Source organism: Uloborus diversus, chromosome 9, assembly GCF_026930045.1.
Source record: "Uloborus diversus isolate 005 chromosome 9, Udiv.v.3.1, whole genome shotgun sequence".
Classification (NCBI taxonomy): domain Eukaryota; kingdom Metazoa; phylum Arthropoda; class Arachnida; order Araneae; family Uloboridae; genus Uloborus; species Uloborus diversus.
This window is the reverse complement of record NC_072739.1, coordinates 130424001-130557079: the sequence shown is the minus strand read 5'-3', so window position 1 is coordinate 130557079 and position 133079 is coordinate 130424001. Positions and strand designations below refer to the sequence as shown.

The following is a 133079-nucleotide window of genomic DNA, read 5'->3' as shown; positions in this document are numbered from 1 at the left end:
CCTTTCCTTATCTCTTGTTTTAATCTTAACAATTAAAGTCATTAACAAAACGTTTTCAATTCTAGAGCTGTTTGAGAGAGCATTAGTTGGCACAATAGCATTTCTGCTCTCATTAAGGCTTGTCTCGTGGTCAGGACACATCAAAATAAAATGATTTTTGTCACACTTAATACATTTGTTTTTAAACTTACAATTTCTAAAAGTGTGCCCTGGTCTTAAGCATGAAAAGCAGGCTCCTTTCTGTTTCAGTAATTTTCTCTTATCTTCAAGAGACAACCTTCTAGCAGAATAACATTCCTGACTTTGATGTTTTTTATCACAAAAGATACATAAATAAATTCTCTTACCTGAAACCTGTTGACCAGTACTTACGAGAGCTGCCGCGGAAGCAATATTATCAGAAGCACTATCGCACATGGCCGTTTCCCTTTTCTTCTTACTCTGAATGTGGTCAGCTCCAAACCCGGTACGGGCGAGCACTAACATTTCTTCACTTTGAACTTCATTTCGTAAAAACATTAATAATTTATCTAACGAACGCACGCTATCATGTTGAGTTGATTCTCCCGACGAACGGCTTCTTTCCCACGCACGAAGAACATTTTCTGGAAGGCACGACTCTACCAGTGGTTCTAGAAAATCGGCGAACTTCTCTTTTGTTCTACCTAAACTCTCCAAGGACAATAATTTGCTCTCTAATAAATCATATAGTTCACCAAGGTCATATTTGATTCGACCTGCAGCATTTTTCATAACTATGGATAGCAAATCTCTAACATAGATTTGCACTAATAATTCTTCGCGGCCGAACCGCTCCTTGAATTGCGTAATAACTTTCGCATAATTTTCTTTTGTTGGCGGAAAACTATTCACTAGCCTCGCTGCCTTTGAATCAGGTACAACACACTGTAATAGATATTGAAATTTATCTTCGTCTACAATATCGACGTCATTGTGAATCTTTTCAAATTGGCTCCAAAAGGCCAAATATTCTTTTGGTTCACCATTGAATTTTCTTAGCTCAAGTTTAGGAAGCTTAAATTTTCTTTTTTCAACACGAGTATTTTCTTCCTTGGTCGAGATATCTTCTACTTTATAATTTTCCAGTGAAGACGAAAGTTGACAAAACCTATCTCTGTATTCTTCTGCTTGTTCAAAGTCTTCGGAATATTCCTGCTCATATTTTGTATCACTCAAAAGTCCCGTGGATATCTCTTCTTGAATTGCTTCTAAACGGCAAAACTTATCTAGCAACTGCTTCAAAAGAACGTTAGCTTCTTCACTTGTTAAACTTTCCGTTTTCAGATTGTTGGATATATTATTGCAGCATACAGTAAACGACTGCCTAAGAGACTTCCTTTTTGTCTTCAAAACTGTTATTTCCATGCTGGATCAAATTTTAAAGCGAATTCAACCGTTAACTATCGCCCCACGTTGGGCGCCAAAAACACATATATAAGAACAGTGCTTTGTTTGAGAATATAATATTCTTCTACATAAAATTAATAAGGGTTTGGGCTACTCGCGCATCTATCAGATGCTTAACGGTTGTCAAATAAAACATAAAACATGAGAAGGAAGAAAGAACCATTATTAGCCGTTGATATTTAATAAACTTTAAAAGTAACAATTTCGCCGCAGCGATCCAGCATGACTACAATGGCGGACTACAAACCGGCACACAAAGTTCCTCAGTTCACTTCAGTTCTTTTTGTCCCGAGTTGAGAAGTCGGCATTCCGTTTCTCAACAGTAGTGGTGTATTTTTTAACATGGCGATTATTTAATTTTACTTATTGTCAGGGACTATTTCAAGTTACATATAAAGTACTTATTTGGCGATACCATAAATTATTTTCTCTTCTTAAAATATTTGTAAGCGAATCAAGCCAAGAAATAAGATCAAAAAGTCCATTAAAATAAAAAATAATCCTCTAAATAATTAACTTTCTCCATAAAGCGTAAAATAATACAACAAATGAAACACAAGCTATAAATGAGCATGTAAAATTAAATTAAAACCTTTAATTTCAAAAATAGCATCTTGCGAAATATTGATGTTTGCTCTATGTACTATAAATTAATTAAAATAAACAAGCTTTGAAACTTATCGTTGATTGGTGGATCCAACCGTGGCTTGTGGCGCCTCCTTGCGGTCAGAATGGGCAAATATGAAGTTTTGAAGTTTTTCCATCTAGTGTGGCCATGTTCAAGTGCAGAAATAGTTGCCCCGGTTTAACACAGGAAAGTCAAAAATTGTCAAGGCCTGGTAAGCGCCAGCGCATTCAGTGGGGCCATGGGCCGACGCATCAGCTTAAGTTTAGCCATTTTGGATCGGATTTTTCATTGTTGCACTGCTTTTACCACAGCAAAGTTTCGGATTTCGCCAAATTTGCAGAAAATAATATTTTATTTTATAAACAATTCACGTGCCGCTAATAATTGCTCACAGTGAACAATCACTAACGCGATAACTCGCCAGAAAGGACAACCACTCAAACACGCGCTCCGATCCAAAGAGGCTGATCTTAAGCTGATGCGTTGGCTCGTATATATAGGGGCCTTAGTATAGGTTTTTAAATGGTTCAGTAGGCTTTTAAATCGATTTTCAATTTTCCCTCTTAATTCTACAGTTCCGACAAAATCGGAGTTTTTTTTTTTTTTTAATTTTTAATTTTATATGGCTTGTCTCTGTAGTGATGCTATTTGCGGTTAATCTTTTATAAAAGTGCATTATTAACTTTTTTTCTAAAAAGTTGTTTTTCAGTTTATGTGTCATCCATAGCTAATTGTACTAATGACACTTTTTTGGAACTCAATAAATTTGATTTTGTATGACTCGTGTTTACCACAAATGCATAATGAGTTGAAAAATCAATAAGAAAGTAAAGTAATTTTGAAAATGTCGAAAATGTCGATATGTTAAAAATCACATTAGCTATCTTTCTTTGATTTCTAGAATAATTATTTGTTACAAACATTATTACGTATAAATGGGCTTGCCAGCCATCCCGGTTTGCTCTGGACAGTGCCGGTCGGTTTATTTCACATCCCGTAAAATTTGATTACAGATGACCAAAGAAGTCTAAATATAATTAATCATTTCTGTATCTCAGAGCCAGACAGTTGTAAGTTCAAATATTGTGATTTTCTGTTTAATTAATGCATTGTGTGTAGAATCTTAGTCACATGCTAACGTTAAGCCTCTGTAATTACTTACCAGTGTTAAAAGAGCGTGCGTCCTACACTTTGCATGCGTCAGACAAATGATTTTCCCAACTCCTGTAAAGTAGCGATTGTGTGAATTACATTGAGGTACAGATTTATAACATTGACTTGTAAAATTAATGTCGGATTAGTTTGTGAGTATTTTAACAACTAGATTAAAAAAAAAAAGCAAAAAAGTATTTCTAAAAACGTTCCAGCCAAAGCAAAGAATTGTTCAAATTTTTATTCCTCGCTCAAAGTTTCTCTTCTTACAAAAGTAACGTAAAAATATTAACGTGTAGGAAATAAAATTTATTAAAACCCTTTTTTTTGTGTGAATTATTATGTCTGGTTTTAAAATTATTTTATAAATTTTGGATCAAAAAATATCCGCAGACAATCCGGTGACAGAGCTTTTCCCAGAGCACCTTTGGAGAAAGATGATTTGCGGTGTTTACTGTGTATCTCAGCTGACATTTATCTGAAATCAAACTCTATTTGAATTTAGTCAAAGTATTAATTAATCCCCCTCCCTACATTTTCAGATCTTTTTTGTTTGGCTTTAAAATGTTTGGCTGCCATTTGAAGTTAAAAATGCTATTTTTCACGAAACATTCCGCTATTTTGTTCGTAAAAAACCAATAAAAAAAATCTCAAACTGAACATGGGGGGGGGGGGGGAGGTTTTTTATATCCAGAATGTGTGAACTAAATTTGAAATGAATCTGCCAGTTCTTTTTAAATGGGACTGAACACAGACTTTGAATTAGCAGTTTTGAAAAAAAAAAAAAAAAAAAGAAAAAAAAAACGCGTTCAAAGCTTTAGAAACTAAAAAGCAACAATTCCAGCGCCATAGAGTACAGAGCAGCTTCAATCTCCTCAGCCTATTATTTTTCCATTAGTAATTTATACTATATTTAGCTAACCCTACGCAGGCAGGACTGACATTCTGAGCGTCCGCAGCAGGGCTGTGGAGTCGGAACTAAAATGGCCGACTCCGACTCCTGGATTTTGAAACTCCCGACTCCGACTCCGGATTTTTTAAATTATTTTTTTAATTGTATTTTTTCAACTCCCTCTCTCGCTTCAGGGGAAGGGGGAAAACCTTTAAACAGAGACTGAAATATTAATTCCTTTTTATGAAAATTTCGCATTTTGTTTTTTAATGTAAACCCAAGACGCATACAACGTTAGAAATTCAGTTTAAAAATCAAATTTTCCAATAGTTACGAGTTAAAAAGTGAGATGACTTAAAAATCCCTTTAAAAAAATTTGAAAAGTATTATCTGTAATTTGCCCCCCTTTAATGTTCAACAAATAGATATTGATCAAATCGTGTGCTTTCAATTTTTGAAAGCTCTAACTTGAGAGAATAAAAGTTTTTTTCTAAATCCAAGTTCTTGAGAGGGAGTGGTTTGCCCCAAGTGACACCCATCTGGTTAATGACACCCAAAGTTAATTTCAGAGTTTGTAAAAAATATAAATACTTTAATTCTGAAAATTTTCGCGAATATATTTTAAATTATATTTTATCAATAAAATTTCAACGAAAATAGGGCACATATACGTCAGGAGCTAATTTTACGCAAAATGCGGCGGTATACAAATTTGTACGAATAGCTTTTACTATACCTATATTTCTTCTTCGGTAAATTTTTAATTAAATCTAATTGGCTGCTTTAGAATTAACCTTAATATGAAGATTTTAAGACTAACTGCAATTATTGAGTGTTGTAATCAAGAAATCATTTACACTTATTTTGTTCCATACTTTTTAGTGAGAACCAAGCTTATAGAAATAGTCTTAATAAAGAAAAAAACATTAGATTATTTCATCGGATCTTTTGGATTCGTGCTTTCGCGCCAGAACTTTTTTGAATTTGCCGATCACCCTTAAACGTTTCAACCTTAGCTACGGGCCTCGATTTACTAATTTGTTACGTTTCTTTTACTATTTTATAATTGAGATCGATTATAAAATAGTTTTTATTTGAAAGTGATTACTTGAAAATGTTAGGCAACAAAACCGTTTGCTGACAGCTGCTATTAGTTAAATTAAAAAGCAAGCAAACTAGGGGACGGCAACTGAAAGTTCGGTAAGCACTCAAGCTAGATGGTTGCCATAATGGCAGTTATTTTCTCATTAGTATCTTTTTATACATGTAATCGAACCAATTGGTAGTCAGTTTTTAAAAAATGCAAGGAAAGTCAGTGAAAAGGAAAGAAAAAAAGAAGTCCGGAGTCGGAGTCGGCATGTTTTCTAACAACTCCGACTCCGACTCCTATACCCCAAAATCAGTCCGAATCCGACTCTTCGACTCCGACTCCGACTCCACAGCCCTGGTCCGCAGCAGTCAGAACTGCTGCGTTCTTCGGCATCTGTCGGAGCTACAGTTTGAAGGAGCGGAGACTGAATACTTGATAACTTAAAAAATGTTGCTCGAAATGACTTGAAATGTTGGGAATATATTTTTGAAATGTTTAACTACAAGACGAAGCAAAAAAGAAAAAAATCCCTTTTTTAAACTTCAAAATGCTACCCCCGCCACCACCCCTTAAGAGAGGCAAGAGGCAATGTATTTCATTTTTTGTTATCATATATTTTTTTTTAATTAAGGTTTCTGCTTAGATGGAACGTGATTGCCCGACTTACTGTATATTGCTATTTCTGGGGATGCATTAGCTTCATTGTTTATCACTCCACGATATAGTGAAAAACAGGTTCTTTATTAAAGATTTACGATGTGACTCTGACTATGCAAAACGAGATGTTTTCAATATGCTTGTTTATTTATTTATTTTTTTACAATGAACATTTTTTTGGACATGGGGCTTATAGACGTGAGCTCTATACTCTTAGTGCCAAAAATTAAGTCAAAAAAAAATATAAAAACATTCCTATAGAAAGCAAAAAAGAGAAAAAAATGGTTTTGATGATTTAAAAAAATATTTCAAGGGAGAATACCCCCATGAGTCTCCGAACTTGCTCCAAATGTTCATATTTTGAACAGTGTACCTCTCTAGAACCTCAGAAGAGTGTTAATGGCTGATATAATATTCTCCTCCCCTCTACATAAAAATAATAACGATGAAACTGTCGAAAAATGGAAAAAAAAAAAAAAAAAAAATGGGGGCTACCATTGTCAAAAGGTGGCACTTGATTGAGAAAATTAGTGGCTAAATTTGAATTGAGTGGGTCATTTAACATAATAATCAGCAAGAATTATGTCAGAAGCATTTTGAAAGTTTTTTTTTTTTTTTTTTTTTGCTGCAAACTGTAATAAGAGTAGACCGAGCAAGGACAACATTTTCATTGCTCACAAAACAAATCATATTACTTACGGCTTTCGTAGCAGACGACGTCTTCCATGTCATTGATTTCTACGGAATCATATTTGCCAAACTTAGGTTCAGTTGAATTTCTAATTCAAAATAACAAGTGCGAAATGGCACACTACTGCTGTACGTGTCAAGGGAGGAACTGTCACATTTCACACGTAAGCATTTTATTAATATTACATTTCACTTAAATGCCTACTAGTTTTTCTTATTCGATCCGATTGTTTTGCTATGAGGTTTATAATTATTTTTGTTAAATATTAAGTTCAATCAGTTTAATAAAGAGGAATACATTTTTATTCACTATTTTCGTATTTTCTAGCAGTAATTTTAACCTCTGAGAAGTTAAATGCATTTTGAAAACGTTTATTTAAGTGTTAGCAAGTTAGTTTTAGTTTTGGCGACTATTTCGGGCGATTTAAAAGATCATTTTTTTTTCTTTTTAAACTAGAAACAATATTGAAATTGTAAAATTTCTGAAACTATCAAAAATGCATGATTTTCTGAATATTTCAAATACCCCGTTCACGATGACAACACAATTATTTTGGTTTGACGCTTTTTAGCAAATATCAAACACCAAACTCGTTTTGAAAATCTAATTTAACGCTATCACACTGAAAAAATGAAGTAAAGTGAGAAAAAAAATGAATTGTTAGTTTACAACAGTGGCATATTTCTAAATAGGTTATCTAAAATAGATTACACCGTGCAGTTTTCGTAGGCTCGTAGGCACTTTTAAATGCAGAAATTTCTTGAGCATAGGAATATCCCCTATCGTGCAAAACATTTCTACCTTTATTTGATTTTGCAAACGTCAAAGGCATTTCGCATTTCCACAAATATTTTCCACTGCAAGACGAGGTAGAATACAGCAATGAACGTCTAGCGTCAAATGCAACGAAGAGCACTCTCACTAGTCTTCCTTTGGCGGCAAAAATGTAGTTTCAAAAAAGCGCATGAGCACTTAACGTCAGCTTCTTATTTTCCTCTGCACAGTTTCCATAGCAGGGACGCACCAAAGCATAAAGATATTAAAACCTGAGATTCACTTTTAGCGATAAGAGAAAACAGAGAAAAAAATCTCCCGTAAAAAATTCAAAATTCAGTTTTTAACTTAAAGCGCCAAGAAAACTACAAATGAAATTAAAAATATTTTAGTGACGCCATCTATTAGCTAGCTGGTTAACTAGAGCCGTACTATTGTAGGGAGTTGGAGCAATTCACAAAGGCAATGATGTATGTCTCTTGTTAACTAGTTACTTAATAGACGGCGCCACTAAAACCCTTTCTTAATTCAATGTATTCAACCAAAATGCTGCTAAAGTTTTAATAAATTGCATAAAATGATAAAAAACTTATATAGCATCTCAGTTTTGTTTGTACGGGAAATTTTTTCATGGGGACGTTTTTTCCAGGGGACGTTTTTTCCAGGGGACGTTTTTTCATGGGGGACGTTATTTCCAGGGACTTTTCTTCCGGGGACGTTATTTCCGGGGACGTTTTGCTGGGGACGTTTTTTCCTAGAACCGTGTGTGTGTGTGGTTTGTGGTTGGCATGTGTGTTTGTGTCTGTGTGCAGAAATGAGTGTTAGTAGTTGTGTGTATGAGTGTTTTTGTGCGTGAGGGCGGGATATGTGTATGTGTGTGTAGGCATATGTGTTTGTGTCTGTGTGCAGGCATGAATGTGTGGGTAGTTCTGTGTGTGTGCATGTGTTTGTGTGTGTAGGTGTCTGTATGTATGCGTGTGTGTGTGTTTGTGTATGTGTGTGTAGGTGTATGTGTGCTTGCGTGTGTGTAGTTGTGTATGTGCGTGTGTGTAGTTGTATATGTATGCGTGTGTGTGTAGGATATGGATGCAACCTGGAGACGGTTTTCGCTATAGGAGCAGCATCGTGAGGAGCCGGTCGACGGTGATGCTGCAGAGGGTGCTGGCGGGAAAATAAAATCATAGGAGTCAAATTGCAATAAGCAATCGTGATTGCTCAAAAAAAAAAAAAAAACCGTGAAGATTAGAAATGGTTATTTCAGTTTTTCACTTGAAATCTTACTCTGTAATTTCCATTAGTATTAGTTGAACATGAACTAACCCTTATATCGTTGGTTTAGAGGAAAATCTCATTAAGTACATTTTGTTTAATTTCTGAAAAGTGGAAAAAAATGTAAAAAAAAACTATGGGCGATTTTTTGTTGCAATATTTTTTTTCTCGACATTCAAGTTTTGTTTTTAAGCATGCATTATTGTAATTTTCGATTAATCATTCCAGCTTTTAGTAACCAAATGTGCTAACACATCAAAATCAAAATAAAATGCACTTATAGGGATTTTTCCCTCTAAGCCGACGATATGCATCTTGTTGCCATTTGGCAACATACCAAATTTAGTCACCCAAAATGATATGTGAAGAAATTAAAACTCTAGTTGCCAATAACCAAGAAATGACTCGCAGAAAATGCTACTAAATCAAAAATTTAAACTTTTAAATTCACCTATCAATCAGATGGATAGCTAAAATAGATGTCGTTTTTTAGCATTCGCAAATAAAGGACTTGTTTTGATTTAGTGTGCTTGAAAATGCCAACTTCTTTTAATTCGGTGACGAATAAACTACTTCGACAAATATACTACTTAAGTTGTAAGAAAGTTTTACAATTTTTATCTTTCATGAAATACACCGCCAGCTCAGTCAATTCCAGCCGAGGACTGCAGTTTCGTGCTTATTAGCACTCATCAGCAGGGCTGTGGAGTCGGAAGGAAAATGGCCGACTCCGACCCCGACTCCGACTCCTGGATTTTGAAACGCCCGACTCCGACTCCAGATTTTTTTATTTTTATTTTATTGTATTTTTTCAATTCCCTCTCCTCCTTCAGGAAGGGGGGAAAATCACAAACAGAAATTGAAATATTAATTCCGTTTCATGAAAATTTCGCATTTTGTATTTTATTGTAAACCCAAGATGCATAAAACGTTAGAAATTCAATTTAAAAATCAAATTTTCCAATAGTTATGAGTTTAAAAGTAAGATGACTTAAAAATACCATTTCGTTTCAATAATTTAAAAGGATTGCTTGTAATTTGCCCCCTTTTAATGTTTAACAAATATATATTGATAAAATCGTGTGCTTTCAATTTTTGAAATAAGCAACTTGAAAGAAAAAAAGCTTTTTTTCTAAGTCTAAGTTCTTGAGAGGGGGTGGTTTGCCCCGGGTGGCACCCATCTGGTAGGTGACACCCAAAGTTAATTTCAGAGTTTGTAAAATAAATACTTTAATTTTGAAAATTTTCCCGAACATATTTTAAATTACATTTCACTAATAAAATTTCAACGAAAATAAGGCACATATACGTCAGGAGCAAATTTTACACAAAATGCGGCGATATACAAATTTATACGGATAGCTTTTACAATACCTATATTTCTTCTTTGTTTTAAATTTTTAATTTAAATTTTAGTCTGCTTTAGAATTAACCTTAATATGAAGATTTCAAGATTAACTGCAATTATTGAGTGTTGTAACCAAGAACTCAATTACACTTATTTTGTTCCATACTTTTTAGGGAGAATTAAGCATATAGAAATGGTTTTAATAATAATAATAATAAAAAAAAAAAAAAAACAAACACTAGATTATTTCATCGGATCTTTTGGATTCGCGGTTTCACGCCAGAACTTATTTGAATTTGCCGAACACTCTCAAAGGTTTCCACCCAAGCTACGGGCCTCGACTTACTAAATTGTTACTTTCCTTTAACTATTTTATAACTGAGATTGAACAAAACACTATATTTCTACTTTTATTCGAAAGTGATTACTTGAAAATGTTAGGCAACAAAACCGTTTGCTGACAGTTGCTATTTGTTATGTTAAAAAGCAAGCAAACTAGGGCTACAGAAAGTTCGGTAAGCATTCAAGCTAGCTGATTGCCATAATCGCAGTTATTTTCTCATTAGTAGCATTTTTTACATGTAATCGAACCAATTGGTAGTCAGTTTTTAAAAAAAATGCAAGGAGAGTCAGTGAAAATGAAAGTAAAAAAAAAAAAAAAAAGCCCGGAGTCGGAGTCGGCATGTTTTCTAACGACTCCGACTCCTTTACCCCAAAATCAGTCCGACTCCGACTCCACAGCCCTGCTCATCAGCCCGGCAGCTGAACTTACTAAATTTACTGAATAATTTTTATCATTGTTTTAGGATAATTTTGTACCTCAGAACCAGAAGGCCGGAAGTCACATTATGGTAATTTTATAGGAGAGAGGGAAACATATTTCTAGCGCATGCAAAGGATGGAACGCGCGCTCTTTCAACCCTGATAAAAAATGATTTTTGGTTAAGAATTCATTCACATGGCTCTATGCGGAACAGGCTTCTACATGCAATGCACTAATAAACGGGAAATTGCAATTTTTGGACGTACGTCAGTCTGGCTCTCAGGTACAGAATTGATGGTAAATTATTTGTTGTTTTTTGAGTTAAAGACTGACGTTGCCAAATGGTTGTTTAACCATACCTAAATGAAACATTGATTTTTTCAAGCATTTGGCTTATGATTTGAACAAATATTTAAAGCCAAAGAACATCTTTTTGAAGTGTTTTTAAAAAAACTTGCAGTTATGGGTTAACTATGAGAATCACAAAAGCTTTTCACTCGTCCTTTTAAACTAGCCATGTGCAACCATAATGTAATTTACTAAACATTTGCAAGAAAAGTACTTTTTTTTTTAAAGATTCTTTAACCTTTGAACTTTTGTACATTTTGCAGGATCTAAGCTTCATTATTTTTTAACAGAATAAACTATATATTACAATACCAAAGACCATTTACCCAGTGTTTAATTTGATCAATCACCTTTTTGAATCACGTTGCGCTCAACAGGGAGAATTTCACTATCAAATGAAAATTTCAACTGCGGAATTATCAAATCGAGAGATTCAATTTCAAGTTTTAAAGTTACTTCTAAAGTTTTTCCAAATGAAATTTACATTCTACACTATTTGTGTTAAAAACTTCAAATACGACATTCTTTCTTCAATTATGGAAAACAGGTGTTATAAAAGCTTAAAACAAAGATACCAGAAATTTTCATACACGTTTCAATTTAAACAATACAAAACTATTACTCTGAGCTAATGGAAAACATATAGAAACAGAACAGGTTTTCCTTATACATCGCGTATAGTCTGGCTCTAATAAGGCTTCCGATCTACACTAACTACCAATAAGTATTTGGACACCTATGCAAATGTCGATATCTGCGGTCCTAAGGTACGTCACGGCCTCTGCCGGTACATATCGTGTAGTAAACAGCATCGGCTTTAGTCGCATGCAAGATGCCTCGCAGTTCGGAGCTCTCCGATTTCGAGAAAGGTATAATTAGCGGATATCACAAATGTGGCCGATCCTTAAGGGACATTACTCGCGATCTGAAGTACCCAAAATCGACAGTGGCCTGTGTGATTAAGAAGTGGAAGTTGAGCGGTCATTGTCGGAATGTGCCCCGAGTCGGCAGACCAACGAAACTGGGAGATAGAGACCGACGAGTGCTGTCCAGAGAAATTCGGAAAAACCGCACCCAACTGATGGCTCTCATCCGCGAGGAGTTCCAACAGGCTTCCGGGAGTATTGTTTCATATAATACCATCCGTAAAAAAGCACATCTGCTTGGTTTTCATGGTCGTACTCCTTCCGACAAGCCTTTGATCACAAAGTCTAACCACGCTGCTCGGTTAATGTGGTGCAAAGCACATCGAAATTGGACCGTAGATCAGTGGAAACAGGTTCTTTGGAGTGACGAATCAAGGTTCACCCTTTACCGTTCGGATGGCAGGGTCTGGGTCTGGCGTCTACCTGGAGAACGTCTCCTGCCAGAATGCATTGTGCCAACAATCAAGTTCGGCAGAGGTGAAATTATGGTCTGGGGGTGTTTCTCATGGTATGGGCTGGGACCCTTGGTTCTCATTCATGGTAAGCTCAATTCCGATGCCTACTGCACTATTTTGGATGACAATGTGCTTCCTACGTTGTGGCAGTTTTACGGGTTGGACCCCTGTTACTTTCAGGACGACAATGCCAGTTGTCATGTTTCGACGTTAACCAAAGCTTGGTATGGTGCCAATGGAGTTCCTCGAATGGACTGGCCTGCCAGAGCTCAGACCTGAACCCTATCGAAAACCTCTGGGACGAGTTGCATCGCCGAATTCAGGGGTGCACTCCCCGTGCAAAATCGGTGAAGGAACTTCTATGTCTTCTCGAAGCTGAGTAGAAGAAAATACAACTAGCTGACATACAAAGACTTGTGGAAAGTATGCCCCGGAGGGTTCACGCTGTAATTGTATCTCGTGGAGGCTCTACCAACTATTGATTTTGAATAAAGGTAGTTTTTCTTTTCGATCACAGGTGTCCAAATACTTATTGGCAGTCAGTGTACTAAGGTGTAAACGATTAGATTTCTTAAAATAGGGGAGAAAAAAGCAGTTTTTTTTTGCGTTGCGTTAGCGATTAGACATTGTGTACTTTGCGATAGCGATTATAAACATTGTGTCAGGCTATAAATTTTTCAAATTTCAACACAAACAAATGAGCTGGTTTAAGGTCAAGCATCAAGTTATCAGAGCCACATTATATTAAATTCAATCACATCGATAAATACATGAAATACATCGCCAGCTCAGTTATTTTCAGCCGAGGACTGCAGTTTCGTGCTTATTAGCACTCATCAGCACGGCGTAGGAGTAACTGAGCTGGAGGTGGAAAAATTCCTAAGGAAGCCAAGAGTGCCAAACAAACTGGTAACTAATACAGAATTAGCACTGACCAGACAAGTGGCCGAAGCAATGGTTCGGTACAACTCGAATATTGAAGGGAAGGCAAGGTATACTGAATACATCGATAAATGTCTTACTTGAGAAATAGTACACCTTGTCAAAAATTCTTTAGCCATAGTTCAATGTTGCAGCGGTTCGCATATCATCGCCTAAAAGCAACAGTAGGATATCTTACTGTTATTCCTGAGATTAGATGTCATATTGTTGCTCTGAGGAGACGATATCAACATTCTTTGTGTACTTAATCAAATATCTTACCAAGTACGTTGGTTCCTCTCAAAGGGTAGTCTCCTCCAATAGTGAACGCGTGTGAGTAATCAGCAGTCCCCACAATCAAAGTGTCTTCAGGGTTCGTCATACTGAGTGCAGTCCCGATGGCTTGGTCGAACTGGTAACCTTCTTCGAGGGCCTTCATCCCCCAATTCACATGATGGGCAAGGTCGATTTTCCCACCTGGAAAAAAATATCAAAATCAAAACATACACATCATCGCCTCATGGCAACAGTAGGATATCTTAGTGTTATTCCTGGGGATTAGATGTCTTACTGTTGCTCTGAGGTGACGATATTAGGTACCACCAATCAAAACTACTCATGTTCAGTTTCACCAAAATTTGAGTTAACAGCTTGTTCAAATATTTCAGGATGATTCCTACTGCACTGTATTGTTAGTTGCAGTAAAAGAAAATCATGTCATATTTAAATTCGGTTTTGAAACTTTCACTTTAAATCAAAAAAGAACATGACCATAGACTTGTTTCACTCAAAAAACAGCATGTCTATTCGGTCAATAGGAGGCTCCCACTTAGATCACGTGACATGGAGCTGACCTGCACTATCAAGCTTTGTGCTACTTGAATCGATTATTGCTGAAATTTTTTTTTGCGAAATTGAGTTAGCTGCGTTTTTACCATATTTTTATGTAGAGATATCGAACTAGTGTAAAAGGGAAGTGAATTCTTGGACAACAAAGCACTTTATTCAGGGGCCACAATTTACGTTTAGTGCAGAAAGGGCTTAAGTCCCGTACTTATGCCTTTCTGTTCTCAACGCGAATGAAGGAATAGTAAGGACGCATAGGGCATGATCATGTAGAAGAGCTAGATATTTTTGGCGTAATCAAGTAAACACAAATAACACCAAAACTCAAGCATTATTGCAGTAGAGGCAGGTCCATAATTTAGGAAAATAGGGGATGGGGGCTCTTTGGCGCCGATTTTGAAAAGTTAATTATTTTTCAATTTTGTGGGCGTGCTTTTTATTGCTTTTCGATTTAGGAGAAACGATTCCGCGGAGATGGCAAATGTTTTCAATCCTCAACTTTCATAATGTTGAAATATTTGATAGTACACCAAGGGACGAGTTAGGCAAGCTATTTTATTGACGGTTTTCAAGAGCATACTTTCGTGCGTGCAAACCCTTGTCAGCTGAACTACCATGTCAATATTGGGTACAAAGGGAAAACTTTCATTATGTAGGAGGAAATAACCGATATCAAGATGATTATTCATTAACTTGGTCCATAAAACTAGACAAGCGAAGGATAGAAAAAGATTTCAATGGAGGATGTATTTGAAGAATATGAATAGTTTTATACACATGTGAGAAACTTATGTTTCTTTTTTTTTTCATTTTGTTAGTTTTTATTTTTTAAATTAATCTGTTTTACTTGATTTACATTTTCATCACTCTAAACTAGATTTTCAAATTAATGATTACAAAAAGGGCATAAGTCCAAACATTTTAAAATTTTAAAATTAATTTCAGTGAAGAAATGAAACTTAATTTAAGTGAGGCACTGATATTACTTGTGACTAGATTAGTCACAAAAATTCTGGTTGAAATTAGTTTATTTATGAATGAAATCAACACTTTTTATTGAAAAGCTTCATTAGTTGGACTTATGCCCTTTCAGAAATAATGGATTCACGTGCTGTTGAGGCTATGGTGGACGTCTATGAATGTTTGTAGGTACTTGGTTGTTCAAAAATAAACATGCATGTTTGTATCAATACAAATGAGAAGAAAGGAAGAAGAGAGGAAAGCACGAGTAGTCAGTAAGTTGCAAAAACTTTTTGACCCGAGGACACAGATAACAATTGCAAGCGACTCGGACGGAAGATAACCAAAACTTGATATTTAGTAGAAAATATACTTGTTTGTGAGAGATACAAATCAGCAGCGTATACATACTACGTATCATCGAAGTTCAGGGAAAAGAGAATAAGTTCAAAACTCCAGTTTCGCGCAGGAGCGGATACAGAATACCTTTTTAGGTGGAGGGGGGTCATGCTGAAGAATGATTCCCTCCCCCGTGCCCACCACGAACGAACTTATGGTTTTAGGTGCGGAGCATTTTTGTAACTGCTTGGGTGTCAATAAAAAACATCAAATCGGCCAGAAATAAAGCACCTAATAGAGTATAAATGTGACTAATAAATTTTATAAGCAATGAAAAGAAGTAAAGTAAACTCATCAGTAGTAGCTAGTGCTTAGTAGTTCTTCAGTAGTGGTCAATTCAAGGTTTATATTTGGAAAAAAAAATAGGATTCCAGGTTTCTCAAAGTATTTAAACCTGCAGGAGGCAATACCTTTTACCTTAGTATTTCAAATATTTACTTTTAAAAGATAAATTGAAAATATTTCCTTCAATCGTTTCAATTTTATTCATAAAGTGCTTGAGTACAATATTGTCGACGGTTTGGGGGGGGGGGGATTATGACTCCTGACCCTTCCCCTGTATCCGCCTCTTGTTTAGAGACATTGTCAATTTAAACTTTCAAATCGCTTAAAAAGAAGCAAAACTGATTTTACAAACCCTTTACTCTCACAGTAAGTTGATTCATGTAGCTTTTGAATAGGGAAGTATTCGATTTTCTAATTTTATTTTTATATGATAGAGTATAACATACATGAACATCATCTGCGAAAAAAATTTTACGATACGACTAATACTTTTTTTTTAAATAGTTTTTTAAAGTTCTCGCGCGGTGACGTCATTTGCTTGTTCACGAAATCAGTCCTTTACTGACGTCACTGCCGCGCTGCAAGGCGGCGGGGTTGGCTAGGACAAAGAAGTTTATTAATTAAAATTTGAAAATATTGCACTGCATTTTAATTAAAAACTATGACAAGTGAGAAATACAGTTTGAAATATATTTTGACAACTGTTCATAAATAAATGTTTAATAAGCATATGAGATATTTTTTCAAAAATGCAAGTAAACAAAGGAATTTAAACCGTGCACAATAAACTTTAATAGAAAGTAATAGATGCATTACTATTAGCATTTTAATAACAATGCAAAATTTATTAATACTTTCTTTTTAACATTCAAACTATCTTCAAATTTTAACTAATACAAATTGAAAATTTAAAAATACATTTTCAGTTTATCACCTAGAAGCGTTTCTATATTTACAAGACCTTTCTCACATGCAAAAAGGTACTTATTTTATGAAATGAACACCATTTTCAAATATATTATTTTTTATCAAACGTGCAAAAAAATATATTTTTCCCTTTTTTTTTGTAAGTTGCACAAAAACTCAAGGATAATAAACATGTATAAATGGATTTAAAACAACTTTCCACAAAAAAAAAAAAAAAAAAAAAAAAAAAAAGCAGATCAACTTTTATCACCAACAAAGCGAAACATTTTCATGCGAATACTGCTCTAAAAACTTAGTACTGGAATCACTTGCAGTAGGGTTGTTACAAAATGCACGCCTCATTAAATGCCTCCAAGTAAGAACTGGAATAGCGCTCTTACACACACACTGTAATTTATATATTCAGATAAAAAACCCCATCAACACACAAATGGAAATGATCAATCTTGATAAGGGAAACTAATGCGAATAATATGAACTGCAAACATTGACGGATATGTACGTACAATTTTAAAGAATAACAATGGTGAAACTTTGTTGTTTCACTCCCCGTACTTCTAGGATATTAAATCTCTCGTCCTTTCGAAAATAGTCAAACACCATGAATGACGTTACTTGAGGAAGGTTATTGGATTGACCTTTCGTGAATCCTAGCTCCATGATGAAAAAAATGCTGATTAAATGCTTTTAAAAAGCGGAAAAAGACAGTGCTATTCACCTCCTGGTAGGCGCAACACGGCATGGAAATGGAGCTCCGATCGGAACATGGAAATGACGTCAGCTGCTGACGTTTTAGGCCACACCTCTTTTTTGCGCATTGCTCTTTAAAAAATTCACAAAAAATCAATCGTTGGTTTTAAAAATCCGGCCATGGTGAATTTTTGTGTTTTGTAAGCCTGTCAACAATGTACAATAGTTAAAATAGGAGTATTTGATAGGTTGATACTTCCCTATTGTACGATTGCTTTACATCATATAATAAATAACTGTAAAGTCTAATTCATTACAGTAAGTCATCAAAAAAATCTTATGGACATCGAATATATGCAAGTACGAACCATATAACTTCAGAAAAGATATTTAAATGTGCTCAAGCTTTTAAAATGTGAGAATTTGGGGAATGTGTTATCTGCTACAATTATAATAACAGAAATTTTACCGCTTTTAATTTAAATTAAAGATTTACAAGGCTGTTAAATTTTACAGTGATATCGATCATTTAAAAAATTCTGATAAATTAAAACAATTTATGTTTGGTTAGAGTTCAGCTTAGTAAAGATAGTGCAAAACAATTTTTACTTTCACAAGCATTTGTAACTTCATCAATAAAAACTGAGCAGCATTTTTATACTTCCGTGGACAGGTAAACAGCAGTATCTGCACAAATGAGTTTTCGAGAAATTTGAAGAATCGCGTTTTGAATTCAATACTAACAACAATGAAATGTTGGAATCAGACTTTTTTTTGTCTTCAGCGGAAACCAAAAAAGCAAGCTTGTACAATACAGCTAACGTACAATAGATGACAAAAATGCAAAAAAATTAAAAAATTTCAGCTACTGCTCTATACCTATGGATAGTATATTGACCAGGTAGTAAACGTTTGTATTTGAAAAAAATCAAGTGAAAAAATGGCCATGTGATGCACAAATGGGGTTGTTTCCGAAAGTTTAAAAGTATTTTTTTCTCTCAAAGAGCATGCTTAAAAACACAGGATTTAACAGTTTTTAAATAATTTGACAAAGTTTAATATTTTTTAACAATTGTTTTAATCAGTGCGTAGATTTAAATTCATTTTTTTACGCTTCTGCACATGACATCATAAGTAATGAAATGACATTTACTGATGCTATTAGTGCACAGCGCAAATTATCATAACCTTGCAACGGGATTAACAGCAAAGTGTAAACATTTAGCCCGGCAATGGAGTAGCGCGCCAAAGTACATCAGTTGTGACGTCATAAAGACCACACCCTGTTTCTAAACTCGGACATTAAAAAAAAAAACTGTTGGGAAAATAAAAGTTTTTTCTAGCTCCATGTTAATATTATAATCATTATTATTATTATTTTTTTTTTTTTTTGCATATTCTATCACTTTCAGTGACTAAAATTAGTACTTTTGACTGAAGGAAACAACCCCATTACAGGAAACTCATCTTCTTTCATTTACATCAACTTGTACACACGAATATAGTGACCAGCAAAAAATTTTAAACATAAACAGAGGTTTAACTAAAAAATAAATGAAAAATATTTATACCTTCTTCATAGAAGAAGAAATATCCTTTGGCACTTCTGTGAAGTATTCGAATTGCTGTTGCCGTCATTTCTGCCAGTGATGGATACTGTGACGGATCGGTAAGGTCAGCCGCGTAAGGCAAATGGTTAGCATGAAAGAGACCTAATGAAATAGTATTTTTAAATAACTTTTTAATGCTGCCAAAACATAAAATTGATCTTTCCAAAATACATGAACAAACAAAGGTTTGAAATTTGAATTAAATAATTCATTAAACAAGAACCTGATTAGAATTTTTTGAAAGATTAAATAATTACCGTAAACGTGGGCTACTTTGGCCCACATTTTGGAACTTTTCTCATCTTTTCTCAATAATTTTGTAACTGTTCATATTTCCAAGCTGTGGAAACTTATTTATAACATTTAGAGTTCTCTTAATTTTTGAATAGTGATCATTTTATTTCCAAGTATTTTAACCTTTTACTATTGTTTTTTATTTGGGCCAATGTTACCCTTGCGTTTGGGTTACTTTGGCCCAAAAAGTGGCTTTCCCTATTTATTATAAAATCATTGTAGAACTAACTACAGTCAAAGAAAGACGTATATTCATGCGAAAAACTTTATTTGAAAGAAAAATACATTTTTTAAAAGAAGTTTGAGTCACACATTTTTTATTAAAATAAAATTATTGTTTCTTTAAAATTACGTCCAGTACGAGTAGTCGAAGTTATGGCAACACTAGACTCACGATTAAGAGAAGATGCTAAAAAGTAGTGCATACCTAGTTATTGTCTCGGAAATTGCAGACAGAGAACAGTCATCCATTCAATAGTTTCAGAGGTTTAGAGTTTAGTTTTAGAGGTTTTATTAATCGAACACCATTCGCTAAACAAAGGATCCTAAATTGTCTGCTACTTCCAAAACTTGCTGGTGCGTTTATACTCTCACCGTTAGCTCCTTCTTTTCTCACATCAAAAGTTATCCCTAAAAACTCGAGCCCAATCATTCTACAAAAACAAAATTTCGTTAACTTTCCAACAAATTAAACAAAATTTGTAAGAAGTAGATGCAACTAGGTCAACTTTTCTAAACTACAACTTTCAGTTCTTCTTCATTTTCTTTACTAATAATAAAGCTGAAAGTCTCTCTGTCCGGAGGATATCTGGATGTCTGGATGATGTTTGTGACGCGCATAGCGCCTAGACCGTTCGGCCGATTTTCATGAAATTTGGCACAAAGTTTGTTTGTAGCATGGGGGTGTGCACCTCGAAGCGATTGTTGCTCCATTGTAGCTTTGAAATAGCTATATGCTGTATTTTCTTCAAAATTTGTGCTTTATTTACGTTGGTTTTTCACTTTAATCAAAGAATATATGTGCATATACACTAAAAAAAATATCCGGAAACGTTTCTGAGTATATCGTGCAGCTGTGGTTCATGAAAGTTTCATAAACGTTTCTGAGTATTTCGGAATCCTCTTTCTGTAATGTCCAGAAACGTGTCTGAGTATTTCGGAATCCTCTTTCTGTAATTTTCAGAAACGTTTCTGAGTATTTCGGAATCATCTTTCCGTAATTTCCAGAAATGTTTCTGAGTATTCTGTGCAGCTGTGGTTCATGAAAGTTTCGAAAACGTTTCCGAGTATTTCGGAATTCTCCAAACAACTTTCAAAAACGTTTCCGAGAATTTCGGAATCCTTTTTCCGTGATTTTTTCTAAAATATAATTCTTTATTATAGTATTGCATACCATATCAGTTTCAATCCTTTCATATCTAAGAGCAATAATACAAGCAATTTTAGAATCATTCGTGGATTTTTTTTCTTTTTTTTGAATTTCTAATGACAAATAGCATGGTTAACAGCATAACATATGCACAGTTATAAATTTTTGAAAAATTATGAAATAATCTAGTAGTTTCATTCCTAATCACAAAATCGTCGGGGAATTGGAGGGGGGGGGGGGGGGGTACCTTCTGAAAAGTGGGGATTGTTTGTTAAACAATCTTAAACTTCTGTTTTTCTCTCAATATTTTCAAGACAAAACTATCAACATATTGTATTTTTAATGCAGAACTTAAAAACATATCTTGTATCAAACTTGATAGCTTTTATTTTCGGATAAAATTTGACAGAACTTACGTACACTTTGCGTTCACGTCAAGTCAATTTCTTTGACGAACAAAGTGTACCGAAAAGTACCAACAGAGAAATTGATGAATTTAAATATGACACCAAGTCCCCCTGCTGGAACCATTCGGATTGATTCTTCTGTTCTTGCCCTTTTCCAGCTCATCACAAGTATAAATACTTATTCAAAATAGGTTACTGATTTTATTTTTACAGTGTGCGCAAAATGCAATATATATTTTATTTATTAAAACATTGAACTCTATTACATGATTATTCCATTTCATATATACGAGAATCCCCCCCCCCACCATAAGAGTGATGGTGCACCCATAAAATGCTATAAAGCGCCCCCCCCCCCCCTTAAAAAAGCAACCCCCTGAAAATGTCAATGGCACAGTCTGTGTGGTGAACGCCCCTAGTCTTCTCCCCATATGTACATTGTATATTAATAACATAGTTTTTTAAAAATGATCACTTTTAAAACAATGACATGAAATAATATTACTTTTTATTTTGGCATGTAAATGCAGCTGTTCCATTTTTGCCACTGACTCATTCCTCTTGACTGTCCTACATTAAACTAGTATGCATGCAATAGGTACTGTCCTGAGGAAGACAAATTATAGGGACTTGTTTCTTAATTTAGCCGAGGTAAAAAACCCCTATTTTTAATTTTAGGTTTAAGCTCTTGTTTATTGCATATAGTTTAGCATACGGTGCGTTTGGCCCAATGTAATGCATATATTAGAGCTTAAACACTCTCTATTTAGTAAATAGTTTAATATCTTTTGGTCTTTTGACCATATTTATCGAATCTTCCACGGCTGATGAGCTCCGAATTCAACCTTTCAACTTTATTCTAATAATTGCTACTTTCAATTTTCTTTTTCTCATTGCTATTCATTGCTTGTGTATTTCATATATATACAAAAATATATTATTGAGAAATAATTCTTGTTTGTTATATTTGCAGCTTCTTTCCCTTAAGGGCAGGTACATTGCAACTAAAATAAATCGTACTAATGAAGCTCTGCTGAGATAAATAATATTTCATGTATAATATAAATTATAAATCAAAGTATCATATACATTATAAATTATAAGTCAAATACTTTAATATGGTGTAAAAATACAAAATTATTTATTTTATTAAGTCTTTTTTTTTTTGCTTTTGGTAAAATTGAGGCTCGTAAAACGAAAAAAATGAAGACACTTTTAAATACATATATGAATCTATTTGTTAAAGAAATTAATACACATTTAACCAAGGGTGCCCACAGGGGGGGATTATGGCGCAAGTTGCGCCATCAAAATTTTTGGGGGGGATTTTTTTTCCAGGTTTTTTTTTCTTTAGAACATGAAATTTTTGAATTTTGGAAAGAAAAAATATTTAAACTCATTTAACAAGAAATAGATGCATTATAATACTTTTTTCACGTACCCCTCAGTACTCACGTACCAGTACTCGCCGTATCCCCCCCCCCCCCCCAGTTTTTCAGAAGTGGGGCCGTCAATATCATTTTGGCGATGTAACTAACGAAGAAAAAGGGAAATTCTCCGTTGTTTTGAAAAATTAAAATAGTAATTATAAATAAACAATTCAAATAATAGTGACAAAAACTATTTTTTCTGTAAAATTTTAATAGAAAATGTAATTTTAAAATACAATTTAAGAATATCCATGATTTTCTTTTATTAAGAGTATCTAAGTAAGGGCCGCAGAAATGTACGCTTCAAACATTTTTATTAACACAAAAAAAAAAAGTATTCATTACAGCACACTCTTCACAAAGCCACAAAGTGGGTATGTCTGCCTAGTCGGAAACTATGGGTTTGGCTCAAATTATTGTGCATAGAGTAAAATTAGCATAATGGGAGGGAGGACCGGCACCAAACTAACATGGTGCACGCCTTGTCTCTCGGCGGCCCTGGTTATACAAAACCGTGCTTCATGGTTCTTCAGTAAAAAAAAAAAAACATAAATAAATAGGACAGCTTCATTAGAACAGCCCATAAGATAGGAGTCGCCGAAACATTCCCATGTGTGTGTGTGTGTGTTTTTTTTTTTTTGATGAAAAATGTTCTGAAAATCATTGCTAAGAGGAGAAAAGTGTATGGGTCGCTGAAATAAATTTGAAATAGAGAGAGAGAGGGGAAAAAAATAAAACAGTTAAATGCAAAGAGAGATTCAAAGTATTATAATGAACACTCACACCAAAAATTCTAAATGTTTGATTGTAAAAATCGTAAGTAAATCAAAGCTTGATCAAGACATGCAGGTGGCATATTTAAATTAAAATGAAGTGGAATAGAGAACTAAGGTATCGCAGAAAATTACCACATCCGTTCAAAATGTTAAAAGACCTTTTTCTAAGGCCGTAAACGCTTGTATTGCAAGAAAACAAAAATATTAGGCTGGGAATTGGAAAACTTGATTATGGAAAATCCAAGCAAATAAACCAGTTTGGCAAAGGAAAATTGGAAAAAAATATTGCCACAGTAGGTTTATCAATAATTAAAATTTACAATGAAAATAGGAGGGACGTAGCCAAACTGAAAGGAAGAGTAGGGAACTCCAAACCCTTCTTTTTTACGTCCCCAAAGCTGACCTGGAAGTGAGTTTTTAAAACTTAGGTTTTGAAAAAATCCCGGGAAAACGTTCTCAAACCCATCCTTTACCCTAACGTCATTAAAGATGGCCTACACCTGAGTATTTAGGACTGCAATTTCGAAAAACCGTGAGAGTGCTCCCAACGTAACCTTTGAGAAACGCCCTCTCAATTAATCATTCATTATCATTCAAGGTCGAATAAATTTCGTCTTTTGGAATTTAATTTCAAAAAAACTCTCTGAGATATCCCGAAACTGTAGTCCTCCAAATATTACCGAAGATCTTCAAAAATTTCATAAGGCTTCAATTCAGAAAAATTTTCGAGGGAGATCTCGAAAATCTTCTGCCCCTCTAACATTATTTAAAATCGTCTACGTTTGCGTTAATTGAATTTCAATTTTGAAAATTTACCAGGGGAGGACTCCAAATCTCTCCATTCCTTATTATAACCAAAAAATCTTCTAAAACTGCGGTTTCAACAGATCGAAATTTTTTCCAGAGAATGCTCCCCCCCCCCCTTTTCTTTCTTTCTCTCTCTCTCTCTCTGTCTCGCCAACATCATCAAAAATATCTTAAATCTCGCTTTTAGTGCTTCAATATTTGAATTACAAAACATTTCTGGTCGGGAGCCCCTTCAACCCCCCCCCCCTTTCATCGAAGGTCGGCTTAAATTACGTTTTCGGAGCTTTAATTTCAAGAAACTGACGATGCACTAAATTTTAGCGAAAAAAGTCTACAATCGCGTTTTTAAGGCTTCAACATTTCAAAACATTCCGGGGGACCAAAGTTTTTCAAAAGTCCAAAATTTCAAAACACCCCGCATCTCTCTTCCCTTTAATATCACCATAGATCGTATAAAACTGCATTTTTCGAACTATAATTTTCAAGTTTTTCCCGGGGGAGTATCCCCGAACCCTCCTTTACGTGTCACAATCAGAAATAATTCACAATTGGGAATGTGTGCTTGAAGTTTGTATTTTGAAAAATTATAGAACGATGACCCCGAGTCTCTTCCTCCCTTAACATCACCATAGATCGTGTAAAACTGTGTTTTTCAAATAACAATCTTGAAAACTCTCGGGGGAGAGCCCTCGGACCCCCTCTTCTGAACATAATTAAATATGGCCTACGATTGTGTTGGGAACTTAAATTTGGAAAAATTATCGGGAGAAGCTGTCCTGGACCTTCTTTCCCCTTCCTCCCAAACTTAAAATATAGTCTAAAACTGCTTTTTTATGTCTTCAATTTCGAAATAATGCAAGAAGGTAGCCCTCCGACGCCCCCTAATTCTGACTGAATATTATCCTTATTAAATTTATATTGCTACTAAGGTCTAGTAATATGACTATCCCTGCTAAACCGGAAGCCAAATCTTCTCTCTCTCTCTGTATATTTGAACATGAGTTTGAAACAAGTAAGGGGCTGCCAAAAGCGTACCCCCTTCTTCCCCTCCCCCCAAGTATTTTGACCCAGCGACAGCCCTGGTACTCTTTGCAAAATTTAATCACCGTGTCTCTTTTTCAATGAAGGGAACATCACAGACGGCATGGGGTTGGTGTCCGTTTCAAAGCTGGATCAGACGATTTGATTTCCTTTCAATTTTTTATGAATTTTCTGGAAGTAGTACAATTTTGCACGATGAATACGTGTGACAGTGATGAGAGGGAGAGAGGTCGAAAATGTTTTATTGTTTGTAATAATTCTGACCAGTATGCTCTTAGTCTTTCATTGATTCATTTGCACCTTGACAATCGTCAAGAACTAGTCTTGAAGTTTGCGAATAACATATTTTTTATTCCTCCAATCGACAATTAATATATTTTCTTCATTAACTAGCTTAAGCTTATAAAGAATTTTTCGTTTCACTTTACTCCCATCTTCTCTACCATTTTTAAACTGATTGTTTCAATTTATCATTAGATGATTTTTATTAAAACTTTCAGTGATGTTGGTTTTCGCTGATGGAAGTAGAACAGTCTGTTCTTAAGGTGTTTAAATTATTTTTCGTAAATCGTAAAATTCGTAATCGTATTTTTTTTACGTTCTTCTATGTCTGATATGTATAGAAGGATATTTGATTCGTTAAAGTTCTCGAGTTTTCATTTTCGATGTTGCTGAATTGCTGAATCCATTTTTGAGGATTTACGAAAAATATCTGTCACGGTGTGTGTGATCGATCTTTTCTGGTTATGCGACATCAATTTTGGAAAACTTATAGGAAAGCGACTCCACTGTAACGCCAGAATAACACCCTCTTTATCAAGAAGAGTCATCTAAAACTGCGTTTCGAGAACTGCAATTTCGAAAAACTTATAGGAGAGAGCCCCTGATTCCCCCTTCCTTAACACGATCAAAGACAAGCCAGGAATTGCGTATTTGGTGTATCAATTTCAAAAAATTGCCGGGGGAATGGCACCGAAATTCACCTTCCACTAACATTATCAAGATCCATTAAAACTGCGTTTTTATAGCTACAAGTTCGAAAATTTAAGTAGAGTGCCCATCTACCCTCCCCCTCTCTTCAACATTATTAAAAAAACCGTCTCAAATTTGGTTTTCAAGGCTTCAATTTTGAGAAAATTCCGGGAGAGCTTCCGAAAACTATTTTTTTTTTAACGTCACAAAGGTCGGCTACAATTGCGATTTTACAGCTTGAGGTTTAGAAAACTGCTTTTCTCCCAACCATAGATAGCGTTTTTAAGACTTTAATTTTGAAAATTTTCCTCGGGCGAGCCCTATAGGATCTCTTCTTTCCCTAACGTTACCACAGATAGTCTAAAACTGCGTTTTAGAACTACAATTTTGAAAACAAAGGAGAGCCCTCCTTAACACAACGTTAGACTATCTACAATTACACTTTTAAAGTTTCAATACTGAAAAATTACCTGGAAGGGGCCACCAAACCTTTTATCCCCCTAACATCACCAGATGTCGTCTAAAACTGGTTTTAAAACTACGATTCCAAAAAATTTCCGGGGAGAACTCCCCGGCCCCCCTACCTAAGTGACAAAAAAAAAAAAAAACAATAAAATTCATATTGTATCGATTTATCTATATATATAAAAATGAATGTTTGTCTGTATGTCATCCATGAACTCAAAAACTACCCGGCAGATTTGGCTGAAACTTTCACCGTTTGTTATTTTTGGCATTGGGAATGTTTATAGACCAGTTCGAAAAAAATCCGATCGATAGTTCCTTTTTTATTCCAATTTAAGTCACAATCCATTGGATAAATACGAATAAAATTATCGGCTGCAGAAATTAATTCGCGTGAAAGCATAGACTAATAATAAGAGTAGACCGAGCTTTCTCATTCTTGCTGATGAAGAAAATTGGTTCATAGATGTATCATGTGATTAGTGGAAGGGCTTGGCGAAGACTTTGGCAGCATGGTTGCTAGATGGCAGCATTATCTATAGTTTGGCACTCGACATGTATTTTAAGACAATTTTCATTAAAAAAAAACTTCCAGGTGCAGAGATTGAACTGTTTTTCTTTTAGTTATGCATTATTTTGACATTAGTAATAGTTTTTGATCAGTTTTCAGTAACTTTTATTTCATTTGGAGCTGTCAGCGTTGGCGTGAACGAAATGGCGTAAACGTTTTGCGTTAACGCAAAAATGTACTAATCGGTATCTTAAATTGAAACTGTAGGTAAAAATCTTACCGTTGTCGATTCTTCTTGGTCGCTTGCATCTTTTATTGCTTAGAGAGTTATTGATATTGACTAAAGAAAATGCACAATACTATCTAAACGAAAAACTCACTATATTAACAAAATATTTACAACTTAGAATAACAAATTTACAAATCGGACTCCATTAAAGATCATTCTTCCGTGTTCCATCAATTCTATTTATTTTATTTCGCGCTGGCGTTGATCGTCTGCTACGATTAACGCCCGCTGTTGCTAGGATATCCACCAGTCACATGGTTTGGTTTATGAGCAGCAAAAGGGTTGCCATAGCTCGGTCTACTCTTATTATTAGTCTATGCGTGAAAGATCTCATTGATAAGAAGTTAGCTGTTGCCATTTTTCTTGAGTTTGAACAAATAAATTCTTTCTTTATTGTTTTATGGCTTTTCATGCAACGGGGGGATTTAAAACTTTTTCTATTTGATATTTTTAGCGATTGATTGATCTTGCAAACTGCGTGAGTACAAAATTTGAGAATATAGTCACGGCTTTACTTGATACCTGGACCGATTATTATGAAAATTGCTATATATATGTATTTTTCCACGGAGAAGGTGCATAATATGCTCATTGAAGCCACTCGCCACCAGGTGGCACTGCAGAGTAGCAAATTCTGCCCCGTTCAACCGATTGTCATGAAAATCAGTATAATGATGTATTTTTTTGTTGGCGTAGCAACGCGCGTCGGGTACAGCTAGTATTGTATAATTCTAGTAATTACTCCATCTCAAGTCAGTAAGTTGAATCCCCTCTCCGTGTAATTATTCATACGTTTGAAAAAAAAAATAAGGCGTAGCAAAATTCAGGGGTACCCAAAACTTGGTGAAACTTGTTTACTCTAGCTCCACGTTGTAAAATTTGGGAAAGCAAGGTGGGTCAACAATCCAACAGTAATCAAATGGTATCTGTTAGCGCTACCCCCCCCCCCCCCCCCGTGAATTTGATTGGAAATTAAACACTCTAAAAACTGTTACCTTTAACCCGATTCGAAAGCGAGAAAATTTTTGGGGGGGAATTTGCGCCATTGAGCTTGGGGGGGATGGGCACCCCTGCATTTAACTAATTTAAAGCGTTTCGCTAATGCAAATATTTAAAGAGATATCGTCATTTAGATAATATTGAAGCACTATGTTCCTAATTACAAGAGTTAATTTTTTTTTTACTTCATACAATCTAGCTACACTGTTTACAAGAGAATGAAAACATGCAACCTTAAAGACGAACTATCAAACCTGACAATTTGCATATTATAACATTTAATTCATAATGCTTGATACATAAATGTTCAGCCAAATATTAACTGAGATTGACACATAAAAACAAAGTACACAATAACACTTATTTAAATTTTTTTATAATCTTCAATTCATAAATTTTACAGAATAAAACTAGATACACTTGCACTTTAAATATGTGTTCTATGTAACGTAAAATATTTTCAAATTGCAATAGTTCACAACGAAAAAATGATACTGAGGAAAATAGTTTTTTTAACGAGATTTATATGAACTAAATCACTTTAAAGTAATAGAGTTGCAAAGCGACTTACCTATTCGTCGGTGGTGGTCTTTTGCAGGCTTTGGTCACCAAAAAGGTGATTTTTATGACAGAATAAAATTCTGCCTACAAAAATTACCCATTTGGTAGAAAGAAGAAAAGTATCCATGAAAAAAAGTAAATTACCTACACAAGTTATGCGACGCAACGAATTTACATGGCGTCCTCTCGGCAGTTATTTGGTTTTTAATTTCAGTTTGTATTCCTTCCACGAGCATGCGTCGAGAAGTTGCACTTCGTACTTAAAAATAAGTGAAATAGCTTCAAATTCAATCTCATGACGATACATTAGCAAGAAAATATAAGACTTTAAAATTATCTTCAGTGAATTCATGCGAGGAACAAAACTTCTACTAATCCCCTTGATGAGTGTTACTTCGCACTTGTTTCAGCACTTGAGTTCAGCACTTGAGTCAGCACTTGTTTTCATTACTTGCTTTCACGAGTTTCAGTTTGGATTTACTGCTGGACTATAAAATTGCCGTGTGAGCGGCGCATGCGTCGACTCTTACTTTCTTGTTAAACGGGAAAGGTTTTTGATAAGAGCAGAAAACTACTGAGGGCGTACGAGTCTGTGTATTACGGAAAGCTTTTTTATAAATTCAGAGAGTTTTCCGAGATTTTTTACAGTGTATGTATGCATGTTCCCTATACAAGTCCAGTTTATGCCGGATCTCGACGAAATTTGACAGTGAGATACTAGAGCACCCGAGAAGGAACGTAGAGGAAATTTCAAGCGGCAAAGAAGTACTGAACCGTTCGAATTTTAGTTTTAGGACCGTAAATGACATAAAAAGACTCTTTCTACCCGAAATAATTATCCGATCGTTTCGATTTTAGTCTCATTCGAAAGCCCGCAAAAATACCCCTGAAGTCGATTTGCTTTCCTTGAATTTCAAAACAGTCAACAAGGCTGTAAAATCAACAAGAGAAAAGTTGTACACATTTTTAAGTAAAGTAACCTCAAAATCAAATTGGAAATTTAACGTCTACTGCGAGCTGAGTTTTAACTATCATCAATAAAATCATTGAGAAGAAAGATCTGTTGCATTTTTTTCTCGACTGTGAACAAATAAAATTCTTGCTTTTGTTTTGAAGTTTTTCCTGTAATCGGGGCATTCAAAATTTTTCCGTTCTGATATTCTTTCCGCGATCTATCGGGAAATTTTAGATACTTTTTTTTTTACTTTATGTTCAAGCCGGAATGTTAAACACGCATCCCTAGACATATCTTTTATTTTCGAGGTAGATCGTGCAAAGCCAGGCGACGCAGCTATTTTATAATAAATGAAACAGAAATCAAATCGACTGATCCCGATTTGCAATGGACACTGACTCCATCCCGTCTTTGATGATCCCTTTATTGAAAAAGAGACACGGCTAATAAATTTTGGAACAAGTTTACGTCAAAAAGGTTCATTTATATTAAAAAAAAAAAAAAAAAAACTTCTGGTAAAATAAATTTCCCTTAAAAATTTTGATGGCGCAACTTGCGCCATAGTCCCCCCCCCCCCCTGTGGGCACCCCTGCAAGCATATGTAGCTTTCAGCCGAGTAAGGTTCTTAGAGGGACTGATAATCAGTAGTTTAGACCACCGCAAGTTACTTAATAATCCTCGCGATATAAACTCTCTCAATGAAATGACAAGACTGCGAAATTTACCGTCTTATGATTATAATAATAACTAAGTCAATGAAAATTAACTAAAAAGTGTAAAATAAAAAAAATATTAAATAAAAACAAAAAACCCGACTGCGTAAAAATCAAAAAAACTAAAAAGGCAAAAATATAAGCCCAGTAGTTTAGAATTTTAATAAGTATTACTGAGTAACTACTCCGTTGAAATAGTTTTGTAATCGATATACACATATAAGACAAATCATAAATTCAAAAGCAGAATAGAAGGATCAACAGTCGGGGCCCATTCAAATTTTACAGGGTTCCTTGACTGGTCAAAAATGAATGGGCCCCGACTGTTGATCCTTCTATTCTGCTTTTGGATTTATGATTTGTCTTATATGTGTATCGATTACAAAACTATTTCAACGGAGTAGTTACTCAGTAATACTTATTAAAATTCTAAACTACTGGGCTTATTTTTTTGTCTTTTTAGTTTTTTGGTTTTTACGCAGTCGGGTTTTTTGTTTTTATTTAATAATTTTTTTTCATACTGATGATTGTCAGCTTGTTTCTTTCGTTTTGTTTTTGCGACTCAGTCTTTCATTAAATCCCTTTAATACTTCAAAAAAAAAAAAAAAAAAAAAAAATAATAATAATAATACTAATTGGGCATAAAATGTTACAAACTAATTTCATAAGCAATGGGGAAATGGTGTTTTAAATATGTACTTTCAAAAGTAATTGACAAATTGAAAAGACTATTGAAATCGTTTACATTTTGTTCATAAAGTGTTTAAATGCAATGAGGACGGAAAAAATTGTCGACGGTTTAGGGGGAGGGGGGGGGAATCATCCCCCATGACCCTCTCCTTGTACTTGTATTCCCCCTCCCCCCTAAGGACGGATCTGTCCCGATCACCTACCAATGCAGTCAACGTCAATGCAGTCAACGCAACCTGCTGCTATCAAGGGGAAAAATAAATAAATAAAACAAAAGACTTGGCGATTCTAATTGGTGAATTCAAGCTCAAATTGGCTGGAATCTTGACCCAACCCAACCCAAGCGGGAAGAAGCGAAACCCTCCGCCATCCAGCTACGATAAGAGCGATTGTTTTTCCCGCTCTTTCACTCTCGGCGGGAGCGAGTCGGGGGGGGGGGGGGAGATCGGGACTGTTTATCTTTCAGTATTCAAATCGTTCGGAGTGCACGATCTTCCTTCCCTTCAGTCTGTGACAGACGGGCAATCAAGACATGTGGAATTATTTCTTATGGGTTTTTCTCTCGGCTTGCGTTGCGTCTCAGCGCCTGGAAGAAAGTAAGTGTTGAACTCATTTTGTGCAAATGAACTTTCTTGTTCATTTATCAATTTTTTTAGATTAGTTACTTGCACTATTTTGCTGTTTTGTTTAATGCGGTGGTTTTCATCCTGGGGGACGCAGAATAATTTTAAAGGGGGGGGGGCGATTGGGTATATCAGATAAAAGAAAAATAAAACAAACAATAATTTAATCAATTTTGTGTCACATATGAATTTTTAATGAGTGTCAGCGTTCTCTTTAATGTTGTGAAAGTAACTAATGGGGCGGGGGGTGCACACCAACCTCACTTAGATCCTGAATTACCTCATAAAATCATATTTATTTCATTCATTTTTGGGCTTCGTATGTTCTTGAAAAATACGTTCAAAGTAAGACTTTGTCTAGTAATGTTGAATTTTGTGTGTGAATATACCTGGATTTTTATTTATTAACTAGTTTCAGCTATCATAAGCAGCTGCAGTTTCCAATTGTACTGCTTGTATTAACCTCGTATTGGAGGGGGGGGGGGGCGCATGTCAGTGTTCAAAGGGGGAACAGAGACTGAAAGGTTGAGAACCCCTGGTTTAATGAATGCAGATTTAATACATATCTAGGGTCTGATTACTGAATCGCCCAGCTAGGCCGTGCACTAAATGACTTAAATTGTTTTAGCTAATGACTAAAATTGCGAAATTTCACAACAAAGCTCTTGCCCCCTCCCCCTTCCATTGCCGAAAAATTGTTTGATCTAGGGCCTTTCAATGTCTTTTATCGGGCCCTGTACATGTCGAAAAATTATGTTTAATAGCGTAAAGGAGAGAGTTAAGGGATAGGATAAAATTTTAAGGGACGAGAAAATTACTTTCCGGGAGGAGAAAATTTTTCAAACACTCCAAATTTTACAGAATGATTTAAAAAACAAAAGGTTTTTTTTTTTGGGGGGGGGGGGGGAAGTTTTAGTGACCCTCCGTTGGCATGCCCTTGTTTACAAAAATGCATTTATCTATCTAGGTATTTTAATGTGGTTGAAGTTTTATGCTTAGTTTAAGCTCCTTATAAACTTAAAAACTGACAATATTCCCAAACAAAGGCTAAAAGACTCAAAAGAATGTAAGAAAATAAAATAAAATTTAAAATGAAATGCTATACTAATGCATATGCTTAGCGGGAAATTTTGCATGAAGAAAATTTTCTGGTAAAAAAATGATTTTTCAAATTATCCTTTCTTTTTTTTCTCACGACCAAAGGTTTAGAAATTTTACCGACAGTAAATCATACACATCCGTAAAGACTCCTTCTCCCTTGAGTGTCCCCCCCCCCCCAAAGGCTCCTTGAGTTTCCTCTCAACTGACGAAAGTGCTGGTTATTCACTTCATAACAAAATTACTCAAAAAAAAAAAAAAAAAAAATGTTATAATTATACGCTTTCAGGGATTAATGCTGAGAACTCAGAATCTGAAAGTTTTTAATCCAATTAAGGATACAAAAAGATTCCGCGTTGCAAAAATACTGATAACAAAACGAAAAAAAAAAAACATCTGTACTTTTTTTATACTAGAGTTTTTTTTTTTCAGATAAAACAAATGTGGGTGCCCTTTTATCTTCAAATATGAGTGCCCTTTTATCTGCAGAACTTATTTTCAGCGGTAAATATAGTATGAATTTCGTCTAATTTGTAAAGAATCACATGAAATTGAAACTAACGGTGGGAGTCGGCTCCCGTTTCTTTCCGTGCCATGTGAAACAACTTACGGTAAAACCACTTGCACGCGCTGCGTATGTGACACTTACAAACAAATAATAAACAGAAAGGTGTGATGCATTTGCAAATTTGAATTCCATTTTATAGTTTTGAGTAACAAGGCATTTAGTTCTTTGTTTTATGCCTTTTGAATTAAAAACAAAATGATTAAATTTGCAATGCTTACCTATTCGCTTTTTCTTCAGAAGTGTCAACCACTGCAGTGTCAACTACTGGTTTTATCACCTCAAACTGTTGAATGAAAGATGATCAAAAATGCTTTGCGTTAAAAGATGTTTAAAATGAAAAAAAAAAAAAAAAAGTAAATCAAACACATTTTTCAAGAAAATTTCACGTACGAATTATCGATTTTTCTTAGAATTGGTGCTTTATTTACGTTTCTTTTTTTTTTTCATTTAAATCAGAATTCATAATATTATTAACTGAGTCATGTTATACGTATGCGTGGAAGTACTAGCTCAGACAGAATACACCTTCTCGGGGAGGGGAGGGGGAGCATGGGGGATCAGATTCCTTTTAACCCGTAACAGGAGAGGTGAAAAAGTAGGACGTAACAGGGTACGTGAGGTCTCAGAGACCGCTCTATTCAAAAAATTCTTAAAAATCGTGTAATTAAGATACAGTCCTGTTATTTCCCTCAGATTTTCCTTCATTTTTTATTACCACGGGGAAAAATATTTTTTAACTTTGAATCGAAAAATAAATTTTCCGAGGAAATTTTGCTAGAGTCTTAAGATTTTTCGAGAAAGTCATATGCTGCAGTAAATAACTCACTGTTTGTAATAAAAATGAATATATTATATATTAATGATTTCATATTAGTTGTTATATATTTACAGAACATTTTAGTACCAGAAAATTGATTATATCAAGTTACGGGAAAAATTTGACAGCCCTTTAACTACTATGTATTTCGCGTCGTATTTAGAGAAATAATTCAGTCTTTATTGTCCCTAGAACATCATTGTGTAACGTTTGTGAACATTTCAAACAATTCCCAGAGAAGGGATTCCCGTTGATCCGGCCCCGAAGGGGGCCCCATATTTTTAAAACTAGGCGTGAAATATAAAGGTAAACAATATACAGGAGGGCCCAGAAAAGTCACTTGTGACGGGCCCCAAAATTTCTGTGCACGCCCCTGCCCGAAGGGAATCCAAAATTGTACCGTTCGTGAAAATTATTTTACATGATTCGATTTTTCCATAGGGGTCCCCAAAAACACATTGTAACAGAACCCTTAAACCTGTAAATCTTTCCCCTGTTTGGCAGAACTCACCTTTCTATATTGTAGATTGGCGTGCTTGACGGATTTTTGATAGGCCAAAGAAGGTCGGTTTAGGTTACGGAACCAGCTTTAATTTTATAAAACAGATATTTATTGATATGTTTAGTTACTAGCGGTACCCTCACGACTTTGCCCGTAGTAGAAAATTCAAAGATCATTTGGTCGCCTGTATATTTACAAATAATGGATGATGAATTTCTCGCCAATATGCTATGTTAATTTGCTCGTCCAAGTCATGGTAATTTATTCGTCCATGTTATGGTAGTTCGCTCGGTGCAGAGGAATTAAATCCACCAATGATGGTAAAAATAAAATCATAAAAAAAGAACAAAATTGAATTTTTGAAAAATCGCTTCGAGGTGCTCACCCCTATGCTACGAACTAATTTTTTGCTTAATTTCATGAAAATAAGCTGAACGGTCTAGGCGCTACGCGCCTAACAGAAATCTAGAGACACTGACTTTCAGCTTTATTATTAGTAAAGATAATTAATGCGTAAAATGTAGCGCGTCAGCATTGCGTTTGCAACGGTATGTCATATGTTCCTATATGGGGGGGGGGGGATTCTTGCTTGGTCATCGTCGCTTCTAGCCCCCTTCAGCATTAGGGCAGCCACATAACGCGGATAAAATTAAATGAACCTATTTCCGCGGTTTCTAACGTTAAGAGCCATGTCTACTAGGGTGTCCCGTCCATATATGAGAAAAAAATAAATTTGAGCTACACTATCACAAGAGGTGTCAAAATTTGCGAAATTTTCCACAGATCACGAAAAAGGTAAAAAAAATGGAATTGCGTGTCATCTTGAGGGCTCTACCGCTCTTTGAAGTTTTGCATATTTCACATTTTTGACAGACTTAAACGATATGATTTAAAAAATAAAAAAATAAAGTTTAGAAAGCATTTTATTTAAGAAACTAATGGAACAAAGCGCAAGAAAACAAAATAAACAAACTACAGTTTATAAATAATGACAAAAGTTTAGAATTTAAACTTATTTTGTGTCCAAAATTTGGCATTTTTGCGCGAGATTGCAACCCGGTTCTAACGAAGCCATCTCTAGAAGTAGCGTTAGTAACACTTTGTGAAGCCTGTGTTATTAGTTTAACACATCTTTCCACAGATTGTGAGTGGCAAGGAAAGTCAACGATTTCCAAGCTATTATCTTTACTCGACGTTAAATCCCGGTTATCACAAATTTGCCATTTCAACTGCGCTTGCGCGCAGACTTTGCCGATTTCGAAGCTCTTGCTCAAACTAATGAAAAACATTTAAATTTGTTAATATGAGATAAGAACAGATAAAAATTAGAAATTACAAAGCTGTATTTGATTTAGTTTTTACGCCTCGGTAAAGATTGAGTTTTGCGTCTTAATTATTAATGGATTCGGAGCCTGATTTTTCTATCAAACAAAGGCCCTTTTCAGGGCCAAATTTTTAACCTCAGAAGAGCGTACTCGATCTGCAGCATCACTTCCAATACAAAGCGGAACCCTCAACCTAAATACAAATGTATAATACTAAGCTGTTTACGCCTAACGTAAAACATATGCAAAAGACGGATATTTGTAATATTCCGATCATTTTTGAAGTACATAACATGTTTTACGTTTACGTTAAATAAATATTTCCAAACCAATAAATATTGGAGTGTAATTTTTCTCTTTTCTTTATGAAGATTATCAGTTATTCATATCCGTAGTTTCATATAATGTATCCCGAAATCGCTGTGAAAATACTCTATAATCGCATTCATTTATTTGTTGGGACTCTAGCACAACCTAAATATAAACAAGCAACACGAAATCTTAAAACAGAAAGCCCAAAAAGCTATGTCCGTGCGCAAGCGCAGTTGAAATGGCAAATTTGTGATAACCGGGATTTAACGTCGAGTATTATCTTTTGCCATAATTTGAAGGATCTCGTTAGAAATATGTCGAAGAACCGGTGGTGCTGTAACCTGACACTCTTGCCAGACAATTATTTCCGTATAATCTTTAGCAGAGAAGTTAATTTTTGGTGTTTTAAATATTCTGCGTTTAGTGCTACTTTCAGCATCTCTAGCTTTTTTTATTCTTCGTAATGCTAACTCCCGAATGTGCTCCCTATCATCAAACAACATACTGACCAGCAGGTTTTCTGGGTGCGCAAAAAAAGCATTTCTTTCGATAACAGAATACACAAGAGATTTCAAGTTTTCGGGTAACAATCGAGAGTACACAATCATTTGAAAAAGATGTTTGGCTGCTTCCTTAAAAGATGACTTTTGCTTGATTAAGAACCAAACTGGAGCGTACACTTTAACCACGTAGTTAACAAGTAATCGCAAATTTTCTGTTGGATTAAGAGTACTTACATAAAGTCTGAGTATACGATTAGCAGAAGTAAGCCATCTCGAGTGCGCCATTTTTCCAGGTTGGCGATTTGCCAGCTCAGGACTACAGAAACCAGTTGATACAGCTTGACAAATCTCATAAAGATATTTTTGATCCGTGCTTAGTTCATCAACCACATTTTTCGGCAAATTAGGCAAATTATCATCCACCGCGCAAAAAAACAATGTCATTTTATTTTCACAACCAGCTTACTGTTTTCCAATAGGTCCGGAATATTCTTTAGGACCCAAAGTGCAACCATCTAAGGTCAAGAATAAATGACGAAGGGGTAATTCGTTGGCATGAAGCATACACACACACCATTGCAATGGTCTTTCCAAATACTCCTCTAAATATTGAATCACGCCACCCTTCCAACCGGTGTTTATTGCAGTTCCGTCACATCCAACGCAAATCACGTCTTCTAAATTCAAGCATTGACCTTCTAATAGAGCTGTAATCGAAGTTAGAATTGCCTTTGCAGTGCCACGACTTGACGTTGTGTGTCCCAAATAAATTGACCCGGGTTCTGCTAAAATTGAGATGCGCTCTTCAAAAATTTCTTTGCAATGGTAACGAGCTCCTATTTTCTCATTTATCAGAGTCTTGTCTTTACGTCCATCAAAGTAAATGCTTTTTATAACAATACTTCCAATATCTTTGGAAGCTTCTCTCCGAGCTTTAGCTACAGCTCTGTGGATTTTGTTTTTATCAGCAACTAGAGTTAAATCTTCTTTTGAAACCAAGCCGACATCAGCTAAAACTGCAGAAGCAACAGCAGCAGCAGCAGATCGCGTCGACAAACCGTATCTATCACAGACCTTAGCAACTGTTGGCAAGATCAGTGTATTCCTGTTTGTCGTTGAAGTTGATGGTGTCCCTGTAGAGGCCGTATTCGTCTCTGTTATGGGATACGTTTCTGGAGAAAATTCACGCATCGAATCGTCATCAAAATTTGCTGAGACAGAATCGTTATTTTCAGTAGAAGACTTTTTTGCTGCCCTTTCAAGTTTTCTCTGCTGTTGTTTCATTAATCTAGCTGTTTCTTTCTTACCGACACCTCTTATCACCATTTTCCTGTCATTTCTTTGATCCAACAAGAAACTTCTCTCATTGATGGGAACTTTTTTAGGTTTTAAACACAAACAAGACTCAAATACAGGGCACTTACAAGCCGCAACGTCGAAGAGCTTCTCAGATGACTCTAAAACGCACTTCAGTTTATTTTCAAAACTATCACTTCGTTTGCTTCTGGGGTATCGTTTCAAATTGACGTACTTTTCGAAATAGAATTTTAATAATTGAATTACTCGTTACTTAGTTACGATTGGAATTGAAGCTTTTGTCCAAATACTGTTGATTTTTTCAGAAACAATTGTATATATATCTGAACTGGAAGGGTCCTTTCCATTATGCATACATTTCTGTTCCCTCCTGACAAATAAAATAAATTTTATGACGTCTTTTACAGTAGGTAGCTGCCGATCATCAAGTTCCTTGTAGGGTCCCAGTATAGCACAAGTAGTCTCACAACGTCTCGAACTCATTACTTAAAACTAACAGAATCGGCATATAACACTAACAATTGCAACTGTACTTTTATAGCATTAAAATTACTTTGGCTACGAAGAAAACACCCGTGAGTCAAGCCAAGAAAGTCCTCGAAACAAGTAAAAGGAATTAGCAAGTTGAAACCAAACAAAGTCGAAGTCGTCAGTAACATATTGTTGCATGCAAATCGAGACGTGGCGCCAAGCTTCGTGGACGATTCTACTGCGGAAATGGGGGTTATTCCCATATAGGCATTTACAGTAGTAATCACCATATGTTTTCTTTTTTTTTCTGTTCGTGTTGATATTACGAATCACGAGCTTTTTATTTCAGCTGTCGAGCTTTTATTTCACAGTAAATTTATAACTTTATTCACAGTACTTCTTTTTCAGTTGCCATAAAAATGACAATTTTTCAAAACTTTGACGATCGGTAGAGCCCTGAAGATATAGTTTTATTCTATTTTTTAAATTATTTTTGTAATTTACGATCGATTTCGCAAATTTTGAGAGGTCTTGCATTAAGAAAAACGGAAAAAAAAATTTTCGGGACACCCTAATGTCTACTACTGACGAAAATTGTAATACTGAAGGGCAGGTGCGGTCTCACAGACAGCTTCTAAAAATGCAATGAAATTAAAACCAGATGCACTTGCCTAAAGATACTGATAAGCAAGGAGGGTGTTCATGGACACAAAACAAAAAGCTATTGGGAAAAACCATTCAATCGGACTGAAACTGAAATAGGGGTGATCGGATGAACTTTTGAGAGGTTTGTGAGACCGCACCTCCCCTGTAAAGAGTTAAAGACCGTACTAGGAGAAATATGGCTTAAAACCTAGGTTTCCTGATCGCGCCCAGGAGTGCCTCGAAGGGAGCTTAGTTCATGCTTGGGTCACAGTAGGTCACTATGACCTCCCAAAATTTTCTTTATTCGGCTGATTTTCTGGCGATTCGGCAAATTAAAAGACAGTTTGTCAATGTTAATGAGCACAAAGCGTACTTGGGAACCAAACACTGGGGGTTCCGCGTTAGGTTGACCACTTAACCGGAACATGTGCCTTGCAGTCCAGAGACCCTGGTCAAGAAAACTGAGTTGGGCACAGTGGGCCTCGACACTCACCGGCTATCGTGCCACAGGGTTTGGTTTTTATGTCAATGTTAAAAATACTTAATGTATCTCATTAAATGTAATGTTTGTGCTCGCCCGAATTTAATGATTTGGTAAAATTCAGAGTTTAATCCACTAAATTAAAAATCCCTCCCCCATCCCAAAAATTTTAGCTCGGGGCGCCCTTGACCACGCCTTTGCGTAAAACACTTTTTATTGCACTTTGTATTTACTACTTATCAAAAAACGGTTTACTATGAAATAACACTATTATCTTAGGCATTTATAGCACTTACAAACTGCATAAGCAATTGTAAAAATATTTTCCACTTGATTTTCATACTGTCCAACCACGAATTGTATGGAATTTTCAAACGTCCAGATGAGACGGAGTTATCTGAATGAGGGGGAAAAGTAAAAATCTGATGCGTGTATTCCGCTTATTTGAATGAGACTCTGCTTCTGCAAAAGCTGATATCGGTAAAAAATATAGATTCGTCCATTTCCGGCTGTAAAACGTATGTTTGTCTTTCCATACAATCCGTGGTCAGACAGTACGTTTGTCTGTTTTTACTTTTCCCATATTTATGTATAAGGGAAAGAAGTACCTGAAAACGTAAACACACAAAAAGTAACATAGCAACAATGAAAAAAACTTTGAAAAGGAATTTGATGTGGAGAAATAACTGCGGCAATTGAATTGTTTAAACACCGAACGGTTGTTATTCGTGCCTTGTCAAGAACCTGTCGGCTTTCTTTCCCTTCTTTATTTGTGTACGTACAGGCAGTGCTGTAGTTGAACAAAAATATTTGGGGATAGCGACGAATTTATCTCGTCGCAATTGCGAAGGGCACCCACTAAAAACAACCCCGAAGGCAGGGGCGTGCACGGGGGGGGGGGGGGAGAAGGGACTCCCGTTGATCCGTCTTTGAAGGGGGCCCAATATTTTTAAAACAAGGCGTGAAATATAAAGGTAAACAATAGGGAGGAAGGCCCAAAAAAGTCATTTGTGACGGGCCCCAAAATTTCGGGCAGGGGCGTGCACAGAAGGGAATCCAAAACTGTATACCGTACGTGAAAATTATTTTACATGTTCGGTTTTTTTCATAGGGGTCCCCAAAAACACATTGTACCCTAAACCTGTAAATCTTTCCCTTGTTTGGCAGAACTCTCCTTTCTATGTTGTAGATGGCATGCTTGACGGATTTTTGATAGACCGAAAAAGGTCGGTTTAGGTTACTGAATCAGCTTTATTTTTTAAAGCAGTATTTTTTGATATGTTTAGTTACTAAAACCCCGGTACCCTCACGACTTTGCCCGTAGTAAAAAATTAAAAGGTCATTCGGTCTCCTGTAGATTTACAAATAATGGATGATGAATTTCTCGCCAATATGCTATGTTAATTTGCTCGTCCATGTTATGGTAATTCGCTCGGTGCAGAGGAATTAAATCCACCAATGGTGGTAAAAATAAAACCATAAAAAAAGAACAAATTTGAATTTTCGAAAAATCGCTTTGAGGTGCTCACCCCTATACTACGAACTAATTTTTTGTCTAATTTCGTGAAAATCAGCTGAACGGTCTAGGAGCTACGCGCGTAGCAGAAATCCAGAGACACTGACTTACAGCTTTATAATTAGTAAAGATTTTTAATGCGTAAAATGTAGCGCGTCAGCATTGCGTTTGCAACGGTATGTCATATGTTCCTATAGGGATTCTTTCTTGTTATCGTCACTTCTAGCCCCTTTCAGAATTTGGCTACACATTTCCGACCATCCTGTAAAATACAGTAGAGTCTTGATTTTTGCGAGGGATGCGTTCTAAGACCCCTCGCGTAAATTACAATTTCGCATTGTGAAAAGGATTTGAGTAGAACATTTTGATAAACCAGCTGTATCATTTTAGACACTCCCAAACACTCCTCAAGCAGTCTTAAGTCATTCCTTAACTATATAACAACGTTTCCTACATACAGAACTAAATTCATACTGTACATTTTTTTTAAAGCCTTGTTATTCAGGATAAAATACTGTCACGATGCATAAAATCGTTCTTGAATTGTAAGAAATTATATTTTTCAACAATCACTTACTTTTGATGAAGCAAAATTAGCAGCAGAATAGTAAAATAATCGAATGTAGTAGATCATTTTCCAGTCGAGGTTGTAATAAACCGCAACAACATGGGGGCGGGGGGGGGGGGGGGAGAGAGCCCCACTATGATTTTGTTGTTATTTTTTATTGAATTTGTAATTTTATATTCAAATCAATTTTTTCATTAATTATATATTAAAATGGATACTCGTAAATTATACTCGTATTAGATAATTTACGAGTGTCCTTTGTTTCTTTTGAATAAAATCGGGAAGATAATATTATTTCGTTTCCATACAGGTTTCTTCTAATCTCCGAGGCGTGGCTGTAAAATCACGGTTGCATCGAGTGGGCAGGGTGATAATTCGATCGCATCGTTAAAATAACATATGTTGTTATCAACGGCATCGATAAGTGAAAAGTTATGTTCTATTTGAAGTTGAGAAATTTTTATCTTATTCAAGTAAAAAGCGGCAGGGTTTATCAAATTTACTTTTAATAGATTTTACGAAGTTTATAAGTTGACATAAGATAATGGTGTTCAAATCTTAAAAAGAGAAACACTTTTGCTAGCAGTCTTAACACATTAATTGGAATTTAACGCTTAACTGGTGAGGTGACTTTTCTTTCTTCTTTTTTACTTCCTTTTACAAAAAAGGAAGTATTGTATTCGCGAAAAAATTTTCATTCAAAAATCGGCCTTAATTTCCATTTTGCTCACCCCGAATGAATGTTGAGTTTATTTTTCAACCCAACCACACGTGGATGTATGCCTAGGAACGTACAGACACCTGAAATATCCATTTTGACGATCCCCGAGTTAATTACAACGAGTTTTCTCGTGACGTCTGTATGTACGTATGTATGTGCATATGTGTGTATGAATGTCGTATAACTCAAGAATGGAATGTCCTAGAAAGTTGAAATTTGGTACTTAGACTCCTAGTGGGGTCTAGTTGTGCACCTCCCGTTTTGGTTGCATTCGGATGCTCCAAAGAGGGTCTTTTGCCCATTTTTGGGGGGAAATCATTGTTAATTTCGATATGAACTCAAGTGGTGTTATAATTTGGCGAACATTTGGCAATATATCACCAGTCTTTTGGTCGCCAAGTTTTGTCAGCAACTTGGCGATTATATATATATATATATATATATATATATATATATATATATATATATATTTTAATCTGGTTTTAATTTGGCCACTGTTGGTGATATTTAGAGGGTAAACTATTGAATCACATTAAAACTGCCAATAATGAGAAAATGACATTAAATTGGAGTAAAAGGAAGTCATGTGATGCACACATCAACTCGTTTTGTAACGTATGTGGTGAGGTGTGTCATAACCCCAGCGTTATATTTCTTGTGTACTCCAGAAAATGTAGCCAGTTAACCCTTAACTGGTGCGGTGGGTTACACACACATAACCTCATCATTATGTTTCTTATGTTCTCCACGAAATGTAGCCAGTTAACGCTGAACTGGTGAAGTGATTTATTTTTTTTTGTAACGTAAGTAGTGAGGTGGGTTATACACCAACATTATATTTCTCGTAAACTCCACAAAATTTATCAAACCATCGCTTAACTGATGTTATATTTCTTAAACACGCCACAAAATTCATAAAATTATAGTTGGAACATTTTGAACAACTTCTGCTACATTTTTTGACATAAATGCAACTGAAACAGCCAGTGCAAGCAGCGGCGGACTGGCCAGGTCGGCTAGTCGGGGATCCCCGACTGGGCCAACCGCTGAGTGGGCCAATTCAAGCAATTTTTTTTATATTAAACTCAATACATTTAAATTGACACATAACATTTTTTGAAATGTTATAATTATAACAAGAAAAAAAAAAAGGAATTTGTTATGTGAAAAAAGTGTTTGGAAACTGTGGTTTATTAATTTTTTTCCATCTTAAGCAAGGACCAAAGTAAATGTCCGAAATCTATACGTGCGAATGTTTTCCTCTCTTATCAACTTTCTCTCTAGTTTTTAGATCTCTGGGGTCCATGGCTCCCACATTGAGGAAATGGGAGGGGGCCAGAGAAATTCGAGTTCGACGTGGCCTGAAAAAGGACCCGGGACGAAAAATGAGCTTTCAAAAATATTATATTAGTATGTCTATTAACAACAATTGGCCTCACCACTAGACAAAGCGGCCCCGGCCCTGTTACAAATGCGTGGGCCATGTTTTGGGGCGTTGATACATGAGCAGGGCATTCACGAGTGGAGGGGGGCATCTGTTGACCCGGTTTCGAGCCTGAAGGAGGTCCGAGATTTTTTAAATGAGGGGTGAAATATATGTAGGGATGTAGGGGTAAGGGGCACCGTAAAAGTCATTTGTGACAGGCCCCAAAATTTCCGCGCACGCCCCTGGTATTCACTGGTTGTGACGGATTCAACTAAATGCTGTCAGGTGGCAAGATATTTCATTGACCTATTGTAAATTATCGCTATACGAGTATTTTCATCTTAGAATCGCATACGGGGAAACAAGTCTGGACTACGATAAACTGAATCTGAAACAGGACAAAATTTCGACTTAGAAGAGAGAGCTCCTGCCGGGACTCCTGCACATAGGCAAATTTAAGACTGAATTAGAAGGGAGTGGGGGGGGGGGGAGGGGCAAGGTTTCTTTTTTTGAAAAACATTATCTGTAATCAGGGCAGGATTTATACTTAGCAGGGTGCCTAATGTATTTCAGGGTCCCTTTGTAGTTCTAAAGTCACCAAAGATAGTATTAAGTCTAAAATTGTGGACTTTGATGCAAGAACCAGTTTAGTCCAAACTTTTTTTTTAAACTCATTTTTGCGTGTGAGGAATATAGAACTTACAATTGGTGCAACAACGGGATACAAATGTAAGCTCAGACCTCTGTTTTCTGGTATAAATACTGTGAGAAAGATATTAGCCTTACAACCGGACACTGATGTTATTTGTTGGTCTTACCAAAAATGAGTTTGTCCGGACTTGGTTCTTGGTTCTTGCATCAAGGCCCTCAATTGTGTTTTTCAGATTTAAATATCGAAAAATTGCCAGACCAAGTCTTCGAATCTTCGCCATTTCCTTAAAGTCATTAAAGATAGCTTAAAATTTCATTTTTTGAAATTTTCGTGGGAGAGCTCTGTAAGCCTTTTATTTGCACTATAGCCTAAAATTGAATTCAGTTTCTGAAGAAAAAAAAATGCCCAGAGGAACTACTGTTTACCCAGGACAAAAAACTGGCGGTGCGCTTTCAGATAAAAGGGTACTTTTTAAGAGAAGTTGTTTAAAACACAAAAGGTGCTTCTTTTATTTTTTGGTTTTCTAGGTACTTACAAAGTTCAAGTGTTTTCGATAGTAACTATTTTTCAAATATTGAAAAGTTTTTTGATATTTAGTTTTAAAGGTAATGCAAAAAACATTCAGATACATTCTAATCAGATTCTTGTGGATAAGTTATTGAAATGAGAGAGTGAAGTTTCAAGGACAGGCTTGCGTGAATCTTTACCTTTTGAAAAAAAATTCGCTTTTGTGAAGTTTTGTTTAAACTTTTAAGGGGCAAGGAGGTTTGATCAAGTTAAGGATCAATGGTTAGCTTAATTTAACAATTAATTTAACTGCAATTAATTTAACTGCAATTAATTTAATTGCAATTACCTTTTCAATCAATTAACAAGGCAATTGAAAAAATAATTGATTAATGCCCAACACTGTTTCAAACGAAATCTAACAAAGCTTAACCCTCATTGTTTGCTGAACAAAGGGCAAATGTTTACAGTTTGATACGCAGTACAGTCCAAACTTGGTTGTACCCAACCCAGTTGTTTTAAATATTATGTAAGTTTGATAGAATGCTTTTATGATGTTACCTTGAAGTCTTAAGAAGCCATAAACATCGGTCGAACACCATCCATATTGCAACACAGCTGAATTCTGCACCATGTTCTCGCAGATGTTTTTGGTGATTCGAAGATGTTTTGGCAGAAAACATCTGCGAGAACATAGATCAGAATTTTGGATGTTACTGCATGGAGGGTGTTCTGCCGATGTTTGACTCTTGAGAGTTGAAACATGTTTAGGAGGCTGAAATTTTAGTGTTTTTCGTGATTTTTTTAACAGTAAAGAAATTATCAGAATTTCTTTAAACTTGGAGGATATTTTATTTATCTTTTGAAGTACTCGTTGTAATTTTTCGAAGGTTTTTCCACCATATTTAGGGGAGTTAGAATCTGCTGTCCATGGGCGGACGCCATCAGATCTTGTTGCTGGTGTGCATTACCAAAGCCACAATTTTTGCCTGTGATCATTATATTTTTTTTCTTTCTTGTAAACAACATATTTCTCTAGAAATAACCTAATTGTGATCAAAAAAGTTGAAAATTGCATGTTTTCCAGGTGTTTGATTACAATGTTATGTTTTCATATCTTTTTTTTCGCACTTCCTGCATTACAAATATTTTTATTCATAATATCATCAAAGAGTTAGGTTCATATAGAGTATAATTGAATAAAGAATATTTGCAAAAATTTTCATAACGATTGATCAAAAACTCTTTGAGCTAGAATGCACACCAGTTGAAAAAAGTTGTTTCGAGAAAAACGCGTTTGAAAAAAAAAAAAAATGCTGTGAACGTTTTCGAATTTCTACAGTCACTTTAAAAACGCATAACATTGAAACTAAGCGGAATTTTTCACTCAAATTTTAGCAACATACTCTTGAATAGTTTTACTAACATTTTATGACATAAAAAAAGTGGATTTTTTGACTGGTCTAAACTGGTTTTCTCCCTTAAGATTTCAAGGGTATTTTTCACACATACTTTTCTCCACCTTACCCCACTTCTTAACGAATACGCCTTACGAATTGTAATTGACATACTGGGGTCACAGTAAAAGGGGGGTGGGTGCGCTCACTTTCGGACCACTCTGTGTAGAAGAAAAATATATATTTTTTTAAATATAAAATAACTCCAAAAAATTGCAGAATGAGTTTTTTTTTGTCGAGGTTTATTACACCTTAACATAATGGGCTGCATTTAAAGCTTATTTACTCTGTCATGCTCAATCACTTACTTGCTGGAAAAAAAAGGTACGGAGAGAATCTAGTATAAAATAATGTTTCAGAAATTTTTCTGAGGTGTAAGACACCCCACCTATCAGTTAAGGGACCGTGGTCCTTCCAAATAGCTCAAATTGGTCAAAAATATGATTTTTTTTTATTCCGTGGAAGTAACAATATATGAAGTGTGCTGAATCGTACGAAAAACACCGCTTGTTGATCTGATGTTTTATCGCGAAGTTATATGCGTTAAAAAAAAAGAGTAAACAGAACGTGTTTTCCATTAAAATGACTGTAAAACATGTAAACAAAGTCGAAAAACTAAGTAAAACTAAGTGTCAAACATGTAAACTAAGTTCCAGTAAATCCTTACATTGGTATTAATGTCAAATATTTAGTCATCGTGAAAATATCTTTCGGGAGGTATTAAAATACGAAGATCATGAAATGTAGGTGAAATTAGACTTTAACGTCATTTATCTCGGACTGGAAAATTCGATGCTGACACAGATTGAAAAAAGCTCCATGCGACTTAATTTTTGTTCGATATGCTTCAAATTTCAGAACATGCTACTTTGGTTGTAGTTTGATAAAACTGGGTATGCATTAAGGTTTAAGAGAATTTTATGTTGCTTTAAAATATTAAAGTTTTGATTTTTATGTAATATTCGCAACAAAAACTATTGCTTTACGCGAAAAAAAATACTGCTGGAAAAAAATGCAGTTAATAATGAACCAATCCTTAAATGGATACCCAAAGTTCTTGGCAATGTTCTGTTCTCTGATAAAATGCAAATTGTTTGAGAAAAAAGCAAAAATTGAGTCGCGTGGAGCGTTTTAAAATTTTTATTTTAAATTTTAAAATTTTTAATTAAACTTTTATTTTATTGCATTTTTTTGTTTAATATTTTGCATGATAGTAAACTTACTAACTTTTATGCCGAGTGCCACATTTTAAAATTAATTAATAAATAAAAGAAAAAGCTTTCAAGGTCCACCGTCCCCAGGGTGGAAAAAGGAAAAAAATAAGACTTTTTATTTCTTTTCAAAATGCAGATTTAAAAATACAATCCCGCTTTCGAAATTAGCATCAGTTTGCAAGATTTTCCTGATACTTCCCATTCTTGTTTCAATAAATCCATCTCCAGAACATCGCCAAAAGCGAAGGACTGTTTTTTGAAACAATATTATGGGATCAATTACAATTGGAGATTTTCTCACATCAATCCAAACTCGACCTCACAATGATAAGAAGCAAAAATATGTTACCATTAGCGTCTATTTTTGTACACTGGTTGTACCCAAAGCGATGCGTTTGATGCAAAACTAAGCACTCGAAGAATTTCAGGGATATCAGGGCTACCCTTTTTTGGAGAAATCTCCCCCACAACCTTTTTTAGTTTTCAATTATTCCATAGCCATTCATTAGTTTGATTTAGAGGGAGTAATGCAGAGTTAACATAACCACTGCAATCACCCCTGTGTGGGCACCCCTGTTTTCAGAGTAAAAGATTCCGCTTTTAAATAGCATATTTAGACCCAAAAATGTCAATTTTTCCTTTTAGATTCCCAGCGAGACGGATTAATTGTTTCCACGAGCAGTATAATTTCACCGCCGCCATTAGATATGATGAAGAATCGAGGGGCACGGCAGTGCCCCCGCCAAGTCGAGCGCGAAGCAAACACTGCCGTACCATCCTTTACTGGAGCCATTTCGCCGCATTTTCAGGCCCCTATTTGAGAACCTTCTGATGAGACCAGAACGCAGAAATTTTCGTCATCCAGTAAGCTATAATCACATACTTAAAATCCGAAATTTCAAGTCTGTAGGTCATTTAGTTCCGAAATTAAGCGAAAGCAAAGTTTCTCATTCATGACACTCACTCACTCACTCACTCATGATCATCAAAATAGAACTAGTACTTCCCATAAACTCAGAGAGGTGAAATTTGGTACAGAGTTAGGGTTTGATGACTACATAAAGGGAAAACTATAAAAACTAGGCTAATCGAAGATCTGGAGTGACCCTGATTAGAAAACACAAGAGCCCAACCAAACTATTAGAGATCGACATACCGTCTTTAAAAAAAATATTCCAACTTGGTGTGCCGCTTCATTTGATGTCAAAAATCGAAAGTCTGAAGTATCTAATGAATAACCCTCAGCTGGTCTGAGCTGTATTAGAGATATGGTAATGCCCCCTTCTACTATTGGTACATCAAAAAATCGACTGCCATTGCAAAAGTCCAGCGTAGTGGGACACATCTTCAAATTTAATCTAGCCTAACTTTAGTCTACTGGAACATTACACAAATTAAATGTTTCTACAAAAAGAAGTGAAATCCCACCAAAAACATTCTGTAAAAAACTAGCCAAGTCTCGATGGAGCTGCTTGTTTATCTCTAAAAAGTAATGAAATCTTGACAAAGTTATGACAAATCTAAGGTTCCTTACTGCGATTTCTTTATTATTATTATAGTTAATGTTGTGTGAATTGGCCGTTAAAGGGTACACAAGGGTACAAAACCAGGTGCTCCATGACACCATTGCACCAATCTGTCGCCAGAACCGCTACACTGTTAAAACTACAGGTTGCATTCGGCACCTTTCAGGGGTGAAACGCTTGTTCACCAGCGGCACCCATTACGGAGCCGAAATTGCACCTCTAACTAGGGTGAAAAACAGGCACCTTTCAAAAAGTAGGCAGCCGGGGTGAAAAGAATGAACCTACGGAGAGAGAAATGGCACCCTTACTGTAGATCCTCCTCCCCCCTCCCCCGTATTGTGTGCTTTTTTGAATATAATTGTGTGTGTGTTTTTTTTTTTAATAGTTTTGTTTTGATTCATGACAGTCTAAGTTTTGCACACTTTTCACATTGCATGAATTCAGTACTGGAAATGATTAAAACTTGTAATTACAGCATTTGATCATATTTCAGAGTTTTCAACATAGTTAAGGAGTGCTCATTGCTTTAATTCATCTGATCATTCTCTACATCAGTGTTTCTCAACCTCTTTTGACCCACGGGTCGGTAAAAGCAAATGAAAAACATTGCGGATCTGTGAAATTTTTATCCTTTTCTTAAAAATATTTTTTTTTTTTTTTTTTTTACAAAGTAATATTAAAAATGAATAAAACAATAAATATCTGCAGACTTTATTTGGTATCAAAGAGTGGTCACAAATATATTTAAAGTTAAAGACGAGTAATTATTTCAATATCATAGTTAAGTTAATGATTATTTGTGAGAAATAACAGCACCGAAAGTAAAATGTAGATGTACTTATGAATTATTTACATGAAGAGCCAAAAATATTCTGGGATATTAAAGTTACGGAAAAACAAAATCCTTTCTCGAACGTTAAAAATTTCAATCAAGAGTAACAATAAAATAAAATGCATATGAAATTTTTCGACAGTTGAAAAACGTAAAGAAATAAAAAATTCCTAACGCTAACGAAACATTAAACGCTAGCAGGAAACGATTCAAACACTTGAACGAAAAAGAAAAAAAAAAAAAGCTAGACGGAGAGAGATTTCCTTTTTATTTTTTTGCACTTGCTGTTGTGTAGTAATCTACGAAGCACAAGAATCATTTTTATTTAGGTTCTCACTTGTTGATTAGTGATAAATTGCGGTTATTATTTTGGTGATTAAATGTTGCTTATCGAATACTCAAGAAAATAATGATAGATATATTTAGTAGCGTTTTGAATGATGGAAATTTCACGACAGTAACGGTCAACTGAAAATCAACAACTAACGGTACTACGGTATCGTAACGAACTACCGGTAACTGAAAAGCATTAAACGTACTTTTAACTATGTTTGAAAGCCCTAAAACCTACAAAGTGATCAAAAGCTGTACTTACTTGTTATTTTAAAGAATTATCCTAGAAAAGTTGAGATTTAATCCAATAGTGTACTTCATTCAATGTGAAAGACATTGAAGCCACGCTTAGATGCAACCTATCATTCATCCGCCATATTGAAGTGGTTGAATGGTGAATGTATGCCGGAAGCGCATGCGCTAGCAAGTCATTTTGCGATTGCTTGCTGTTTTGGCACCCCTGTCTACGATTGTCTGCTGTTTTGGCACCCCTGCTCTACTTCCTGGCTAGTATTGCACCCTTGGTCCCCATGCTTTCACCTTAGGGGGAACATATTCACTCGTCTGGAACCTCTGGTTGTAACAGTGTACCCATTGACGATGGAAAATTGCCACTTGGAAAACGTGTAAACAAAATTGACTTGTACCCACTAACGTATAAAGAACGTAGAGCTCGACGCTTGTTTGACTCTGGCGCCGTCGAGCTTCGCACGACCTTGCACATAGGGACGGTGCGGCCCTGCCTAGAGGGAATTATTTAGCGAGAAGAGCACTAAATTTAGGTTTTAACTCAATAGTTAGCACGCTTTTCTCGAATTTTGAATTGCGTCACTTTCCTTGCCGAGGAGCGATATGTAAAAATGTTAGGAACAATGAAGTTCTATTTGTCCCACACGTGCTATGATTCCCACGTCTCACACGTTTTCATGAACCAGCTATGATTCGTGGCTGAAAAAATATAGAAACTACTATGGTTAAGCTCTTTAATTCTGTTACGTAAAAGCAGGCAACTTGATGAGGAATCTTTGTTACTGCGACGTCTTCACATCCTTATTATTGTTGTCAAGGGAAGCTGGGATTCGAACTCGAGTTCTTTTATTCTCTGTTATTGAATACCAGTCATGAAATAAACTGATCCTTTATTATTTTACCTAAAACGGGACGGTTAACAATTTAAGGCAACTGCAGGTGTATTCAAAGTCGCATAATTTTTAATTCGTCTTGTTACAAAAAATAAATTTATTAACGCTTAAAAAATAAACTATAATGTAGCAGGGGTGCCCCCCCTAAGAGCAATGGCGCATTCCCCCCAAATACCACGGACCTCCCTTAAGGAACGAGAGCCCCCAGAAAAGAGAAAAATTAGCCTTGAACTTGCCCCCCACCCCCTAAAAATTTCAATGGCACAGAGGTGGGCACCCCTGATGTAGTACAATATTTTTAATGCTCAAACTTGCTTGAGTACATTTTGTACTAATTCTAAGCAAGAATGAAATTCTTCAAAACCAAAAATCTAATAGAACTTTTGTGGTTCTGCTCGAGATTTTTTGAATGACTTAAAATGAAAAGTGGTGCTGCAACCCAGTAAATGAACATGTGTAACCAGTGAAAAAAACAAAATAAAATTGTCTAGTTTTATATGGAAGGAAGCCAGTTGTCAATTGATCTACGAAAAATCCTTCGGAACTTCATATTTTAGAAACAATCATGAACCGTTTACTTTCCTAGTCAGGTTACCCTATTAAGATTGATTGCATTATAAAGCAGTTGGGAAGTTATTCAAAGTTTTAAAAGAAAATTGAATTGAAAAAATTGCAGAAGCAGAATAACAAGAGCTTTTTCGGCATTTCTTTTTACTGTGCAAAATAGGAAACAGTGCCCTAAAAAAAAGGTGACAATCATATCTTAAATTCTTTGGTGCGTTTTTGGGCTTCAGTCATCCACCGAGTGAAACCTTAAAAATATACGACGAAAACTCATTTTGAATAAGCTAGGCCTGCCATTTTACGGGGGGTTATCAGGGGGCAGTGATCCCTCTGGCTTTTTGAAATCAATGCATTTCAGTGTGTGGGAGTAGTTTTTGTTTTTTTTTTTAAATATAATATGCATCGAGTACGTGCCTTTTGTGTCCTTTTCCCCTGGAAAAGCTTGAAATGACGGGTCTTGAATAAGCATTTAATTTCAAGACTTTTTTTTCTAAAACCTAACGAAGCCTTTGAATTTTTTCGAAAAATGTCAACAAAGACCATCTTCGTGTTTTTTAGCCCATCAATGATTTCTTTAGCTTTTTTTATACTTGCTCTTTCGATGGGGGGGGGGGGGGGATTTCGTTCTCAAGAATGAAAAAGTAAAATGTGTTAGAAATTGCCTCCCTCCCCATTGTCAGCTGTCTGCTCTGCTTTATTGAAAAGTTGGTTCTGTATATGATATTTCGCGTGTTTGTTAATGAAATAATTAAATTAAAAAAAAATGTTCATCTACTGCACATTGGAATTATTAAGAACTTTTTTTTAGGAGGGGAGGGGAGCGTCAGATAATTTTCGCACCAGACGCCGTTATTTGCGCAACATTCGTGAGTAGTATGGAAAAGTTTAAATTTGTTAATGGGACGTTTGATAGAGGTGAGATGTAAGTGTGCTGAAAATATATGCTCACATTTGAAACTTAGATTCTCTTTACTGCCGTTTTATTATATTTAAACAAACGCTAGTAAACAACACTATTACGAAACAAATACGATGTGGAATTCACATAAAATGCTTCCAATGCCACCAGCACTATTACCAAACATTATCTTGGCACAATTATCGGTAAAAAGAGAAGTTTCTGTCGATATTTGTTGCAATCTAATGTAATTGTTTATGTCATTAATTTTGTTTTTCCGATGTATTTCGACGATAGATTCAGATTGTTTCTAAACATTTTCAGCTTTTAAGTCAATAAAAATATTTTCATGCTTATATAACTGACGATATCACAATAATTTGCAGTAAAAGTATTTAAAAAAATATCCTGTTCAAAAAACATGTGCAACCTGTGGGTTCAGTTTAAATTTTTTTTTTAACTTAGTCGTTGAAAGTATTTTTCAGTGATGCTGAACCTACGTCAGCTGGCCACATCCGACCCGCGAAGTTGATCCGTGCTGCCCGTTCTATTTTATTTTTACTAATTGAAAAGCAGGATTAATGACAATGTTTAAAATTTGGTGCCAAATATTCAGAATGGTTTCTAAAAAAACTGATGCATTTCATTAAACAAGCACAGTAATGATAAAAATTATTTTTTTGAATTTATTTTCTTTTTTAGATCTTCCCACGTTATTTAGCAAAATTTTAAATGTTTTGAAATTTTATATGTGTTTAGGCAGAGAGAATCATTTTAATAAGAGATGTGGCCCTCGCGGGAGAGCCTCGATAGGAAGTCACGAGAGGTCACTGTGACCTCCCAAAAATTTACTTATTCGGCAAATCTTGTCTGACGATTCGGCAAAAGTTGGAGGTCAATTCGCAAATTATTATCTTTCGGCGAAATTTGAAATTTCATTCGGCGAAATTTGAAATTTCATTCGGCAAAATTTGGAGTTCCATTCGGCAAAACTATTATCATTCAGTGAAATTTGGAGTTCCATTCGGCAAATTAATACTCTCCCAAAAACTGAAGTTCGGGGCGTCCCTGAGCCTTCGGGTAGAAAAGGTTGGGAACCACTGGTAGTCTTGAAAGATTAAAAAATACTAAAGAAAAACGTTACCAAGGAAGAGGAATTTGATAAATGAATCTAAGTTAGCGTGCAAAAAATGTCAATCTGTTGGAAAAGTAGAGCGTTAAAACTAACATAAAAAAAATTAGTTTAAAAAAAAATTCGAAATTTTTTTTAGAAATACGAATTTGCATTTTTATTTATTTGTTTTTAATGAATATTATTATTATTATTTTTGTTCGAAACAAAATTACTACGTAAAAATAAATATTTTTGTACCACTGGTGGCAGTGTTATGATATGGATATTGATCTCGAAATACAAAGTGCAAGCAGTTTTACCTATATAAGCTAAGCAAGGTATAGCTTTGAGCCCCCCGCTTTTTTTTGGGAGCCCTAATTCCCGAAAAATTGCATGATTTGTTCCCCAAAAAATATACTTAAAAAGAATTTCATTTTCAACTGCTTGAAAACCTTGAAAATTTTGGAGAAATGTGAATTTTAAATTTTTTAAAAATAGGTGTGTGTGGGGGGTGGGGGAGTGTTTCAAGTCAATCCAAAAAAAACAAACAAAAAAACGGAGAATTAGTTAAAAAAAAGGAAAGTAACTTAGATTTATATATTATTGAAAAGATACACGCAGTGAAAAAAACTCATTTTGCCCCTGCCTTAGAGTCATCTGCACTATAAAAAGTAGGCCCCATAGCTTAGGGCCCCGTCGAGTATAAATCCGACCCTGAGTGCAAGTGATGCAAACTGGTAAAAGACATTAGCGAATATTTCATTGAAATTATGACAACCATTTGCAAAAGAAAAAAATAGCAAAATCTGACAGTTTTGAGCAACGAAACGACCCATAAAAAGAAATAAATAATGCACTGAAATAGCGAATTTTAACAGCAGCTCATAAGTTGCAAAATCCAAGGACAGCAGCAAATGATGAGATAACGCTTTCGCTCCCTTGAAAATGGTTAAAAGGAAATATCTGAAATTCGCAGAAAACAATGCGACGCAGGTGATGTACATTTTCTTTTTCCTATCGAAACTCGACGATGCGACTTTCAGTTTCGATTGTCTGTGAGGACAAAAAGAGAAAAAGAAATCGAAAGTACGTAAGAAACGATGTCGTGTAGGGAAGTTTTAATTTCCGATGACGTGACCATTAAAAGATGATTGGATTACGTAAACTATTCTTCTCTTTGGTGTTGAAATTGTAGCAACAGGTTTTGAAGTTGTTTCCTTCAGTCAAAAGTAGGGGAATGTGGGGCAAAGCGAATATGAATAAGCAGTGGTGTACCTAGCATGGGTGACACCCGTGGTGGTAATTTGTGGTGTCAACCCCCCCCCCCCCCCCTCTTCTACATATCTATCAATACCTGGTTCGATGGTAAGTTCACTGGCGCTCGGGAGAAGTAAATCGGACATAGATGAATACATACATACATAAGTGCATACGCTGAGTTTTTAAGCATATAAGATCACTAGCTAAATAATCGCCAATTTTCCCAATCACATCTGCGACACTGATTAAAGTTAACGCTTTTAATTATTTGTGTATTTTAAACGTAATTTTTATATTTTAGTAGTAGTTTAAAAGCTAATTTATTGTTTATTTACTTTTTACTGGTTCACAAAAAAAAGTAACTAATAGGTTTGCTTCTCCCTTCCAATGCCGACCAGAAAAATTTCCAAATTTTAAACGCTGGGGGAACGGGGGGGGGGAGCATTTTACAACTGTCTGAAGGAATAAAGCGAGCAAATCGAATTCGTACAATCGGAAGTCGCACAATAAATCATTCAGAAAGTGTTCAGAGCTCGTCAATCATTTTTTCACGTCAACGCGTCACTACACACAGGCTTGATAGCCCATGAAAAATTCCTGTAATTTTGATGAAATGTATTACCCCATCTTTCCAGCCGGCTGTGTAGTGTGTGCACCACCCTATTCGCCCGACCTTGTTCCCATGGCCGGGGTTAAGTCAATCGAATCCATTTTTCTCTCCAGATCTCGTAAAAGACTCATTCGTTCGCGCTTCGAGTAATTACAATATCAAATGTGCTGTGAAAAAAAGAGAATAAAATGAACTGTGACAGAAATGCGGAGAATTTATTTAAATCCAAGAACTTGAGGGAGCGGTAACAGTGACGGATTTACCCAGCAGGGTGGTTCAAAATTTCGAAGGTGAAATTTTTTTGAGTCTTACTCTACCATTTGGTTCCAATACATAAGAAAATAAATGGGAGAAAATTTTATAACATTTGAATAATATTTAGAGGTAGCTCAAAGCCGATGAAGTTTGCATAATTGAAGAATATAAGTAAATTGAAAAAGGACTAAACTAATCACAAATATCATTGCTTTTTCCATAAACAGATATTAATTACATTGCAAAACTAATATTTTTATGTACACAGTTTCATCATTACTTTAGCTAGCCATGAAATATATTCTGTAAATACACAAATGTTTTTTGTAAGATGTAGCAGTTAATGCAATTCTGCGCAATTCTTTGAAAGTTGCAAAATGTTGTGCTTTGAGGCTTTGACCGAAGAAGCATCAATACTGGCAAAAGCAATAGCACTTGTTTTACTAGTACAATAGGAATAGAGAGGTTTCACTGTATTTGGTTGGGCTGAATTCTCATAAATATAATAACCAATGATTGAGTAACGCTCCTGACGTCATCAACAATGAAACTCGCTCCACGGCATGATAATTTGACAATATATTTTGAAATGTTTTAATATGCAGGGAAAAGCTTTATTGTGACAAGGCTCAGTTGTTTCGTTAACTTAACTGTTTTATTGGTAAAACTGTGTCATTTTAGGGGAGTGAAGAAACGAAAAAGTGGTCAACAATGAATGCTCTCAACTGGAGTTTAGGGTTAATCCACTGGAGTTAGGGTTAAAATTTCCAAGTATGAAAATATTACCAAACAGACAATTGCTTCGTTCAAATGTAGAAGCAATTTTCACCCGTCATTTCATGACGGGCGATTTTGTAGTACTTTAATATTTGGCAACCGAATGGTTAACAGGTTTAAATACTCGACAATTGGTTAACAAACACTTTTTTTTTTAACACAATGAATAAAAGTTGTAGCATAGTACCATAGTATAACTAATATTATCACACTCAAAAGTAACTTTAATGTGAGAGAAAACATCGAGATGTTTTATTTAAACCTTGTTTCGTTTCAATTTTTCTGAAATCATATGACACATTACATTAACCGTGCTGTTACAAACTTATTGAGATATGAAATAGGAATCAGAAGAAAAAAGCTTATCTATTGATTGTTTATCAATATGAAAAGTCAACTAAACGCTATTCTTAAAATACACAGCGAAAAATAAAATATGTCAGAAATTATTAAAAAGATGATTAATAATAATCAAGTTAAGATATTCGGTATTTTCCAAAATATGGTATCTAGTGCATCTCCAATACATAGCTTATATTGTTTGGTGATAGACAAAAGGGCTCCCAAAATGAATTGCTACTGTCCAGCCACGGATTGTGTGGAATCGGCAAACGTCCAGATAAGACGAATCTATCTGAATGAGGGGGAAAGTAAAAATTTGATGCGCATGCTCCGCTCTTTTGAATCAGACTCTGTTTCTGCAAAAGCTGACACCCCTAAAAAATAATAGATTCGGCCATTTCTGGCAGTAAAACGGGTGTTTACCTTTCCCATACAATCCGTGGTCAGACAGTACGAGCCTCCAACCCTGTAAATTCGCCACTGTACAAAAGGTTCATTGGATTCTAAAATCTCTCGAGAAGCAGACTGCGAAAGACCTCGAGAAATTTACCGCTGGAGAAGGTTGCTTTTCGATAGATTCACTCCCTTCTAAAATCACTTTAGAAGTTGACTGCAAAATAACTTGAAAATCCACCGGTTGAGAAGGTAACCTCTCGAGACTCATTCGATTTTAAAATCACTTTAGAAGTTGACTGCAAAATAACTTGAAAATCCACCGGTTGAGAAGGTAACCTCTCGAGACTCATTCGATTCTAAAATCACTTTAGAAGTTGACTGCAAAATAACTTGAAAATCCACCGGTTGAGAAGGTAACCTCTCGAAACCAGGGCTGTGGAGTCGGAGTCGGAGTCGAAGAGTTGGAGTCGGTCTGATTTTGGGGTGTCGGAGTCGGAGTTGTTAGAAAACATGCCGACTTCGACTCTGACTCCGGGATTCTTTTTTTCTTTCCTTTTCACTGACTCTCCTTGCATTTTTAAAAACTGGCTACCAATTAGTTCGATTACATGTATAAAAAGATACTAATGAGAAAATAACTGCCATTATGGCAATCAGCTAGCCTGAATGCTAACCGAACTTTCTGTTGCCGTCCTCTAGTTTGCTTGCTTTTTAACTTAACTAATAGCGACTGTCAGCAAACGGTTTTGTTGCCTAACATTTTCAAGTAATCACTTTCAAATAAAAATAGAAATATAGTGTTTTGTTCGATCTCAGTTATAAAATAGCGAAAGAAACATAGCAAATTAGTAAGTCGAGGCCCGTAGCTAAGGTTGAAACGTTTAAGGGTGATCGACAAATTCAAAAAAGTTCTGGCGCGAAAGCACGAATCCAAAAGATTCGATGAAAAATAATCTAATGTTTTTTTTCTTTATTAAGACTATTTCTATGAGCTTGGTCCTCACTAAAAAGTATGGAACAAAATAAGTGTAAATGATTTCATGATTACAACACTCAATAATTAGTTAATCTTAAAATCTTAATATTAAGGTTAATTCTAAAGCAGACAATACAAGTTAAATTAAAAATTTAGCGAAGAAGAAATATAGGTATAGTAAAAGCTATTCGTACAAATTTGTATACCGCCGCATTTTGTGTAAAATTAGCTCCTGATGTTTATGTGCCCTATTTTCGTTGAAATTTGATTGATGAAATATAATTTAAAATATATTCGCGAAAATTTTCAGAATTAAAGTATTTATAAACTCTGAAATTAACTTTGGGTGTCATCTACCAGATGGGTGTCACCCGGGGCAAACCACCCCCTCTCAAGAACTTGGATTTAGAAAAAAAGCTTTTTTTCTCTCAAGTTACAGCTTTCAAAAATTGAAAGCACACGATTTGATCAATATCTATTTGTTAAACATTAAAAGGGGGCAAATTACAGATAATCCTTTTCAAATTTTTTAAAAGGGATTTTTAAGTCATCTCACTTTTTAACTCGTAACTATTGGAAAATTTGATTTTAAAATTGAATTTCTAACGTTGTATGCGTCTTGGGTTTACAATAAAAAAACAAAATGCGAAATTTTCATGAAAAGGAATCAATATTTCAATCTCTGTTTAGAGGTTTTCCCCCTTTCCCTGAAGGGAAAGAGGGAGTTGAAAAAATACAATTAAAAAAATCAAAAACATCCGGAGTCGGAGTCGGAGTTGGAGTCGGGCGTTTCAAGATGTCGGAGTCGGGGTTGGAGTCGGCCATTTTCCTTCCGACTCCGCAGCCCTGCTCGAAACTCATTCGATTCTAAAATCACTTTAGAAGTTGACTGCAAAATAACTTGAAAATCCACCGGTTGAGAAGGTAACCTCTCGAGACTCATTCGATTCTAAAATCACTTTAGAAGTTGACTGCAAAATAACTTGAAAATCCACCGGTTGAGAAGGTAACCTCTCGAGACTCATTCGATTCTAAAATCACTTTAGAAGTTGACTGCAAAATTACTTGAAAATCCACCGGTTGAGAAGGTAACCTCTCGAGACTCATTCGATTTTAAAATCACTTTAGAAGTTGACTGCAAAATAACTTGAAAATCCACCGTTTGAGAAGGTAACCTCTCGAGACTCATTCGATTCTAAAATCACTTTAGAAGTTGACTGCAAAATTACTTGAAAATCCACCGGTTGAGAAGGTAACCTCTCGAGACTCATTCAATTTTAAAATCACTTTAGAAGTTGACTGCAAAATAACTTGAAAATCCACCGGTTGAGAAGGTAACCTCTCGAGACTCATTCGATTCTAAAATCACTTTAGAAGTTGACTGCAAAATTACTTGAAAATCCACCGGTTGAGAAGGTCTCTCGAGTCTCATTCGATTCTAAAATCACTTTAGAAGTTGACTGCAAAATAACTTGAAAATCCACCGGTTGAGAAGGTAACCTTTCGAGATTCATTTGATTCTGAAATTAATTCATCTCTTAGTGTTGTAATCGAGTATTGAATAATCTTGAATAATCGAGTATTTTGGTTGTGGTCCCTCGATGATTCCAATCACTAGTTTGTCCTCTAAAAACATTCTGTTTCGCTGAATTGGTGCAAAACTTACTTCATGGTATCCTACATTGCATGCAGAATTTCTTCTCCATGTTGAAATTTAAGTTTTATATGAACTAAGAATTCATTTTAAAAAAATGAACATTTGAATTTTTGCTATCTAACACAAATATATATGCACACACACACACACACACACATTTCTTCTATATTTTCAATTTAAACTTATGTACGGTTGAAATAACCAATATTCGATTTTTCAGTAATTTTTTCTTTTTTATGTAAACCTTGAATGTGATCCTAGCGGGTTTGTAAAAGATTAATTGTATCCATAAAACAACTTAATCAAAACACAAATATTGCAAGAACTAGCAAACACGTGTTTTGAGGTATCAAGACAGTTTTTCAATACAGAAAAGTGTAAGTTTTTGAATGTGAAAAAAAAGTTCACACTTTTCTGCATTGAAAAAGGGGCTTCTTGAAGCCCCGAAACACGTTTCTGCTTTGTTGTACAAAGGTATTTACTTATTTCATATCGACTATATCCTTTCCCAGCTTTTTCAAAATAAAGAATGAGATGTTTGATGCAGTTTTATATGAATACTAGTGGTACCCGCACGGCTTTGCCCGTAATAGAAAAGAAAAAGGTATTTTTTGGTTCGCCTGTATATTTACAAATAATGTATAGTGAATTTTCTCGCCAATTGGCTTGTACCCATGTTACGGTTCCACGTTATGATAATTTCGTATCTCGACAATTGGCTTGTGCCCATGTTACGGTTCCACGTTATGATAATTTCGTATCTCGACAATTGGCTTGTGCCCATGTTACGGTTCCACGTTATGATAATTTCGTAATTTACTCGTCCGTGTTCTGATAATTTTGTTCTTAAAATTGGAATAGAGAAAAAAACCACAACGAATTTTCGAAAAATTGCTTCGAGGTGCACACCCCCATGCTACAAACTTTGTGCCGAATTTCATGAAAATCGGCCGAACGGTCTAGGTGCTATGTGCGTCACAGAGATCCTGACAAACAGAGATCCGGACAGAGAGACTTTAAGCTTTATTATTACAAAGATAAAGATTAGTACATGAACTCCAATTATCCGAGTCAACTGGGACTGGACCTCATTCAGATAATCAAAATTCCGGATAAATGGACTTTGTCCGGAAACGGGTCTATTTTAATCAATTGTTGAATTTAAGTTGAAAATGGGAGAAAAAAAAACTTTTTAAAGAAAGAATGCTTTTAGCTATTCAAATGAAAAGGCAATATTCTTACTTGTTAAACCTACTTACAAGAGGTGTACAAGAGTACAGTATGTACACACCGCACCTTAAATGAAAATCGTTGGTTGCATTGCATTTCTATCTCTGTCATCTTTAACTAGTTTCGTGGGGGGATTAGCGTATAGACAGAATATTTATTTTGGAAATAGTAACTCTGAAAGCATTTCGCATAATCAGTGATTCGGATGATAAGAGTTCGGATAATTGGAGTTCTACTGTACATTCTTCCTGTGATAGACTATCTTTCTTATTACTCTCTTTTCAACTTTTCATTGCTTTTAGAGATGCATTCTTTTCTTTGAGATCACGTACTGCTGAGTAAGCAAAAAAAAAAAAAAAAAAAAAATCTTTTCACGTTGTCTGCTACTATTAGTGAATGATTGCGAAATGCAATAAATTTGGTGTCATTGTTTTTGCACAATGGATTTCTCAGCCTTTTTTTTTTTTTTTGATGAACAACCAATTTTTCGCTAGCTTTCACTCTGTTTATGATTTTGAGCAACGATGATTTTATTTTCATCACCTCTTAGCAAATACTCCTTCATTTATATTAGGATATTGAAAAGCAATAGCATAATTACTATTTCTCTAGTGAGTTTTATGAAATAAGAGGTTCATGCCGTAATTTTATTCTCAAAGTAAAGAATAATTTAAGTTTTAACAATTTAAACTTAGAATTGTTTTGCAAGTTTTGTTCAAAATATTGATTGTTTTTTTTAATTTTTTTTTTTTTTTGGGGGGGGGGGCACTTCTGTATTTAAAGCATTACAAGTAATGACAATGATGGTTGAATTTGTTTTTGAAAAACTAAAGATTTCAGAATTAAGGATCTTTGATTACGATTTTGTCCTTGAGCGAGCATAAAAATTGTTTCTATTTCAACCCAATCAGAAGTGAACTCCTCCAAGGTCGAACGTGTTGTTATCAAACCCATATTGCAAAATATTTTTACGTTTTAAAAGTATTTTTACGTCCTTAAATTTCATGTTTTTTTTATTTTGTTAATTTCATTTAAATAATTATGCTGTCAAAAGTGCTTTTAAATAATGTGTACATTTTGTGAGTAGGGGCGCCTCAATGGGAGATCACGGGAGGTACAGTGACCTCCCTAAAAATTTCGGCAATTTTTTCAGACTATTCGGCAAATTTGGAGGCATAATTGCAATTTTGAAATGCTCGAATGCCCTAGGATGATTCAAAAAAACCTTTTTTTTAAGCTAGAGTCCAGGATACCCCCTATTTTTTTAGACTTACTAATAGTATTATGCTGTAAAAGTTTTAGCTTCATACTCAATTTTAAGAGACCCCTCTATGACCTTTTAATTTAACATTAGCCGTAGAATAGAAAATTCCAAATTTAGAAACATTTCATTTCCCCAGCTGTTTTTTTTTTTTTTTTTTGTAAATAATAATTTTTTTTTTTCTTTTTTTTTGCAATGTATATGGGGCATTCTCCAGAAAACGTAACTTTTGAACGCAAATACTTTTTAATTTCGAAACCTTTTGTTTTGTTTTCTTTTTTTTTTTCATTCTTACATGAAAGTGTTACCTACTGGAAGGAACCATAAAAAATGGCCGAGCTCAGTTCTAATTATTTTACTCATAAATACAAAAAATAAAATAAATGCCTTGTTCATGGAAGTGAAAAAGAAAAAACTATTAATATTTAAAAATCGTGGCCAATTTAATGTAAAAGTATTAATTTTGTTAATTGTGCAAACAATCAGCTATTTTAATGATTTGTGGGAATAAAAAATTAAGCTCTCTTAATTAAAGTACGGCTTAGTTAGTAGTTTCAAATGTATGTTAAAAAATAGTATTTAGTAAATTTGAGGATATACGGGCAATTTATAATTTTGGTAGAATGCCAATTATTGATGTATTTCCCCTCCATCATTTATTTTCACCTCAGAAATAATGACATTGATAAGGTCTGTCACGGAGGTGAGCTTCATGGAGGTGAGGAACTTTCCATTAATATAGGCCTAATAGATACTTTTTTCAGGGAAAAATTGTTTTTCTTCGTTGCCACAATCTGCACATGTTAAGCATATAAAAACATCTTCACTTCTTTTTTTATATTAATTTACACTCCTGAAATTAAAGTTCACGGAGGTAAGAAGTCAGAGTAACCACACTAAGTTTTTAAAGCAAAATTTATCTTCTTGTTTTTCGACAAAAATCTCACAACTTCAACCATGGCTGAAAATAAACAAGGGGGCTCCCTTGTATCATGGAAAACAGAATTTGATGTCATTACTGCCACGTGTTAATGAGGAATGGCATTTTGTGTTTAGGTATCGGAGGGGAGAATTTATTGTGTGACATGGATCCTTGCCCCACTAAAACGAACTAAAAACACAATTAAAAAAAAAACATACTTAAACAGTTTGTATTTGAGACACTTGTGAAAGGAATAATAAATAAATAACTACACACTTTTAATCAAACAAGTTATTAAGCAACATAAACAGTCACACAAGGTGTGTGACACGCCACGGTGCTGAGAATTCACATGTTGTGAACCAAAAATATACTAAAAAAAAAAAAACTCTAATTTGAATTCCAAAACTTTGAATTCAAATTACGTTTTCCGCAATCACGAGTTGCGACAAGACTCTACTGGTTAGAGTTATTGTTTCTAGAAATGGCTCCCCTGCCCAAGCATGTCCCTCCTCCTGGGTGCTTACGTGTATATAGTTGTGTGTGTGTAGGCTTACGTGTGTGCACGTAGGCGTGTGTATGTGTGTAAAGGCGTGCGCGCGTAGGCGACTGTGTATCAGCATGCGTGTATAGGACATGGACGCCACCGCCCAGCAAAAGTGGATTCCGGGGGACAGTGCTCAGGACCAGCCGCGCCGCCGCCGGTGGACGGTGGTGCTCCAGCCCTGGTTGAAGCTGAAAAAGGAACCGGAACATCATGGACTGTCAAGTGAGAACAATAAGCAATCGTGATTGCTCAATAAAAATTATTATTAAAAAATTGTTGGCAGGTTTAAATAGATGTATTTTTGATGAAATTAAAAATAATATTATCAAATGAATTGTTCCTTAAAATTTTTACTGTAAAAGGCGTGTGACAGAAAAGTTACACTTTTTGAAGAATGACCCATATGCACATTACTTGTGTATATTATAATATATAGTATTGTTTTTTCAGTCTAATGCATTTTTACCCCCCCCCCCCCCCTCCTTATACGTATGATATTTGAGGAAGGGGGTTGAGCACCCTCTTTCAGTTGAAATAGGAAGCTAAAATTCTTCCAGTATATTACTATCTAAAAGTCTTTAAAATATTGAGGGGTGTCCTGTTATGTAGAAGAAACTTTTTTTTTTTACATGTATTTTTCAACCACTCTAGAATGCCCCTTTTTCATTAGATGTGCGCATATGTGCATACTCGGAAAATTAAAATTTTCCTCCTCCAAAAATTTAAGTTCTTTGCATCTATCTGTTTACGAGAAGAAAATGAGGCTTTTTGAAGCAAACGGTTTTTTTTTTTGGAAACAAGATAGGAAATATTCTACATTCCAAAACTCATTCTATCCTTTCAAAAAAAAAAAAAAAAAAAAAGAATTACAGATCAGAACTTGTTCTTTCCTTTGCTGTTCTTCAAATCGGATATTATCTTCTAATCATAACATGGGTTACTACAAAATAAATAATCTTATCCTTGAAATTTTATCACTTAGAGACCTTAAACGACTGTCAAATATATACAAACCTTATTTAGAGAACCGATAGTAATCTAGCCGATTTGACGAAGATAATGTAATGAATAGAATCATTCTTTTTTTAATCGAAGTGGTTTTCGGCACTTTCTTATCTTTGTAAAAGGATAATAAAAGATTTCACTTCTTTTAATGTTTTCAGTTCTGTTCCTTATCTGTGTCACATCATTTGACATGCATAATATGCATGTAGATAATGTTGATAGCCAAGTTTTCTTTGTTAAGTTTCATTACATCCCTTGCGTCAAGATAACCTAATTTTTTTCCGTTATGGGGATAGCATATCTTGACCAGTAATCTGAAGCAGACTTTCAGAAATGGAGCATAGGACACATTTATTATCAAATTTTTTATGATTACATTTCTTTATATTATTAAGCGTCATTAGCATCAAATATTACTACAGTGTTTTTCAAGGTGTGATAATAGTATTGGCGTTTTTCATGCTGTGAAATTCATTTTGAAGAAGTAAAATGCACAAAAACAGTTAAGACCATAAAAGTGATCAATTCCATAAAAAAAATTGAGATAAGAGGGGAAAAAAGATGTGTATTATATTTTTATTTTTTAATGTTTAGAACTTTTAACATTTTGAATTAAAAAAAATATTAATGTGGTCGTTTCCGAAATTTTAAAAGTACTTTTTTTTCTGAAAGAGCATGCTTAGAAACATGGGATACGACCATTTTTTAAATAATTTGTTTAATATTTTTAAAAAATTACTTAAATCGGTGCGCTTTCATTGTTTGTTTCTGCCCGATGACATCACAAATGATGAAATGCCATTCAGTGTTGCCATTCACAGACCAAAATATTTAATTCGCATCTTTACTCACGTGTATTGGCAACGATAGGGTTGATAGCAAGCGTAGAGCGCAATTTTAATTCGCTTGTTGATTATCATAACGTGGAACCGTGGTAGAAAGATGCGCCAAAATGCATCATTTGTGACGTCATCAAGGCCACGCCTTGTTTGAAAAATCAGACATTAAAAAAAAAAATAGTTAAAAAGCAACTGTTGGGAAAATAAATATTTTCTGGGTCTATGTTTTTTTTTTTTTTTTTTGCTTATTCTATCAATTTCAGTGACTAAAAGTAGTACTTTTGACTGAAGGAAACAACCCCATTTTACGTTCAAATGTAATCTAACATCCAATTGCTCCCTCTCCCATTTTTTGCGATACTAATTTTTTATTCAAAATATAGCTTAGAAATACGATTGGCTAAGTTTTTGAGGTGCATTTTTTTTTTAATAAATGCATGATAATACTTTTAAAGCCGTTAAAAATCTCAGATTAACATACAGAGTTAAAGGAAAAATATTTTACAGGTTGACAATGCGAAATAATTGAGGCATATAACTAGACATACTTTTAATGTTAATATTATATTCAAAATATTTAAATTAAGCTTCCCCGCTAAAAATATTTTGAAGGTATTTGTAGGAAAATGCATTGTTGAACAAAAATGATGCAGAAATCCAGTGCTATTGTAGGAGACTAAAATTGTAGGAGATCTTTAAAATGTCTGATGATTTTTAAAGGATGAATTTTAAATTAATTTTGAATAAGTTTTGCAAGACATGTCACAATGTAAATCACGACTAATGTCACATATAAGTTAAGAAATGTCGCAGAAGTTCAATAACGTTTTCACATTCAAAAGCAAAATGTCTTCAAATTTGTTTTCAAACATTTCAAAACTTTGAGGTTGAAAAAAAAACTTTGCAAGCAATGTATCTTAAAAATTCTTGAAGTTCCACATATGTTAGCCTATTGTATCCTTCATTTTCAACAGCCTTTTATATAAGACTGTTCTATTTTAAGTACAAAATCTCAGATTTAAAGCAGCAGGTTTTAGAAGCACGCATCTCTACTCTCTACATAGTATAAAATGAAGTCTCCAAAAAAGCGTCTGTTTGTGAGAACGCGCAATGCTCGAGAACTACCCGACCGATTTCGCTGAAGTTGTCACAGTATCTTCATTTTAGCCACAGAAAGGTTTGCAGACCAGTTCGAAAAAAATTCGACCAGTAGTTCTTTTTTTTATTCCAATTTAGGCCCAGTTTTCACATAAATTCCCGAATTTTTGGGAGGTGAAAAATTACTTGCACATATTAATATTACATATCGTTGGAAAGGATAGAATTTTCCGCGTTCTACGCAATTTGTTTCAATGCTCTAACTTAATTGCGGCGGGAGTTATTGGCATTTTTTGCTCGAATTTTTTTAGGCTTAGCTGAAATTTAGGTACTACTTTCTTCATTAAATACATCAATAAAAAGTGAAGGAACTGTCCTACAGTTTTCTTTTTGACACCATTGGAGAAAGCGACATTTTTACCTCGGATCTATCACGACTTATGGTCGAAAAAATAAGCTTCTATTTCCAAAGGAAAAAAAGTTATAAGACTTTTTAAATCAATTTCGAAAAATCTCATCTCCATTCAAATTGTCAACCATTTTATTTTCGCGTTTCCATGGTTACGTTTTTTGAATCCGTTGTTTATTTCCATCTTTCTCATTTTCACTGGATTTTTTTTTACTTTTATTTAAGCCTGATTGTTGAATATACGTCACTTGACACAATTTTTATTTTCAAGGTAGACCGGGAAAGCCGGGCAACGCAGTTAGTTAGCACTAAAATGAAATGAGGACAAAGCTTTAATTTCTGATGTGCCATAAATTATCAAAATTTGGGGCGATGCTTATTTTGAGGTGAAAAAAAAAATGTTTTGTTATTTTATAAGGTTATCTTTGGAATTGTTTTTTTAATGTTTTTCATATTTCTGCCGTACAAGCAGCTGTTTTTAGAAATGGAACAAGTAGAGTAATTTATAATCTTTTGTTTAGTTACTGTGATTTCAATAAACCTCCTCAAAATAAACTTTAGATAAATGCAATGCTGAAATTCATGCTGCTTGCGCAACTGCTAAAGGTATTTGATGTCGTTGAAACCAAAGCACTTTAACTATATAGTAAAGAGCGCTCCGAAAGGAGGTCACGGTGACCTAGGGCCGCGCCAAGCCTGATCGGCGCCGTCGTGCAAACGTCTTTTGAGTGCCTTTATGCAGTGGCGTTCAAGCAAAATATAGTTATCTCCTGGCAGTGGCGGTGATTGGGGGGGGGGGGTGGCAACCCCCTCCACTTTTTATGCTTTAGTTTTTTTACCATTTTATGAAACAAAACTAATATTTTTTTTAAAAAAAGGGCAGAAACGTCAAATTTTTCAGAACATAATTAATTGTTTTACTTTGTGTATTAAAATCTGTTTATGAAACATTATTTAGCACAAGCAGTAACTTTTAGTTTATGTATTCATTGTTTAGACATAAGTAAATCAATTGTTTTACTTAAACAAGTCATACTTGTTTAATGAAATTACTAAATGAATTTTATTCAGTCTTTTAAAAAATAACAATAAAGTAAAAGAGCTAGTAAAGATATGTACATAAACAAAATTGTTTTCATTTCTTACTTCGTAAAAATTTTCTTCTTCGTGCTCGTATATTTCTACGAGGAAATAAAGAAGAACATTGTTGCCTAACTCATGTTTCTTCGGAAAAAGTTATTGCGTAAAAAAATTATCAAAATCTTAATAAAAACGAGAGTTAAGTTGTTGAATTTCCATAATTACCACTGATCTGCTCTCAAAACCAGCCGTAGCAAAATTTTGTACCCGCCCCCTCTTTTTTTCCACTCCTTTTTTTATTTAATGCTATTTAAAAGTCCTGTGGCTTTCAGTTGTCCCCCCCCCCCCTCTTTTCAGTACTAATCGCCACCTCTGTCTCTTGGGGTCAGGTTTTGCAGACAACTGTAATTAGAAAAAAAAATACGTTTGGCCTTTAATTTATTAAAAGAAGAACAATCTGTAAATTTTCAATTTTGGAACATAGTGTACGTTTTTACTGCATATCTCGAAGTCATTTCGAGTATGGGCGGATGTAAGGGATGGGCGATTGAAATTGACTTTTAGAATCTGACTTTCTCTTGGAAATCTTGCATTGAGCTGCCGTTAAAAAAAGATATTGCCAATTTCAGTTAATGAAAGCATTTTCCCCCAAGAATAAAAAAAATCTTGGAATGTGATCGAAATAATTATTGCTGTTGCTAGTATGCAGCTTAAATTTTTAATGTTTGATATACTCCCCTGAAAGCAAGATGTCTATTTTTGGACTTCATATTGATTAATATTTAGTTTGTTTCCGAAGAAAATGTTTCAAAATATAAAAATTGTGAAAAACCCACTTTACCGAGATAGTGGGCTTTTTCAAGTGTGCCTGCCCGAAAAAAACCGGGCGTTTTTTTTTTTTTCAGGCTGGACCTGGTGTGACAAACCCTGCCTCTGATAGGCTAATGCGTTTTTGGAAAAAGAAAATATTTTAAATATCAAAGTTATATATGACAACGCTCTAAATATCTAATTGATGAATAATTATTCAAAGTGTTATGCCTATCAAAACATGACTACAGAGTACTGAATAGATTTCTAAATTGTAGAGGATATTTCTCCTTAAAACCCTAAAATCTGAAATTAAAATCATTTCCGGTAAAATAAAAAATTGTAAAATACGGAATCGTTACAAAACGCATTGAATTTAAGATCCAAAACAAATGCATAATCTCTCCAATTTTTTTTTTTTTTCATTAAGTTAATGTACAAATAGTTAAGAGATAAAGGGGGGGGGGAGGAGAGAATCGAATAATTATGGTTAACTCGTTATTTTCGGAACTAAAAAATTAAACTAAAACATTGTCTGCAATATATAAATATTACGCATTTTATAGTAATATGCAAATGTGCTTACCGTATTTTTTTCATATATGATAACATGAAGCAGTAGAATTACAACAAATTAAAAATCACAAAAGGACTATGATTGCATAAATGATTACAATACAAGATATTCACCGCAAGAACCAAAATGGGGGTAAGCAAATTTCTTGCTTCTCGTATGCTCAACCTTGTGTAATATAGACGTACCGAAATAGCATTCACGGCTCCACACTAAGAAGAAAAATGCTAACGTATGCATTAATTAAATTCAATTTTTTTCAGTCTAAAAGAAAGCGTGTTGGTCACAAAACAAGTCAACAATTTTTCCTTTTTGATTATCTACGTAACGGATTAATTGTTTCAATGAGCAGTATAGTTTCACTGCCTCCATAAGATATAATGAAGAATTTCATTTCACTGTTTGCTTAGAGTTTATTTTCCCTTCATTTGAAGCGTTTTTGATCGGTTGAGCTCTGCGCCTTTTTGGCTCTGGCGCCGCCGTGCTTCGCACGACTTTGAACATAGGAACGGCGCGACCCTGCGGTGACCTCCCAAAAATTTACTTGTTTGGCACATTTTGTCTGACGATTCGGCAAAACAATCATTCGGTGAAATTTGGAGCTCCATTCTGCAAAATTATCATTGTTCGGAAAAATTTAGAGTTCCATCCGGCAAATTGAGGATTTCCGTTCACCCGAAAATTTAATTTCGGGGCGCCAATATTTCCTTTTACACAGTAGTTCCTTTATAAAGCGAAATGTATCTAAAAGTTCTTTACTGGCGGAATATTTGATTTCTTTCAAGAATTTCTTGAATTTTTCCCTAGTCACACTCACAAGCAGACACAGTTTCTCAACAAAATGAAATAAAACACGCGCACGAACGTGTACATTTATTGAATCAACGGTGTTTTGCGCTCTTAAACAAATATTCAAATCTTACGAAATTTCAGTCGTATTTAGCGAAATTAATTCTTGAAAAATGCTCCAACTAGAAATTCTAGAAATTTCGTCAAACTGACAAGCATTTTGACAGATTCGAGCACGAAAGCTTGGTTCAAACTCAAAATTTACTCACGTAAAAACGTGGAAGCTTCAAGTATTCCATTACAAACGACACAAAGCAATTTCTATTCTCAAATGGCATGTTTTGTCTGGTCATCAAGTTCAGTTATTTTTTCCAGAACGAACCAATGGGAATAAAACGCGATCACATACTACATACATCACGCTTCTATTTTACTTTTTAAGCAATCACGAATTGCTTATTGTTCTCATTTGACTGTTTTGATGTCCTGTGATTTTATTTTTGGACCGCTTCCCTCTGCAGCAATACCGAGCAAATTACCGTAACATGGACGAGCAAATTGCCATAACATGGACTAGCAAACTACTATGCCATATTGGCGAGAAATTCATCATCCCTTACCTTTCATTGAGTTAAGCTTAGCGTCAAATATTCTTGAAATACATATGACGGCAGACACACACACGTACACCATACACCTACATATACACACACGCCTACATATACACACACGCCTACATATACACAGACAACGCCTACACACAGACGCAAATACACACGCCTACATACACACACAGTTGCATCCAAAAACACGCTCGTTATTGCGAAAAACGTAATTTAAATTCAAGATGCCAAAATTCAAATTGATTATGTTTTCTTTTTAATTGCAGTCCACAAAACATAAACTTTAAACCTTTAAATCTGCATGGTTTAAAATTAAAACTCATTATCAAGTCAGTTAAAAAACATCTCTTCATGCTGTCCTGTTCATGGAAGACATTTTAATTTTGCAACTGCTTTCTTTCCAGCTTGTCAATTAAGTTGGTTTGTGTATCTCTATTAAGGGATCTGTAGATTTACTGGTGGATCTTGTTCAGATTTATGAAGTTTCTGCATAGATTTATTACAACTCTTGTTTAAATGTGTTTTGGCTGCTCCTTAGAATTATTACTGCACTGCAAAAACTAATTGCTATTCTTTTTGTTGGATGGCACGATTATTCTTGTACACTCAAATATTCGTTGAGTCAGTGAGAAGCAAAGGGATGTAAGTTGACTTTATTAAGTTCCGAGTAAAACGCGTTTGAAATTCAGAGCTTATCTAGGTTTTCATTGATTTTTTTACTTCCTTTTACAAAAAAGGAAGTATTGTATTCGCGAAAAAAATTTCACTGGAAATTTGGCCTAAATTTCCATTTTGCTCACCCCCGAATTAATGTTGAATTTTTTTTTCAACCCGACCACACGCGGATAAGTGCCTAAGAACGCATAAACACCCGAAATATCCATTTTGACATTCCCCGAGTTAATTACAACGACTTTTCTCGTGACGTCCGTGTGTATGTATTTATGTATATGTATGTCGTATAACTCAAGAACGGTATGTTCTAGAAAGTTGAAAATGGTACGTAGACTCATAGTGGAGTCTAGTTGTGCACCTCCCCTTTTGGTTGCATTCGGGTGTTTCTAAAAGCGTCTTTGCCCCTTTTTAGGGGGACATCATTGTTAATTTCGATGTAGACTCAAGTGGTGTTACAATTTGGCGGACACTTGGCGATATATCGCCAGTCTTTTGGTCACCAAGTTTTGTCGCCAACTTGGCGACCAAATTTCGCGATATATATATTTTTTAAATCTGGTTTCAATTTGGCCACTGGTGGTGATATTTAGAGAGTAAGCTATTGAATCACATTAAAATTGCCAATAATGGGAAAATGACATTAAAATTGGAGTAAAAGGAAGTCATGTGATGCGCATATCAGCTCGTTTTCTAAATCATGCTGTATAGCAGCACTTACTAGGGCTACTAGTACCCATATGTTGCCCCAAAACCTTCACCTACTATGTGTACTGGTTATCTACAAATTTTTAATTTTGCCACTTACATCCCTTTGCTTCTCACTGCCTCAGTTGTAATTTAATCCAGTTTTATCACCGATCGACGATTGATTTGGAAAATGAATCTTTTCCTCCAGATACTTTTGATTTCAAACCTTACGATTTCTTCAAAATCATCATCATATTTCTTGATTTTTTTTTCGATTTTTTAAAAAATTTTTGTGCAACGTATATAAATAATGAAATAGAATAATTACACTATCGATTGTGTTCAAATCATTTTAATGTTTAATTACAGTAGTGTTCATAAGAATATTAAACATTCAATTCAATCAGTTAAATATTGAATTGCAAACTAATGAAAAGTTTGTCGGTAAAGGGTAGTTTTAATGCTCGTAACAGTCAATTTCGAATCATTTTTTCAGAAAAAAAAAGTTACGTAACAGTGAAAAGCATTAAAATTTTAAAATCGTGAAGGAAAAATGTCAAAATTGAAATAAAATTTTAATTTCAATTACTTGAAGATTTCCGGAAAGTTTCAAAATTTCCTTCCCAAAAAACCCGGTTTATTCCCGGGAATAAATCCGGTTTTTCCTTCCTTTACAACATTAGCTAGAGATGAATATGCTCCTCATTCATGTTTTTTAGAACAAAATGATTTTCTCTTGATTACGTTTTCCTTTACTTCCCACCAGCACTGGGATCGCACTGGCGTCGGACAGGGTACAAAAACATCCAGTCGTCCTTGTTTCTCCGCAGTATTGAAGGGAGGGCCAAGAACGTCATCTTCTTCCTCGGGGATGGAATGGGCATCTCAACGGTCACAGCAACCCGCATTTACAAGGGACAGAAGAAAGGCGGGAAGGGAGAGGACGAACAACTGGCTTTCGACAAGTTCCCCTATGTCTCTCTTTCAAAAGTAAGTGCAAGAGGCATATTTACAATTTTTACATTGCTAGAGATCAGGTAATGGTTTTGGGACTTTTGGTTGGTTAGCAAGTAAATGCGTCTGCCATGTGTTTTCCTCTCGCGCACATGTGAACGTGTTTTGCTGTTCAAAAGTTCTGAGCATGATTCAAGTTTGAAGATTCCAAATTTTGTTTTTACTTTGACAAATAAAAGTTAACCAACAATAATTAAAATATTTCTCTATGGTTAAACATTGCACAGTATTAAAAACTAAACAGCATTTTGAATGGGCTTTTTTTTTTTTTTTTTTTGAAAATCGTAGCAAAAGTAGTTAGAAAGATAATTTTTTTCATGCATAACAAACAGGGGATCCAGAATGGGAATTTACGGGAGGTCACTGTGACCTTCCAAAAAATTTCTCTGCAAATTTTGTCTGACGATTTGCGAAATTAGGAGACATAATTGTAATATTTAAATGCCAGAGTGGTCCTTTTCATTAGAAGTACTTATGTGTGTATACCAGTATTTTTATGATGCGGCAAAATTTGAATTCCATTCAGAAAATTGAGAACTTCCGCCCTCCAAAAAATTTTAGTTCGGTCCGCCCCTAACAACACACATACACCAACTGTATCCAAAAATTGTGCACATTTCAAAGCGGAATCAAGCAATATTTTATTTCAGTGCAAATTGTTTTGTAAAAAAATGTTGCAATGATTGGAATAGGTAAAACAAGTTTTTAATCCATACATGTAAGCATTACAAAATGTTTAAAGTTCAACTTGAATTAAGATCTCCCAAATCCACGGTTAAGGCTAAGGTATCCCATTAAGCAAGATACATTTTGAGAAATTCTTAACGATCGTGCTTTCAAAATTACAAAAAATTCCAACGATTTATACGAATGTGCCGCTTTTGAATACTTTGAATGGAGAACTTTGCTTCCTGCCTACGTTCATTGATCAGCTGTGGATTAATATTTCTTACAAAATCGAAATGCGAAACAGTGTGGCATCTCTTTTCAAAGATTTTCATTCAGTTGCACCTGGCTGTTACGAACGGTAGGTAAAACAAATTCTGACGTAAAGAGTTTATTTAAGGTTGAAAGAAGATTATTTCCAACTTAGGAATTCCTTTACTGTTGATTCAGGCAGTAATCTTTGCATCATTTTTCATTACTAATAATAAAGCTGAAAGTCTCTCTGTCTGAATATCTCTATGTCCAGTACTCTGACAGGATATCTGTAACGCGCATAGCGCCTAGAGCGTTCGGCCGATTTTCATGAAATTTGGATCAGAATTAGTTTGCAGCATGGGGGTGAGCGCTTTGAAACGATTTTTCGAAAATTCGATTTTGTAATTCGATTCCAATTTTAAGAACATTTTTCCGAACAAAATTATCATAAGATGGACGAGTAAATTACAAAGTTATCATAACGTGGAACCGTAACATTAGCAAGCCATTTGGCGAGAAATTTATCATACATTATTTGTAAATATACAGGCGAACCAAAACACCTTTTAATTTTCTACTACGGGCAAAGTCGTGCGGGTGCCACTAGTTGAAAATTATTTTGATTAACTCCCTCAGTTTCAATTTAATTGCTATATTTGAATGCAGTAGGAGTCCTATTATCCGAAACAATTGGGACCGGACCCCATTCGGATAATCAAAACTTCTGTGATTTGGATAGTTTCCAAAACTACCTTCAGAGTAGTTCATTGTTTGGAACTAATTGTTTAGTAATGGCTGCCGACACCATCAACTTGAAGTACTGAATTAGCTAAAAACGAATTACCATAGATGGTTCAAAAACAGATAAGTCCTTTTTTTTGGACCAACAATGCTAGCACGTATTTAAGTTTGTTGCTCTAGACAGAGTATTCCTCAGAGAACATCGAAATTTTAATTTAGAGAGACACATTCGTCGTGAGAGATGGAATGGGTCCACTGACTATATAACAGTTATTATTTTAAGTTACGTAAAATATTAAAAATGGAAGTAGGTGGACGTGAACTTGTTGAACGAACTATTTAAAAAAAGTAGATACTAGTAATATTTCATGTTTAAATGAGCTAATTTATCAATCTAAACCTTTTCCGTTCAACTCCCTGATGGCGTATGTGTATTAGGGTGTTCCCCCCCCCCGAAAAAAACGAAAGTTTATTTTTCAAGTCGCACACCCTCTTATATTTTTTCTTTTGTTTTAAGTCAAAACAGTTCTAAAAACAGTTTCACATAATTTGAAGTACGGCAACAAGTGTAGGCTTTTGCCTAAAAGTGGGAACCAGCACATGTAATGCTAGGCCAAATATAAAAAAAACTTTTTCGAGAAACTTGAAATTTCTGTTGATAAAACGCTGCCCCTATACCCCCCAAAAAAAAACATTTATTCAAACTGGAAAAACATTTAGGCATCCCACACTTGGCCTGAAATTTATAATTTTCTTTAAAAAATTATTATTTTTTTTCGATACATATTTTTAAAAATTCAAGGTAAATTTTGCGAAATTATCAAGACAAAAATCATGAACAGTAATGATAGGTTATTAGTTTTAAATCGAAATTTTTGCTCTCCTGCAATATTTAAGTCTCCTAGTACCCAAAGATATGGATTTTTTTAAAGGTTAAGTTAGTTTTTTCATTTAATTTATTTTTTTTATTATTCATTTACAAACGTTGCTTTGAAAATGTGTTGGCTAATAATTTTTGAACTTGATATTTTATTTAAATTTATATGTAATTTTTTTAAAAGATAAATAGAAAAAAAATCAGAAAAATTTACATTTTTATGCCAACTGTGGGGTATCTAAATGTTTTTTAACTTGAGTAAATGATTTTGGGGTGCATGTGAGGTGTGGGGTACAGGAGGCAACGTTTTATCAACAGAAATTTCGAGTTACTAAAAGGGTTTTTTTTTTCGATTTAGCCTGTCATACAAGTGCTGGCTTACACTTTCAGTCAGATCGGCACGGGTTGTTATGTTCAAATTACATGAAACTTTTTTTTCGCAATTGTTTTGACATAAGAGGAAAAACATAAGAGGGTATGCGACTGGAACAATTGACTTTCATTTTTTGTGGGGCACCCTAGCATGTATGCTTTTTGTTTACTTCTATTTTTGAAAAGTGGCGAAGTAGCAACTACATTTCAAAAGTAGTTTGTAGTTGCTACATTTAAAAAAAAGTAGATGTAGTTAACTACATTTGTAACAAAGTAGTTGTAGTTCGCTACAAAGAAAAAAAAAAGGTTTTCCAACCACTGGTTCAGAATATCGGGATATCAACATTAGGGAGTGTTCAGATAGAGTGTCCACTGCAACTGCTTCGGAAGTACCTCCCGTGACATCTGCTTACTCAGCAAGCCTCCAAAGATTTATCAAGAATTTACTGCATGGAGAGATTTAAATTGAGTAGGAGCAGCATTTTGCTCTTAGTTAGTGCCGGAGATAAAAAGACAGAGTAAATGTTGTCCCTTAGAAACGACACAGCATTGCCGGTGTCACGTGTGCAGCAAAATGTGCGATCGGCATTTTGAGCACTTGAATCAAGATGCAAACGATTTCTGTAAAAGTTGTTTTTCTGCCTTTACAGTGTCAATGCAGAGTAAACATGTTTTCGCTGTGTTAGTTTTAAATGCCCATAAATAAATTCTAATTGGTTTTCATTGTTTCAAAAATACATTATAATGAGGCATTTTTGGCAGGCCCGTCATTTAGGGGGTCTAGGGGGTGCAGCTGCCAGTGTAACTTTTGGAAATTAATGTATTTACGTGTAAGTGGGCAAGGGTTTTGCTGTTTTTTGGAAAAATTCTCATCGAGTATACGTTTACATTGAATTTGCCTCCCCCCCCGGAAAAATTCCAAATGACGGGCCTAATTTTAGGGAATTTTAAAAGTGGATATTGTGATTATAGTTTGGAAATTACATAATCCGACCATATTATGTGACCTGTTCCTATGGTCTTATGGTGTGTTTCCCAAAAGTTATCAATAAAAATCGATGTGATTTTGTGATGTGTATTTTGACGATGGTGTGTTTTGTTTGTATTGCGTGTTTTTTTTTTTTTTTTTTTTTTTTTTTTTTTGTGCTAGTTCATTTATTATTGCAGACTTACGGTTTGGACAGGCAGACTTCTGATTCGGCGAACACAGCGACAGCCTACTTGTGCGGTGTGAAAGCTAACTATGGAACCCTTGGAGTTGACGGACGCGTCAAGTATCAAGATTGTTCATCCTCTCTCGACAATTCCACCCATGTTGATTCCGTTTTAAGCTGGGCACAAGAGGCAGGTAAATACAATTTCTGCATAGCGTTTTAAGAGGGGAAACCAGTTTAGACGGGTTAAGAAATCTTTTTTTTTTAATGTTATAAAATGTTAGAGTAAAACTATTCGAGAATATTTTGCTAAAATATCAGTGAAAAATTCCGATTAGTTCCGATGCTATGAGGACTTAAGCTACTGTGGAGATTCGAAAACGGTCACAGCATTTTTTTTTTTTTTCAAACGCGTTTTCCTCGAAACAACTTTTTCGACTTGTAAGGGCATACTAGCTCAAAGATTTATTGATCAATCGTTCTGAAAATTTGTGTGAATATTCTTTATTCAATTGTACTCTATATGAACCTAACTCTGGGATGATATTATTAATAAATATTTTTGTTAATGCAAGAAATGAGAAAATAAAGTGGTAGAAAAACATTACACTGTAATCAAAAACATGCAATTTTCAGCTTTTTTAATCACAATTAAGTTCATATTCTTAGGAAATATGTTGTTTACTAGAAAGAAAAATTGCAAAGATTACAGATAAAAACTGTGGCTTCGGTAATGCCCATCAGTAACAAGCTCAAATGGCGACCGTCCGTGCACAGCAGCTTCTAACTCCACTATTTCTGGTGGAAACGGCTTGGAAAATTACAAGGTGTACTTCAAAAGTTGAAAAAATTTCCTCCAAGTAAAAAAAAAAAAAAATCCTGATTATTTCTCCTCTGTTAAAAAAATTCACAAAAAACACTGATATTTCGGCCTCCTAAATTGGTTTTCCCCCTTAAAAGTAAATTTTCAACGTAAGTTTCAAAGCATTTTTGATTTGACACAGAGTTTCTTTACTCGAAAATTGATGTTAAACTCTACTAGTTGTATGCCTGTTATGACCTATTTATTTTAAACCTTAACAGCTATAACAGCCTATTAATGTTACATTAAGCCTTATCCTACTCTCGAAAGCTTCATATAAATAATAGCCGATGATCGAGTAATCCGCGTGTTTCAACAATGAAACTCGCGCCACGGCATAATACTTTGATATTTCGCAACTCCAACAAACTATAGGGGGCACTGCAACCTACGTCTAATGGCGGATGAAAAAGGTAAAACAAACGCATGTCGTAGCGTAGAAAATGCTAATAAGTCTAGTAATTTTGTTTGTATACTTAATATTTTTGTTCTATTAAGGGACAAAACAATTTACGTTGCTGAAAAACAATCTAGGGCACATCGAATGCGTTAATAAACACTCATAACAAACTGCCTATGTTTAGAAACAAATACACGTGGAACGCAATGTTTTACCTTTTTCTGTAATTTTTTAAATCACCGTAAGGTAGCGTATTCGAGCGCTGGAGTTGCGAATGTGTTTTGGTAATCTTTAACATGCAGGGAAAGGCTTTATTGTGACTTTATCTTTATTGTAGACTATTATTTAGTTAGGTCAACAATGAACTCTATCTACTGGAGTTTAAGTTTAAACCACTGGAGTTAGGGTTACAATTTCAACAATCAAAATATCACCAAACAGGCAGTTGCTTCGTTCAAATGTAGAAGAGTAGAAGCAATTTTCTAGTAAATAATAATACGAAAAATAAGCAGATAAAGACGCCAGCAAACCTTAGCAATGCTCACATTTGATTTAATGCAGTCCTAAAAACGAAAACGTATCGCAGTTGTTTCTTGAAGCATTTATTTCTCATCTAAATAAAGATTATTTCCTAGACCAAAACTAAAATGATGTTTTTCAAATTTCGCAAAACAGGAATAAAAAATGGAAACAGCAATCGCTAGGACCATGACTCGATATTAAAGGGGTTGGAAGTAAAATTTAAGAAAGTTAGTCGTAACTGGAGTGCCCAGCAGGCCCGTCATTTCGTATTTTACCAGGGGCGGGGAGCAAAAGGTGTATATTCAATCTAAACTTATTCGGAAAGCAGCAAAACCACGTTCTCTTATACCAAAAAAATAATAAATTTTCAAAACCTGTGGGAGGGGGGGGGTCATTACGCTTACCCCCATATAAAATTCGAACTTGTTTGCCCAGAAACTCCGACTTTATCGGGATTGTCTTGACTTCAAGAATCTTTTACGGATTCTGAAAATATCCTGATTTGGTCCTGAAATTAGTTTTTATCTTGATTTGTGCTGAACTTTTGAACAATTTTAAGATAATCAAGTCAAAAGCGCTATTTTTGATCCATGACATGGAACCTTTTATTAATGTCTGCTACTAAATGTAATGATTTACATACTATCTCTGGTGCTTCGCGAAAGACTTCAAAAAGTTTTAGATCGCTTGGTATTCCACTAACACTCGTTGTTTCTAACCATTAATGATTCTAACGCAGCGCTATCGCAACCAATGGTGTCTTGTGAACAGCCTCGTCAGAAGTTCACTGAAAATGGAAAAGTGGTATTGGTGCTGAGATGAACCAATACCATCTAGAGTTTCCTCGTATATGATATTGGTTGAGTTTGATTACCTTTACAATGCTACCTCGAAGGTAAGTCAATGCAACTCAATTCGGTGTCAATAAGTTTCTCGTTTCATTTAACTGACCCAAAACCAACATTCTGAAAGTAAGGTATTATCTTACTGGTGCCGCATTTACCCTTTCCGTGATCTAGCGATGTAATTTTTTTTTTGTATATAATATTTCTATCTTCCCCATAGGCAAGTGGACAGGATTGATCACAACAACTCGAGTGACTCATGCGACTCCTGCCGGATTGTACTCACATTCAGCTAGCAGAGAGTGGGAAGGGGCCTGCCCTGACTCCAGGTGTCCCGATATCGCAAAGCAGTTGATCCGGCATTCTCCAGGCAAAGATATCAGAGTGAGTATATAAACAAAGGATTTGGAAAAGGAAACAACTTTAGGAAGGTAAAAAAGGTGGGCAGTTGTACAGAGAACTGGCAAATTGTTAAAATATAATTAATGATAGAGAAATTCGAAAAATAAATTGAGCAAATAGCATTTAAGGACTTCATTTTTTTGAGCTCATTCGAGGCTGATCGATAAGAAAATTCCCTATGTTTAGGGATTAGTGAATTGCATGTTGCTGTATAAACAGATGCTATTGAAAATCCCTACTCTAGGCTTTAAACTTAATCATTGAATTTCATTTGTATACGTGCCATAAGACACACAATTTTTTTTGTTCCCGCACGACATAGGCTTCAAGAAATATCCTCGAAAAGAATTTGAAAGATCATTAGTCGCTTACTGCTAAGGACTTGACATCGGTGGCAACTTTTTGTTTCTGTATATTGAAGTCTATGTTCGTTGAACATCGACGGTTTATTCTCAAAGCTTTTGTGTTGTCCATGTTTTATTTTTGAGTAAAAAAATTGCCGTCATTATCAAAAAAAAAAAAAAAAAAAATTAAACAATTATTCCCTATTTCTGAACAGGTTATCATGGGTGGAGGGCTGTGTAACTTTCTGCCTTCGGGCAGCGAGTATCGTGGTGCAGAAGGCAAAAGAAACGATTCCCTCAACCTGCTAAATGAATGGCTGGATGACAAATCTGCAAAGAGGGGCAAAGCCGTCTTCACTGCTAAAGAACTGCTGTCTCTTGACACAACAAATGTTGACTACTTACTCGGTAAGTATTTTGCAGTATGTTTGCCATTATGATATGGGAAGTTTCGAAGTAGAGAACACGGTATTACCTAAGGTAGGGGGCTGTTCTATCAATCAACAGAAGATTCCTCCTTCATTTCTTCAATCATAATGAAATTAGTTTCAATAATCCTGAGTTCGTATAGTGTTTAGAAACGCCACATTTTGTAATAACTCTACCATCAATGCACCAGAAGGACCATATTGCTTTCTAAGGAATTTACTTAGCTAGAAGATAGTTGTATACGATTATTGGTGGACGAGTCCTTAAAAAATGGAGCGTGACTTAAGAATGTACGAACTCTGGATTTTTGAAACTAATATGTTTTTGATTTAAGTAAGGATTGATTGGCAACTAGATGTTGTTGGTTGATAGATCACACAAATATCCGAACACTGTTTCATTAAATTCGAGACCCCAACAGTTTCAATGTTTACATACAGCTAATTTGGGACAAAATTATCGGCCTAAACGCAATTTTAGACGAAGGAAGTATTAATTTCGATTGATTTATATTGAAATTAAAGAAAAAAAGTGATGTGTTAGGAGTAATGGCTGGTTTCTGCAGTCTAAATTGATATTTTAAGTGTAATTGATTGTAAAATTGATAGCAGTAAGAATTCTGCAGTAGAATTAGCTCTAAAATAAATTGAGATTTAAATAATAATTATGGAATATTGTGTATTGATTTTGATGTGTGAGAAAATGCATTCTCTTGCTTTAGGTCTTTTCCATGCTGACCATTTGCCATATGTTCTTGATCGACCCAGTCTGCCCGACCCGACACAGTACCCGTCTTTAGCTGAAATGACTGCTGCTGGGATCGAGGTGCTCAGGAAAAACGATGAAGGATACTTCCTTCTCGTCGAAGGCAAGTGCTTTCAAATTTCAATTTCGCAATATCAATAGCTATATATTTTGGGTTGACACTTATGATACAACAGGATTATATATGTTTCGCAGCATATTTCAAATGGCCGTATGGGATCAACATGTGTTTCATTAACAGCAAGTTAGCAGTCATCGATGTCACTGACCGCCGGTGGTTACTGAAAGTATAAATGCGATATGAAACTAAAAAGATAACATTGTTAGTAAATTCAGGATCATATCGCCATTAAGTTACGAAAACTGGAATGAATTTTGTTGAAAAAGATTAACAAAACGTAAAAAAAAAAAAAAATGAATTTTGACATTTTGAATTTGAGTTATGTATTTCGCAATTACGAGTTGCGATAGGACCCAACTATATTGCTAGAAACGGCTCCTGTCCCCCCAAGCTTGCCCCTCTTCCTGGGCTGCTACTTAGTACAGTTGTGTATGTAGGCATATGTGTGTATGTAGGCGTGCGTGTGTGCATATACCTGTGTGAGGGGGTGTGTATGTGTAGGCATGTGTGTGTATGTGTGTGAGCATGCGTGGATGTAGGATATGGACGCCCCCGCCCTGAAGAAGCGGATTCCGGGGGACAGTGCTCAGCACCAGAGGAGCCGCACCTGTTGACGCCTTTATTCCAAGCTGAAAAAGGAACCAAACATCAAGGACGGTCAAATGAAAACAATTAGCAAAAAATGCAATGTTTAGAAATTTTACACGTGTTCTGGCCTGCGAGAATGATTTTATTTGAGATCTAACCCTCGGGCAGAAAAGGGGTGGGCACCACTGGTTTAGAGCTAACGCTCGCTAGTGAATAACATAGCGATCTATAAGCAACGCGCGTTGATTTCAACGCAGCTCCAAAGCAAATGATTTGGAACGTCAACTACTAACGCAGTGCACATCTCTCTTGATTTTACTACCGCGTATTGGAGCTGCGTTGAAATCTAACCTGCACTGCATGTGGACGGGCCTTTAAATTCTGAAAAAGTCTCTAAAATCTGAAAAATATTGTTTGAAATCTGGATTTATTTGTATTCTAGGTGGCAGCATCGATCTTGCCCATCACATGAACTGGGCAATGAAATCTTTAGAAGAGGGATATCAGTTCGACAAGGCCATTCAAACTGCACTCAACATGACCGATTCCAAAGACACTTTGATAATAGTCACTGCTGACCACTCGCACACCTTTACCATAGGAGGGGATTATCCAATCAGAGGATCCAATATTCTAGGTAAGTGTGGACGCCATTTTGTATCTCAATAACTCACTTGTGCCATTTGGCTTTCCTACGTGACTGCATTCCACTTTTTCTTCTGGTATTGAATCTTTCGTCAACCTTGCTTCTAATTTACGATACATTTCGTAAATAAAGTTCTAAAGAACGCGATGCAACCCGATCGTACTTATTAATTTCTTCCTAAAAACATAAAATGTTTGGAGGGGGGGGGGAGGTACGACACGGTCCTTGAAATTCAAGGAGAAACGTTCAGGGCTTGAAAAGAATACAGGGTAGTGACTCGGTTTGGAACCATTGTTTATTTTTCAGACTTTTTGATATAGGCACATTACGGAAAATTTTTTTTCCTTTTATTCTATTAACCTTCACCACTATCATTTGATATAGGTTTCCATCTTAAAACTATTATAAAAAGAAATACAAATTTAGTGAACTTTTGTTTTGCAGTGCCTCCTTCAGAACATAATAAGATCCTGTTCTTTACGGGGTATATCGGTATATCAATTTTTCTTCGAGTCCTTGTTTTATTTCTCAAGGTATTGCAGTTCAGCTTAACGAGGGAGCTATGTTCCTTGGAGCGATTGGCGCCAAAAGTTATTAAGCACGAACATCCATCAGGGTCCGTGTCCGCACACTTAATTTCTTTTGATTCTATATGCATTACGTTTTGTGTTAAAATAGCCTCCAAAATCATTCATTTTCGGACACAGTTATTTTGCACACAAGGTCAGAATGTGCTAATCCATCAAAATTTAAAAATTTCCACTAGTCCAATATTTTCTTCTGTATGTATTGTTTTGGACATTAAAGGAAGTTAAGAAAAGTTACTTTTGTGTATGAAACATCTGTAAACAAGTTTTAGTTGCTGCAATGTTTTTTTCTTCAAAAATTCAATACAAAAAGACTAAAAGGCTTTGCTTACAGAAAAAACACAGCTAATAGTTACTTCATATCTAAGAGTTGTAGCTTATCTTTTACCGATGAAAAAATTTATTTATATCGATCTTTTCTTCACACCTTTACTCTAGGACTAGGCGGAGTGTCTGACGTCGATAATAGAACATACACCACCCTTGGTTATCACAATGGCCCTGGATACAAGATGGATTCCCGGGAACGAAATTTAACGCAAGAAGAAGCTCGTAAGTAATCGCACTAGTCAGGTGTCTTTCATTCGAATGAAAATGTCAAATGTGAGAGAATTGCATCTTTATTGCTGTGTTAGGAAAAGAGAGAAGGAAAGATTCGGATCAATGTTTTGTTGAATACAGGGGAAAAGAGGGAGTTATGTCTCTTATTATACTACAGAGAAGAGTCAATATACTTTAATAACATGCTTTCTAAAATATATACAAATTTTTACATAGTATTTTATTTTTTAAATTTTTGAACACTGAATTTCAGAAGTAAAACCTTTTTCAATAAATAAATAAATAAATAAAATAGTAGTAGAGTTGGAAAGGTCATTATTTTTTGAGGATTATTTTAGCTCTTATGCTCTTCAAATTGTTTATTTATACTATGGGTTATGTGTATTAGTGGTGATTGTATTGCGGTATTTGTAAGAAGTTTAGTATCAGAAATCCGGTATTGTCTGCTATACTTTTTATCTATACACCCAGGGTCTGATTAACGCACGGTATTGCAAAGTTTGTTCCTGGTCCGTCAAAATTTAGTCCCCCTTCCCATCAAAATTTGGCTACAACCATCTTATCAGTGATAAGTTTCACCAATGTAATGTTGCTTTGACAAACGTGCGACCATCACAAGCCCCATTACATTGGTGAAACTTATCACCAATAAGACGGTTGTAGCTAAATTTTGATAGATTCAACAAAATTTTTGGTGATAAATTGAATATTTTTAAGAGTGTTCTACAAATAAACACATTCAAAAAATTTAAAAACCAATCTATTGTTGTGGAGGTTATTGTGTATTAATAGAAACTGTATAACAGTTAAAACGAGTTGATGTGTGCATCGCATGAATTCTTTTTACTCCAATTTAATGTCATTTCCCCATTATTGGCAATTTTAATGTGATTCAATAGTTTACTCTCTAAATGTCACCAACAGTGTCCAAATTGAAACCAAATTAAAAAAAAATTGCCAAGTTGGCTAAAAAACTTGGCGACCAAAAGATTGGCGATATATTGGCAAATGTCCGCCAAATTATAACACCACTTGAGTTTACATCGAAATTAACAATGACTTTCCCCCAAAAAGGGGCAAAAGACCCATTTAAAAACACCCGAATGCAACCAAAAAAGGAAGGTGCACAACTAGATCCCAGTAGGAGTCTACATAACAAATTTCAACTTTTTAGGACAAACAGTTCTTGAGTTGTGCGACATGCATACGTCTCGAGAAAACTCGTTGTAATTAACTTGTGAATCGTCAAAATGGATATTTCGCGTGTCTATATGTTCTTAGCCACTTATCCACGTGTGGTCGAGTCGGAAATAAAACTCAACATTCATTCGGGGGTGAGTAAAATGGAAATTAATGTTGACTTTTGAGTGAAATTTTTTTCGCGAATACAATACTTCCTTTTTTGTAAAAGGAAGTAAAAATAAGTATGGAATCTTAATCTCTAATGTTCTTTTTACAGTTAACAAAGATTTCAAAATGGATACTGCCTTACCATTGAGCTACGAAACTCATGGCGCCGAAGACGTAGGCGTATATGCCCTGGGTCCGTGGGCACATCTGTTCCATGGTGTACATGACCAATCATATATTCCCTACGTCATGGGTCATGCAGCCTGCATGGGCCCACATGTGGACCTTGCCCAGTGCAGTTCAGCGTTGTCAAATCTGATGGCTGGAGGATGGTTCACGGTGGGGAAAATGTTATTCATGAGTATCTCTAGTTATGTGTTTAGTGTTTACAGACTATCTTGATGATACGATTTCTATGAATTCACTTGTCATCGTAATTATGAAACAAATCCTGCTTTGATGTAAAGACTTGTCGACTGTCCGTCATGATGGCACAAAAATTGCCTCAAGCTGGATTTTCTATGTATTTCTTTTTGGGCTTCATGACATTTGTTTCAGCGTATCACAGAAGAAAAGAATCTCTGAACAAGACTTATATGGCAGAATCGAAAGTGTTTCTGCGGTTGTAATGAGTACTTTTTTTACTTATTGGTGTACGTTTGCGGAAGTTTTTCATATTCTCTTTGTGAGAAAAAAAAAGACATTTTGATGAATGCAAAATGACAGTACGTTTTAATAAAGATATGTGTATTGAAATTGTTTTTACCTAAGCCGATTTTTAAAAGTTTTGTAAAACATTTTCCTACAATTGTCCCATAAATGTGAGTACACTGAATAACTAAAGAGAAATATTGGTTTAAAAATGTAAAATATTTCTGAATGAAAATAATTTTGATACATACCATATAATGAAGCAATGTTCGTAAGTCAATGTGTGCATGACTTTTATTTTAACGTATTATGCGTTCTTTTTTTTGCTCATTTCTATTTTGAGATTTAATTAAAAATATCGTCGTTGTAAATTACTGCTCTTTGCAAGATTTATACAAATGAGTCATAACTTTGCATTAAAAAACTAACAAAATACTATCATCAATCGCAATACTTGAAAGATATCTATTTGAAACTCGCAGCTTTAAAAACTAAATGAGATAGTTAACATTAAAGAACTATAAAAGTTCTACGTTCTATAAAATAATGCTGTTTCAGTGCTGATTCGTTAACGATTCAGAAGAACGTACGAATGAGATTTAACTAGATGTAATTAAATACATAAACTGTAATCCATGAAACTTTACAATTTGCATTGTCTTACTATATTAAACAAAAGAAGAAAGTTTTGTGCTTACACACACTGCCAAACAGTTTCAAAGATTACAGTTCAAAAATTAAAAAACCGAAGTAAAATGACAGGAAAAATATAAAAATCTGATGAAACTACACATGGGAAGCATTTTCTCTAAAAAGGTATTATCCCATAGAGTAGTGTGGTTCAAAAAAGCTTTTTTTCAGCTAGAGTCCAGGACACCACCTATTATTTTTGACTTATTAATAGTATTGTGCTGTAAAAGAGTTTTAGCTTCATATTCAAATTTTAAGAGTATGCTTAACCCCTTAATTTAACACTAGCCGTAGCATAGAAAATGCCACAAATTTGAAACATTTAATTTCCCCTGCTATTTTTTTTGTAAATAATTACTTCATTGCAATGTATATGCATGTTGCTAGTGTATATTATAATATGAAGCATTGTTTTTTCAGTTCAATGTGTTTTTAAACCCCCCTCCCCATACTTATGAAGTTAGGGGGAAGGGGTTGAGCACCCTCTTTCAGTTGAAGGAGAATGCTAAAATTCTTCCAGTATATAACTATCCACAAGTGTAAAAATATTGAGGGGTGTCCTGTTATCTAGGAGAAACTTCTTTTTTTACATGTATTCTTGAACTACCCTACTGTAGAGGCGATCTATACACTCTACAGGAGTAATTGGTACATAACCCTTCTTTGAGTAGTTGTAGTCACAAAAGAGTTAAGATTATGAAGCCTTAATAACACGAAGAAATACAATTTATAAAATAATTGCATTTAATTTATAAAATCAACTTTAAACTTAAGGGACACATATGCTCCATGGTAAGGGTTAAAAAGACATTTTGGACTATGATGCTTTAAACGAAGTGTTCTTGTTCAGGTCGATTTGAGCACTCCTTAAACTTTGGGTATTTCCTAATAACCTTTCCTTTTATGTTCATGAAATATTTGACACACATGTTAGCATTTACACATTTTATTGTTTTGAAATCAGGGGCGGATACAGACTTCCATTTCGGGGCAGGGGTCATGCTGAAGAATGACATCTCTTCTCCATCTCTCGCAGCGAACAGACCTGAGCGTTAATAAAAACCACCAAATCTGCTAGGAATAATAGGTGCAATAGGGCATAAATGTTACAAGTTAATTTCATGAGCAATGAAAAGAAGTAGTTTGGTAAACACACCAGCAGTAGCGTAACTAGGGGTTGGCAGGAGTGACTCTTGCCAAAGGCGCAGCAGCCAGGAGGGTGGCATTTCGACTAATCATTAAAAAAAAGGTTTTTTTTATAGAATTTGAAAAATGCAAATTTTTTTTTTAACTCGCAAGAATCTACTGAGAAGGAACATTGGGCATCATTAAAACTCATTCTAAAAAAGAAACTAAGAAAAAAAATTACAATGCTGCCTCCTATTTGTCGAATCAATTAATCAGAATGTTCCATAGAAAAAAAAAATGTTTTTTTTTTGGAGTTCACAATGACCTCCGGTGACTTCCCATATGGGCGACTCTGGGGGAGGGGGGAGCAATTTTTCAGTTCGCCAGGGGCGCTAGACCCCATAGTAACGCTACTGCACACAAGTAGTGGCGAGTGTTTCAGTAGTGGCCACTTCAAGGTTTAAAAAGCACTAGTAGTAGCCAAAGTAATGTATATTTTTAAACTCTGGGTCTACAGTATTAATTACCTCTCTTGAAACTCAACGATCGTATTTTATCTCAATTCTTCCTTAATCGTCCCATTTGCTAAAAATGCCTGAATTTCAATTTGTTAATATTTTTATCAATTTTTTCCCAATCCTCAAATTTGATCCAGAAGTGGCCACTCCAAAATTTGAAAATTTCTGTAGTAGCCATTAGACATTCTCCCATCCGAAGCATTTACATTACTTTAAATTCAAATAACTGATGAATAAACTATTCTAATTTTGAATGACTATCAAATTGACTCAATATACTTTCATAACGTTCCAATATAGTAATCACATTGTTGTTCATTTCGTTTTTCAAACCTTGAAGTGGCCACTACTGGTATATTTGCCTTATTTCAAATAGTTACTTAAAAAAAAAATGAATTGAAAATATTACTGCCATTGTTTGTTTTATTCATAACTATTTGAACACAATGTGGATAAATAATATTGTCGATGGTTTAGGAAGAAGTGTCATGACCCCCCATGACCCTACCCTTGTATCCGCCCAGGTTTGAAACATGGAGTACTTTTTCTAGGAATAGTTTTTTTAACCTTATAAGTTACAGCCACTTTTCATTAAAAAACAAAGCCATTTTAAATGATGATTCTTATCAGTTTTTTTAAAATGATTATTTTGGGTCAGCTAGATCTGAACAATCCTTAAACTTAGGGATATTACCAAAAATGATCGTCACTTGCTATGCTTATGAAACATGTAGACCAAAATTACTAGGATAGTCCTTAGAACGGTTGTCGATCCATGTACTGGAGGACGCGTCGCAGTTCCAGAGCTGCAAAGAGAGGGATCCAAATCAGGACCGATGCAAGCCGCGTGCCCCATCACGTAAGGGATGTAGGATTCGTCGTGGACCCCGTGGAATAAATGGGCCCAAGGTCCCAGGGCGTAAACAGCTACGTCCTCCGCCCCGTGTGTGGCGATACGCTTGGGAAAAAGAGCGTCTTGTCGGAAGTCTTTGTCCACTGCAAAAGCAAAAGGTAAATTGAGTTGGGACATAGCACAAAATATTTAGGCGCTGGGGCTAATTACGGAACGAGCGTCAGTGGCGCTAAGAAACACAGATAGGGCTCAATAGCGAATGAAATACTTTTGGAACACTTTTTTCCAACTGCAGCATGGCTTGTACATAACATACTTTTGAAATTTGATTTGAATGAAAATTTAAAGACGCTCTGTGAATTCTAAGCCTAAACGTAATGTAACTGCTTTTGTTATGTAACTGGCATTTCTCAGAAGCATGGGAATTTGAATTCACAGAAGTTGAGAGCGGGTTTTTCTGCACCTCCTCAAAATTGTTGAGTTTTTTATTCTTACTCGTATATAGTCTTTTCTGATTAAAAAAAAATATGTATTCTCGCTCGGAAACGTGTCTTAAGTGTAATCCTGCATAAAGTTGAGAAATATTCCTTACATTTCAGAAATCTCAGAACTATATTCTAGAAGAAAAAAAATCAGTAGCATTTCGCTTCGGAGAGAGAAAGAGATTGAAGTTATTGAATACTCTTCCCTCAAACCGTTTTCACACAAAAATTCAGCTGCTGCTGGTTACGGTTTCCGAGAGGAGATATGACGTCAATCCGAAGCGAAATGCTACCGATTTTTTTCCTAGAATAGCTCTCTTATTGCTCTTCAACAGTCTGATATTCCAAATTAATATATACGATCGCACAGACTGGTTAAAAAAACCACGCTTGTACTTCCCAATACAGCATATGATTCTGAGTTAGGTTTAGAGCTCCTTATCACTCCAAAATCTGAATCTCCTAATCTTAACCCTTTTTTTTCCCGGTCGTTTCTTAATTCTTCATCCTGACGAGTAAATTTTCAACTTAGTGGGAGAACAGAATTCATATTTACTTGCTTCTTCGTCCGTTAAATTTCTGTCTCGCGCATTTTTCTTATAGCCAGGCCCATTGTTGTACCCCAGTGTCGTATAAGTTCTCCCGTCAATGTCTGAAATACCACCAATTCCTGCAAAGAAAAAAAAACGTGAAGATTAGAAATGGTTATTCCAGTTTTTCACTTAAAATCTTAGTCTGTAATTTCAATTAGTATTAGTTGGACATTAACTAACCCTTATATCGTCGGTTTAGAGGAAAAGCTCACTAAGTGCACTTTGATTAATTTTTGGAAAAGTGGAAAAAATGTAAAAAAAAAAAACTATGGGTGATTTTTTGTTGCAATATTTTTTTTTCTTGACATTCTTGACATTTTAGTAACCAAATGTGCTAACACCTCAAAATCAAAATAAAATGCACTTAGAGTGAGTTTTTCCTCTAAGCCGACGATATGCATCTTGATGCCATTTGCCAACATACCAAATTTAGTCATCTAAAATATGTGAAGAAATAAAAACTCTAGTTGCCAATAACCAAGAAATGACTCGCAAACAATGCTACTAAATCAAAAATTTAAACTTTTAAATTCACCTATCAATCAGATGGATAGCTAAAATAGATATCGTTTTTTAGCATTCGCAAATAAAGGACTTGTTTTGGTTTAGTGCGCTTGAAAATGCCTACTTATTTTAACTATATGACGAATAAACTACTTCGACGAATATACAACTTAAGTTGTAAGGAATTTTTACAATTTTTATCATTGTTTTAGGATAATTCTGTACCTCAGAGCCAGAAGGACGGAAGTCACATTATGATAATTTTATAGGAGAGAGGAAAACATATTTCTGGCGCATGCAAAGGATGGAACGCGCGCTCTTTCAACCCTGGTAGAAAATAAAAAATGATTTTTGGTTAAGAATTCATTCACATGGCTCTATGCGAAACAGGCTTCTACATGCAATGCACTAATAAACGGGAAATCGCAATTTTTGTCAGTCTGGCTCTCAGGTACAGAACTGATGGTAAATTTTCGATTCCAAGTCACAATTGACTACAACTGTATTTATGTCGAGGACTGCATACTAAGTGCCTTGCCTCCATTATCTTTATACCGATAGATGGCAGCACCATCACCGGATCGAACAGTTAATGAGAATTTAGAACTAGACCAGGAGCTAATAGCTACCTAGTGCTAGAACCTCCAGAGGTATCGTTTCACTTGGAGGACATTGAGACCACGAGCATATTTAACGTCGCCCAGTCCTCTTTAATGACGACGGTGGGTCTTCGACCATCGAGGTTCGAACTCAGGACCCTCCGGCCCCGAATCCGTCACTCTACCGATCGGGCTACCACGGCCCTGATGTTAAATTAATTGTTGTTTTTTCAGTTAAAGACCGATGTTGCCAAATGGTTGTTAAACCATAAACCATACCTAAATGAAACAATTATTTTCTAAAGCATTTGGCTAATGATTTGAACAAATATTTAAAGCCAAAGAACATCTTTTGAAGTATTTTTTAAAAACCATGCAGTTATGGGTTAACTATGAGAATCACAAAAGCTTTTCACTCTTCCTTTTAAACTAACCATATGCAACCGTAATGTAATTTACTAAACATTTGCAGGAAAAGTACTTTTTGTTTTTTAAAGATTCTTTAACCTTTGAACTTTTGCAGGAGCTAAGCTTCATTATTTTTTAACAGAATAAACTATTATCAATAACCAAAGGCCATTTACTCAGTGTTTAATTTGATCAATCACTTTTTTGAATCACGTTTCGCACAACAGGGAGAATTTCACGATCAAATGAAAATTTCAACTGCTGAATTATCATATCGGCAGTATCAATTCAGTTTCAAGTTTTAAAGTTACTTCTGAAGTTTTTCCAAATGAAATTTACATTCTAAACTATTTGTGTTACAAACATCAAATACGACATTATTTCTTCAATTATGGAAAACAAGCGTTATAAAAGCTTAAAACAAAGATATCTGAAATTTTCATACACGTTTCAATTTAAACAATAAAGCACAATTACTCTGAGCTAATGGAAAACATTTAGAAACAGAACAGGTTTTACTTATGCATTGCGTATAGTCTGGCTCTAACAAGGGCGCCCATATAGGGGGGCAAGGAGGGGGGCTCGAGCTCCCCTTGGAAGTTAGAACTTCCTTGCTTTTAGTACTTTTGTCCTTGCAAAAACATTAAAACATTTCTTCTCCAGCCATTAATGAATAAATAATTGAAAATGTCAAATTTTAATGACTCTAATCTGTCTTGAAATCTACCTCCATGGGGAAAATATGCTGCTAAACTATGATTAAAATTTCTGAGCCCCCCCCTTACAATTTTGCATATGGGCGCCCATGGGCTCTAATAAGGCTTCCGATCTACTAAGGTGTAAACGATTAGATTTCTTAAAATAGGGGAGATAAAGCAGCTTTGCGTTACGTTAGCGGTTAGACATTGTGTACGTTTCCATAGCGATTATAAATATTGTGTCAGTCTATAAATTTCTCAAATTTCAACCCAAACAAATGAACTGGTCTAAGGTCAAGCATCAAGCTATCAGAGCCACATTATATTAAAATTCAATCACATCGATAAAGGTCTTTCTTGAGAAATAGTTACACCCTGTCACTAGCCATAGTGCAATGTTCCAGCGGTTCGCATATCATCGCCTGAAAGCACAGTAGGATATCTTACTGTTATTCCTGAGATTAGATGTCATACTGTTGCTCTGAGGAGACGATATCAACATTCTTTGTGTACTTAATCAAATATCTTACCAAGTACGTTGGTTCCTCTCAAAGGGTAGTCTCCGCCAATGGTGAACGCGTGTGAGTGATCAGCAGTCACCACAATCAAAGTGTCTTCAGGGTTCGTCATACTGAGTGCAGTCCCGATGGCTTGGTCGAACTGGTAACCTTCTTCGAGGGCCTTCATCCCCCAGTTCACATGATGGGCAAGGTCGATTTTCCCACCTGGAAAAAAAAATATCAAAATCAAAACATACATATCTACGCCTCATGTCAACAGTAGGATATCTTAGTGTTATTCCTGGGGATTAGATGTCTTACTGTTGCTCTGAGGCGACGATATGAGGTACCACTAATCAAAACTACTCATGTCCAGTTTCACCAAAAATTAAGTTAACAGCTTATTCAAATATTACAGGATGATTCCTACTGCACTGTATTGTTAATTGCAGTAAAAGAAAATCATGTTACATTTAAATTCTGTTTTAAAACTTTTACTTTAAATCAAAAAAGAACATGACCATAGACTTGTTTCACTCAAAAAACAGCATGTTTATTCGGTGAATAGGAAATTCCCACTTACGTCACGTGACCTACACTGTCAAGCTTTGTGCTACTTGAATGAGATTATTGCTGAAACATTTTTTTTGCGAAATTGAGTTAGTTAGCTGTGGTTTCACCATATTTTTATGTAGAGATATCGAATTAGTGTAAAAGGGAAGTGAATTCTTGTACAACAAAGCACTTTATTCAGGGGTCACAATTTTCCTTTAGTGCAGAAAGGGATTAAGTCCCGTACTTTTGCCTTTTCTGTTCTCAACGCGAATGAAGGAATAGTAAGGACGCATAGGGCATGATCATATAGAAGAGCTAGATTTTTTGGCCTAATTAAGTAAATACAAATAACACCAAAACTCAAGCATTATTGCAGTAGAGGCAGGTCCATAATTTAGGAAAATAGGGGATGGGGGCTCTTTGGCGCCGATTTTGAAAAGTTAATTATTTTTCCTTTTTGTGGGCGTGCTTTTTATTGCTTTTCGATTGAGGAAAAACGATTCTACGGAGATGGCAAATGTTTTAAATTCCCAACTTTCATAATGTTGAAATATTTGATAGTCATCAAGGGACGGTTTAGACAAGCTATTTCATAGACGGTTTTCAAAAGCATACTTTCGTGCGTGCAAACCCTTGTCAGCTGAACTACTATGTCAATATTGGGTACAAAGGGAAAAATTTCATAATGTAGGAGGAAATAACCGATATCGAGATGATATTCATTGCAATTTTGATTAATATGTGCATTGAACTTAGTCCATAAAACTAAGCAAACGAAGGATAGAAAAAGATTTCAATGGAGGATGTATTCAAAGAATATGAATAATTTTATACACATGTGAGAAACTTATGCTTTTTTTTTTTTCATTTTGTTAGTTTTCATTTTTTAAATAAATCTGTTTTACTTGATTTGCATTTTCATCACTCTAAGCTAGATTTTCAAATTAATGATTACAAAAAGGACATAAGTTCAAATATTTTAAAATTTTTAGATTAATTTCAGTGACGAAATGAAACTTAATTTAAAGTGAGGCACTGATCTTACTTGTGACTAGATTAGTCATAAAAATTCTGGTTGAAATTAGTTTATTTATGAATGAAATCAACAGTTTTTATTGAATCCTGAAAAGCTTCATTAGTTGTACTTATGCCCTTTCTGAAATAATGGATTCACGTGCTTTTGAGGCTATGGTGGACGTCTATGAATGTTTGTAGGTACTTGGTTGTTCAAAAACAAACATGCATGTTTGTATCAATACAAATGAGAAGAAAGGAAGAAGAGAGGAAAGCATGAGTACAGTCAGTAAGTTGCAAAGACTTTTTTACCCGAGGACACGGACAACAATTGCACGCGACTCGGACAGAAGATAACCGAAACTTGATATTTAGTAGAAAATATACTTGTTTGTGAGAGATACAAATCAGCAGGGTATACATACTACGTACCATCGAAGTTCAGGGAAAAGAGAATAAGTTCAAAACTCCAGTTTCGTGATGGAGCAGATACAGACTACCTTTTTAGGTGGAGGGGGATGGGGTCATGCTGAAGAATGCTCCCCTCCCCCGTGCCCACCACGATCGAACCTACAGTTTTAGGTGCTGAGCATTTTTGTGACTGCTTGGGCGTCGATAAAAATCATCAAATCGGCCAGAAATAAGGCACCAAATAGAGTATAAACGTTACTAATGAATTTTATAAGCAATGAAATGAAGTAAAGTAAACACACCAGTAGTAGCCAGTGCTTGGTAGTGCTTCAGTAGCGGCCACTTCAAGGTTCATATTTGGGAAAAAAATATAGAATTTCAGGTTTCCCAATGCATTCAAACCTGCAGGAGGCAATACCTTTTACCTTAGTATTTCAAATATTTACTTTTAAAAGATAAATTGAAAATATTCCTTCAATCGTTTTAATTTTATTCATAAAGTGCTTGAGTACAACATGAATGAACAATATTATCGACGGTTTAGGGTGAGGGAGGGGGGGGGGCGGAGGTTATGACTCCTATGATCCTTCCCCTGTATCCACCCCTGGTTTAGAGACAGTGTCAATTTAAACTTTCAAATCGCTTGAAAAGAAGCAAAACTGATTTTACAAACCCTTAACTCTCACAGTAAGTTGATTCATGTAGCTTTTGAATTGTACGATTGATTCACATCATATAATAACTAACTGTAATGTCTAATTCATTGCAGTAAGTCATCAAAAAAATTTTATGGACATCGACAATATGCAAGTACGAATCATATAACTTCAGAAAAGATATTTAAAAGTGCTCAAGCTTTTAAAATGTGAGACTTTGGGGAAAGTGTTATCTGCTACAATTATAATAACAGAAATTTTCCACTTTTAATTTAAATTAAAGATTTACAAGGCTGTTATATTTACATTGATATCAATCATTTAAAAAATTCTGATAAATTAAAACAATTTATGTTTGATTAGAGCTTAGTTGCTGAGCTTAGTAAAGATAATGCAAAACAATTTTTACTTTCACAAGCATTTGTAACTTCATCACTAAAAACTAAGTAGCATTTTTATACTTCCGTGGACAGGTAAAAAGCAGTATCTGCACAAATGAGTTTTCGAGAAATTTGAAGAAACGCGTTTTGGATTCAATACTAACAACAATGAAATGTTGGAATCACATTTTTTTTCTTTAGCGGAAAACAAAAAAGTAAGCTTGTACAATACAGCTAACGTACAATAGATGACAAAAATGCAAAAAAAAAAAAATAAATAAATAAATAAAATAAATAAATAAATAAAAATAAATAAATAAATAAAAAATAAATAAATAAAAATTTGCAGCTACTGCCCTATACTTTTGCATAGTATATTGACCAGGTAGTAAACGTTTGTATTTGAAAAAAAAAAAAAAAAAAAACTGAAAAAATGGCCATGTGATGCACAAATGGGGTTGTTTCTGAAAGTTTAAAAGTATTTTTTTTCTGAAAAAAGATGCTTAAAAACACAGGATTTAACAGTTTTTTTTAATAATTTGACAAAGTTTAATATTTTTTAACAATTGTTTTAATTTGTGCGTAGATTTAAATGCATTTTTTTTACGCTTCTGCACATGACATCGCAAGTGATGAAATGACCTTTTCTGATGCTATTAGTGCACAGCGCAAATTATCATAACCTGGCAACGCGGTTAACAGCAAAGTAAACATTTAGCCTGGCAATGGTATAGCGCTTCAAAGTACATCACTTGTGACGTCATAAAGATCACGCCTTGTTTCTAAATTCGGACATTAAAAAAATAACTTTTGGGAAAATAAAAGTTTTTTCTAGCTCCATGTTATTTATTTATTTATTTATTTATTTTGGAGCAATCACATTGCTTATTGTTTTCACTTGACTGTTTTGAATTTCTATGATTTTATTTTCTCCCCGTCTCCGTCTCCAAGTTGCGTCCATATTCTACACACACGCACACACAGACACACACACACTCATGCCTGCACACAGACACAAACACACACCCCTACACACACTCACACACAAAACACACACACTCGTGATTGTGAAAAACATAATTTGAATTCAAGATGTCAAAATTCAATTTTTTTTTGCATATTCTATCAATTTCAGTGACTAAAACTAGTACTTTTGACTAAGGAAACAACTCCATTACAAGAAATTCATCTTCTTTCATTTACATCAACTTGTACACACGAATATAGTGACCTGCAAAAATCTTTAAACATAAACAGAGGTTTAACTAAAAAATAAATGAAAAATATTTACCTTCTACGAGTAAGAAGTATCCTTTAGCACTTCTGTGAAGTATCCGAATAGCTGTTGCCGTCATTTCTGCCAGTGATGGATACTGTGACGGATCGGTAAGGTCAGCCGCGTAAGGCAAATGGTTAGCATGAAAGAGACCTAATAAAATAATATTTTCAAATAACTTTTTAATGATGCTAAAACATAAAATTGATCTTTTTAAAAAAATACATAAACAGACAAAGGTTTGAAATTTGAATTAAATAATTCATTAAACAAGAACCTGATTAGAATTTTTTGAAAGATTAAATAGTTACCGTAAACGCGGGCTACTTTGGCCCACATTTTGGAACTTTTCTCATCTTTTCTCAATAATTTTGTAACTATTCATATTTCCAAGCTGTGGAAACTTATTTTACACATTTAGAGTTCTCTCAATTTTTGAATAGTGATCATTTTATTTCCAAGTATTTTAACCCTTTATTATTGTTTTTTATTTGGGCCAATGTTACCCTTGCGTTTGGGTTACTTTAACTCAAAAAGTGATTTTCCCTATTTATTATAAAATCATTGTAGAACTAACTAGAGTCAAAGAAAGACGTATATTCATGCGAAAAACTATTCATTTGAAAAAAAAAAATACATTTAAAAGAAGATTGAGTTCTAAATTTTTTATTAAAATACTTTTTTTTAAATGTGTGTGCATACCTAGTTATTGTATCGGAAATTACCGACAGAGAACAGTCATCTTTTCAATAGTTTTAGAGGTTTAGAGTTTAGGTTTTATTAACCAAATACCATTCGTTAAACAAAGGATCCTAAATTGTCTGCCACTTCCAAAACTTGCTGGTGCGTTTCATACCTTCTTTCACATCAAAAGCTATCCCTAAAAACTCGTGCCCAATCATTCTACAACAACAAAATTCCGTTAACTTTCCTACAAATTTAACAAAACTTGTAAGAAGTAGATGCAACTAGGTCAACTGTTCTAAACCACAACTTTCAATTCCTCTTCATTTTTCATAATAAAAGCCATGTGAGGAATTGAGTCTGCAATCGCTCGCTTTATCCGTTGCCGAGAATTCTAGGTTTTTCTTGTGTTTTTCTGCTTAGAGTCTTACTTCTAGGTGTTATTTACTTTTCTAAATCTCTCTGACCGATTTTTTTCAAGTTTTTATGCTGGGTTAAAGTAGGTCGTAATATTTAGGTTAAGAGATATGTTGTCATTGTCATATTTTTAAATAAAAACCTAAACAGAAAGGAGAAGTACAACTAGACTACGCCAAAGAGTATTAAGTAATACTCATAAACAGGTATTTAACAAACTCTTAGTAGAACTGCTTCTACATGGAAAAGTTTGAGAGGTTATGAAGACATGTGTTAGCATAAGGAGCGCAGAACCACTAGTGTTGCTTCTTGAACAGAGCAATGGAAATGCTTGGTGCACATTTTTGAGTGCTTGGGATGCTCTCAAGCGGTTTCTGTCAAAATATGTTTAAAAATTGTTTCCTGGAGTTTCACAGAGAAAGGTGTATCTTTCTCTAAATTTGGGTCAAAGAAGGACACTAGGGCCAAAGTAGCCCGCGTTTACAGTACACATTCAATATCATAATTCTTAAAGTAGCTTCAAAGTATGCGACGAAGTGAGAATCAAAGGGATGTAAGTGAAAGTTTTTAAGTTTTGAGTAAAACGCGTTTTAAGTTCAGATCCTAGGAACGATTGCATTAAAATTCTTTGCTAAATCAAGCTGTGTAGCAAGCATCTACCAGGGCAACTAATACAGTAGTACCTCCTTTAAGGGACACCTCCAAATAAGAGACACCTCTATTTAAGGGACATTTTTTCTGGTCCCAGTCCTTATGAATTGGGACTTCTATGTATTTGCCTCTGTATGAGGGACACTCTATTTAAGGGACCGTTACAGCGAAAACTTGAAAAATTTAATGTGTGAATGCATAGAAAGTATTAAATTTACCGGAATTTAAGAATCTAAAATTTAACAGGTGAAAGTTTGACATTAACGTGTACTAATATGATGCATTTTTCAAGAATTTTATATTGCATGATTATGATGCATTATAGAATTCTTGCTAAAATTTACATGCATGTTTTCCCTCAGAGCAACGGTCGATGGATAATCAACGGCCCATGAATAGCTTTGCGTAGAAAATTTGAAATGTGAACGCTGATTGAAATTGAATTTTAAATTGCATGAAATCTAACAAGTTTATGCGTGGAATTACTACAAACTAATTCAAATGGGTTACAAAACTATGCCATTTCCATTTTTTTATTAAGTTTTAATTATTAAAAGAATAAATTTTGAAATTTGAATAATTTTGAATTTTGTTCGGTATAGATGAATTATGTTTAGCATTTTATCTTAATAGTTTATGTTTTATTACGAAATTATACTGATTTAATACATTGCATACATCAACTCATATACCTCCGAAGAAGGGACATCTCTATTTAAGAGACAAAATTTCTCTTAGTTCTGAACAGAAAGGAGGTTTTGGGCCACCGCGATGAGTGGTCATGGGATGTCACTATGACTTTCCGAAAATTTGGTTATTCGGGAAATTTTGTCTGACGGTTCGTGAAAATTAACATCATTCAACGGAGCTCCATCCGGCTAAATATGGAGCTCCATTCAGTAAATTAAGAATTTCCGCCCTCCCCAAAAAATTAGTTTGGGGCGTCCCTAGAGAGGTTCTCCAGCATAGTTGTAATGATGATCTCCAAATTTTTAAATTTTGGCAGTTACGTTCTTTTGCTTTTCGTTGCCTTACGCCCAAAGCGCGCGTGACGTTTAGGCGTTTTATAAACGTTTTAAAATGGTTGTCACAACGTTACCAACCAGTTGAAAACATTTATAAAACGAAGTGTGCTACGTACTTGGGTAATGTACATGACTCATATCAGGGGAAACAATATCTGGAGAGGGCACTGAGGGAATCAGGGTTAGTCATGCACCCGAACTTACCAAGTAAATAGTCAACTTCTTCTGTTTTGACCATTCGAAGACTTTCAGCACTAAAGACAGCTTTTCCCTTTTTGTCTGCTTTGCTCTTCAGCCAATCATCAATTAGGTTGAGTGAGTCATTCCGCGAGCCTTTGGTTCCATTTAGCTCTGTGTTTGAGGGAAGAAAATAACTCAGACCTCCTGCCAAGATTACCTGTTTTAACAAAAAAAGTACTTGATACAGATAAAGTATTTGAAATGGTTTACATCATTTTATAACCTAGTTAAGTTGATAATCTGCCTCGTTCCATGAAAATTCGTCTAACTTATTTTACCCAGGGAAGGTAAAGGGCAGTATCTACAAATGTTTCTATTTTTTAACTTAAGTTTTATTATAAAAGCTTGCGTATTTGGTTCACCCAGAAAATAAAGACCGAAAAGAACGTACACAATGGGGTTGTTTCCTTTAGTCAAAAGTTCTACTTTTAGTCACTGAAATTGATAGAATGAGTAAAAATAATAACATGGACCCAGAAAATACCTTTATTTTCCCAACAGTTATTTTTTACGTATTTTTTTAAATGTCCGATTTTGAAAACAAGGCGTGGTCTCGATGACGTCACAAATGATGCAATTTGGCGCATCTTTCTACCACGTTTCCACGTTATGATAATCAAGAAGCGAATTAAATATTGCGCTCTACGCTTGCTATCGAACATATCGTTGCCAATACACGTGAGTAAAGATGCGAATTAAATATTTTTCACCGTGAATGGCAACACTGAATGGCATTTCATCATTTGTGATGTCACACGACAGAAACGTAAACAATGAAAGCGCACCGATTTAAGTAATTTTTTAAAAATATTAAACTCGAACAAATTATTTAAAAAATGGTTAGATCCCATATTTTTAAGTATGCTCTTTCAGAAAAAAATACTTTTAAAATTTTGGAAACGACTTCATTCCTACGTCTTACTGTTGTTTGCGAGGAATAAAAAATGTGTTTTTTCAAACATCTCTAAAACTCATTGTTGTAGATACTGCGGTTTACCTGCCCACGGCAGTATTCTTGTACCAGAGAAAAACTAACTTTTTATGCTTCTACTTTGTTATGCAACAGAATTTTGCTACCACATAACACTTTGTTAAAGCATTGTTTATCAATTTTTTTTCTGCTTTAAAAATTTCTATTTACCTCTGGCGGCAAAATGGAAATGACGCAATAGCTGATCCAACTTCTGATTTTCGAAGAGGTCATTTTTTAAAAGTGAGCCAACAAACCGGAAGGGTCAAGTAATATTCGGGCACCAAATAGTAATCTGTAGCTCTCCGGACTACTGTTCTAGAAATTAAAACCCCAAACACGTAGTATCAGGATATCTTTGGTTGTTTTATGAAAGGGACGGAGGTGGTATGATTTTCGTGACTCGCGTTTGGTGAGACGTCCAGTACGAGTAGTCGAAGTTATGGCAACACTAGACTCACGATTAAGAGATGATAAAAAGTAGTATACCATGGAAATGCTGCGAAGCTCAAATGGCTTGAAATCTGACAGGAAATCAACGGAAGATATGAGAGTATGATATTTTTGACCAATAAACTCAGCCAGTATGAAAATTAATCTTTACTAATAATAAAGCTGAAAGTTTCTCTGTCTGGATCTCTGTGACGCGCATAGCGCCTGGACCGTTCGGCCGATTTTCATGAAATTTCTCCCAGAATTAGTTTATAGCATGAGAGCGTGCACCTCGGAGCGATTTTTCGAAAATTCGATTTCGTTCTTTTTCTATTCTAATTTTAAGAAAATTTTACCGAGCAAATTATCACAACGTTGACGAATAAATTACCAAATTGTCATAACGTGGAACCGTAACATGGGCGGGCAAATGAACACAGAAAATTGGCGAGACACTCATCATCCATTATTTGTAAATATACAGGCGAACCAAATAACCTTTTAATTTTCTACTACGGGCAAAGCCGTGCGGGTACCACTAGTGAAGCATAAACGTAAGGATAAGCAGTATTCTACTTCCAAATATCCAAACAATAGAGCTTACTCGTATATCTTTTCCCGGAGAGTCCTCCACCAGTTGTCTGGCAATGTCTTTGCATCTTGAATCCGGTACAGACTGTTCCCACTCCCGACATGCTGTGTGCGCGTATACTCCCGCCGGAGTTGCATGCGTAGCGCGAGTAGTTGTCACAAAACCAGTCCATTTGCCTGTGGATAGAAATAAAACACTAAATCGTATGCAATAGTACTTGTAATATACCAGACAGCCCAGTTATCACATCCTGAGACTGCAGTTTCGTTCTTATCAGAACTCCTCAGTCAGGAATAGTGAGGGCTGATGTCATCTCATTGAAGCTGAGACTGCCAACAAACTGGTAGGTCTTGTGAATCAGGGCCTGTTCACATATCGGACGTCCATTCCGTCCATCACGTTATTTTCCTCCCGAAACAGGTTTTCTTTGCTCGTTGCCATGACAGCAAGCCATCTTGAAAGGGACCGGTTTCGATCAGAAGAACCTTGATATCTGTCGGCGGTCAAAAGTAGAACGGCATTTCATTGGTTTCCGCCAGGCAGCGCGCTCTTCTCTCTGGCGGGTGAATTCAGTCACGTGATTGATGTGCGGTGACCGTATGTGAATGCTACTCTGGTTTCGTCGGCAGTCCGTCACGTCAAAAAACGGGATGGACTTGACGGACGGCCGATAAGTGAACAGTCCGGTTATTCACTGTTCCTGACAGAGGAGTTCTAATAAGAACGAAACTGCAGTCTCAGGAAGTGATAACTGGGCTCTCTGGAACATTTTATGTAGTTCTTCCTTAGCCCTGGCTTAAGGGTGGTACTTTCTGCTAAATTCCCCGAACTCGTAGCTAAAAGTAGCGACGCAATTGCCATCTTGGGGCTAAATGATGCTTTCTTCTTATGTCAGCTATGGTGAAGTAGCGTGTTTCAATTCTCGATTGGGGTTTCTTATTAACAATTGTTAATCCACAATCAAGAAGCATCACAATCGAGAAGTAAAACACTCTACTTCGTCACAGCAGACATAGAAAATGTTCTAATAAGAACAAAACTGCAGTCTCAGGAACTGATAACCGGGCTATCTGGAACATTTTATGTAGTTCTTCCTAAGGGCCCTGGCTTAGGGACAGTACTTTCTGCTAAATTCTCCGAAATTGTAGCTAAAAGTAGCGACGCAATTGCCATCTTGGGGCTAAATGATGCTTTCTTCTTATGTCAGCTATGGTGAAGTAGCGTGTTTCAATTCTTGATTGGGGTTTCTTATTAACAATTGTTAATTCACAATCGAGAAGTAAAACACGCTACTTCGTCACAGCAAACATAGAAAGAAAACGATGATTATCCCCTAAATGGCGGACGTGTCGCTACTTGAACTAGGGCTTTACATGAAGAGAAGGAGGGAAAATCATAAGCCCCACATTAATAAACTATTAAGAGTGAAAGAAAAAAAAAACTTTTAAAACCTGAATGCTTAAGGTATCTTATCACATGAATCCTTTCAGAATTATGACTTTGAAAATATTAATGTACGATAATTAATTAATAGACGAAAGGATAAATTTCAGTGGGAAAGAATATGTTCTCTCTTATAAACCACATGAAAGCTTGCAAAAGTTCGGATATGTGTGGTATTATACTTTTCTGTAGGGGGGTATGTCACGATTCATTCTCGACATTTTCCGCCTGCGGTCAAAACAAAATCATTAGTAATTTGTCAAACCAACACCCAGTAATACTTAATACCGATTGCTTAAGGTATTAGAAATCAATTGCGGAGAGTTTAACAATTAGTTACTTTCGAAATTTAAACTTTCTAAGTTTAAATCCGTTAGATGCATAAAATTTGGATGCATCAGAAAATCTCTCTTAATGTTAGATCTGTTTAGCCTTGATGTATTTTAGATTCATTATCTGCTTTTCAATAACTGTTTGATCTGTTTTAGCCTTGTAATTTCATACAGATGTTCTCAATCTCCATGAGCTGAGAGGAACGACATTAGAATTTGGAGACAATAGCCAATGAATTACTTTAAAACTTATTTTTTCTACTCAGATAATCATTTGAGATAGCTAAACACTTATTAAACACAGAAGAAATTATTCCATAGAAAGGGTTATCCATTTCGATGTTAAACTTGGGGATTTTCATTGAAATTATTTGTTATGATCATTTTTATACTATACTAGGACGATTTTGCACAGTCAAACGTTCATTCAGAAATAGCGGTATTAAGTTCTCCCTCCATTCAACTCGTATCACTGATTTTCTTAAGATTTACTGTGTAATACTGATTTTTTGAACTGCAAGTTTTGTGGGGAGTTTTTGAATTTCGCAAGCGTGCACGGCGAGAAAAGGCCCATTTAACCGATTCCCTATGATGAAATGCCTATTCCTATTCAGAGTCACAACTGACTACAACTGTAATTATGTCGAGGACTGCATACTAAGTGCCTTGCCTTCATTATTTTATATACCGATAGATGGCAGCACCATCACCGGATCGAACAGTTTATGAGAATTTAGAACTAGTTCAGGAGCTAATAGCTACCTGGTGCTAGCACCCCCAGAGGTATCGTTTCACTTGGAGGACATTGAGACCACGAGCATATTTAACGTCGCCCAGTCCCCTTTAATGACGACGGTGGGTCTTCGACCATCGAGGTTCGAACCCAGGACCCTCCGGCCCCGAATCCGACACTCTACCGATCGGGCTACCACGGCCCCTGAAATGAATTTTACCTGCATCTTGAGCCCATTTAAGAATGGAATCAAGATGAGTTGAGTTGTCAAGAGCTGATGCGCATTCTTCATATTTTACTCTTCCGTCTACTCCAATAGTGCCATAGTTGGCTTTCACACCACATAGGTAGGCTGTAGCTGTATTCGCCGAATCGGACGTCTGTCTGTCCAAACCGTATGTCTATAAAAACAAAAATTAAAAATAGTTCAATTATAAGTTATTTATTTAAGAAAGAGAACCTATGTTTCGAACTTAATGTATTTCAAATTTCTCTTTGAACAATGCGTTTTGATTTTTTAACAACCTCAGACCTTTTAACACATTGCTTATGTTATTTAACATCGTCGAAAATAAACTGCAAAAAATTAGAAGATCAAGATATCTAACAAAAAATGCCAGCTGATTACCGACAAAAAATAAAAGATAGTGCATCAGGAAGAAAAAACAGAAAACTTGCACAAATCTGCTTTCATTAAGTCTTAAACCAGAGATTGAATTAAGTGTAGAAATCCTGATTTTATGGAAGCTTCCGCTTTTTTTTTCAGTGGGAGGAGGATAACAAGAACTGTGACAAATGATTCATTTTTTTTATAACAATATGTTAATGAAAACCAACGTGATATGTGATCAGGGCCGTCATGAGTCACGGCGGTCCCCTTGTCTGTTTTGTCGCCGAGCCCCCTTCGCACATGAAACTTATTTAAAAAAAACCGGGCCCCTCAAAGGCTGGGACCCTACTGTCCGACCAGACTGACATGACCTTTCGTCGGTCCTGTATGTGACAAGGGGACGGAGTACTCTTGAAGTGACACTCAGTGACAAATGGGGTTAGGTGTCAAACTTTTGCAAATTGTGTGAGATTATTTACGGACAGACCCTAGTGGCAGCATTATTTATTTATTGTTTAATGCTTCATTTTAAAAGTAGTTGAAATCTAAGTCTCACCTTTGAGAGAGAAACGTAAGGAAAGTTTTCGAACGTGAGAACTTCGTCTTCTCCTTTCCCACCTTTCTTTTGACCCTTGTAGTAACGGGTTGCTGTGACGGTCGAGAGTCCCATTCCATCTCCCAAGAACAAGATGACGTTTTTGGCTAAGCCTTCAATTCTTCGGATTCGCAGAGAAGATTTCAAGTTTCTGTTCGCTTCTCGACGCCAGTAGATCGCTGTACCTGAATTATGAATAAACAAGGTTATCTTCGTCACTGATTTGTAAGAATTAATGTATGCAAACATTCATTTAATATTTATTAAGAATATGCCGAGCGTTAAGCTATTTGAAATTTAATTCCTAAATCCCCTGATATACAAAGCAGTGTTTGATTAGCAACCAACCACATATCAACTATCAAAGGGACCTCTGGCCCTCAAACTATGAAGGACTGCGTGCCAGTCGCCTAACCTTCAGAAGACAACACAATAGATGGTGGTGCCATCTATGGACAGTTCGAGAATTTAAAACCAGACCAGGAGCCGAATAACTTTCTGGTCTGGCACCCCCAGAGGTATCGTTTCACTTGGAAGACATTGTGACCCCGAGCATATTTAACGTCACCTAGTCACCCTTAATGACGACGGTGGATCTTCGACCAGCGAGGATCGAACCCGAGACCCTCCGGCCTCAAATCCAATGCCTTACCGATCAGGCCACCACGGCCAACAACATATTGGCATCCTGGGAAAATGGCGAAAGTTGAGATGACTTCTGTTCTCGGGTAATATACGTTCTTTATAATAATACTTAATAAGATGTTTATAGTAAGAATTGTTTGCAATATGTAGAGAGTTAGTCTATAAATGGTGAAACAATGTGCATTGCGTTCTAGAACCCACATCATTTTACGTATACATAGAGACATCAGTAGCGCATTATCAGGTTTTGGGGGCCCTGCAACACATTTTTTGGACTTGGAGGTAAGAACAGAACTGCCAAATATATGTTTCATGTACCTTTTTAAACCCCTCGCAAATGCAACATTTGCAATTTTATAAATCAGCCATTGAGTGATGTAATGCGAAATAAGTCAAATAATGTGGATGTGTGTCCTTGAATTCACGAAATTGTACGTATAAAAATGTTAAATGACGCAGTGAGCGGGACCACTACTGGGCGGTGGCGTATATGCCGTACACACAGACACACGCACTGCTTCACACACACACACGCCTACACCACCCCACCCCATGCACGCCTACACCACCCCACTCCATGCACGCCTACACACACACCACCACACACACACACTCCTGATTGCAAAATATATAATTTGAATCCAAGATGCCATAAGTTCAAATTTATTTTTTATTTTCTTTGCTTTCTGTTCTGTACTTCTTTTGCTAAAATTTCAACATAAAACGGAAGTAACGATACGAGATACGAACTGAAGTGACATTTAAAATTGACGGTCATTAAGAGACAACTTGTCGGTTGTCAAATTTGAATACGAAAGTATCAAATACAATCTCAAGTAAGGCGATATTTGCTACATCCCCACAGACATTTTACCATCGATGGTACCAACAATGTATGAAACCCTGGCATTCAATAAAATGCCTAGGGATTGTAAACAATGCCAGATGTATTTAGGTGGAAATGTGATAATTATTACATGCTTTCCCAAAGTCATTGTATACAATAACTAAACATTCTATAGAAAGGTACATGCTATTTAGGAAAAGTATTTAAAAAGATCCTGATAAGTCTATGATATAAATGGTGAGCATTCCTCAAAAAATATGTTTTTCTAAAAAAATAACGAGAGTTTCCACTTAAAAAATATTATTCAAATGCGTAAAGAGAAATGTTAGTTGTACATAACAAAATTTATGCCTTTCCCTTATTAAAGGAAACAAAATTTTCATGAAAAAATAAGAAATTAAAACTTAACTAATTTGTTTCAACATAGTAGGCTTAAGTGACATTTTAATTTAAGATCGAAGTTGAGTAACAAACGTTAATTGAGTAACATTGCGGAAATCTGGATTTGCTCATTGCGTGGACTCCCCTTCCCCATTTTCTGCCAATTGAAATTTTTTTTTACTTCTGACGAATGCCAGCAGTGCTGAAGAGCACTGTATCGCATATAATGTGTTTCTGCAGAGGTTGGTGTGAGAGACAATTTATCGAAATCTAACGTAATTGTAAAAAGAAAGAAAAAAAAAATACTCATGCACATAAATAAATACACGCATATATTTTTCATTCTTATTTTGCTGCCTCTGTTTTCTTCGTAATCACCTACATTATTTCACAAAGTTTTCTTTTTTTTTTGTACAAAACTCTAACTGCTTCAATAATTCATCAAAATTCATTTGTAAGGCATCATGTTTTTAAGATTCTTTTTCCACTGCTTTCAGCGCAAAAACAAACAGAAAATGCTCATTGTATTGGTTTTTCGGAAAAATCGGTTTATTCTGTTTTTATTAACCGACTTCAAAAAGGAGGCGGTTATCAGTTCATACCGTATGTATGTTTTTTTTTTGTTTGTCCACTCATAGCGTCTCACCTAGTGAACCGATTTTGGTGATTCTTTTTTTAATGGATAGGGGATAGCTCAACTTAGGTCCCATTACTTTGTTTGACCATATTTGTTCTTTAGAAAAAAAGTTATGGGCAAAAAACTAAATTTTATGCAATTTCTCTATTAAATGATTAAAATGATATTGTAACAAAGTTCGCACTTTTCTTCCGTGGATAACAGTGGCTCAGAGGTAGAATTCTCGCCTCCCACACGAGCGACCCGGGTTCAAATCCCGACTAGAAGAAAGTGAGTTTTACTAAAATTTCGTTTTTACTGTTTCCCGTATTTTCTCGAATGTTCTATTAATTTCTGTATCTTTCCAAGTTTGGAAAGTTCCAGCACTTTCTCAAGTTGTATATAAGGAGATGTAACGTTCATTCGTGGTTCTGAATAAAAATCTCGAGTTGAGACCAACGAGTATTTGCTTCATTTGGCTTTCACATTGTCGTCGCTATCTTCATCTACACGACAATATGAAACTCATTGTTATAAAAGTTTGGTGCCATATAACATTAATAGTAATTGTAATGATAATTTTGAATAAAGGCTTTTCTAAAGCAATACAGTGATATAGAGCCGAACTTCTTACTAGGTAACTTCTTACTTTTACTGAAATATCTACATTTACACTAAAAAGAATAAAATAAAAAAAATTTGAAAAAAAATAGAACCGACTTCAAAATTGCTCTAAAAAGTGAAAAATAATTTTATTCTTTAAACACCATCGATAATGCTTTAAAACATAATTTTTGAAGTTGGCGCAAAAACGATAGATAAAATCATTCACAGTCATAACTCAACTACAACTATAAATTTAACCAGGCCCAGTTTCTTCACTATCACATAAATTATGCATTGATGACAACATATTTGAATAACGATATAAATGTTTCGTTCGTAACTTTGGATGCTTTTCTGAAAAAAATATGAACGAAGCATGGTTACACTGGATTTTACGTTTTGTTTTTGCGCCAACTTCAAAAATTATGTTTAAAAGCATTATCGATGGTGTTTAAAGAATAAAATTATTTTTCACTTTTTAGAGCAATTTTGAAGTCGGTTCTATTTTTTTTTCAAAATTTTTTTATTAAACATTTCTTTAATGTGTACGCCTCACGAGTGAGGCTGTGTGACTCAGGTGGTTGCAGCATCGTGTTAGAAACATGAACAACCTGTATTCGACCTCCACGCCCCCGGTGTCTATCGTCTTCGAATGATTTTTTCCCCTCGGTGCTGATCTTGATCCAAATTTCCGAGAATATAAACTCTAAACTCATTTCAGGGGGGATTCTGAACCGCAGTCATACTGTTGATTTAAAAACAGAAAGGAAAACATTTACTTGAGCATGGTAAATCGCAGTATCATGAAAAATATCTCAAGACTTTTTTTGGTATTCTCTTTATCTTTATCTCTGTCTTTACTAATAATAAAGCTGAAAGTCTGGATGTCTGGATATCTCTCTTTTCGGATATCTCTCTGCCTGTTAGGATCTCTGTCTGTCTGTCAGGATCTCTGTGACGCGCATAGCGCCTAGACCGTTCGGCCGATCTTCATGAAATTTGGTACAAAATTAGTTTGTAGCACGGGGTTGTGCACCTCGAAGCGATTTTTCGAAAATTCGATTTTGTTCTTTTTATATTCCAATTTTAAGAAAACTTTCCCGAGCAAATTATCACAACGTGGAACCGTAACATGGGCAAGCAAATGAATATAGCAAATTGGCGAGAAATTCATCACCCATTATTTGTTAATATATAGGCGAACCGAATGACCTTTTAATTTTTCTACCACTAGTACTTCATAAAACTACAGAAGTAATAAGACTGCATTTTATTTTATTTTTCCCCACCATCGGCAACAAAAGCAAACAATTCACATGGTGACTGTGTTTCAAAAAAATACCATTAAAATAATCGGATTTTTGAATTAGGTACCGTTGTCAAATGCTAACGTTTCGCACGTATCAGCTAGTTGAGATAATATATTTCAATTAGTTTTGTATCTTAGCAGAATATATTCAGACAAAGTTGTAATACAGAAAATATTTTCAAATTTCGAGCGATGAATTGGTAGAATACTTTTAAAGTGGCGAAACGGAGTAACCATCAAATACTTTGGAAATATTCTCCTATTGAGAGCACTCTGAATCTGTTGCTTTTGTTTTCTCAATTTTCTCATTTCTGTATGACGCTTGAAAATAGTCTTTGGAAATAGAGAACATCTATAGAAATGAGAAAATTTAGAAAACCAAAACAACAGATTCAGAGTGCTCTCAATGGAAGAATATTTCCGAGTTTGATACATATGTGTGTGTGTGTGGTTACTCCGTTTCGCCACTTCGTCGCACTGAATGTTTTGAAGCGAACTATTTGAACAGGTTCGTCTCACGTGATCATCCTACTCCGCATGCTGCCGAAAAGGCCGCATTCATAAAACACAAGGTGCATCAACAGAGATATCACCCAAAAAGAACTTTTAATAGTGTTACTAGATTTATTTCAAAGACACGGAGTGATAACATTAAAGACGTCATAAACCAGACGCTGACAGCTCTTCCCATGATAATAGCGATTAAGTTTCGGGGGGAGTGACTCGGTATTAAATTATCCGGTTGTTTGTCTGTATAAAATGGCGATATTAATGTGATATGAGTTATCTTCTGCTTCAGATTTAAAATCTTTCCTAATTTGAAATCTTTACTAATAATAAAGCTGTAAGTCTATGTCTGGACCTCTGGATCTCTGTCAGTTACTCGCATAGCGCCTAGACCGTTCCGCCGATTTTCATGAAATTTGGCACAAAATTAGTTCGTAGCATAGGGGTGAGCACCTTGAAGCGATTTTTCAAAACTTCGATTTTGTTCTTTTTCTATTCCAATTTTAAGAACATTTTATCTAGCAAATTATCATAACATGGACGAGCATATTACCATAACATGGACGAGCAAATTAACGTAGCAAATAGGCGAGATATTCATTATCCGTTATTTGTGAATATACTGGCGAACCAAATGACCTTTCAATTTTCCACTACGGCAAAGGCGTGCGGGTACCACTAGTACGTTATAAAGTGGAGAAGGTCAATCGAACGTCGGGGAATAGTAAAAATAAGTAGGGGTACTTTTTCGAGAAAGCTACATCACTTGACTTGGCGACTAGTTTACTTTCCACCCTTGGTGAAAATAGAAAATTGCGTTTACCATTGCGTTCGCCATGTTTTATCCCCTTTCAATGATATGATTCAGCTTGTCTGAGAGAAATTATTTTGCATACAAAACATTTATAACAACAACTAGCTGATTCGTGCGAAATCTTCGTTGGGAATTCAAAAACTGGGCTTTTTAAGTTTTTACTTTCTTCTATATCTAATATATAGAAGAAAGTATTGGATTCGTGCAAATTTTCGAATTTCGAATTTTGACGGATTCGAACGTTTTGAGGTGTGCTGAGTCCATTCCGACCATTTTTGGAAAATGTCTGTCTGTCTGTGTGTGTGTATGTATGTATGTGTGTGTATGTATGTATGTGTGTGTATGTATGTGTGTCACGTCTGTGTGTGAACAGTTTTTTGTGGCCGCTCTACAACAAAAACTACCGCATGAAATCGAACGAAATTTAGTACACATATGTGCCCCTATGTGAACTTGTGCCCATTAGTTTTTGGCGCGAATTCCTCCAAGGGGGGTGGAGCAATGGGACGTTTTTCGAGTTACGCGTGCTTGCTATTCCTCAGGAAGTAACTGGCGGAATCAAACAAAATTTGGTCCATATGTTGGTATTAAAAGGAACAGGTGCTGATTCAATTTTGGTGTCAATAACTCAAACGGGGGTTGAGCTATAGAACGTTTTTTGTCGTCAATTGTGACTGCTGTATCTCAAGAAATAATGAACGGAATGAAAGAAAAATTTATCGGCAAGTAGCCCTTAGTGGGTATAAGAACTGATTTTATTTTTGTGTCAACAGCTAAAAAGGGGGTAGCGCAATCACCCGTTCTTTTTTTCCATTTTGAGTGCCCTATCTCAAGAAGTAATGCTACGTTCTGGTTGAAATTTGGAATATATGTGAATCCATATGTAAACAGGCTTTGGTTCAATTTTGACGCCGATCGCTCCAAGAGGTGTTGATTTTTTTTTTTTTTTTTTTTTGCGAATAAAAATATTTTTATTAATGCAACAATAAGAAAGATAAATCGTAATAGATTGTCGTCTGCGTATTTCTCGTGATTTTAATTGTATGGAAATGATCAGAAATATTATCTCAATGATTTAAAATTTTTAACTGTTGCCATCTTATGTTTGTTAACAAATAAAATATTTGTAATTAATTCAAGCAAGGCTTTTAAAATAACTTTCAATTTTCGCTCTTTGCTTTGCTTTTGCAATAATTCAGACATTGGGATAGTCGTCAAGTTTTTGTTGGGAATATTGCTTCCTCGTCAAGCATGGGGAGGGATCAGAAAAAAAAAAAGAAAAATATAGAAGAAAGTTTCGTGATGGCCATAACATACTAGTTTTTTAATAGCAGAAAAAGTGACTTATCGGTTTTTGCAGATAGCGGGGAAAGGGGGGGGGGAATCTTCAAGATGTCTTACTTTTGAAGTCTGATGAAGTATTTAGAAAGTTACAAAGGAAGTTTTGGCTTAGTCACAAAAAAAAAAAAAAAAAAAAAAAAAAAAAAAAAAAAACGCACACACATTTAAGAAGTAACATATCTGACGATATTTACTGGTAAAATGAGATGTTTGCTTAAAAGAAAAAAGAAAAAAAATTCTATCGTTCATTCTCTGGCATTTATTTGAATTTCGACGTCTTGATTTTAAATTATGTTTTTCGCAATCACGAATTGAGATAGGACCCTACTCCTTGGGTTACTTGTTTCTACAAATTGCTCCTATCGCAATTATATTTTCGAAAAACATATTTTGAACTCAAGAAGTCATATTTCAAATGAAGGCCTGGACGCTAGATGTTGTGTGCTGGATGTTACTTTTGTCTATGATAGTTTTTATCTTGTGATGCTCACACGCGCGTGGAGGCTGATAGACCTCAAAAAGAATCGGACGCCATTCAACGGCCAAGTGAAAACAGTAATAGCATTGTTTAAAACTGTATAAAAATGGAGGTTTCAAAGATTTTTTTTATGTTTTTTAATTTTAAACAGTACCTTCAATCAGGGCTCGATTAACTTCTGATGTTAGGAGAAGCTCGTCCTCATTTTGGGGCCCCTACTTTTTGTTTCGGAAAATTTTCTAAGCAATTTATGCACATTGATACAACACTGACTAATGCTAAGTGGTCCAACACAATTTAGAGTTAAGTTTATTCCACCTTACCGACTGACAGAACTTTTGTTTATCACATATGTTGCACTTGAATTCTAAGCAAGTTTGGGTAGAAACATTCTGAATCATATTTGGCAATTTACGAAGGAAATTAACTGTCGTAAAAGTACATTGTAACATAAATGAATCAAACCCCACATTTGAAAATCAAGCTTGTGGCTACTTTTTATAAAATATGCCTTTAATTTCAATAATTTAATTATTTCAAACAGTTTTGTTTAGTTCAAATGTTTTCAATCTTTTTAAAGAACGCAGTTAAAAGCAGAAAACGGAATTATTAAGCACAGTTTTACAGTAATACAGTGGCGCAGCAAAGGTGGGGTTAGGGGTGAACCCCCCTCCCCCTGTAGAAGCTTTGGTTTTCAAATAAGTGCAAATTACAATACAGTAGTTAATGTATATGAAAGGGCTGTTTTGATTTAAAAAAAAAAAAAAAACCTTCAGAAGGTATTTTTATCAAAAACTCCCCTTCAGAATATATTTTTTTTAATCAAAAAACCCCTCCAAAAGGTTTTTTTTAATTAAAAAAACCATATTTTGATCAAAAATTCCCCTTATGAAGGTATTTCTGACTGCGCTAGTGCAGTGATATATAGCCCCCTCCCCCCACCCCAAAAAAAATTCTGAGTGGAAGCTCAAGCTTTCCGAGCTTTTTGGATAATCAGGCCCTGCCCTCAATGGCACATGAGCTCCACAGAGAAGTTCCGAGTCTGTACTGGATTTCCCTCCAAGTGTTTTTAATTTCTGCGGTGTAACTATGAATTGCTCTTGGGGTTGTTTCCATCAATTAAAAGTACAACGTTTAGTCACTGAAGTTGATAGAATGAGCAAAATAAAATAATCATAACATGGATCGAGAAAAAACTTTTATTTTCAAAACGTTTAATTTTTAATTAATTTTTTTAAATGTCAGATATTTCAAACTAGGCGCGGCCTGTATGACTTCACAAGTGATGAACTTCTGCGCGCTGCTCCACTGGCGCGCTGAATGCTTACGCTTGCTGTTTACCGTTTCCAGCTTATGATAAATCAGAAGCGAATTAAATATTGCGCTCTACGCTTGCTATCAATCATATCGTTGCCAGTACATATGAGTGAAGATGCGAATTAAATATTACGCTGTTTGATAATGGCATCAATGAATAGCATTTCATCACTTGTGATGTCATGTGCTGAAGCTTGAAAAATGAAATTGAATCTGCGCACTGATTAAAATATTTTTTTTTAATAGTAAACTTTGTCCAATTATTTAAAAAATGGTCAGATCCTTTGTTTTTATGCATGCTCTTTTAGAAAAAAAAAACACTTTTAAAATCTCGGAAACGACTCCATTGCATCTTTTTCTTTCAAACGGATTGGGTAAATGACTAGTTATGGACATGCTTAAGAGTTTTTTAAAATCTAGATACAAACGGTTCTAGTTCATGGAAAACACTAATTCTAACGATGTTATAAGCATAACACCCTCTTTGTTATAGCACTTGGTTTATATTTTCGTAACAGTATCAACTAAAGACAGATGAAACTGCTATAAAATGTTTTTGCTTCCTAAACATTAACAGTGAAAGAGCAAGAAACAGGTAAAATAAACTCTCTTTTTTTTTAGGTTTAATAAAATGAATTATGCTTTTAACGTTTTTTGAACAGAAAATCTCGATTTCAGCCGAAACGAACGTGACACATTAGTTTATTGTTTCTTTACATTTCAGTTCTTTTCTAATCCAATTTATGTAACTACTTCCGTACCTATGATCAGGTTTGCCAGAAGTGCCAGATTTTAAGGGATAGTCCCGTATTTTGTGACATTGTCCCACGTTCCAGAGAACTTCGATACAGGACGACAAAAGTCCAGTATTCTTGCCGCGAGGAACTATTACTGTTCGCGTGAGAACAAGTTCAATATTCTGTGTGTGCAATTTTGTGCCGTCTTTCACAGAGAAGATACACTAGCCGTGACCACCGAGATAAGGGGGGCCACGCACTAGCATACATCATTGTACTGGAAGGCTGAAACGTGCTCCTACGGCTTTGCCAAACATGAATTGAAGCTCAGAACATTTAGAAAACAATATTGCTACATTTGGTCATTTATCGAATTAATAGAACGTGCAACAGAAAAATTATTCAATGCTTTTCTTAATTTCCAAATTTTTGTTGGTTATTAAACTGCGCCAGCTTTGAAGCTCATGATTATCAATTATAGAATTAAAAAGAAAACTTTAAAAAAAAAGTAATATGTGTAAGAGCAATAATAAAAAAAATAATAATATGAGTTTTATGACAAACCAAAACTTCTAATTACCACATTTTTGAATCAAGACACATCTGTGCAATTTATTGCTTTTCCTTCTTTTGTACGTACATTTGTATATGCATTAGTCACCAAGGACCCAGAGAGCTCCGAGCTTGCTACCGTTGCCACTGGTACCATTTCCACTAGTAACCCGTCCCGTACTCGCAAATTTTAAATTTGGCAACCCTGCATATAATTTTCAGTAGTTACTGTAGACGGAATCAGTTATGCGCCCGGCAGCGCAAAAGACACGAAACAAGACGATCCGAGGCTAAAATCCCAGGGTTGCATTAAAAGAAGAGGAACAGAAACAGTTCTTGTGACACAATGTGGACACAAATGTGACACAATATAGCGCTGACAAAGAAACTGCAAGGAGTACCGAATTTCAAAAACAGGTGTTTGCTTTATAACCTACAGTTGACCAACACCACTTTTGAACGAACTCGCTTTTTGCATGGTTCCGATTCCAAGTCACAATTGACTACAACTCTAGTTGTGTCGAGGACTGCATACTAATTGCCTTGCCTCCATTATTTTTTATACCGATAGATGGCAGCACCATCACTGGATCGAACAGTTAATTAGAATTTAGAACTAGTCCAGGAGCTAATAGCTACCTGGTGCTAGCACCCCCAGAGGTATCGTTGCACTTGGAGGACATTGAGACCACGAGCATATTTAACGTCGCCCAGTCCCCTTTAAAGACGACGGTGGATCTTCGACCATCGAGGTTCGAACTCAGGACCCTCCGGCCCCGAATCCGACACTCTACCGATCGGGCTAACAAGGCCCTTTTGCATGGTTAGGAGCCAAACGAAAATTAAACCTGCAATGATCCGCTTTTTCTCCTTACCGGAGGGAATCTTCGAATCGATGATTTGAAACTACCTGCAATGTGTTGCCTTTTTGGTTAATTTAAACGGGCCCAATGCGTAACCCTGAGTAAGTTGCTTGCTGTTAAGTTTTACTATTTTCTAATATGCCATACAAAAGATGTTGATTTCGGAAGAGAAAACCAGAAACCTTTCTCACAAAGTGTTATGTGCTACAGTCCATTATTGTTCAAAAACAAACTTGTTAACAGGGGTGCACCGAGCTTAAACTTTTAGGCAGGAGGAAATTCTTAATTTGCTAAATGGAACTCCAAATTTTGCCGGATGATAAAATACAGGTATGAACCCTGAAGTACATTTAATGAAAAGAGACATTCGGGCATTTTAAAAATGAAAGTTTGCATCTTCAAATTCGCAGAATTATCAGACAAAATTTGCCGAATAAGGAAATTTATTGAGAGGTCACTGTGACCTCCCTTTTAGGGTGCCCCTGCTTGTGAAATCGAGTCCAACTCCATAGTTGCTCAAACTACGCATCAATCGTCACAGCTAAATGAGGACTAATTTATCAAAAGGGAACATATATGTTTTCCAAAAATGTTCAGGAGGTGAGAAAAACGAATTAGGGTAAGGGAGCAAAATAGTTTTATCAACTTCTCTGGGTACAGAATTGAGCACAAAAGCACAGCAAATCATGGCCCAGAATAAGAAATGTTTGTGTAAAAAAAAAAAAAAAAAAAAAAACAAGGAGATATCGCCATCTTGATTTTGGATATGTGTGCTTTTGAACGAAAACCTGAATATTGAGAATTCCAAAACTCTAATATTTCACCTTCTCATATTATCTTATCGAAGTACATAAACCTAATAGTGGATTAAAATTTGAGGATTTTAGACGTGTTCCTTTGGATCTAAATGCTCCATATTACAACTTCTTTCAGGATATTTCCCCTTTTGTTCAAAGTAAAACGTGCAGAGGACGGATTTGTTACCTTTTGATCAAAATGCCACATTTTACCCTTAAATGAAATAGGGTTTACTACGCTTGGACTTCTTGAGAGTAAGTGATTTGATAAAGGTCATCTGGAAGATTTAGAAAATGTCATGAAATGAATTTTTCTAAAAAGTGGATATGTTCCCTTTTGATAAATTACTCTTCAAATGTCAGAGTGATGAATTAAAGAATCGGTTATACTTACTCTGATCTTGGCACTGAGCAAGCAAAAGGTTCAGCAACAGCAAAATCAGCTGAAAGCTCATCTCGCGCTATCAAGGAAGTCCGACAAAAGGAAAAACCTTCCAGCGTTTGCTATAAATGTGGAAAGATAACACAATTCTGTCCCACCCCGACAAAACGAAACGCTGAATTTATAACCCGCAACATTTTCAAGAAAAGCTTTGTCTCTGACGAAAGTTCAAGGTTCAGAGACGCGAAAGTAGCTTCATTGTGATGTAATATTTGTACATTTCCTACAAAATGGAAGAATGATATTGGAAAAGTTATCGATCAATAAAACGTTCCTCTGTTGATTCGGATGAAATAAACAACCGGAAATAGGTAAAGAAATTTTGAGAATTTCTCGATGCTTTTACCAGCCACATCCTGCATTTCATTTAACAAACGAGATGGCCCAGCGTCGGTCGCTTCATCAAAGATCGTGCAAGAACTTTGGAAGTTTGAATCTGGTTAATTAAAACAATGGGGGATTTTTTTCTTTTAATGTAGAGTATGTAAATGCTTTATCCACAAATGGATCCCGAATTTTAACGCAGGATAGTGTTTTTGTATTTTTTATCGATTTTCCAAAAGGCAGGGGGATTCGGGAAAATTCAAATATTTGAATCGCTGGAATCATGAATCATTTGAAGCAAATTTTCCTCAGATGTAACCAGTAGTTGGAAAAACAACTTTTTTTGTAGTTAACTGCAACTACAACACAGGGACGTGCACAGAAATTTTGGGGCCCGTAACAAATGATCCTAACGGGCCCCTTTCCATGTTGTTTAAACCTACCTATATTTCACCACTCGTTTTAAAAATTTTCGACCCCCTTCAGGTTCGGGATAGGGTCAATAAGTGTCCCCCCTTGTGCATGCCCCTGCTACAACATTATAATTGTAGTTAACTGCAACTACTTTTGTTTTCAATCTAGTGACTACAAACTACTTTGTAATTGCAACTTAACTACTTTTAAGAGATGAATTTAGCTGGAGAATTCAATTTACGCTTATGTTGATGAAATTAAAAAGAAGTTGAAGATTGAGAGAAAGAACTGGTTTGAATAATAAATTATTTCATTTAAATGTAAGAAATTTAACATGTTCCCATGTTTAAATCAGCTAATTTATCATATTTAAGAATCATCTATTCATGTTTTTCGAGTTAATTTCGTTTTCAGTGTGATGCCTAAAGCCGCGACTCCACATCACCGGAAAGTCGTCGGAAACGGACAACGGAAACAGAAAAACCTTCCCACTTCCGGTTATTTCCTTTTCCGAGCGGCAGAAACACGACGGAATCGAGAGTTGAAACATTTTTAACTTTTTCTGTTTCTGGCAACGGAATCCGCTTCGCAACAGCCAATAGGAACTCTTCACATTGTCAACAACGTTTTTCTTCAGCAATCTCGACGGCTAGTGGATCCATGAAGACAGAGCAGTGTCCAAGGAGAGGGTTTTAGGGGTTAAACCCCTCTCATTGGAAAAAAAAGTATGTCAAATGAAGAAAACGATTGACTTAAATTAACTTTAATGTAAAAGCATGGTTTAACGTCCCCCCCCCCCTTTCTCTCTGAAGTTTTTCTGTAATTTTAACTCAGTAATTCTGTATTTTTTCCCCTCTAATTCAACTCAGTTGGACCTAAAAACGCTTGCATTTCTTTCTCTTATAACTTAAAAAATTTTGCATAACATTCAAATGTTATGTAATTTACAACTGTTAAAGCTTTGCCGACTGAAATAATATTTTGGAAAAACAGTGGTGGTAGAACCGTTGAATTATCTACCGATACAAAGCATTAATATTACTTATTGTAAGGAGGTAATGATGAATTTGGCAGGTGTTGCAGCTATGAAGGTGTATTAGTGATGGTGTTTAGTAATGTAATTTTGCATCTACAATAAGCTCGTTCTGAGCATTATTTCAGAACATAAAATCTGATATGCATTCTCTTACATAAAAAGAATTCGCTTAGAGTTTTAAACACTTGTTGCAATAAACCGCACAGTTAACAGATTTAATTAAAAAGAAACAAGCAAGGTTTTATAAAAGTGAACCTGTAAAATGAAGGAATACTTTGGTCACTTGAGCAACCAGAATTATTCTGCTATTAGGGGAAGAGGGAGGGGGGGGTACAGCAGTACTTACAGGTGCATAAACGCCATACTGGGGGTCGATAATTTGTGGAAAAACTATGAAGGTTGTGAGGGATTGAATCCCCCCCCCCAGGTAAGATTAAAACCCCTCCCTTTATGAAAATCTGGATACGGGCCTGCATGAAGATACATTTAGAAGTATTTTTAGAAGAGGTCAGGAAATATCCTTGCCTCTTCGATAAATAAAAAAAAGGAAAGATTATAAAGATGTCCAAATGAAGAAGAGTTTGTGGCCTGTCATCGGCTCCAAATTCAATTTGAGTGGGTAAGTCGAACATTTTTAGTCGCTGTATTTGAATGGTATGAACTATGCGTTTGCAATCAACAATCAACTGCAACAAATTAAATTTTTGCAGGTCCTGTAGCAGAAACAAAGTGAACAGTTCAAAGGGACCGGTTTACTAAAGAAAAAGAAAAGTCAGGGACAAGTTTGGGTATAGGAAAGGGAACCCTTGAAGTCTATGTTCCCAAATGGTTCCTGTACCAACAAATGCAATCTATTCTGAATGTGTGTTCATCAGAAAATACAAGAATAGTTATTTTATGCAGGATTTGAAAATATATCTTTCATTCCTTCATTTAGCCTAATAAATACATTGATAGCTTTTTTTTTCTGCATATAAAATTAAATTTTGTTTCACTTATCTAAATTTTTAATCAACTTTGATCTTTAATTTTCGAATTTAACGATTTAAAAATTGAAAGTTACTATTGCAGGGTGCTGGATCTAGGGGAGAGCAAGCGAGGCAGCAAACGCACCCTATTTTTTGTGTTGGAGGTTTTTATTCTAGTTAAAATTTGATATTAAATCTTGTTGGGAAATGTGTAAGTGCAGTGGTTTCAATGTTTTGACCCACCTGGTGAAAATTATGTATTGAGTACTGCCACTCCGTTTGATCCTCACTACCTAAAATGTTGCTAATTTGGAAAGGTTAATTTGTATAACGCAGGCCAATCATTTAAGGGCACTTGAGAAGATAATTGTCCCTAAATTACGGCTTTGTGAAGTTAATGCATCTATATGAGTGGATATGGTTTTTGTTTATCCAAGAACAGAGCTGTTATATTAAGAAAATGTAAACTCATCATTGCAAAATCTTTTTTCTTTCTTCGATCCATCTTTCCCGCTAAATACACAAAATTAAAGTGAATGTCTAGAATCCTTCACCAGATGGCGCTCCAAGATTCCGCGTAAGAATTTCCGGCCAGTTGAACGGAAATACAACGGAACGGAAAATCGTACGTTTTCCGTTTCAGTTTCCGTTTTCGTTTTCCCGGTGATGTGGAGTCGCGGCTTAACTGCCACAGTACACACATGCCATGAGGACCTGTTTCTAGGATAGGCAACCATTCACAACACAACAACACATTCAAACAAAGAAGGAATAAGGACAGGAGAGAGAAAGTACAGCCATGCCCGGACCGGGATTCGAGCCCAGAACCTCCCCAGCTGCAGTCAGACTATTCTGACCACCAGTGGCGGATCATGCGATTTTGGGGCCCCAGGCGCAACCTATCCGGAGGCCCCCTTTAATTGACACAACGAAAGTGATATGGTTTCCTATATTTACAATGCAAAAAGTCATATTTTTTTGAATCAACAAGCTTTGGCGGGGGGGGGGGATTATTCTTATTTAAAAAGGAAAACAACGATATTTCTGACAAAAAAAGTTTACTACGAAAAATTTTGTCTTTGTTTTTTGGTAATTTAGGTAGTGCAGGGTGTGAGATCCGAACCCCGATTTCAGACCATCTAGCAAAATCGCAGCTTTCCCCTGTTTTTCAATGCGCATCATTCAGTGGCGCAACCAGAGAGAAAAAAAATCTTAGGGGCAGAGGTTTTTTTCATTTGGCCCAGAAAAAAAGAGAGAGGAGAAAGATAACCTTTAACTGGATAGAAAAAATAAGGAGAGAGGGGGGTCCGGGTGTTCTTCCCCGGGAAAAATTTTAAACTCGTAGTTTTAAAAACGCAGTTTTAGACTTTCTTTGATGATGTTATGGGGCACAAAGGTGCAGCTGCAGGCAGGTCCGGATCTGCGCACCCGCAGACCTCGTAGTGCGGGGATGCACCTGGTCTTTTTACGGCCCAAGAAATTGAAGAAAAAAATTTTGAAAAAAAAAAATAGAACCGACTTCAAAATTGCTCTAAAAAGTGAAAAATAATTTTATTCTTTAAACACCATCGATAATACTTTTAAACATAATTTTTGAAGTTGGCGCAAAAACGATCGGTAAAATCATTCACAGCCATAACTCAACTACAAGTATAAATTTAACCACGTCTAGTTTCTTCACTACCACATGCATTACGCATTGATGACAGCATATTTGAGTAACGATATAAATGTTTCGTTCCTAAGTTTGGATGATTTTTTGATAAAAATATGAACGAAGCATGGTTACAATGGATTTTACTTTTTGTTTTTGCGCCAACTTCAAAAATTATGTTTAAAAGTATTATCGATGGTGTTTAAAGAATAAAATTATTTTTCACTTTTTAGAGCAATTTTGAAGTCGGTTCTATTTTTTTTTTTCAAAATTTTTTTATTTCATTCTTTTTAGTGTAAATGTAGATATTTCAGTAAAAGTAAGAAGTTACCTAGTAAGAAGTGCGGCTCTATATCACTGTATTACTTTAGAAATGCCTTTATTCAAAATTATCATTACAATTAATGTTACAGTTATATGGCACCAAACTTTTATAACAATAAGTTTCATATTGTCGCGTAGATGAAGATAGCGAAGGCAATGTGAAAGCCAAATGAAGCGAATACTCGTTAGTCTCAACTCGAGATCTTTATTCAGAACCACGAATGAACGTTACATCTCCTTATATACAACTTGAAAAAGTGCTGGAACTTTCCAGACTTGAAAAGATACAGAAATTAATAGAACATTCGAGAAAATTCGGGAAACAGTAGAAACGAAATTTTAGTAAAATTCACTTTGTCCTAGTCGGGATTTGAACCCGGGTTGCTCGTGTGGGAGACGAGAATTCTACCACTGAGCCACCGTTATCCACGGATGAAACGTGCGAACTTCGCTACAATATCATTTTAACCATTTAATAGGGAAATTTACTGTTTTTTGCCCATAACTTTTTTTCTAAAGAACAAATATGGTCAAACAAAGTAATGGGACCTAAGTTGAGCCATCCTCTATCCATTAAAAAAAGAATCATCAAAATCGGCCCACTAGGTGAGACGCTATGAGTGGACAAACAAAAAAAAAAACATACATACGGTATGAACTGATAACCGCCTCCTTTTTGAAGTCGGTTAAAAACTGAAAAAATCTAGCACTCTAAGACTTATTAACGTTATAAATATACACTGCTGGCCTCTGAGGCCCTACAAATTTTGTTGTAGGTGGTCCGAAATTTATAGATCTGGTCCTGGGTGCAGGGGTCTCAGCGGAAAGTTGTTGAAATGGAAGTTCTAAAAACACGATTACAGGTTATATTTATTGACGTTAGGGTAAGGGATGGGCAGCTCAGGGACTGCCTTTAATCGATTTTTTTTTCAAAACAATAGATAGAGATCAATTATTTCTCCCCCCCCCCCCTTCCCAATTTTCGAAATTGTATAGTTTTAAAAATACAACATTAGACAAACTTTACGGGGTATTTAAAATCTGATGAAAACCTTCGTGAGAGATTTGCTTTTGTTTCTTTCTTGAAAATTGTACAGTATAATGAAATCCTTACTTAAAGGATAACTTAATAGGCTAGACCGGTTATAGTTTAGACACATTTTACATTTTGATTTTTGTTATATTTGTTATTTTATATTTTTCGTTACGAAGGTTACGTACCAAATCAAAATTTCATCGGATGCAAGCACTATTTTCCTATTAAATAATGATTTCAAACCTTTGTAGAGATCATGTATTCGCAAGAATAATATCTTAAATTTCTTCTCGAAATTTATTAACTATACTCAACGTGAGTCAAGTAGATACACAAAAAAATAAACTGTTGCGCTGAAGTGATAAGCGAAATGAAGTTTTTAAGGGTTGTTTTGAAAGAAGATTCTCACAAAATATTTTGTTCGAGTGAGATGATAAAAGTAAATTTGATTTAGTTAATGTAAATAAAGTATGTCTATTTTCTCCGAATTACGCTCTTTTAAATATTTCTAGAGTAATTTCATTCATTTGAGGGGTTTTTTTTGAGCAATCACGATTGCTTATTGTTCTCATTTGACTGTTTTTGGCGTTACGCTGATTTTATTTTCCCGCCAGCACTCTCTGCCAGCATCACCGTCGCGTCGACCGGCCTCACGATGCTGCTCCTCTTGCGAAAACCGTCTCCAGGTCGCGTCCATGTCCTACACATACACGCATACACACACACGCCTACACACTCATGCCTGCGCACAGACACGAACACACACTCCCACACACATACACACACTCATGCCTGCACACAAACACATATGTCTACATACACACATACGCACACTCATGCCTGCACTCAGACACAAACACATATGTCAACATACACACACTCATGCCTGCACACAAACACATATGTCTACATACACACATACGCACACTCATGCCTGCACACAGACACAAACACATATGTCAACATACACACACACACGAACGCCTACACACACAGCACTGCAGACACAACACGCGCATACATACACACACACGCACCCACACACATGCGCCTACACAAACATACACGCTCGTGATTGCGAAAAACATAATTTGAATTCAAGATGCCAAAAATTCAAATTAATATTTTTTTTTTTTTTTTTTGAGCAATCACGAATTGCTTATTGATTATCTACTTGACCAAAGTTGATGTTGCTCTGATTTTTCAGATTACCATGGCGATGGCTGTTTTTATTATTTATTTAGAGAGCAAAATTTTCGTAGTCATAGTTACAAATCGTCTGAGGCCAGGGGCGGCAAATAGGGAGGGGGTGAGAGGTGCGGTTGCACTCCCAAATTTTTCACTCAGAATAATAAAAAATGGTCAATTCATTTAAGATAACTTATAAAATCATTTGCCTGCATTTTCAGAACAGAAAAAACTGATTTAGAATAATTATTTTCCTTAACTAAAGAAGTATAGTCTCTTCATATGGGTTAAATATGTCAAAAATGCGTAGTCTATGTTATAATCGGACATCTTGTATGAGATGCCGGTACAGTGTTGAGACTGCGCAATTTTTACGCGTAAACTCCATGTCATTTTACATAAATTTTAATGCTCATGTTATATTTTAATGTTTAGCTAGTAAGTATTCATTGACTCCTTGTACTAGAAACACATTTTAGTAACTCAATGTATTATATGCTCTCTTAGAAACTCTTTGTAAAGCTATGCTCTTTTTGAAAAACATCCTATATCAAAAAACACTTTCACGTCTACAAATATATCTTGATGCTCTTTACTTGACAATCTCTGAGTGACACACGATGGTATTCAAGAGTTAAATCTATAAAAGTCCCCTGGACGAATTACTGGAAAGCGACCTTTTCAATGATAGGAAATCTGATGTCATTTTGATAGGTATGACTTTGTTTGAATTTTCGTTTACTGTACTTATACTGCGGAGCGTTTTTTGAACAATGCTACACTCTATCACAAAACTTTCAATCCGTTAATCATAATTCTTGGATTGACAATTGAAACTTAGTAATTTTTGAACAAAATGATCAATTCAGTTTCTCAAGAAATTGGGACAGGATTTGATGAGATACATTTATCATTGGTCTTAAGTTCAATATTACGTAAATCGGTTACAGAAAGCAAAAAAGAAAATATTACACTTATAAGTTAAATTTATAGCATGAGGGAAGAAGAACTGTTTTGTGAATTGTGCGACTATACTTTTTAATGACGCAAAATAAATACTAGCCCAATTTAAAAAGTTTTCTTGGTTATTTTACAGAGAGGAATCTGAAGGAAATGTGTTTTTTAACATAACTTTCTTGCTTCCATTGTTTTTTTTGACTGTTTCAATCAGGTCAGTCATTTGAAAGATGACTTTTGTGTCTCGCTCTCAACATCAAAATTGCCTTATTATTCTTAACATTAAAACCATTTTATTATCACTTCCTGTTAACCAATATGTATTTTATACCATACTGAGGAAAATCCTGTTCAAGAAAATCGATCCCCCAAACGAAATGCTGAAAATACCGTCCCTGTCTGAGGCTTAGCTCAAGCAGACTTGGCATTTAAAAAAGGCTTTTTTTGCGTAAAATTACGTTTTTCAGAACAAAAAACTTATCTAGATGAAATTAAACAGCAAAAATTCATCTAAATACAAAATTTAAAGATTACTAATTCCCATCTTTTGAGATTGATAAGAAATAAAAATACATAACGTTATACGCTGCAAATAATCTTTATTATAAGTGTACCTACTGGTCGATATGGGCTATTAATTCTTCATCTGTATTACCGCATCCGAATCACCATTTCTTTTTTGTGGATATGTCTTGTATTACCAGGAGAGTGTACAGAAATTTTGGGACCCATCACAAATAAAACTTTTACGGGCCCCCTCCATATTATTTACCACTACTATTTGGACCGCCATCAAGCTCGGGCCCGGGTCAACAAGTGTCCCTTTTCCCCCCCCCCCCCCCGAGTACTCCGCTAATGCGTATTACCAATTCTAGAAAATCCAAAGTCATAATATGACGGGTGTAACGTTCTTGACCATTTCCATTCTCTTCCATTTGTAGAAACAAGAAATCCAACGTGTAGGTACTTATCGCAATTCATGATTGTAAAAAGCGTAATTTGAATTCAAGAAGTCGAAATTCAAATGCGAATCCTGGATGCTCTTTGTGTGTGTGTGTGTGTGTGTGTATAGGGGGGGGGGGGTCATTTCTAAGCCTTTCTGGAAAAAGAAAATAACCATTAAAATTTGTGAGCCTAAGTATAATTCGGTTTCAACTAGATCTAAACGCAATGTATCAACTTGACCGAAACAACACCATTACGTTAACTTAGAAACGTGGGAAAAAAACATCAGCGAATATCAGAAACTTCTGTTAAGAAAAATCATGTCTTCTATTCAAGGAACACAAATCTTGGTTTAATATGATATAACTACTTAAACACCCTACGCGACAGTTGAAAACAAACTATAAAAATTTACTTTTGTGCGCAAGAAAGCATTTTTTTTTTTTTACGGAAAACTTGCAAACAAAAAAAGACAGCTGTGGAATAATCATAACTCGGCGGCAGGGCTGTGGAGTCGAAGTCGGGCTCATTTTAGGGTAAAGGAGTCGGAGTCGTTCGAAAACATGTCGACTCCGACTCGGGGTTTCATTTTTTTCTTTAATTTTCCCTGACTCTCCTTGCATTTTTTGAAAAATTAACTACCAATTAATTTAATTACATGTATAAATACCTACTAATAAGAAAATAACTCATTGTGGCAACCAGCTGGCTTGATTTTTTATCGAATTTTCTGTAACAGCTACCTTCGCCGTCTCCTAGTTTGCTTATTTTCTAACTTAATTTAACTGATAGCAACTGTCAGCAAACAATTTTGTTGCCTAACATTTTCTAAATAATCACTTTGAAATAAAAATAATATATTTTTAACCTCGATCTCTGTTATAAAATAGTAAAAGGAATGCATGTATCGCTTGAGCAAGTCGAGAAACTTCTCAGGGTGCTTGATAAATTCAAAAGAGTGTTAGTACGAAAGGACAAATGCAAAAGATCCGATAAAATATAGGGGATAATGTTGTACCTTGGAACACTTTTCATATTTTAATTTTTAACGTCAATTATTTCAATCAAATTTAAAATCTAAAAGTCACATTAAAATAGCCCAACATACTTCTATAGAATATATATTTCTTAATTCAGACAATTTGAAAATAAAATGTTGCCAGCCATTTAAAATATAAGTTCCAAGCTACCCCGAGGTTCAACATCCTATTGTACCTTGGGACACATCCTGTTGTTCTATGGGAAAGTCTTCATGATTCAGGAAACAGCCTTATTATACTTGAACCAATTTTGCACCAGAAAAGAAAAAGTTGTTTAAAAGACTACATATAAGATTAGAACTTTGTTCCATGTTCCTAAACATATCTTAATTATTAAGAACCATGCATATGTTGTACCTTGGAACGTGTCCTAAGGTACAAAATGTTTGGCTTTCCAAGGTACAATCACCACGTGGTTTAATGAAAACCAAAATGATGGTCAATCTGGAAGCACTATAAATAATTTGCTTATGAGAAAATAATGAAAGTACTTCTCTTTTATAACAGAATAAAATTCAGTTGACTAAATTTACAAATACATACAAAGACGGAAAATGAAATGAAAAGGAAGAAAATATTTACTTTTGAGTCATGACATTCTCTTTCTCTCACAAAATCGTCAATTTTACTCATTTGATGCTGATTTTTACTATGGCACCATTTAGGGTGAAAGGTTACTATTAGAGATTATAAAAACATGGCTGCTAAAAATAGATTCTTAGAAATTAGCAGTGCCCCAAGGTACAACACTCCCCCCTAAATGTTTTTTTAATTCTAAAAATTTTATCTAAGAAAGCTTGGTTAACACTGAAAAGTACAAAATAAAATTAGTATATGATTTATTACTTACAACACTCAATAATTATAATTAATCCTAAAATCTTCATACTAAGGTTCATTCTGAAGCCGTCAATTAAAAAATTAAAATTAAAAATTGAGCCAAGAAATGTAGGTATAGTTAAAGCTATTCGTACAAAGCTGTATACCGCCGCATTTTGTGTAAAATTTGCTCCAGACGTACATGTACACGACTTCTCTCCGCAATATAGTGCAATATTTTTGTTGAAATTTTCAAGATGAAATTTAAGATTTATTATTGGGGATTTTTTTCAGAATTAAAGAATCTCAATTTTTATAAACTCTGAAATTAAGTTGAGGTGTCACCCACCAGATGAGTGCCACCCGGGAGAGAGGGGGAGGGGCGCCTTCTCTCAAGAAAAGTTTTTGACTTAGCAAAAAAGTTTTTTTTTCTTTCAAAATTCTTTCTCTCACTCTTCTCAGTGCTTTCAAAAATTGAAAGCACATGATTTGATCAGTATCTGTTAAACATTAAAGGGGAGCAAATTAATCTTTTTAATTTTTTTTAAAAAAATGGGACTTTTTAGTAATCTTACTTTAGAAATCGCACCTATCGGATAATTTGATTTTCATATTGAATTTCTAACGTTGTATACATCTTAGGTTTACAATAAAATACAACGCGAAAACCTTCATTAAAAAGGAATTAATATTTGAATCCCTATTTAGGAGTTTTCCCCCCTTCCCATAAGGGGGGATTTGAAAAAATAAATTAAAAAAAATAAAAAAGCAGCAGTCGGAGTCAGATGTTTCAAAATCTTGGAGCCGGAGTCAACGATTTTCCTTCCGACTCCGCAGCCCTGCTCGGCAGCAGGAAAAATTCAGCATCGTAAAAAGAATGTTGCGTAGGAGCATTGCCTCAGAAAGAACTTTTCCCGACTCTTTTGAAACAACTTCGTTTTTAAACTTATGACCAAAAAAGAAAACGCATTGGAGAAAAAAAAGTGTGATTGCTCACCTAAATCCCAGGGCTGTTTTATTTTTGTAAATGCTTTTTTTCTTTCATTAAACTAGCAAGATTCTGAACACTTACAAGACAACACTCACTGACTGAACTACTGAATTGGATTGAAATGTACCGGACAGAAGAGTTCTCGCGGCGATTTTCCAAGGTCAACCCAACTCCCCTGTCTTAGTGCCATAAAAATGCCTTTCCTTTTGTTACTTCTTATCTAACACCCCACTTTCTCAGGGACAAAATACGACCTTGAAGAAAAAAAGCGGGAATTCTCCGATCTCAGAAAAAGTGCTGAGTTACGGTACAGTGCGAAATATGCTAGATGAAGTTTTCCGGAGGAAAGAAACAAAATATATATTTTGAAACTTTAAACCTTATACACATACAAAAAAAAAAAAAAAAATGTCCAAAATTTCTCTTCTGGAAAAATTCAAACAAAACCACCAGAAGCCTGGGGCCCCCTTTAGATGCAGGGGGAATTATTGGGAGCAATCAGCCCGCACCTAAAATCCATGACTAACTGTCAATTTCCAGTAGTTTTGAGCATTTTCCACTCAAAATTATAATTTTCCAAGACATATACAAAAAGAAAAAAAAAAAGTTTTTTCTTCCAGAAAAATCCAAACGAAGACAACTGAAGTATGGGGGCCCCTTTAGATGCAGGGGGCCCTATTAGGAGCAACCAGCCCGCGCCTAAAAATCCATGACAAACTGTCAATTTACAGGACTTTTGAGCATTTTCCACTCAAAATTTTGACTTTCCATGGCAAATTCTCAAAAGAAAGTTTTTGTCCCAGAAAAATTCAAACGAAGGCAGCTGAAGTCTGGGGCCCCTTTAGACGCAGGGGGCCCTATATTGGGAGCAATCAGCCAGCGCCTAAAATCCATGACTAACTGTCAATTCCATGAGTTTTGAGCATTTTTCACTCAAAATTATGACTTTCCATGGCAAATTCTCAAAAGAGAGTTTTTTTCTTCCCAAAAAAATTCAAACGAAGGCAGCTGAATCCTGGAGCCCCTTCAGACGCAGGGGGGCCCTATTGAGAGCAATCAACCCGCGCCTGAAATCCATGACTAACCGTCAATTTCCATGAGTTTTGAGCATTTTCCACTCAAAATTATGACTTTCCATGGCAAATTCTCAAAAGAAAGTTTTTTTTCCCGGAAAAATTCAAACAAAGACAGCTGAAGCCTGGGGCCCCTTTAGACGCAGGGGGGCCCTATAGGGAGCAATCAACCCGCGCCTAAAATCCATGACTAACTGTAAATTTCCAGGAGTTTTGAGCATTTTCCACTCAAAATTTTGACTTTCCATCTTTGAGGAAGTGACGCGGCTTCGAGGCCCCTTGCTTTGCTGGAGGCCCCAGCTAGCGCCTCATGCGCCTATTCGGTGATCCGCCACTGCGGCATTCGGCATCTGCTTGGCCCAATTTGTTCCTATAAACCCAAACACGAGATTCAGGTCGCCAAATGGCGAATTTCTTTGTTTATATCTTGTATGTCTTTTTCGTGAACACAGTATATAGCTTGACCACGAAAAGAAGGCGGATGACCTTGAAGCTAAAACATCATTTGCAATAGGTTTTTTGGTATTATTTTGGAATAGATAGGATTAGCGAGACCGTACCTCTTACTATTCGGTACTTTCTGGCAGATTCTAACTATTACGATTGATACAAATGATGTTTTACT

General features: G+C 35.3%; 2 protein-coding genes across 2 annotated transcripts in view; one reads left to right on the top strand and one right to left on the bottom strand.

Annotated features, from left to right (window-relative positions):
* Nucleotides 1-31798: 31798 nt before the first annotated feature.
* Nucleotides 31799-87809, top strand: LOC129230615 (alkaline phosphatase-like). The gene is made up of 9 exons (XM_054865030.1): nucleotides 31799-31934; nucleotides 74059-74282; nucleotides 78385-78565; nucleotides 81221-81384; nucleotides 81962-82154; nucleotides 82897-83043; nucleotides 84092-84286; nucleotides 85321-85434; nucleotides 86903-87809. The coding sequence occupies exons 1-9, from the start codon at nucleotides 31871-31873 to the stop codon at nucleotides 87193-87195; spliced, it is 1575 nt and encodes a 524-aa protein (XP_054721005.1). The 5' UTR covers nucleotides 31799-31870; the 3' UTR covers nucleotides 87196-87809.
* A 2518-nt stretch (nucleotides 87810-90327) lies between these two features.
* Nucleotides 90328-133079, bottom strand: part of LOC129230623 (alkaline phosphatase, tissue-nonspecific isozyme-like) — a 78120-nt gene continuing 35368 nt past the window's right edge. Inside the window, exons 9-16 of the mRNA XM_054865039.1 lie at nucleotides 107395-107612; nucleotides 106449-106629; nucleotides 103733-103896; nucleotides 101691-101883; nucleotides 98725-98862; nucleotides 94448-94642; nucleotides 91672-91785; nucleotides 90328-90776 (exon numbers count right to left, since the gene is read on the bottom strand). Of these exons, the coding sequence (XP_054721014.1) occupies nucleotides 90487-90776; nucleotides 91672-91785; nucleotides 94448-94642; nucleotides 98725-98862; nucleotides 101691-101883; nucleotides 103733-103896; nucleotides 106449-106629; nucleotides 107395-107612 (1493 nt within the window). The 3' untranslated portion in view covers nucleotides 90328-90486. The remainder of the gene's footprint in view (nucleotides 90777-91671; nucleotides 91786-94447; nucleotides 94643-98724; nucleotides 98863-101690; nucleotides 101884-103732; nucleotides 103897-106448; nucleotides 106630-107394; nucleotides 107613-133079) is intronic.

Coding starts and splice junctions, on each gene's coding strand:
- LOC129230615 (XM_054865030.1), top strand. CDS start 31,871: ATGTGGAATTATTTCTTATGGGTTTTTCTCTCGGCTTGCGTTGCGTCT. Junction 82,155..82,896: donor AAATGTTGACTACTTACTCG/GTAAGTATTTTG, acceptor CTCTTGCTTTAG/GTCTTTTCCATGCTGACCAT. Junction 84,287..85,320: donor CAGAGGATCCAATATTCTAG/GTAAGTGTGGAC, acceptor CCTTTACTCTAG/GACTAGGCGGAGTGTCTGAC.